The sequence below is a fragment of the Stenella coeruleoalba genome (genome assembly GCF_951394435.1).
Source record: "Stenella coeruleoalba genome assembly, chromosome: 17".
Lineage (NCBI taxonomy): Eukaryota > Metazoa > Chordata > Mammalia > Artiodactyla > Delphinidae > Stenella > Stenella coeruleoalba.
Genome location: NC_137163.1, coordinates 8,054,227 through 8,198,405, shown reverse-complemented (window position 1 = coordinate 8,198,405; position 144,179 = coordinate 8,054,227). Strand labels below are relative to the sequence as shown.

The window sequence follows — 144,179 nt, the reverse complement described above, 5'->3', positions numbered from 1 at the left end:
AAAAAGGAGATTTAGTAAAAGGCATATCAGATGAGGGAACATCATTGACCTTTCATTCATTCATTACTCTGCTTCATTCATTCATTGAACAAATGCTATTGAACACCTAATAAGTACAAGAGTCTGTGCTGGGCCCTTAGCGTAAATAAAAGATTCTGCTTTCATAAAGCTGACAGTTTAGGAAAGGAGAGAAATGAAAACCTGCACACAAATACCCGCAATCTAATATTGAAAGCAATCCAGAGAGACAGAGAAAAGGCACGTGATAATTCAGAAAAAGGGAGCGATCACTTCCACGTTGAGTCACCCAATTGCCCTGCTCGTCTTTGGCAGACATTAACCCCCTCTGTGCCAGCACTGTGCTCGGTTCCAGTGGAACGAGGAGAAAAACAGAGGTTAACCAATAGGAAGGCCTCCAGCTGCCCCCACTGTCCTGTCTATTCTACCAGCTCTTGCCCAGATTATCACAAACCTCCTACTGGCCACATCCCAGAGCCATTTCTTATCTCATCTATGTGGTCACTTAGCTGTGATTGGCCATCTTCTCCAGGAAGCTGGTCTTGCCTCAGTTTCTCTTGGTTCAATCCCCGCCCCTCTCTCTGTCCTATGGGTTCTTTACTGGATTACCTCCTGTGATCATGCCTACAGGCAGGGGTCCCTTGGACCTTCTTTGCCTCTCGGGAAAGAGAAATCTCCAAGATTATACAAAACCCTGTCCCATCCATAGGGTCATGTATTTTATTAGCAGCAATAATAGTTTTGTAACACAATAAATGTAACAAAATAAGACTAGGGACTCTGAAGGAGGTATAAATGGTTCCCTTATAATCTGAAGACATGATGGAGATGTAGCCATCATTTCCCTCCTGAAGCCCGGGAGTACGCATGGTAGCGGATTCTAAGGGTGTTGAATCTAAGGGTGCTTCAAGGGGGACAAAATGTAAAATTGGGTAGAGTTTACTGACTCAGGTTCACTCTCCTGAGCTACAGAAGTTAATATCCTGCCAAGCACTCGGGGAGATGGTGTGAATTTGTGATCCTGGAGGCATAGAAGAAGTAGTGCCTTAAGCTGAGCAAAGCTGAAATGCGAGACTTGCCATGGCAGGTGGTGAAGGCAGGGATGGAAAAGCTCAGGGAGGTGGGCAGGCTGGAACTGATTTACCATTTCTACGTTGGGGAGGACCCATCAGATGATTCACAGGAAGGCTCAGAGGACAAACCATTTACTGCAGACATAAGGGATTCTCTGTTGAGTGGGCACCAGCATCATGAAAGGTGGTGGATCTCCTCTGTGGGCCAGGGCTGATGTAGAAGAGGCTGTGAAAGAACTTGTCTTGCAGATAGCAGTGGGGGTGGTAGGACCCTACACCAATAGAGGCCAGCGCTTATTGGCGGCCAGTATTAGAGGGGCAGCGCTTAAAGGCCAGAAACCAGGGGGCGCAACTACGACAACTGTCAGTGTGACACACAGAGGCCTACAGAGATGCTTAATACAACGTAGCATCCTTAGAGGCAAAACAGATGAGTAGGGGATGAAGGTAATATTCAGCTGGTACCAGCAGAAGAAATCAAGGATAAATGACCACCAAGGTGGTACCGGAAGATGAGTACTTTGTCCTACTAACCTCCCCTTTCTAGTTTCTCCTAAGGAAAAGAAGCCCACCAGGATCCTGGAGGACTGACTCCTCAAACACATATTGAGAAGTGGATCTGAACAGGGCAAGGAGAGGACTGGAGTAGACACGCAGATGCACAGCCCAGGTGCTTTTCCCAAGAAGAACTTGCTGTCAGTTACAGGGAGTGTGGTTAGCCTTCAACCCCAGTTCTTCGCTCCTATGGGATGTGACTGAGCTGTCTCACCCAAGACTATGCCTTTCCTGGGGCAGCTAGTGACCAAGTGTGATGGTAACAATACCACTATTACTAGTCCTTGTGATTCCTCTAAAGCTTCCCCACACCTTTATCAATAGTCCCCTTAAGAAACCCACCTTGTACCATCCTAATTTGAGATTTGACTCTGATTGTCCAATGACCATCAAGACTGGTACACCGGGGCTTCCCTGGTGGCGCAGTGGTTGAGAGTCCGCCTGCCGATGCAGGGGACACGGGTTCGTGCCCCGGTCGAGGAAGATCCCACATGCCGCGGAGCGGCTGGGCCCGTGAGCCATGGCCGCTGAGCCTGCGCATCCGGAGCCTGTGCTCTGCAGCGGGAGAGGCCACAACAGTGAGAGGCCCGCGTACTGCAAAAAAAAAAAAATGACTGGTACACCCAGGAGACACCCATAAATAAACGATTTGGGGGCACTAGGCACATTCGAAGGTTTCTGCCTTATTTAGCAGGTCAGTGTAAAATGAATAAAACTCAGATTAGAAATAGAAACACAGACCAGTAGTATGTATCTTGCTCTGAGTTTTCTGAGAGATTTTTGCACGTTTTCATCAGCCCATAGGTGTGGCATTTTGTTCTCACTCCAGGCTGCCGACTGCCTGTCTCAGATGTCACCCACGGAATGTGGCACCGACTGGCCACCATCAGTCAGCCTGAAGTCACTCCCTCTCCAACACTGCATCCTGCCAGCCTCCAGAAAGCATTTGTTCTCTGGGGGCTTCCAAAAATATTGACAGTTCTTGGAAGAGATTCAACACTAATTTGGGGACTTTCTCTTTTTCTTTTCCATGGTGACAGCTTTCCTGACAGCATGAGGCCAAGCATTTCAGTTGTTTAAATAGTGACTTTTTAAAAAAGATGATAATGATCTCATCTCTGTGGCTCTGTCTGGGTGGGTTGAGTGGCAGAGACATCGCCCATGCCAGGCTGTGTAATGAGCTCTTGGGAGGATGATGAGCTCATCAGACGGCTAGCATGACTGTGGTGTTGGGCTTGGGCTGTCTCCTGTGTATCTGTGGCATCTGGGTTCTTGCATATGGACGCCTTTGCTTCTGAAAATGGCACAGCTGGCCTTTTATTTTCCACCTGGCCATTGGAAGCTCCTCCCTGTAGAGATGCTATTTGAACAGATGCCTTCTTAAGCTCCACTAGATATGTCATTCCTCAAATGTGCCCTTTACAGTACTGTCTCCAGACCTTTGCTGTTCCCTCCACCTGCAATGCCCGCTTTACCATTTCTACATATGCAAATTCTAATTATCTCACAAATGTCATTATCCCCATGAAGTCTTCCACCCACCTCACATGTTGGATTTAATAGTTCCTTTATCTGACATCCATAACATTATGCCTCTATAATAACTTAGACATAATATTTGTGCAGCATTTCACAGTTTCTAAACTTTACACATATTTTATTTAATCCATACAACTTATGACATTATTTTATTACTTGTTGCAAGCTTATTCACTGTGGCAGTCATTGGTACTATTCACCCAAAATTCGCACTTCTCCTCTTGGCCATAATAATATTACACTACCCTGCCCCTATGAAGTTAAGTGTAGCCACGTGACTTGCTTTGGCCAAGATAGCAAAACTGGTACGTGATTTATGGGCTAACGCTTGAAAAACCAGGATTCAACTTGCCACACTCTTTTTCTCTATGACACGACAAGTGGTGGTATTTGAAGTTGGCATCACTCTAACGGCCTGGATTCTCTGCTAGGTGCTAAAGGTACAAGATTGGTAAGAGGTGGTCCAGCCCTGCAAAGACTGATGGGCTAGTGCAAAATTACTAACGCTGGTGCCACTGCATTAGCAGGGCTAGGACATAGATTACTGTGATAAAATGAAATAATTGTCATAATGGGAATATTTTTTAAAATAATGTAAGTATATGAGAAGAAGACCCTAAATTTGCCTGGAAAGTTCATGGGAAAAGTTATATTTAAACTGATACTGGAAGGATGACTAAATATTATCCAGGCTAAAAAGTAGGAGTAGACTGGAACAGCATGTGAAAAGTACAGAGGCAGGAGAAAAGCTTGTAATGTTGAGAAGAAGTAAATGAATGGCCTCCCAAAGAGATTATGGTGAAAGATAACACTATGATGTCTTTGTAAGTACCTATCTTTATTACTGATGGCACAAAGCAAGTACTGAGTAAATGACTGTTCCCATGCCCCTCTTTCCATGTCCAGCTCTATATAGTTTCTAACGTCAAGGATGAGGACTATTTTCATATTCTCTAGATAAATGTTGCACAAGGGGACCTGGCTCTCTTTTCCCCAATGTCTGCCTCTTGCTTTGGAAAAGATGTGGCTTCTTCAGTCAACGCCCTGATTTTAAACTGTCAATAGTTCCCCGCTATCTTCAGGAGGAAGGTCAAACACCTGGGGAGGAATTCTAGGTCATTCCCAGTCTGTCCCCGAGCTACCTTTCCAGGATCAAATTGCACCGCCTTCATACAGAAGCATATGTCCTGAGCATTCAATTCTCTGAGTGTTTGTTGATCACTCCCAGTACCTTGAAGATCTTTTACCCCAAACCATACCCATCTTTCAAGGTCCAGCTTAAGTATCAGGTAAAGTGAAATTCTCCCCTGATTCCACGCCTTTCATCCCTCAGAGTAACTCCCCCTCCTGCCTGTTGTTTCCTCTAGTTGTTTTTAAGAGGATTTTTTTTTTCCTCTTTTTTTTTTTTTTTTCGGTACGCGGGCCTCTCACTGTTGTGGCCTCTCCTGTTGCGGAGCACAGGCTCCGGACGCGCAGGCTCAGCGGCCATGGCTCACGGGCCCAGCCGCTCCGCGGCATGTGGGATCTTCCCGGACCGGGGCACGAACCCGCCTCCCCTGCATCGACAGGCGGACTCTCAACCACTGCGCCACCAGGGAAGCCCTTTTCCTCTTTTTTTGGTAGTTTTACTTGCTGTGCTTAGGTGTAATTTTCTTTTTATTTATCCTGCTAGGGGTTTGTAAAGATTCTTAAATCTCTAGCTTAATGTCTTTTGTCAGATTTTTTTAAAAAAAGTTCCCAACCATTATCTCTTTAAATACTGCTTCTGTCCAATTCTTAACCTTTTATCCTTATAGGGATCCATTACTCTCTTTTCTGTATTTAGCTGTCTTTTCTCTCTTCTTGTATCATTCCAGTTGTCTTTCAGTTTACAAATTATCCTCCCAGTTTGGTTTAATCGTCTGTTAAGGAAGTCCATTGAGTTTTTAAATTTTAGTCACTCTACTTTTTAAGCTCTAAAGGTTTATTTTTTGATAGTTTCTGATTCACTGCCCAAATTCTAAATCTTGTCTTTTAACTTCTAGAATATTTTATGCATATTTATTTTGTAGTCTGAAGTTGATCACTCCATTATTTGTATATGGGTCTGTTTCAATAGCTTATTTTGTTTTCTGTTTTTATCAGTTTGCCTCCTTGTGTGTCTGGTTATTTTTTGTGGAGTGCCACACATTGTACATGAAAAACTAGGCAAAGTGGACAATAGACATTGCATGAATATGATCCCTTTGAGAGAAGAAACGTGAGATGAGCCCCATGATTGTTCCAGTTTTCTGCCTAGGGGAACTTTTTAGAATACAGCAGAGGGAGATAAAGCCCAAAAAGAATGCAGAGGTTTTGGTGATCTGGAGAGACAGAGATCCGAGTTAGGAGCTGCTAAGATGGCTGGAGTTTGTGGAACCAGGTACTAGAGAGAAGGCGGGGAGCTACACAGATAAGGAGCTACCAGAAATGTGCATAAGGTCCACTTAAGTCTTTGATCAAATACTAACCTGTGCATGCAAAGAGTAAGACTCTTTATAGCCCAGCAGAAAATAACTGCAGAGGAATTGTAAGCTGAATGGAGATTCTGGGGGCTGTGCAGTGCTGGGGATATAAAGAGTTCCAACCAGCCAGAGAAACCTTGGGGGAACCACCACTTCGCTCAGCTGACATCCCCCAAAGCCCTTTTTGAATTGGAGTGTCTATTGCAGTTATTTTGCCTACTGTAGTTATTTTGTGCTTATCTCATTGTATGCTGGGGGCGTGGGAAAGCTAACATACCTTGTTAGTTCACAGCTCTGCCATTGGAGAAAAGCCATACTCAGGGAAGCACACCCACTGAGCCTCATCTACATCCAGACGTAACTTAGTTGATGAGATCCAAGGCTATAATGGTATGGGATTTGGGGGATCATGGGAGAGGGCGAATATATTTTGCATATGGAAAAATAATTTATGACTGGAAGATGGGTATGGTAAAGAGGACGATAAATTCTTAGCCACTCCTTGCATTGAGGGATGGGATCCTACCTCTTCCCCTTGACCACTGAGATCAGCTCTTAGACCTGCATGCACGTGCCAGACCTATTTTATGTCTGTCTTGGGAATGTTGGATTCAAGGGGGGGCCCTCTCTGTTGGCGTTTCTCCTACACACTCTGTCACCCCATGCTCTTACTCCTTTCTTTGATAATCTAGGGATAGGCCAGTAAGACTGGCCTCCAAACAGAAGGAATCAGCTTCTCCTTCTTGCTGGCTCGCACCAGTTTTTATGAGTGATACTCTTGACACCTCTTTCCCTTCGCTTTGAGGATGGGAACCTTAAACATACACTGCGTTCCCAAGCCATGGGGAAAGGAGGAATATGACTTCTCTGTATTGTTCTTATCTTTCCTGAGCAGATGTACTCTCCAGTCTTCCAAGATTCCACTTATGTTGGCTGGAGGTTGCTGGTAGAGGTGGGGATAGAGGTGGTGGGATAAGAGCTGTCCTTATGTTGGCTGGAGGTTGCTGGTAGAGGTGGGGATAGAGGTGGTGGGATAAGAGCTGTCTCGTTGAAATGGCACCTTTCGGTAAGCCGTGAGGAGGTGGCCAGTTAGAACGTGAGTCTCCTAAAGTCTTCTGTTTTCAGCTGTGCCATTCTGAGTTTTCCATTCTAGGAAAAGAAAGCAAGGTCCCATGCAACCCCTAACAGCATCGTTTTACATATATAACATTTTCACTATATCTCATTAGTCACCAATTGCTTTTAAAAATCACCTCAATATAGATGAAGACTGGATCAAAATATAGTGTTGCATCCTGCCTTTAAACCCTAACATTTTCCATGACTTCAAATCCTTTCTAAAGCTAACTCTGACATCCATAATTTATTTAACCATTTCTCCATTGGATATGAGATGGCTTTAAAAATGCCAGCGTTATAAATAGGCCTGTGATGGACATCTCTGAGACTAAGACATCTTTATGTGGTATGGATTATTTCCTAAGATCAGAATTATAACGTTGAGGTCATAGGGCAGAACATATTTAATATTCTTGCTACATCTTGAAAGTGTCCCTTCCAAAAACGTTGTACCAGTTTACACTGCTGCCAGCAGCAGGGAAGCTGCGCTGTGATGGGCTTTGAAGGAGAAATCAAAGGCGTGCAGGGTTTTCCCTGTCCTCAGAGAATGACATCATCCCTTGGTGTCTTTGCCAAAAACAAGTCTCTGTTGGATGGACTGTGAATCGTGACTGCTTTCTAAGCCAACGAAAAGCTCTCTGGAAGTGGGATTTTACATTTTTTTCAAGTGAGTGGGAGGCCAGTTGGCTCTGGATCTGAGCTTAGATGGAGGAAAGTTTGAGCTGAGCTACAAAGGTTTTTTTTTGTTTCTTTGTTTAAAAAAAAAAAAGAGAGAGAGAGAGAGAGGAGAGAGACACACATGAGGATTTTCTCCTTACATCTACAATCTTCAATCAAGCAGGAACGCATTTAGCACGAAGGGTGGTTTCTGAACCGGGTTCACATCCTGACTCATTAGCTGGATGATCTTGAATGTTATTTAACATCTGTGATTGAGTTTCCTTCCTTGTACAATGAGGTAAATGACGCTTACCTCTAAGTGTTGCCGAAGCTTTAGAAATGATATCTCCCACCCAATTCTCTCCTCTGGATTCCAGACCCCATCTGCCTACCCAATACCCCTCCTTGGGTATCCAACAGGCGTTTGCAACTTAGCACTTTCAAGGCTGGCCTCCTTGACCTCATCATTTAATATCACAGCCCCCATGGTACTCTCAGTCCCTCTCTCTTGCTTACTTTTCTCCATACCTCTTACACCATATGGTGGGCTTGTTCACTTATTTGTTTGTCTATTAATTTTCCGGCTCCCTTCAGTAGAATGTAAACTCCCCCTCTTCCACTGCCCCCGATGAGGATGATTTTCCCCCCACTCTTCCAGATCTCTGTACAAGTCGCATCACCCTTGCAATTTCTCAAACACTTCAGGACCACCCCTGACTCCTCTCTCTCTCAAAAAAACACACACTCCATCTGCAAACCCTGAGGTGTCTCTCCTCAAAACATATGCAGAATCCAGTTACTTCTCCCAACTTTCACCACCATCCGCTAATCCAAGCCAGCATCGTCTCTCTCTGGATTGTCACCACCACTTCTAACAGGTCCCTGGCTTTTCCTGTTGCCTCTACAAGCAACCGGAGTGGGGCTCTGGAAGCAGTCTAACACATGGCACACACTGTTCCGTGTCCTTGCCCACCCACTTCTGTCTCAGTGGGGATGAAAGCAGAGTGGAAGGAGCCCTGGGAGCTGTTGTGTCTTCTGGCCCTATTGATCCCCTGACTGAATCTCGCTCGCCCTCTCCAGACACGTGGCCTCCAGGTCACCCTTCCCAGGAGCTCAGCTCATTCCCACCACAGGGCCTTCACATTTTTTGCTAAATCGACTTGAAACCGTCTTCCCCAAGAAGTCCATTCTGAGTCTGACAACTCAGTGAGTTCTTTGCCTAAATGCCCCCCTCCTTGACCTCATCATTTAATATCACAGCCCCCGTGGTACTCTCAATCCCTCTCTCTTGCTTAATTTTCTCCGTACCTTTTACACCATATGGTGGGCTTGTTCACTTATTCGTTTGTCTATTTATTTTCCGGCTCCCTTCAGTAGAATGTAAACTCCGTAAGGATGGAGATTTCTGTTAACTTTGTTTATTGCTGGATCCTCAGCCTGGAACATAGCAAGTGCTCAACCAATATTTGCTGCAATAAAATGAAAGGTACACAGTAGATGCTTAATAAATGTTATTTATTATTATTTTCATCTTTACAGTATTAGATGAGCCTCACTTAGCCAAATATGTCATGAAAAGGATATGCTGGTAAGCTTAAGGTTCTGGTTTGTTGTGAATTAAGTCATTGTTGATGAAACAACACATTTTAAGTTGTATTTTTAAAAATAATTCTTCCCTAAAAATAAGGATTGATTAAATGGCTGTTAATTGCTTACTTAACACCCAAAGCTTTAATCAGCCATAAAAGAGAATGAAATAATGCCATTTGCAGCAACGTGGATGGACCTAGAGATTATCATACTAAATGAAGTAAGTTAGACAGAGAAACAAATACCATGTGATATCACTTATATGTGGAATCTAAAAAACTGATACAAATGAACTTATCTACAAAACAAATACAGACTCACAGACACAGAGAACAAACTTATGGTTATCAAAGGGGAAAGTGGAGGGGAGGGATAAATTAGGAAATTGGGATTAACATATACACACTACTATATATAAAGTAGACAAAAAACAAGGACCTACTGTATAGCACAGGGTACTCTAGTCAGTATTCTGTAATAACCTATATGGGGAAAAAATCTGAAAAAGAATAGATATATGGATATGTACAACTGCATCACTTTGCTGTACATCTGAAACCAACACAACATTGTGAATCAACTATACTCCAATATAAAATAAAATAATTTTTAAAAAAACACCCAAAGCTCTGGGAGGGCCTTCATCAGTTCTGATGAAGAAACACTGGCGACCCTTTAGGCCCTTGTCTGCAAGCATCACCTCTGTCTCTCTCCCCTCATGAGTTTCAGCAAAATCGTATGGAGAGACAGAATAATGGGGAAGATAGGTCAAGGGAGCGACTAATGCTCACTCACCTCCTGAGAAGTCTGATTCTTCCCTTTAGATACAGCAGAAGCTGGCTGTGTTCATATTTGTGCTGTGATGGCTGACCTCCTCTCTACCTGCCCTCATGTTGCAGTCTGTGTACTGAGGTAGTGTCTCGGCCCGGGTCTAAATCCTGGCTCTTCTGCCCATTAGCTGTGTGATCCTGGATATGTAACTTAACCTCTCTGCCCAGTCTGTTTATCTATAAAATAAGGATCTCATGGAATTGCTCCACGGACTAGAGATGAAGTTTGAATGCTCCTAGCCCCATGCCTAGTGCATAGCTGGCCCTCAGGACATTCATTGTTAGCCATCTTCCACAGGCGTCTGGACAACCTGAATCCCTCATGCTGCCAGGGCTCTGATCAATGGAACCACCCAGGAAATAAGAACCAACTCCATCTACCTCTGCAAATTTCTTATCCCTCAAAGCAGGACCACCTGGAAAAGGACTGTGCCCTGAATCTAAACTCTGAGCCTGGGATGTTGATGGTGCCGAGAGGGACATGGATGGTTCTGAAGGACATACTATGAAACGCTTCACCCACGTGATGGCAAGGACCCAGGTAACAGCCCTGCCACAAAGACCCAGCCACAGTTGGGACAGAGAGAGAAGGGTTTTCCTGCCCAGACTCATCTTAAACCTTGATCAGGCAGGCTCCCCACATGGGACTAGAAGCGCAGATTTCACTGCGTGGGTTGAGGGAAATAAAAGAGGTAGCAGCTGCCCTTATTCATGCTTCTAAGACATAGTTATCTGGTTCACTGTTAAAATGTGTCTCAGTGAATGGCCTACTCAGGCTGATTGGATTAACCAGTCAGGAAGATCCAAGCAAGGTGACACTGTTCTAGAAGAATTTTTGTATTACTTTTCACAGTTAGATTTTAAAATAACCTTAAGTGTTGAGTTTTGTGTGAAGTGGGAGTGAGTTTTACGTTTTTCCGTACAGATATGCACTTGATCCAGCACCATTTATTGAAGAAGCCATTCTTTCTCTATTACTCTCTTAGTCTCTCTTTTGTTGTAGATCAAGTGTCCATATGCTGTGGTCCTGTTCCCGGACTCTATTCAGTTCCAACAGCATACTGTTTTAATGGCTAAATACTTCACATATATTATTCTTCTCTATCATCAAAATAATCACCATCGCCATCATCACCATCATCATTAACATCATCAGCACCATTACCATCAACATCATCCTCATTTTCATCATCTTGATCACTAACAGTTACTGGAGTGCTTACTATGTGCCATAGCTTCACATCTCGTTTAGTCCTCACACCAGCTCTATGTGATCAGCATTATTATAAACCTTATTTTACAGATGAAGAAATGGAAGCTCAAAGTGGGTGGGTAGCATTCCCAACATCACACATCTAGTAAGTGGCTGAGCAAGGATCGGTCCCATCTTCACGGGAACCCATGTGTGCCAGGGCTTTTTCTATTTCCCCAGAGTGCTTCCCTCAGCTACAATCTTCCCATCAATTATATGCCCCCTCTCTAGCCTAGAGGTGGCTGTTACAGGTCGTGGGACAGATGGAACCGACCCGAGTTTGCTCTATTTATGAACAACTGAATGAGTAAATTTCATCTCGGATGGGATTTTTAACCCTTGTAGAACTTTTAAAGACTGAAATTGGCCTGGGGAAGGAATTTGCAATCCAAGCGGGGCTAACCAATGATAGAGATGCCTGAAGACCTACTTAGGAGAAGCTCCCCTTCATTCTGCCACACCCCCAGCTCCTCTCCCATCCAGCATGGGGGTTTCTGACAGGTTAGAGCCAGCACTGAATGCAGGGCATGGTTCCCATGGTGCCAGGGAGTTGCCCTGACCCTGTCCCATTAGCGCAACTCACAGTTGACCTATCCATTTGCCTGGAGATGCCATGTGCTCTATTTAAGGGGTGACCTAGGAACAGAACAATTCCAGTCAGGAAAAAAAACTGGCTCTGGAAGCCTTGAGCCCTGAGAGCTGGGAGGCAGTAGGGCCCAGGGCATAGTACAGCCAAGGGGAGTAGAGTGATTGGAAGGACACTGGTGGGCCAGGAGGACTTCGCCTTCTCTGACCCCAGGATTCTGCTTATGGCTAACACAGACCTGCTGATATTTCTGCTGAGTTCCCATTCCTGTCTGAAGTCAGCAGCTGAGGGGGTGCTAACTGCATTCAGGTAACACTTCCGAAGGTAACTTCATGCCCTGCGTCAGTACTGATGAGGCACTATTAATTTGGGGACACTTTAACACCACTTCCTTGTGCCAGCTTAGCAACCTGGCTAATTAACAGAAAAGAGAAAAAGAGTAAGGGGATGATTTAAAGAGACATGGTAAAGAAAAAATAGTCCCTGCAAATGTTTTGATACAAGGCGAGAGTATGGGATTCTTTTTATGTCAGTGGAGGTAAAGCTATGAACTTGTCGATACACTTACATACAATTTTGTATATTATTATAAATCAGCGTGGTGTAGTATAAAAGAAACATGTACAGTGGCAAGTGCATGGTTTTGAAATAAGTTAGATCTGAGTTTCAAACCAGACTCTGTTCTTACTAAACCAACGTGAAGTCATTCAATCTCAAAGAAGCCCACGTTCCTCATGTATAAAATAGGGCTAATATGCCCAACACTGCAGGGTTATTCTGATTGGAGAATGCTGTATAGGATGCACTTAGAGTGGTGTTGGCCCAACAGTAAGTACCTTATAAATGGTTTATAAATGATAGTCAAGTATGAGAACTTTCCAGACTACAAAAGCATCCTGGAAGCATATGAATCCAGAGTTCTTTGGGCATACAAGTCTCCTCATTACCTCCCTGTATAAAGAACTGGCTGAACTGGAGCCTGCTGGGTCTAGGTAAAGGGTTGCTCTCCAGTGCAGGCTCACCTGGGCATCCAAACCCAGTTCCAGTTCAGCAAAGCTGATCCCAAGGAAACCAGGCTTTTAAGTCCATAATATACAGCCTGTGGAGGTTTCTGAGCAGGGCAGTGACATGAAAGGTAGAAGCTTGGAGGTCAAGGTGGGAGAGTCATTCAAACTGCTTACCACGGGCCAGGCTCTGTGCAAGCTTTGGGGGAACTACTCATGGTTAATATATAGCCCTGTTCCCAGGAGAGAAGGGAAGAACATGCAGTAATTCAGGGGTTATTATAGCAAAGGAGGCTTCCAGAGGTAAAAACCTAAATCAGCAGGTCTTGATGAAGAAGGACTAAGGAATCTTATGAGAATGTATGGTGTTAAGATGTGTGGTGATATAATAAGTAGCACCCCTGTTTTTATAGCCTCTGTTCAGATTTAAAGAGAAAGAAACAAGGAGTCTGACATAAATGGATATTCATCCGCATGGAAGGAGACAACAGGAGTGGGCAATCCATGTTCCCTCCGATAAGGAGTTTGATAGTAATTTGAAAATAAAACATTGTGACCTAATTGATCTTCAACAAGATGCATTGTCCTTATGGTGTGCAGTTAGCTTCAAGGATCACAATGTTGTCTCATGAAATAAGTAAAAATACCTTATTTTTCAAAGGTCAAAATGGAATTTTATTTCATAAAATTATCAGCTTGATTAATTGTAAGAGGCGCTATTCAATTTATTTTTGTTTTATTTATCTTCGGCTGTTGTCTACCCAATAAGCATTCACCCCTTCTTCCTGTCTAACAGAACCCTGATTTTCTCTGGTGTAAAACAGTGCACAGTTAAAACATAATGGATCTCTAGCCATTGCAGCAAGCAGTGGCCATGTGTCCCAATCTTGGCCAATGAGATACAAGTGGGAACCATGGTGCAAGGTCTGGTGTGTGGTGAGCACGTTCTTCACACTTTTGACCTCTTCTCATTTTTCTTTCTCCTTCCATCTGGAATAAAGATGTGATACTCGAAGATGCAGCAGTCATTTCATCACCGTGAAGATGAAAAGTGCATGCTAAGGATGGTGGGATAGGAAGACAGAAAAATGAAGCGTTTTATCAGACCAGCCCCAATTTGCCTAACTCCAGACTCCAAGGACCTCCTGTTTCTTAAGCCATTGTGTGTTGGGTTTTCTGTTACTTGTAGCCAAATGCATTTCCAATTGGCATAATTTTGGAATTTTAGATGACATTAAAGGCATGTGCTTTTACAGTTTAACTTACACAGCATAGGTTAAGAAAAGGTGATAAGCCACTGATGGACACAGAGCCAATGAGGCAGAGATAAAAAGATGAGTGGACAGTACTTGGTGACCAAGTATACAGAGGCAGTGACCATTTTCAAAACACAAGTTGGTACACAAATTCTGACAAACGATCTGACTGGGAAAGAGAGTATTTGAAACCTCATGGAATATGAGAGAATGCAAACCTGTGAGCATATTCAAGCCTTTGAGGAAAGCAGAGGAGGAAGAAGGCAATGATTCAAATCCGAGCTCTGCCACTTACTGTAGTGTACTTGAGTGTGTTGCTTAACCAACCTGGACTCGGTTTCCTTCTCTGTAAAATGGGGCCATGAAGTAAGTAGAAGGTGTGTAGGAACTCCTACAAAACCTAAAGGTTTCTTAAAGACAGCTAACCTGGCGGGGGAAAAATCCACATCCTGGTCCATGTGAAGTAACCTCAAGACCCGGCAGACCATGTCTGCGCAACCAGCTGTGGCTGCCTACCCAAGAATGTGGCTGAACAAAGATGGCCTTTGCTATGGCTACTAACTTACTTTACTCTCAGAACATCTGAATGAAATAGATGCAGTCATCCTCATTTTATAAAGAAGGAAACGGGGCTTCAGAGTACCTACTAACTGGCCTGAGTTCATGGTGCTGGACCAAGGCCGAGGAGAATGCTATCTAATCCTCGTTCAGCTTTGTTCCCTAGGCATTCATGCCATCTGCCAGATTTGGTAGAGATTTCTAGTCTTTATTTTATAGCAGGACTCTGATTTTAGCTGGTAGATTTTCATGCAGAACTAACACTCCATTTCCAGCCTGCCTTGGATCTCAGAGTCATCGTTATCTAAGCCTTGGCCAATGAGAAGTAGACGTATGTAGGAACTACAAGAAAGTTTCTTAAAGACAGCTAATTTTGAAAACGTACTTTTTCCCTTTGTCCAGCTAGACCATGGATGTGATGGTTGGAGCTCCAGCAACCTTCTCAGGCCCTGAGGTAATATCAACTAGTGATACCGTGTGCTCAAATGGAGGAGCAGAAAGAAGACTGTTGCTTAATGACACCATGAAATCTCCATACTAGCCCTGGATTCCCTACCTCTGGACTCTTATTCAACAGGCAGAAATAAACATTGCCCTTACTTTATCCACTTTTTTCCTTTTATTTTCTGTTATATGCAGCTAGATGAATCCTAACATAGCAAAAATCTTAACTACTATAAGTCATCTATCATGTAGTGCTGTTGAATTATAAGCCTAGTTTGAGGCAGTGGTCCCCACACTGACAGCTTTGGTCAAGTCCAAGGAATAGCTGGAGAGTGGGCTAAGGTGCAAGGCCTATGTTGAGATCCAGTGGGGTCTTTACAACCTCACGGTGATTTTTTCTGTTCTCCTACTGGGACAGGAAATTGTAGCATACGGGAAAGAGCTTGGGCTTGGAGTCAAGTCTAAATCCTAAATCCAACTGCCAACCAACCTCTTATTAGCTGTGTGGCTTTGTGCAGGTGTCCTAGCCTCTCTGAGCCTCAGTTCATTCATCTGTGCAACAGAGCTTGTACATTATTTCTACCTCATTAGTGCTGTATGAGGAATAAACAGATGCTGAGTGTGAAAGGACCTAGTCTAGTTTTACAACATAATAGGGGCTCAGTTATCTGTTGAATTCAACATTGCTGAATTTGAGAGAATTTTACATATATAAAATTGTACATACATAATATTTATTATATATATTTATATAAAATTAAATATCTGTATGCATTATATATGTGAGATTAATATATTTTATACATATATATAGAGAGAGAGAGAAAGAGAGAGAGAGAACTCTTGGTGAATATGTTTGCTATTTGCTTCCATGTATTCTTTTATTTTTTTTTGATAAAGACAATTTATTAACTGTATAACTAAGTAAAGTAGTGATTTAGTTTAGATTTAGATTGAATTTTAATTTAGATTTTGTTTGCCTTTCACTTTAAGTGGGTTCAAAAAGCAGGGACAACCCCAGCAGGCTGCATACCCCACGTGCTATCTGCCACGTCTGGCATCTTCTCAGACATCTTGAAATCGCATCGCTTGCCTGCTTCTTTCTCTCCCTTCTCTCTCAACTTCCTTCCTTCAACAACCATCTCAAATGTTCATATCATGAACCAGGCACTGAAGGATGGAGAAGAAAAAATGGCTCTTGAATGAATCTTGAGACCTTTGTTCTTTGATGAGGGACACCGAGTTCCTGCCTCTGACTGCTGTCCCCAGGTCCTAATGCCGGGCCTGGAGAGCTGCTATGGATGCAGACAGTTCTTTTTAGAGCTTCCACAACTTCCTGTCCACTGGAATGTAAGTCTTCAAGGAAAGAGATTTTTTATTGGTCACCGGTGTAGCCCCAAGGGCCAAGAACAGTGCTTACTCACAGTAAATATTCCTCATATTTTTGGGGAAAAAAAATTGTGACCACCAGTCTGAATCCATCTGTTTCTAGTTGGGTGAATTATTTCTCAAACTCCCTCAAAGCCATATGAAAGTAAGAAACTAATACTGACTTATCACCTTCCCTTCTCCCCCAACTTAGAGAATAACCCTTACTGAAGAGAGTTAATCATGTTCTTCTACTCATTACACATCGTTCATGCAAAGCCTCTGCATGGCTTGTTTTATTTACATACATAAGAATTTATAGGTATGTATTTGTGTTATTTTCTCCATCACTCCACATCCCCACACCCATTCCACTCTTCCATGACATTCAAGTTAGTCTATTTAGTTTATGACCTTCGAACCATCTTCCATACAATTACTTTGGTATACGTGTGTCCTTTAAAAAATTGTGTTTCATTGAGTGTGTGTTGTTTTAAGTTTACAAAGATTTTATTGTGCTTTACCTTTCATGCTATTTCTTATTTTTTCCACTGGATACTATTTTTCAAGATCCAATCATGTTTCTGCCTGTACATCTGGTTCATGTCATCTGACCCCTGAAAACAATGGCATTTAAAACACAGTCATCATTTTATTCATCCATTTCCCTGAACATTGGATACAGAGTTCCCTCCAACTCTTTGCTATGAGAAACATTCTTCTGTTGACCCAGGCTTGAGTTTTGCTGAGATACGTGTTTCAGGAATGACCTCCTATGTGATGGGTCAGGCACCCAAGGGATACCAACTGTTGCGTGATTTGAACATCACCTTTCCCACACTTACGTAAAGCCACCAAGAACTGCACACAGGTTTCCAGAGGGGAAAAGTGCTCCTGTTTCTCCACATCTTACCAGAACTTAATGACAAGTTTTAGAGTCTCCTTGTTTAATTGGTTTTTTCTGATTGCTGGTGAAATTTACTTATTAGCACTTAGAGTTCGCCTTCTGTCAGTCCTTTTTCTCTGATCTGCGTTGAGTTCCTCATGCGTATTAGATACTAACTTTTTGTGGTTTTAGACTTTTGCAAATAATTTTTGATATGAGGGGTCTTGTTCAAAACATCCTTCCCCATCCTGAGATCCTAAACATATTAACTTAAAGTTTTTCTATCAGCTTCAGAGAATTCTTTCATATTTACCTTTGTAATCCATTTAGAGTTTATTTTTGCTTATGATGGAAAGTAGAGATTCTTATTTTTCTCCTTCCTGACAGTATTAGGGCTGTGGAAGTTGTAGGAAGCTGATAATAATGCAAATTGTGTCAGGTGGGCTACAATTTATCACTGCCATATGGATAGACTGATTTCGTAAATTCATTTCAGCATTCCTTACGCCTGTGTGCTAATGATTCTGTATTCTCCTTTGAACTAGTTGTAACATCATATTGGTCCACTCGATGAGTTAAAAATCTTTGACATTTACTTATTTCTATTTATGGGAGAGTTATAATTTTATCTTTTTCTCGAAAAAATTGTCTTTCAACAAAAGCTAAAACTTTCTTTTAAACATCACTTTTCTTTTAAACATTGCTTTCAGATTTTGACATATGATGCTTTCATTGTCATCTAAACTCAATAATTTTATTTATTTCATTTTTTTTAACCCAACAATCATTTAGTAGTCTTTTTTATAGACGAAGAAAGCATAGTGTTAGCTATACTTTTCTAACTTTATTGCATGTGATCAAATAGGCTTCATTTATATATTTATGCCATCTCATTTTACAGAATTTTTAGGTATATTATAATGGCATATGACATGTAATACAATAGAAAAATGTAAATGGAAACTTAGATCATGGGAAAATATATTATGAAGCAGATCTCGGTGTGTATTTACCTTGAAGCAGCTGCATGCATCACTGTGGTCCAGGCATATCTGGGCACGTCTAGGAAAATGGTAAGTGGCTGAAAAGAAGTCTCATCATGGGGCAGGGAAGAAAACAGGATGGAGGAGTATGTTGGCTGTGCTCCTAAGCCACTGAGAGGTTTGATGACTTGCCTGGAAGCCTTGCAAGACTTGGCATATAGTCACAGCCACAGCTATGATTTATTACAGCAAAAGGATACAAAGCAAAATCAGCAAAGGGAAAAGGCACATGGGGCAGAGTCTGGAGGAAACCAGACACAGCTTCCAGAACCCCCTCCCAGTGGAGCCACACAGGATACACTTAATTCCCCCAGCAACGACTTGTGGTGGTTGTGAAATGTTGTCCACCAGGGGTGCTGACCGGAGACTCAGGAGTCAAGGTTTTATTGTCTACCTCTGCCTGGCAGGTACCAAGATCCCAGACTCCGCAGAGGAAAGCAGTGTTCAGCACACACCACATTGTTTGCATGAACTGCTTAAGCACTGGGAGCCTCCCTTATCACTTAGGGGACGGTGGGAACACTCCTGAAATCCAAGGTCCCAGGTGCCAACCAACAGCCAATCTTGTAAGCAGGCCTTTCTAAGGACAGCAGTCTCAGGCCTGCTGTGTTAACTCTTTCCACACAAGGAGCCTCTTGGGAGAGAAAGTGACCTGATGGGAGGAGGGATTGGCTTGAGGGCCTGTCGCAGAACCAGACTAACTTTCTGAGGAGGGAGGGTGGGTTCAGAGTGCAGCGTGGTGACTATTGCCAGCTCGGTCTTTAGCAGAGCCTGGGGAAACTGGCTGAGTCCTAGGGAGAGACAGGGCTTTGCCTAGTGCAGCCTACTTAAATAAAAATCCTAGGAATTCAAGAGAAGAAATTTGAGCTGAACGTTGCCAGGTGAGGGAGGGCAGCTCTGTTGGTTACCAGAGACCAGGTTATGAAAACAATCTTGTGAGTGAAAAATGTTGCCGCCATATCTGTAAACAAAGGACGTTGCCGCCACCAAGCCACTGCAGCCACCCGCCCTCCACCCCGAAGGTGAGCCCTGAGAGAACTCAGGATGAGAAAAAGAACAGGATACTGGCCCTAGCTAGCTAAGGTGCACATCAAAGGAATGATTTCAATGAGCCCAGACTCTTACATCTTCCCATTAACTTGAAATTTCTGTTTCTTTAACAGTACTACCAGGCCTTTGTTGCAAAACCCCTATGTATCCTGGTTCCACGCCTACCTCTTTGGAGCAGTCCCTCAGAGCCATCGGAGAGGCTGTCTTCCAGGCTTGAAGTCCTCAGAAAGACTGCCAAATAAAACACACTTCTCAACTTTTAGTCTGTGCGTTTCTTTTTTCAGTTGACAATCTCTAAACAAAATAAGACCAGGGTTGTTTACAAGAAATGAGGCCAGAGTTATGTTCCCAGAAAGAGTATGACCATCACAGGGAATCCAAATGAGGGTTTGGGGGAAAGACTTTTCATGGTGGGTTTTCTTTTTCACCTCTGAGCGGAAGAGCCCCCTACCCCCTGCCTTGGTCTAAGGGGTGGCACTTACACTGAGGGATCATTCACCAAGTCTCGCAGAATCAACCTACAGTGACACAGAGTCTACCCTTTCCTCCAAGGTTCCCTGGACGGTGGAAGTGACACAATTTTTAAGACAGAAGAGATTTGGAATTTGATCATTTCAATAGAGAGGTCTGGTATTTCCAAGGAAATGGGCAGTTGGGGCCATGCGGGGTAAAATGGTTCTGGCCACCAGTTACAATGTGTGGAAGGGCTTTTCCCCATACCACCAAGCAGTTCTCCGGCACCAGCTGGGTGTCTTACACATCAACCCAATTCTGACACTGTCTACCTGGAGAGAGCATCATATTCCACAAGTTAAGGGCTCAGTCCTGCAAGAATGCTCACTCTCCACACCCCCACCCCACTTCAGATGCCATCGCTAGACCAGGTTGTCACCTGGGCTTCTGACCAACTGGCTGTAAACTGGAGTTTCCAATGGCCCCCTCCTTAGGTTCGATTAATTTGCTAGAGCGGCTTACAGAGCTCGAGAAACATTTGACTTACCAGATAGCCGGTTTATTATGAAAGGATATAACTCAGGAACAGCCAGATGGAGGAGATGCACCGGGCAAGGTATGGGGGAAGGGCACCGAGTTTCCACGCTCTCTGAGCCCACCACTCTCCTCAAGTCTCGATGGCTTCATCAACCCAGAAGCTCTCTGAACCCTGTCCTTTGGGTTTTTATGAAGGCTTCATTACATAGGCACGATTGATGAAATCATTGGCCATTGATGATGGATTCAACCTCCAGCCCCTCTCCCCATCCTGGAGGTGGGTGGGGAGATGGGACTGAAGATGCCAACCTCGAATCACGTGGATGGATCTCCTGGCAACCAACCCCCATCCTTTCCTAACCTAGGGGCTTTCCAAAAGCCGTCTCTTTAACATAACAAAAGACACTTTCATTGCTTTCTGCACTGAGGAAATTCCAAGGGTTTTAGGGGCTCTGTGCCAGTAAAGGGGACAAAGAATACATAGAATTCTTATCAATCATAATATCACATTGGGGCAGACGGTTAATAAGACAGAACATGAGAAGGGAGAGGAATGGAAAAGGGGATTATGGGAAGAGCATATACATAGAGCACATCTCTCCAGTCATAGAACTTGATGCCTTGCCCCTAGAATGACAGGGAAGGGTTGGGATGAGGCCCAGTTCTTCACTAACTGGTGCAGTGCTGGGTCCATCACCTGAATGCCTGCATGAGAATTCCTTCAACGTTCTTTGAGACCCAGCTTGTGTTCTAAGTCTGAGGAGGGACAGGCCCAGGGGCAGAGGTGGCTGCATCATTGGTACCCTCCTTGGGCACTACTTGCTGGGTGTCTACCTACAGATGAAGACACACTAGAGAGGAAAAAGGTATTGTCAATCCACCCTCACAACACAGGGTGGGAAGAAGGGCTTCAACTAATGCAGAAGTACAGACGTACCTTGGAGAGACTGAGGGTTCAGTTCCAAACCATCACAATAAAGCCAGTATTGCAATGAAGCGAGTCATATGAATTTTTTGGCCTCCCAGTGCACGTAAAATTTATGTTTACACTATACTGTAGTCTATTAAGTGTGCAATAGCATTACGTCTGAAAAATGTACATACCTTAATTAAAAAATACTTTATTGCTAAAAAGCGCTAAGCATCATCTGAGCCTTCAGCGAGTTATAATTTTGCTGGTGGAGGGTCTTGCTTCGATGTTGATGGCTGCTGAAAACTGGGGGGACTGTGGCAATTTCTTAAAATAAGATGACAAGGGCTTCCCTGGTGGCACAGTGGTTGAGAGTCCGCCTGCCAATGCAGGGGACACGGGTTCGTGCCCTGGTCCAGGAAGATCCCACATGCCGCAGAGCGGCTGGGCCCGTGAGCCATGGCCGCTGAGCCTGCACATCCGGAGTCTGTGCTCCGTAACAGGTGAGGCCACAACAGTGAGAGGCCCGCGTACCGCAAAAAAAAAAAAGATGACAAGAAGTCTGTCCCATCTATTGACTCTACCTTTTACAAACCTTTTCTCTGTATCATGCAATGCTGTTTCATAACATTTTACCCACAGTAGAACTTCTTTCACATTTGGAGTCAATTCTCTCAAATCCTGCTGCTTCTTTATCCACTTAAGTTTATGTAATATTCTAAATCCTTTGTTGTCATTTCAAAACTCTTCACAGCACCTTCACCAGGAGTAGATTCCATCTAAAGAAACCACTTTATTTATCCATAAGAAGTAACTCTTCATCTGTTAAAGTTTTATCGTGAGATTGCAGCAATTCAGTCACATCTTCAGGTTCCACTCCTAATTCAAGTTCTGTTCCTATTTCCACTGCATCTGCAGTTAACTCCTCTGCTGAAGGCTTAAGCCCCTCCAAGTCATCCATGAGGGTTGGAAGCAACTTCTTTTAAACTCCTGCTAATGTTGATATTTGACCTCTTCTGGTGAATTACGAATGTTCTTAACAGCATCTAGAATAGTGATTCCTGTCCAGAAGGTTTTCAATATACTTTACCCAGATCCATCAGAGAAATCACTGTCTATGACAGCCATAGCCTTACAAAATGTATTTCTTAAATAATAAGACTTGAAATTCAAAATTACTCCTTAATTCGTGGGCTGCAGAATAGATGTTGTGTTAGCAGGCGTGAAAACAGCATGAATCTCCTTGTACATCTCCATCAGAGCTCTTGGGTGACCAGGTGCATTTCAATAAGCAGTAATATTTTGAGAGGAATATTTTTTGTCTGAGCAGTAGGTCTCAACAGTGGGCTTAAAATATTCAGTAAACCATGTTGTAAACAGATGTGCTGTCATTTGGCTTTGTTGTTCTATTTATACAACACAGGCAGAGTAGATTTAGCATAATTCTTAAGGGCCTGAGGATTTTCAGAATGGTAAATGAGCATTGGCTTCAACTTAAAGCCACCAGCTGCATTAACCCCTAACAAGAGAGTCAGCCTGTCCTTTGAATCTTTGAAGCCAGGCATTGACTTCTCCTCTCCAGCTATAAAATTCGTAAATGACGGCTTCTCCCAGTATAAGGCTGTTTCATCTGCACTGAACAACCTGTTGCTTAGAGTAGCCACCTTTCATCAATTACCTTCACTAGATCTTCTGGATAACTTGCTGCAGCTTCTACATTAGCACTTGCTGCTTCACCTTGTACTTTTACGTTATGAAGATGGCTTCTTTCCTCCTGCCTTATGAACCAGCCTCTGCTCACTTCAAACTTTTCTTAGGCAGCTTCCTCACCTCTCTCAGCCTTCATAGAACTGAAGAGAGTTAGGGCCTTGCTCTGGATTAGGCTTTGGCTTAAGGGAATGTTGTGGCTGCTTTGATCTAAGCAGACTGCTAGAATCTTCCTATCAGCAATAAGGCGATTTTGCTTTCTTATCATTCCGGTGTTCACTGGAGGAGTGCTTTGAATTACCTTCAAGAACTTTCCTTTTGCGTTCACAACTTGGCTGTCTGGCTCAAGACGCCTGGCTTTCAACCTACCTCAGCTTTCGACATGCCTTCTTCGCTAAGCTTAATTATTTTTAGTTTTTGATTTAAAGTAAGAGATGTGAGACTCTTCCTTTCAAACTTGAACACTTAGAGGCCATTGTAAGTTATCAACTGGCCTAATTTCAATCTCTCTGTGTCTCAGGGAACAGGGAGGCCTGAAGAGAGAGAGGGAGCAGTCAGAACACACAGCATTTATCTTATCGGTTAAGTTTGCTTATATAGGCATAGTTCATGGCACCGCAAAACGATTACAGTGGTAACATCAAAGATCACTGATCACAGATCACCATAACAAATATAACAATAATGAAAAATAACCTTGAAATATTTCAAGAATCACCAAAATGTGACAGAGGGACACAAGGTGAGCAAATGCTGTTGAAAAAATGCTGCTGATAGACTTTCTTGATGCAGAGTTGCCACCAACCTCAATTTGTTAAAGAAATAAAATAAAATAAAATAAAAAAGGCAATATCTGCAAAGCACAATAAAATGAAGTGCAATAAAACGTGGTGTGCCTGGAATTTATTCTCTAAAGGCTTGGGGTCCAGTAGGAACTGCTCTGGGTCCCCTTCTAGTAAAGGGTCACAGGCAGCCCTTGGAGGTGCTCTTGTAGTCAGGGCCCTGAGGCATGGGTGGAGATCACAGGGAAGCAGCAGAGACCGGAGCTCAGAGGAGAGGAGGTCCCCAGAAGGTGGAATCTCACTGGGAAAAGGAGCCCTGGAACCGTGAGTGATTCCCCAGAAATGCCTGGAACACAAGCTGTAGCTCCTTCCTTGGTAGGTGGGGCGAGAGCCAGTGATCTCACCCTGAGAACCCACCTACAGAGCCCCTGGAAAGTCTGGGTTGTATGAGCTAGAATGCAAAGATAATACCAGAAAAAAAATTAACTTGTGGAGAGGCAAATGCAGTATCAGTGCTTCTCTCGAAGAAATACGGCCAAAGGGAATTTTTAAAAAATTCTCTTCTATTTTTATGTGCACAACTTAAGGAACATTAAATGGGATTCAGTTCATAACTATGAACAGGCCTCTCAGATTGCCTCCAAGGATCTTTATTTGCTTTTGCATTGATTTGTAAATATTTTTATTTATAGAACCCTCCAAAAAAAGGAGAGGTGGGCAGTGGTATACGTTATAAAAATGATCCTGAGGTAGAATTAAACACGCCTCTCCCCCCTGCATTGCCCACATCTTTTATTCATACAACAACAGAAGAAACACCTCCTCTTTCCTTGGGGGCAGGAAATGTTGCCTGAAAGAACTTGAGTTCCAAGGAGGAGAAAGGGTGGGTGGTAGACTGCATTTTCCTAAGGTCCCCTAACAATATCTCTTTCTTCATAGGCTCTTGTAGAACCCAGCCACTCCTCCAGCAAGATGGAGAGACTGAATCTTCTCCTTGAACCTGGACAGGCCTTTGGGGTGGCCCTGATCAATAGGGTGTGGCAGAAGAGAGCTGAGTCACTTCCAAAACTAAATCACAGAAATGTCAGGCATTTCATCATCGTTCTCCTAGAGGCTCAGTCTTGGAACCTCGCTGCTGTGCTCTGAGGAAGCCTAGACCTCATAGACACATGCAGGTGTTCTGGCTGTCAGCCCAGCTGAGGTCCTGGTCAAAAGCCAGCCTCAACTGCCAAAAGTGTGAGTGAAGACACCTCCAGGTTCATCGAGCCTCCAGATGTCAAGTTATCCATGGCCTTTGGGTCTTCCAAGTTGAGGTTCCAGACGTGAGAGAGAAAAGACAAACTGTCCCCGATGTGTTGGTCTGTATTTCTGACTTACAGAAGCTGTGAGCATAATAAAATGGTTGTTTTGTCGCCCCAGGCATGGAATGGTTATGTTGTGTACGGTAACCAGAATGGACACTCTATTTTTTTTCCTTTGGTGGTGGAAGTCAGCAGACTCAACACAGTGTTCCATGACCCTGAGTGCCGAGGGGTGAGCTTGTGCTCACCGAGGTCAGTGATTTCTTCCCCTGCAGGACCGTGGGTTTCTTTCCCAGCACAGATGATGCAGTATGATGGCCCTTCATGTTGGATTCAATTTCCCTCTGAAGACTCTCCATTTGTTTATAATTATCCCAACAACTGATGCTCTTAGCGGGAGATAGGGGCCTTGTGCACTTGGTCCTGCTTTCCCCTCCCTGAGTAGGCCTCCACTCTGCCCCTGGGTTTTGGTAACACCACCCTGTTCCCATCCAATCCCGAGAGGGCTCACCGGAGCCCTTGGACCCAGCACATCACCAACCCCAGTTCAGTGATGACAGAGTCAGTGTGTATATAACCCCCGTGTGGCTCTCAGGAATGGTGACCACTGCAGAGTAGCGGGCAGGTTGGGTGCCCGAGGGGACATGGTGGGAGATGTGAGCTCACAGCAGTGGGGACCTGGATCTGATAGGCTCAGGCTTTTCCCCCAGGCAGCAGTCGCGGGGTGTGCGGGACGTGCCGACACAGCAGATGACAGGAGATCGCATGCAGACGGCAACCATGGGTTTGAAGAAGACTAGAAAAGCTCTTTTTGAGGGAGAATTGACAGGACTGAGTTACCAACTGAATGTTGAACATTGGAAGCAGTCATGGTGTTTTCTCAACTGGGTAATTGGAAAATGAATCCGTGAAACAAAAGTCAGAAGATAAGAAGCAGAATAAGGTGAAGTGGCAGGAAAAGGCAAGAGAAGACAATGAACTGAAGGATGGTCCAAGAGAAGAGTCAGGTGAGCTTGAGAAATGCACCTGAGCTCTGAGATGGAGATTTCAGGGGCATCAGCCTAGAGCCGGCAGCACAAGCCACGGGATGGGCCCAAGTGTCCCGGGAGAGGGAGAGTGTGAACGTGGAGGAGAGGATGTGACAAAGGGGTCACCTGGCTACCGGCCTGATGTGATGGCCGGAGGAGCCATAGGTCGCTCAGCAGAAAGAGGACAAGAACCGGGAGAACGGGTTCTCGGGGGAGAGACTTCTCTGGCACCCGATGTGCTCCTTACACTTAGTAGGTGCTCAGGAAATGTGTACGGATTGAAGAGACCCATAAGCATGGCTAACCGAGGCTCAAGGAAAACACCAGACCCAAGGGAAGGAGCAAAGTCAGGGAGCAGACGTGTAAAAGAGCATCTAGTTTGAGCTGAGGTTTGAGAGCAGCAGATGCCTTGGCCTGACATGCGTCAACTGGAGACGCGGCAGCACTTTCCCTCCAATGTGTCAGGCAAGCTGTGACAGGCTGCGAACCTTGGCTGCTGTACATGGTGCGTGGAACCCCAGCTGTCAGGCAGAGGGCAGCCTTCCCGGGAGTGGGTGGGGAGCAGGGCACTGTCCCCGCGGCCTGGGCCTGGTGCAGCTCTCACACCTCCCATCAAGGTCACGGTTGGCAGCTTCCTCTTGACATTCGCAGGCCACTCACACGCAGGGGGTTCCTGCTGCAAAGCTCGTCCTGATGGCTGGGGGCAGGATGCAGAGACGCGAATGGCTGGGCTGGGGACGGTGGGACATCACGGCCAGTGATAGAGAAGGGCCAGTTCATGCTGCTCAAGAAAAACCCCAGCAACGAAAGCAGGAGAAAAAAAACGCAGGGGCTGGCGTGCTTGGGTACTGGGGACAGAGGATGACATCACACCCTGTGCGATGTCCTTTCTGCTGGGGACTGAGAGCCGGGAGGGAAGGCCACTCCTGTCCCTGCTGGAGCTGATGTGGGGACTTAGGCAGTGAGCCTTCTCAGAGTAAGAGACGAGCAGAGGCACAGGGAGAGGAGAGTGACACAGGGAGAATTTGGACAAAGCAGCCCGGGCTCCGGATTCTGGGATCACGCGTTATTAGTATAAACTTAATGTTGAATGCTCACCTGCAGCTCTGATCAAAACATGGTATAGTTTCCCCTTTCTTCAGTGTGGGTGATCCTTCCCTGGCCCTGGATGAAGATTTAAGCAGACCCAATGGTATTTTCTTGTATTCTTGGGTAACAGATGACCCTTCAGCCATTTGAATCATATTCTCAGTCTCCGTTCAGTAATGTCCCCTATCACAGTCCAAACCCCGGCATTACATCTTCTCCTCCCCCTCCCCTGCCCCACCTCAGGCTGCTTAGGTTGGAAACCAGTAGCTGACAATATGGCTGTTCTCTTATCCTGCCCCGCTGCCCCCCACCCCCCCCAACCACCGCTGGATCCGAGACCTAGCTCCATCCGGGAGGAGTCAGGGTTAGAGAAGCGTGAGGGAAGACGGGCAAAGGGGAGTGTGCCTCCCTCCATCCTGCTGTGTGCCCTGGAGCCTGACCCCTGGGACCTGACCAATAGGCTCCCTCGGCCCCAGCCTCCAGTTGGGTTTGGCCAGTGGGAAGCTCTAGCCAGGGATGGGGGGAAGCAGGAGAGTAAGGTCAAGATGTTTATTCCCCTGCTCCCTCCCTGCTGGCTGCATCCCTGCAACAAGGTCCGGGCTCCTGTCAGTGGCCTACGACCCTCTCTGGGTCCTGGTGACGACCTCCTCCCTTCTACCACTCAAGCGCCAAGCTAGGAACTGCCCAGACCTTGACAGAGGCAGGTAAGACAGTCCTTACCCGACTTGGTCAGGCTTCCTGCTCTGTCAGCCTGGAGGAGGGTGGAGGCTGACTCTTCTCCCTCTGGAGGCCTTTTCATGGACTCCTCAGAGGTCTCCCGTTCGTCCATCTCCTACATCCCGCAGCCCTGGCCTCTGAGACTCCCTCCCTCCTCAGCCCCCAGCATGAAGCAGCACGCCCCCAGCCTCTGCCGTGGAGCTTCTCACCCCTCCAGGAAGCCCAGGAAAGTCTTTCCCCTTTGCAGGCGGGGAGCCTTGCTGAGAATGAATAAGGAGGGAGAGGGAGGGAGGGAGAGAGAGAGAGAGAGAGAGAGAGAGAGAGAGAGAGAAAGAGAGCGAGAGAGAGCGAGAGCAAGAGAGAGAGACAGAGAGAGAGACAGAGAGAGAGAGAGAGAGAGAGAGCGCGAGAGAGAGAGCGCCAGCCACGTGGGGTGCAAACAGCTGGGAGCCTCCAGCTGTAAGTGCCTTTGGGATTCGCTCCAGCTCTCCAGCTGTGGTCACCTCACTCTCCCCGGCAGCTTCCGGCCAATAACTAAATGTGGCAGGAGCAGCCGGGCGTGGCCATTTCTGTCCAACATGCCCGTCTTCCGTGGACCGTTTTGTGTGCCTCTCTGGGCTGGCCTAGGCATTCTCACAGCTGCACTGCAGTCTGAGGCTCCTTTTAACCAATCCTCCTTCCTCGTTTTTCAGATGTCAAGACTGTATCTAAAGTCTAAAGCCTTTCCTACTCCTGCCCCCTCTCTTCATCCTTCCAAGCCACTACCCCCAATAAACCTCCCACACTCTAACTCTCTCTTGGTGTCTGCCTCCTAGAGTAGCCAACTGTCACAAACTTCCTCAAGGACCTTCTAGCTTCTGACCGCTCCCTGGTCCCAGGCAACGGCCGTGCATCTTTGGTTTCAGCTATGGGAACACTCCACTTCCACATACCAATCCTGCTCTGGTTGCCATTGCTGCAGAACAAATTCTCCCTACGTTTAGTGGATTACAACCATTTTATTTTGCTCACAATGTTGTGTGTCAGAGTTTGGGAAGGCTCAGCAGGGTGGTTCTCACCTTGACGTTTCTCATGCAATTGCAGCCAGGACTGGACATCAAAGATGGTGCACTCCTATGTCTGGCAGGTAATGCCGTCAGCTGAGAGTGCTTCTGGGGCAATGGACAGGAACACCTCCTGCGGCATCTCCAGCATGGCAGCCCCAGGGGAGCTGGACTTTTTACATGGCAGCTGGATTCCCCCAGAGAGAGTGTCCCAAGAGAATCAGATGGTTGTAATATGGCCTTTTCTGATTTAGCCTTGACAGCACATAGTATCATTTTATCATTATGCTGTAGGTTGCAAGCAAGTCACTAAGGTTGGTCCATATTCAAGATAGGAGGGCAGAGACCCCACCTCTTGATGGGAGGAGTGTCAAATAATTTGCAGACATCCACAATGACCAATTTGACAACGGCAGAAACCAACAGGGAGCTCCTTACATGGCACTATACCCCAGGGGACCATCCATCACCTGCTGGAAAGTCGATTACACTGGAACACTTCCACCCCTCATGGAAAGAGCGGTGCCTTGTTCTCACTGGAATATACGCTTCTTCTGAACATGAATCTGCCTTCCTTCCTACAGTGCTTCTGCCAAAGCCACCATCTGTGGGTTTACGCAGTGGGTGCACTATTCACTGCCACAGTACTTCATGGAGCACCGCCTCTGGCCGAGGAACTCATTTTCACAGCAAATGAAGCATGCCCGTGGAGTTATATCTAGGGAATTCGCTGGATTTACCATGTTCATCATCATCCTGGAGCAGCTGACCTGGTAGAACAATGAAGTGGCCTTTTGAAGACGCAGCTACAGGGCCAGCTGGGTGATAATACCTCGCACGGGTGAGATCATGTTCCCAAGGATAAAGTATGGGCTCTGAATCCCTAGCCAGTATGTGGTGCTATTTCTCCCAGAGTCAAGAAGCGTGGATCTGGGATCAAGGGATCGAAATGGGAGAGGGTCCTCTCACTAACACCCATAATGATGAACTGGCCAGTTTCATTCCTGTTCCTGCAACTTTGGGCCCTGCTGCTTTAGAGGTATTGGTTCCAGAGGCGAGAGCATTTCCACTGGAGAACAAACAGAACTGCCTTCTGACTGCAGGCTTTTACCACTGCCTGACGGGGTCCGTGTTTGTACATTTCACTGCCTTGTCACCACCGACCCCTTGATGAACAGAGCAGGTCCCAGGGCTCAGGAGCTGCTGAGTAAAATATTTGCTGATCAGAACCTGATTTAAATGCTAGTAAATCATGGTCAGAGTGAAGATAGTTTTCGTGTATTGTATGTGGAATATTGAGCTCATAATGTTCTAGATAAAGAGGAGGTGCAAGTATTTAAAACGTGAAGAAGGAAGTAGGGGAGGGAGAGTAGGATGAGAAGGAAGGCGAAGAAAGGGGAGGAGGGAGAGGAGTAGCGGAGCAAACAGGGAAAGGAGGCTGGGGGAGGGAGGGAGCGGAAATGCACAACGTACAGTGTCAGGCACTTCAGACGGTTCATCTGGAGACAAACCTACATACACGGCAAGTATTCTTCCTCCCCAGTCACAGATGGAGCCACTAAGGCGCGGGGAAGTTCATGCACTTGCTGAAGTTTCATCCAAAGCGACTGAAAGGGAATCTGACTTCAAGGTGTCTCATTTCCAACCTCATCTTCTTGCCATTATACCTCGCCATCAGAGAAAGCAGACATGTCATGAGAAGAAAACAGAAACACTGCTTAAAATCACCTGAAAGCATTCCAATTTGATCTGAAATTACAATTTTAACTTCCGAGCTTGACCCGTCTGCCAAAGCACAGGTTTAATAATCTGTGCTTTAATCCACGACTTCATCTATCTGCACAAGCAGGCAATTCTGGGATTTATAATCAGCGTGTTTCTATAATAGTTCTGTGATTTACTGAACATTTTCCCTAGCCAACACTTTACTATAGACAAATGATGTTATAGCATTTTGAAGGTACACATTTTAATTGTAAACTGGTTTGAGAATATTAATGTACAAAGTAGGACCTAAAACATCGGAGGAGCCATGTTGAAAATAACTGTGTTTACCCCAGAAATAACATACATGCACTCTCTGCACTGAGTGCACAGTCGGTGCAGCCTGAAGTTTTCAAATCAACGGAGGCACTTCGGGATTATCTTCAAAGTCTGGATCTTCCTCGCTTGGTATGACTTTGGGTTCAGCTTGAACTCTTCTGGGCGTGTGTTTTTTCGCTTGAACTATGTTAGCCACATCAGGGAAGGCATGCTTGCTGGGATCTACTTCTAGTCTCTCCATTTGCTGGCTTCTACAACAAAAAGGGCAAAGGAAATTGAGATATCAGTTTTAAGTAAATTTCAGGTAGATTCAACTCATTCATTCATTTGTTCAGCAAATATCGGCAAGTACTATCCCTGGAGCATGGAGGCAAAGATAGGACCCCATCCCTGGTTTCAAGTAGCTTAGAGCCTAGTAGAAGCAAGAGTCGACCCTTGGAGAAATAAAGTGCTAGAGAGCGCCGCAGGGCCGTGCTGACGTGCAGGCAGGTGGAGGAGAGGGCAGCGGGGAGACTCTGCTTACCTAAGATTTTTTTGATAATTGAAATGATACAGCAGGCCATGCCCCAGAGCCAAGATCAATAATAGAATCACACCAGGCAGTTCTCACTCCTGAATGGAGCTAATCAAGCTCCTGGACCCTGCTGCTTCAGACCACTCAGCCTGCACTACAAGTTCAGGTGCACGCCAAGCTTAGCCCACAGTTTCCCCTCCCACAAGGAACCACTCCTCCGCCAGCACTCCGTCCTTCCAGTGATAGCTGGAGTGAAACAGACCCAGGAAGCAGCTCTGCTGGCCACTGAGTCCCCTTATCACCGTCATAGAGAAAACTCTAGATGATACAGTCACAGGGCTGCTTTTCTGGCAATTTCCATTCCATAGGCCTGGAGTTGGACCCAGTAATCTGTATTTATATAAAGTTCCTCCAGGGATATCGATGATTTAGAAATTATTTTGGAATCACCGCACCATTAATTCATTCAGTTATTCAACAGATATACCTTAAACGCCGACTGTATTCTAGTTGCTGTGCTAGACACCAGAAATAGCATGGTCTGTGCAAACAGACAAGCTTCCTGCTAACATCTAGGAGTGCAGTGTTGTGCTCAATAGAAAAGTTATCATATCGTCATGTAATTGTCTCATTACCGACCTGTTCTCCCTATAAGACTGACATCTTTGAAGCAAAGGTATTGTCTTTTTCATCTTGTATCTTTGGCGCATAGCTTTACCGAATAAATAGTTGTCGAATAAATGAAAAAAAAAGTTATTATTGTGGATTAACGAAATTAAATAAGAAATTATCTCTGCCCTAAGGAATATCACAGTCAGTCTAATCCAGGAGCTCCAAACCCATGTCCTCAGACCAAACTCGTGCAGCAGACACAATGTGGTGGGGGAAGGAGGTCCGATTTTCTTTGGAAAGTGTAAACTCTGCTGTTCTTACAGCCCTCCCGCTCATTCCTGTAACCTGCACAGCCCTTGAAAGATCTGACTTTTTGATTCCTTAGTATCTTGACTAATACTTCTGGACCTGCTGAAGAAAAATACAAAGTATACAAAGACTATAAAAGGGCATTTTCTGAAGTCCCAGATTGTACACTATAAACAGTGTTAAGAAGTTACAGTTTTCAAAGACTTGCATTACAGTCACTATTAACTATAGCGTACTTTTTAATTCATCTGTTCTTATTAAAAGACTATGATATCTATGGCTTAATTAAGTAAATATCTAAATTCATCTATTATAATTATGTTGTCCTTGACTTTGAGGAAAGCAGCCCATCTCAATTGTAGGCATATCTCTTGGGCCATAATTTCTGGATCTCAGTAATAAACTATGAGCTTAGCTAGTATGTATATAGTTATCTGCAGAGCCCCTGCTTCAGATGTTGTGAGGAATAGTTTGCATGCAGGGCTTTAATGACTCATGAATCTCTGGGCCTGAGGCACCTGAGGACCACACTGGTCCCCAAAATAAAGAGGAGAGGGGCTTTTCTCCCTGGCTGCTTCCTGTCCCTATGTCACAGGCCTAAAGTGACAGATGCCCATTGCTGGTTTTACCCACTACCTGGCTGTCAGACCAGAACCTCTGGCACCTACTAAGAATAGCTGGAAGACGGAATGAATAAATTTATTACCACGGAAGAAAGAAAGAAAATGTCTAAAATCAGTAGGCAGTAGGCGTAAAATACATCAACGATTGACTCCTTCTATTAAAGAACATAAAGAAATGATAATCTGTTGGGCTAGCTTATTTGGACCGAAGACTCCCACTACCCACGAAAAACTTTACTGAGATCGTGAAAGATGTGGTGAGATAATTAGGATCCACAAGGTCAGAATTCAGTGAAAGGAGGAACCCAGAAAGGGGAATGGAGTCCTGAGACCACCTTTGCCCTGAGGGCATTCGGTGAGCCCCTAAAGTCAGGCTTTGGTCTTGCTGGATGTACAGAGTCTGGGGACAGAGGGCCAGGCCCTGAGCGTACCAGGTGGGCAGTCTAACAGGATGCCCTCTCCCCAGTAAGGGTGCAGTCCCAAGGGGCTTTCGCCTCCCGTGCGAGTGAATGAGAGGTAAACCCGCTCTGCCCACCTCCCCAGGTGCCCCAGTGGGACAGAAGAGGGATGAGTTGTCACCACAGGCTGGCAGTTCCATGGGTTTATAGCAGCTAAAAACCAAACAAACCAACCCTCAATCTTGAACTTAGACTGAAGTGGTTCTAAACTAGCAGTGTCTTTAGGATCTGCCCCAAAGCACACATCAATGCTCCCTGGCAGCGCACCTCCTGGACCTCTGAGAAGCCCCCAGCAAGGCAGCAGATCACAGGAAAGAGTAAACAAGCACTCAAGTAAACGGGCACTCTGCATAAGAATCAGCAGAAGCAACAAGAACAGAAATAGAGACGCAACAACTTCAGATAGTGACTAGGAAAGCATGAGTTATAAAAGCACTACACTTACGTTTAAAAAAAATATTCCAGACTTGAGAGTAAAATGCTGAAAACTTTCGGTCCGGAATTGGCAATAAGACAAAGATGCCTGCTATCACCCTCTTTTCAACATCGTACTGGATTTTTTCCCTATGCAGTCATGCGCGAAAAAGAAAAGATACAGGTTTGGGAAGAAAGAAAGCCATCATTCTTTGCCATATATCATCAGGGAAACGGGAGTTAAAACAACAATGACATACCACCACACACCTATTTAGAATGGTCCAGATTCGAACACCGACAGCACCAAACGCTGGCGCGGATGTGGAGCAACAGGAACGCTCACACATGACTGGTGGGGAAGCAGAAGGGTGCAGCCCCTTCAGAGGACAGCTCGGCAGCTTCTCACATAACTAAACATATTCTTACCACACGACCCAGCAGTTGTGCTTCTCGGCACTTACCCAAAGGAGCTGAAACTTTATGGCCACATAAAAACCTGCGCAGGATGTGTATAGCAGCGTTATTCATAATTGCCAAACAACTGGAGCAGCTAAGATGCCCTTCAGTGGGTGAATGGATAAATTAAACTGTGGTCCATCCAGACAATGGCATATTACTCAGCATTAAAAAGAAATGAGCTAGCAAGCCATGAAAAGACATGGAGGAACCTTAAATGCATATTACTAAGGAAGAGAAGCCAATCTGAAAAGGCTACGTACTGTATAATTCCAATTACATAACACTTTGGAAAAGACAAGATTATGGTGACAGTGAAAAGACTAATAGTTGCCAGGGGCTGTGAGTGGGGAGAGCGGGATGCATAGGTGGAGCACAGAGGATTTGCAGGGCAGTGAAACTACTCTGTATGACACTATAGGAGTGGATACATGTCATTATACATTCGTCCAAACCCATAGAACGCACAACACCAAGACTGAGCCCTAACGCAGATTACGGATCTGGGTGCTAACGACGCATGGATGCAGGCTCACCAGCTGTAACAAATGTTGCACTCTGATGGGGGATGTGGATAATGAGGGAGGCTGCGCCTGAGCTGGGGCAGGGAGTATATGGGAAATCTCTGTGCCTTCCACTTGATTTTGCTGTGAACCTAATAAGACTGCTCTAAAGAAGAAAGTCTAATTTTTCAAAACGACACCATGAGGAGAGTAAGAAGGCAAGCCCAGGAATGGGCTACGTTTTATGGTCCTGCTTCCACCACTCACTTAACAACTTTGTGATCTTGGACAAATTGCTCTATCTCTTTGAACCTCAGTATATTAGGATACGAGGATTTATACTGCAGTTATTTTGAAGAGTAAAGATAGCGCATAGCATCATATAGCACAGGGTAGGGACTCAGTACTCAGTAAGTCCACTTTTGAGGAAGTTGTGTGTTTTCCGTCATCGTACAGTGTCACAGGACCACAAGAGTTCACTGGGTCAGTGACCTTCCCCCCAAACATGACCCCATCTGGTCCCAGTGAACATAACTCTCCTTCCCTTCATCTTCTCCCTCTATTCACTCTGTCTCCACAGCATGAGGAAAGGACCACTCAGGCTATGAGAGGGTTGAGGGGCCTATTCCGACCTCCCTGCCCCCAGTTACCGCTGCCTCTGTAGTCCCTTCCCCCAAACCAACAACCTGCCTGACCCCGTGCCCATGTGCAGCATTTACAGGTGGCTGTTAGGCTAATGGGTTGCCCAGCCAGAAGCTGAGATAATGTGTGTAAGGAAGTTTGTCAGTGATTAAGGAGCACCACAAACAACCTTCCCATCGATAGATTATGAACGGTCGTCAGGTGATCCTTTCTCAGTAACGAAAAAGAAAAAGAAAGGCTTTGTGAAAATACTGCAGGAGGTCCTCTTATGACGAATTGTGCTAGGATATCTCTAATCATCAAGTGTAATCACAGTAATGACGGTTTTCCTGGAGTCTTGAAAACCAGCTCCAAACTTTGGCAATGACTTGGTTTCCAATCCCTGTGATTCCTCATAAATTAGATTCGAACTCTTTACATGTGTTTGATGCCACTGGGGGTTAATTATGACCGTGAAGATTCATAGTAGTCCTAACACCCTTGATTCTCTGTAAATTACACATGTATCTGAAATGGAAATCACTGAGCTGGGAAACATGAGAGTGGCTTTCCAAGGTTAAAAACAGCAACCCGCTTTTCAGAAGGAATTCAACTCCATACCTGTTGTTTAAACAAACCCCGTGTTTGAAAATCTCTACAAAATTTGACAGTTGTCTTTGAATATATACGAATGCCTGACTGCTTGTATTATGCGAGATATAAATATAGTTCCTGTTCAGGTATTTTTATAGTGGCAATTCTAGCATATACATTTGTATCTCAAAGATAGTTTGCCTTGGTCCAAAATAGAGTCTGCCGTCTGGACGGTACGAGTCTGGAAATCACGGCAAGGAGAGGGAAGGTTGAAAGAGCTGGGATGCTCATTCTAAGGAAGAACTGAGAAATAATGAGAGCTTTGTCTGAACTACTCTAAGGATTGTCACTGCTTGTGGGAAGTGGGCTTTGTTCTGGGGTGTCTCTGGGGGCAGAGCTAGAACCTTCAGTTAGGAATCAAAGAGAAGCTTTCAGACACTGGGGGAATATTGAGAATGCCACGAATATTCTCTTGAGAGGGTGAGGATCCTGTTGAGAAGGAAGCTTAAGCCAAGGCTGGAAGGTGACCTATGACTCACAAGAGGGCACACACGGGGCCTTTTGGTCCTTGCAGCCCTGAGGGTTTTGGAATCTATGACGTGACACAGGTCATAAAAGGGAGGCGGTGAGCAGCGTTAGGAGCAGGGCTCAGCAGAGTTGTCCCAACAGGTCACAGCTACATGACCTCCTGACATTCCAAACTCCTCCCTCCCTCATTTTCCTCGTCTGTAAACTGAGGGTAAAAATTGTGAGGATTAAATGCGTTACTATGAGTAAAGCACACGGAATGGTGCCCGATACAAAGCAAGTGCCCGGTCAATGCAGCTGTCGGTGTGGCTACTGCCACTTTTATTACTGTCACCGGAAGCTGGAACCTAAATATACACAGATCTGTTTCCGAGCCCTGCAAATCAAGAGTCCAAACATTAATGTTCATGGTATGAATCCTTTTTGAACTTTCAGTCACTGTACCTATGTGGAAGGTGCATTCTAGGCACCAAATGACAATGAAGAGAACTCTAAGCGAAGTTAAGACGGGCTGAGGGGAGGGCACCTTTTGTTCGTCTTCTCCCTGCTGCTGTCCGGCGTGCTTTTCACTGGCTTTGATGTTCCTTGACAACCTGTGATTATCTCGCCCACCTAAAACAAAAACACAGGACATAGTTAGTGATACATTCTCTCTGATACATCTTCAAAAATATACACTATATATTTTTTAAATGCTAAAACATTTTAATTTCCACTACATATTCCATGAAAGAGTCTGACTTTAAGCCCCTACATGGGGCATGAGAAAGCTCCAATAGTCGCCCTGTATCCATGGGGATGCGTGCTAAGACCCCCAGTGCATGCCTGAAACCACAGATAGTACCAAACCCTGTATATAGTATGTTTTTTCCTTTACACACATACCTGTGATGAAGTTTAATTTATAAATTAGGCACAGTAAAGTACTAAAAACAATAACTAGTGATAAAGCAGAACAATTACTGCAATATACTGTAATACATGTTACAAAATTGTTCAGATTTAATACCTTTTCCATCTTAACTAAGCACCTATCACTCACTGTGGCCATAAGTTTTGCAATTTGAGGTACGGCGGCAAAACCAGCATGAATTTCTTTTTCCTTCCTCACAATTTCACGGGTAGAAGATTCGTTCATACTGCAGATCTTAGTAACCTCAGCATATGCTTTACTTTCTTTCCTTATTAAGTCAGGAACTTTCACCTTTTCAATTAAAGGAAGCACTTTAAGGCTTCTCTTTCCTCGGTTTCAGTTACCCATGGTCAACAGTCTGAAAATATTAAATGGAAATTCCAGAAATAAACAATTCATATGTTTAAAACTGTGGGCCGTTCTGAGCAGCATGATGGAATCTTGCACCATCCTGCTCCGCCCTGCCCAGAATGTGATGTGAATCATCCCTTTGTCCAGTGTATCCCACCAGTTCCTTAGTCACTTAGTAGCTGCCTTGGTTATCAGATCAACCGTGCTCGGGTTCAGGTAACCCTTAGTTTACATAATGGCCTCAAAGCGCAAGAGTAGTGATGCCGTTGGTCAGAACCCCAGAAAGCCTAGCCCATTGTTTATCACGTGTATGCTTCAATACATGGACGGTGACTGAGCAAATGAAGCAAGGCATCCTTGTCTGGGGGGACTATAGCATCAAATCTGGGGAGGTGAGTGTTCTTATTGCCCTTGATGGCAATCCGTCTCCTATGCGGTGGTACAAGCAACCGTTGTTTTAGATACTGCGGTTGTATATTTTTCCATCATATTTTATAAAAATTCAATCTGTGTGTGTATGTGTGATTTAGTTCAATCCCTTCCCACAGACCTCATGGGAGGGCCTACGTGCAATGCAGCAAGGAAAGGTCTGCTTAAACACCACCCTTTCAATCATGTATTGAACACCCGACGAGGGAAAATACCTTTAAGCATGACCAATGGTTTGTGTGATGGCCAGACTTTTGCTGAGACTCCAGAAGAGAAAAAAACAACAACAAATGCCGCATGTACCAAACACAGGAAGTTTCAAGGCTGGAAGAGTTTGTTCAGAAACATCTTTTAAAAGGTATATTCTGCATAACAAAAACATGTAGAAGGAAACCATGGAAGAGCGAGCAATGGAAGCCACCAATGCAGTGTTCACTGGATAATTAGAGGAGGTGACTCATGGAAAGGATCGCTCAGTGAAGCATGTTTTTATCATCAAACGAGGTTTGCTTTGGAGGCAGCTAATTCCGAAATGATGTATTTGCTATGTTTTAAAGTCTATTTCATGCCAATTTTACTGCTTTCCATTCATTTCTTGCTGGCCCATGATGTTACATTTTTGGATGTTCATGTGCCAGGGTAGGAAGGTTTATGCTATTTTAAAGTGAAAACTTAAACGTTGTTTTTTTTTTCTTTTCTCTGATTGAACTAGTGTGATGGGTACAAATATTTCCCCCATGTTCCTGGCCTATCCATAAAGAAATGGAAATGCTTTTCAGTTTCTATCGATGCCAGTTCTGGTTTATTAAGCCACATTAATGTCAAATATGAGGGCAAGGAATGACATAGTTGAGGAGACTAAACAGAGATGCCTTGCAGTTGAGGGAGCAGAGGGCGGTAGTAGGCGTTGGGGTAATGAAAGCTGGCACCTTCCTCCTGGGGTGTCTCGGGGGTGAGTGGGGTCAGCAGGACCTCCCTCCAAGAGGCATGGCGGCAGGCTCTCGGGGAGCAGTGCTGTCCAGGAGAATTTTCTGCAATGATGGAAACGTTTCGGGCTGTCCAACACGGGGCCCCAGAGCACTCGCAATGCTGTTAGTGTAACCGAGACACTAAAGTTTTCATTTTATTTCATTTTTAAGTAATTTTAATTTCTACTGACCAAGCCAGAGAGATGGGAACATGACCAGAGTGAGCCCCAAACCTATGCGTGGGCTGCCCAACTCTTCTTCGGGAGTGAAGGTCATCCATCCATACCAGTTACCCCTAATTTATCCGAGGTCCTTGACCACATGGCCTTTTCAGTTCTGGAACTCTCTGCTCCTTCCTTGACATGCCTGGGACCTGGAACTGAGCGTGAGAATCCGGAGCCTGTGTTTCAATCTCTCTGATCAATGTGGGGTGTAGGCTGCTCCCTTAGCCCAACTCGGGACGACTTATCTAAAGGACCACGTGAGCCACAGAGCTTGGGCAGGCAGTGGCTGGGGCCTCTGTCAGGCCGGCAACGCAGCTCAGCTTCTCCCCTTTCCCAGTCCTGCTTCCTCCCCTCCCACAGGTGTGGATCCCCAGGCTGCTCCCCAGCAAATGTTCTGCAAGCGCACCTCCATCTCAGGGTCTGCTTCTTGGGGAGCAGTGGCATCTGAGAGCCTTTTTATTTTTTAATATTTTAATTACATTAAATGAGACCAATGTTACTTAAAATTCATGAAAATGTCAACTTCAAGAAAAAAGGCTTTTGAGCCCAAAGCACAGGTTTTGTATTGCTTCGTGCTGTAAATGCGCTAATCAGAATGGGAGCACATGCATAATTAGAGTCTTACAACACCCCAGCTCTAACACTGCTATTTGTCCCATAATAAGCTCAGACAAAGATTCTCTGTGTTTATGGAAATGCAAATAGAATCGCAAATTTGGAACTTTTCTTCACCAGGAATTTGCTATGTACCAGAATCTCAATGTGTTGCTTATTTTTAAAAGATATTTTCAGCTCATTTAGTTTCAAATGTTCTTTTAAGTTTAAAAGTTAGGGGGAATTAAGAAATCAGCAGTAAGAAAAGTATTAACACCAGCATTCATATTGACACCAAAATTCATCTTAACAACAATATTTATATGAATAGCAGGAAACACTCTTCTGATAAGAGATCTAATTTTCCCAAGTAGGGACCAAAGTTCAGAATTCCAAGGTACTGAAATAGTAACATGTGGTTTCCCTCTATACCTGCAGCCTAGTGCTACTCTTCCTCTAGAAAACGATGCTCATTAACATCAAACTTCCTATTCACTTGTACAAAGTGTGTTTAGGGGTGACTAATGGGAAAGGTGTAAGGGCCAAAATATGTTTAATAAATTAGACAAAGTGGAGCAAATGGTTTCCTGAATCCATAGAGGGAAATGTAAGCAACTGCTTGGAAATTCAATTGTGGGATAGGCACAAAGGTACAAATTAACATTTTAATAATATTAGGTTATTTTAACGCATAGATTCATGCAATTGAAAGTTGGGAGTGAACGTGGAGGTAGGAATTGAGTCCCCTTTAGTTCAGAAGGCAAATGACCCTTCAAAAGGCTTTCGTGAGAGCTGGTTCTCCAGCCTTGGTTTAAATAGCACCGTGGGATGGAGTCCCTTTACCTCCCTGGGGTAGCAGCCTACACTGAGACCATCTACATTTACCTTAATGTACGTGGCTGCTTTACCAACCATAAAAGTTACTAATGCCAAGAAATCCAGACTACCTACATGAGCTGTGTACGAATACAGTAAACAGACGTGAGGGAGAGAGACCTGCCTCCTAATCCTTATTTTTAGGTTGAATCATAGAAATTACCAACATCTGACTATTTTTTATAGGTTTAAAATTTTTTTTTATTTTATTTTGCGGTACGCGGGCCTCTCACTGCTGTGGCCTCTCCCGTTGCGGAGCACAGGCTCCGGACGCGCAGGTTCAGAGGCCATGTGGCTCACAGGCGCAGCCGCTCCGCTGCATGTGGGATCTTCCCGGACCGGGGCATGAACCCATGTCCCCTGCATCGGCAGGTGGACTCTCAACCACTGCGCCACCAGGGAAGCCCTAAAAATTTTTATTTTATAATTAATTTATTTTTATTATTTTTTATTTTTGGCTGCGTTGGGTCTTTGTTGCTGTGCGCGGGCTTTCTCTAGTTGTGGCAAGCAGGGGCTACTCTTCATCGCAGTGGGCTTCTCATTGTGGTGGCTTCTATTGTTTCAGAGCACAGGCTCTAGGTGCACGGGCTCAGTAGTTGTGGCACACGGGCTCAGTAGCTGTGGCTCGCGGGCTCTAGAGCACAGGCTCAGTAGCTGTGGCGCACGGGCTTAGTTGCTCGGCGGCATGTGGGATCTTCCCAGACCAGGGCTTGAACCTGTGTCCCCTGCATTGGCAGGAGAATTCTTAACCACTGGATCAGCAGGGAAGCCCCCTATTTTTGACCTAGAAAACCGTGATTTTCCACGGTTTAGCTTAATAGTTATTTACATGAAGCTAAATAAGAATATGTAAACAATCCCTCCATTTCAGATGAAGACTTGCTAGTGGGAAGTTAAAAGAGTGAATGGACAAAGAAAATGGAGTACAATGGAAGATATTTGCTACAAAAGAAAATGTAAACAATTGACCTTTTAACTTTTTCTTGTGAATTTCCCCTTGCTTCTTAAATAATAGTATTCAGGACAATGTGAGGTAAATTTCTCTTTCTCTTGGATTTTCATTTTGTATCACAGTTTCAACAATTACCTTCATTAAATCTTCTCAAAGAAATATTTACTGAGTATCTATTATGCACCAAGCATAGGACTGAGCAATAGATAGGGAATGATAGATTTAAAAATTATCCCTGATCATCTCATGAGGAATAAAGACACAAAAGCAATTAAAATACACTAAGAGGGCTTCCCTGGTGGCGCAGTGGTTGAGAGTCCGCCTGCTGATGCAGGGGACACGAGTTTGTGCCTTGATCCGGGAAGATCCCACATGCCATGGAGCGGCTGGGCCCGTGAGCCATGGCCGCTGAGCCCGCGCGTCCAGAGCCTGTGCTCCACAACGGGAGAGGCCACAGCAGTGAGAGGCCCGTGTACCGCAAAAAAAAAAACAACAAAAAAACCAAAACACTAAGAAAGTTCAATTGATAGAAATATGCACAGACTCTACAGAAGCCCAAAGGAGGGAGTCAGACTGGGCGGCATGGGGAGCAGTGATCAAAGAAGACTTACTAAGGATGTGATATTTGATGTGAATTTTAAAGAATAAGTGGGAATTTGCCAGAAGATGGAGATTATGAGATGAAGATTATATAAGGAATTAAGAACATTCCAGAGAGAGAAAAAAGCATAAACAAAGACTGGAAGGTAAATGATCACATAAACGAGCACCGAATATTAGGCGGATAATGGCTAGAAATAAGGCTGAAGAACTAGGCAGAGGTCAGATCTTGGGAGACTTTAAGGTGTTTGGACTTTGCACAAGAGGTGATGGAGACTCTTGCAGTATTTTTTTTCAGTGACATAGGTATTCATCTCAGCTGAAAGAGCAACATTCTAAACGCACTTCCTATTTTCATTAGCCGAAGTGCGTGATGTTAACAAAAATACTAAGTCCAGTGGAGTGACGGCTTTTGAAAATGTCTCTTTCCTCACTAGATAAAAATATAATTTTATTTCTTTTTCAACTATTATAGTCAAGTTCTCCCCCACCCCAACTCTACTCTGAAAATACTAATGACATACAATCCTGTTAGGAAACTGTCTAAATGTGTGTAATGGCCAGCAAACTGATCGTAAGAACACTCGTAAACTGTTGGCTAATTTAGCTGTTCTTTGGGGCTTTCATTCACCTACAGACTCCAGATATATGCATATTTCTCTAGCTGCCCGCTGAGTCTCATGAGGTAGGTTTTGAACTCTGCATTCAAGATCACCGAGTACCTATACATCCTTGTCAAAGGGGACATTTGCATGAAGTAAAATCCATTATCCACAGCTGCCCAGCATGGAGGAACATGAATGTTAACATGAAAATTAAAGGGAGATTCTGCTTAAATAGATTCAAGATTTATGAATTGGCTTTTACCCTCTTCAGTCCAGTAGTTTAATGAGGGTGTGCCACGGTGCCAAACTCACAGTACAGGTTTTGAGCCTGTTTGTCGTCCTATCCATTTCTGGCCCTGTTCTGTTTGTTACAGGGAGATGGAACCCTGCAGGCTTCGTTCGTTATCAAGCTTCCCATGTCATCTGGCTTCCAGCTGGGCTTGGCCAATGGGAAGCATTGGCGGGAGGCAGGGGGACCAAGAAAGAGAGACTTCGGGTGCTTCTCCCATGATCTCTATTCACGTGAGCAACTTCTCCAGCAGTGGCAGAGTCTACCCTGTGGCTGCCCAAGGCACCTGCTGCAGGTCTGGCTTCTTCCAGGGGACCCTAGGGCGTGGTTTCTGCCAACATCACCTCCTCCCTCTGTCCTGGGAGTGGTGGTGGCCTGTAATGTTACAAATTTCAAGGTGGTCTTACTCTCCCTTCTTTGGCATCTCAGATCTTCTGCTACCTATGCAGTACATTTCCTGAATTCCTCCTATAAATTCCTGCGCAAATTTCCTGTATACATAATTTTCAATACTAAAGTGTTTCCTGATTTTCCATTAGATACTTATTGATTTACTCCATGCTCTCAAACTGCGGGGTGCTTGTTAAAATACACGCTTCCACATCACCTAATTAGACTATGCAGATAGTGGCCTGGGAATCTAGTGTTTTGAACAAACTCTCTCCAGGTGATTCTTAGGATCAGGCAAGTTTTTTTTTTTTTTTGCTGTACGCGGGCGTCTCACTGTTGTGGCCTCTCCCGTTGCGGAGCACAGGCTCCGGACGCGCAGGCTCAGCGGCCATGGCTCACGGGCCCAGCCGCTCCGCAGCATGTGGGATCCTCTCGGACCGGGGCACGAACCCGTGTCGTGCATCGGCAGGCGGACTCTCAACCACTGCGCCACCAGGGAAGCCCCAGGCAAGTTTTGAAAACAGTTTTAGCTGATCCCACGGCTTCTAGCCGTTCTGGATGCAATTCATGTATACAACCCACATTTATGGGATGCCTATAACATCCCAGGAACAGGACCAGGAGCTATGATGCTACGGTGAACCAGAAAAGCATGGTCACTGCACTGATGAAACATCCCTCATCATCACTAAAATGATATACTTTGATCTATAGATGAGAGATAATAATTGTATAATTACACACAGTCATTTAATGGACTGATTTTAGATATTTAGATGGTTTACAATGTCTCATAATTATACTATGGTGTCTACCTGTATACATTAATTGCTATCATATATCCATTTTATTAGGAAAGTAAAAAATTAGAATTATTAAGTCATAAAGTACTTTTTAAGCTTGATATATGTTGACAATTTTATTTTCGAAAAGATTACATCATCCTCTATTTCCTCTAGCACTTTATTAGAGTACTGTTGAACCTTCACAGGCATGGAATTTTATTGATTGTTTTGCTAGAAAACTGGTAGCGGTTCTGGAAAGGGGAACCAAATAGCTGGGGAAGAGGGATGGAAAGGATGTTTGCTTTACTTGTAAACTTAATACTTTGGAATTTTGTCCTGTAAACACATTATCTACGTATTGTTAAATTATTTAAACAAGGAGGCCATGAGACTGAGGGAACTCTAATACCATAGACGTTTTTGTGCTTCTTTTGTAACTGTGATTTACCTCTTTTCTATTGGGGTTTGGTATTTTTCTGAAACACTTCCATGAATTTATATGTAATACTGATATTATATCTTCTTTGGTCTTTTGTGGTGTTTTTCCTCGGCAATGGGACATGTCAGCATTTGAAAAACTGTATATTGTCTTGTTTATTAGTTTACTGTCTGTTTTCCTGCCACTAAAATGTAAACCCCAGGAGGATTTTCTGTGCTGGGTACATGACAGGCCCTCAAAAATTATTTGTTCAATGAATGAATAAATGGATGAAATATAAATGAACAATAAATGTTTATGAATGGTGGTTTTTGACATACAGCTTTGGTTAAAGTAACCAAAACTATTGCTTTTCCTTGGTGATTTCTGCCATTGTTAGCCAATCTCTGCAGAGAATAGAAGTAAATATTTACCTTATCTCCACTTATATATTTATTTTTATTGAAGTATAGTTGATTTATAATATCATATTAGTTTCAGGTATACAGCATACTTTTATTTCTTTCTAAAAATATTTAAAAATAATATTTAATTCTTTAATCCATATGAAATTTATTTTGGTATAAGATGTGAAATAAGATGACAACCTGATATTTTCCTAATTAACCAATATCTCCCAATCTTATATAAAAATTAATTTGAAATGGATCATAGACCTAAAGGTAAAAAAGCTAAAATGATAAAGCCCCTAGAATAAAACAAAAGAGAATATCTATGAATCTAAAGATTTCATGGACATGAGATAGGAAGCAACAATCCAAATAGAAATAAAATAATTCATATTAGCAATAAATCTAAAAACTTCATTTTCTTACTGAATTAAAAATAATAAGCAAGTGATTGGCTGGGAAAAATGTCCAAAAAACACAAGCCGTGATAAGTAGTTTTGGGGTTTCATTCTTCAACTAATATTTATTTGGTACCTAGAAGACAGGTACTATTCCAGACACTGGATGAATCAAGGTCTCTATGATCATGAACCTTACACTTAGATGGCGAAGACAAACCATACAAAACTGAACAAATCAGATTGTTTCTTACAGTGATAAATACTGTCATAACAATAAGCCAGGTAATATAACCGAGAAAGATGACTGACGGAATGTAGCTGGCCACGTTAGCACTGATGATCAGGAAAAGTGCCTGTTTAAAGGAGGCACTTTGTATCACCTGTGTGATACAAAGGAGACAGGCGTGAAAAGAAAAAGGGCGCAGAGTGCACTGAGCAAGAAAAAAACCAACAAGTACAAAAGTCCTGTGGTGGGAAGTGAGGCTACTGTGCTCCAGGAAAGAAAAAAAGCCAAGCCTGGGCCCTAATGAGAAGAGGAAAGTGGAAGAAGAAGATGCTAGAAATGCAGGCAGATGCTAGCTCGTACGGAGCCTTCAGGGCCACAACAAGGAAATGTGAATATCACTCCAAGTGCAACGGGAAGCCATTGGTGGGCTTTAAGCAGAATAAAATGAACTGATTTATGTGTTTAAAATGTCACTTTGGCTTCTGCATGGAGAAAGAAAGGGTGGAAAGAACAGAATCAGGGAAAACAGGGAGAGGGCATCAGAGGTGGTCTGGTTGGGTGATGACACTGGCTTGGACAGGAGTGAAGAGGGAGATGGTGACAAGTGACTGGATTCAGGGTACATTTGGGCAGTAGTGCCAACAAGATGTAGGTTGTGAGGGTCAGAGATATGTCAGGGATGCCTCCTAGTCTTTGACTTGGCCAGCTGGGGAGATGATGGTGCCATTTTCTGAGACAGGAAAGACTGTGAGGCAAAAAGATCTGCAGAAGGAAATCATGGGTTCACTTAACCACTTTAAATTAGTCACGCCGATTACAAATTGGTTTGTCAGTCGGCAGCTGCATGTAAAGGGTCTTTGATTCTAAAGCCTGTATAGTTTGCTAATGTTTACATTTTTAACTTTCCAAGTAATATATATTTTTTATTCCTTTTGTGGTTTAATCGCATTTTAGGACAGTATTTTGAATTTTCCAATTTTATTTGTTGGTTTACCCTATTTCATACACAATTTTATTTCTATTGACTTGTAATTAAATGTAATTTCTATAATTTTTCATTTGGAAATTAAAGTGAACTTTTCATAGGGTTTTGTTAATTATGAAGTTTTTAAATGATCTTAATTATATTATTCAAATAATAAATGGTCCTACATTTTGTTGATCATATCAAAGACAGAAATTGGTCATAAATCTTCCAGTAGAGCTGATTCTGTTGATTTTCCCTATGTTTACAGGAACTTACATTTTAAACACTTAAATAATGTACATCTAATAAATATAAGGCAGTGGATCTTTATTTTATATTATTTTTTGTTACTATAGAATAATCCTGTTCCATTAAATGCTTTTGTGCTTTAAATTTTGTCATCTCTGATATTAATTTTGTCATAACTACTTTAATTTTGCTTGCATTCAGCTAATAGGGCTTTATGCATTCTTTTCTTTATACATTTCCTGTGTCTTTTAGATTCTTGTAAACTGTATAGCATAACTGATTTTACATCAATTACCTTCCTACAGATTTTCTTTTTATGTTTCCTTCCTCATGCTTTCCAATTCCATGTAACTACTGACTTTTGTTTGCATTTATTTTCTGTAATACTTTGTAATTTACCTATTTTTATTTAATTCTACTCAGTTTCCCTAAAAACATTTATATTAAATGTTAACATGAATAAAGTGTAATATATATATTTGGGGGTTGTGAAATAGAAAATATTTATATGTTTGTTCTCCCCACTCACACTTTTCCAATTTTCACGTTTTAATCTAAGTTGTATAAATCACATTGTTTTCTTCTTGTACCACCTTCACTACTTCTTTCAAGGAAAATAATAACTTTTGGAATCTTTTCGAAATCTTATTCAAAATAATTAAAGCTATTTCTATAAGATTATAGACTTTTAGACTAATACTTTAGGAAGATGACAGTGTCTCAGTAGCCAAGGACTCATGGGTGAGGGATGTAACGGGGACTGGGGAATGAGAAGCCCTCATTAGGTCTTCAGTTCAACGTGACATAGCAGGAAGATATCACAGCCTCAGTCCTAACCTGCAAAAGGATATCTTTAGGTGTCACATCTTCCTTCCACATTCAGTACACATCTTCCTTTTTTTTTGCATTTCCAAGACCCTACCATAGGTGCCTAGCACATAGTAGGTACTCATTAAAATACATGGAATATTTGAATGAGTGAATGAATGAATGAATGGCAACAGATTAGAACTAAGAGCAAAGACCCCTGGAGATGCTTATTCCTGCCTATTCTGTCTACAAATGGGGAAGAGACAGGAGTTCCGTGGGCTGCAGCTTCATGCATGCTGGGCTCTGTTGGTGCTGGGTCCAACTAGTGGAGGAGAGATTTAGGGAACCATAGAAAATCCAAGCAGCTATGACTGTGACAGTAGTCTCTGAGTTAGTAACATAATTTCAAGTTTAAGCAGAAGAATGAGAAACTACTCAACAAGTGTCTGAGTCTGTTTGAAACTGGGACTTAGAAACTGGGGCATGGGCAGGTCTGGGTTTGCGGCGGTGACAGTGGCTTCAACAAGGAGACAGGACCTATCATTTATTTTTCGTTTCCACAGTAATTTTCACAGTGCTTTATTCATACTAGGTACTTAATAAATCTTTCATAAATTGAATATTTTAATTGATTAATAACTCATTAATTGTCTAAAGTTTTTCAGAATTTTGCAGGAAGTTTTCCATTTCTGAGTTCTACCACCTTATTTCCATGGTGTGGCAAGCCAAGCATGCTAAATCGTTCCCTCATCTGGTTAATAACTTCCACATGGTTTATTTATGGATGCGGCATGTTTTTCCTCCACCATCATTTTGCTTAAGTATACACATTTAATGTCTTCACTCATGCTTCATCAGTAATTTCTAAAAACGTCTCCACTTTTTTTTCCTTCATAAAACTTCCAAACTCTCTAAGCCCATTAGATAGCAACCTGTCTTGACATAAGCCCGTTGTGTGATCTGGAAGGGAGGGGAGGTGTGTCAGTTACTGGCTGAACAGTGCCCTTCAGTGAGGCCCTGCCCCACAAATGACATAGACGACTGCCTAGCAATACTTAAGTCACCTTTAGAAGAACTGGGGCACTTGAAAATTAACCACCTTCTTACATATTTCTGGTGTTCATATTTATTAGTTAATTATCCATAATACTGGTGTCGAACAGTTAAACGTGCAAAGCTCAGATTCCTGCAAAGGAATACTATTAATATAAAACTTTGGAATCAATAAGACTTCTTTATTTTCCTCTGGCATTAGAGGAAGTTAGTATTTATACCCAAATTTACTGCTGACATTTTAACAACTTCATGATTTGTTAACTGTTCTGATTGACTTCACTAAGAAAGGCACATAATTCACTGAGCCTGTTAAACAAAAATATTCCTTTAAAGAAAACAAGCTCTTTTTTCTCTTTAAAAAAGGCCATTAATCCACAATTAGAAAATATATAAATTATTTAAAAATCTTTGAACAGATAAAAATACCTGGATAAGTCAAACATTTTTGAAGTATAGTCTATGTCAAATAAAGACATAATTGGTAGCAAAGAAAATTTAAATTTTTGAAAAATTGATCAGAAAAATAAGAAGGATAAGAATACTGGCTTTGATTCCAAAGATACCCAAGCTGTCTGAGGAAGAATTTTAAAGGTGCAATTACTGACATTCATATGTAAAATCAATATTGACAGTTGCACAAGACAGCTTCATGGCTCTGAAATAAAAGGAGAAAAAAATCTAACTATCAAACGGTTCCTTCAAAATTCTTTTATACTTGTAAAGTGCAATCTTATTTGACAGTTCCCCATGGAGGATCATACACACACACAGCCTAAGATTGCAAATGATATTTTATTAGGTTAGGACAAACATCAAGAATGATGATGATGTTTTCAAAGAAAAGAAAATATCCTTTTAGAATCTTACTAGAGATAGTCTGAGTGGGAAATATCCCCCATGTACATGAAAATGTTCACGATCATTCTTGTTTGTTCTAGGCCAGCGACAGTTCAGAAGTGCTGGCGAGTTCACATTACCCCATTCCCCACACCCTGCAGCAGGGAACAGCTATCGAGCAAATATTCTCAGCGTTGGTTACTACTATCCCAGTTCCATCACCGCTGAGTTATTCTGAAGCACGTGTTTTGCACTGTCTCCTAGAGCTTTCCCGCTGGGGCTGCTGACACTTTGTCTTGACTGCCTTTCCTTCCCTACTCCATGACCAGCACCCCCATACTCCCCAAATAAACCACTGTACTCATCTCCCTATGGAGGCTTCTTCTTCTGGGAGGCTGCAAATTTAGGAAGTGTTTTACAGTTCAAATGTGAGTCTGCATCTCACAATTTAGTCTCTGCAACAACCGTGGGACTCTCAAGTTTCCCTCGAGGCGGAAGAGTAGGAACATGGTATAACCAGATTCCAAAATACCGACTAGGTTTCTACTGGAATCCCACTCAAGTCTCTCTGAGCACCTCGTTTAATTTTCACGGTGGGCTGGGTACTTATTTGAAAAAAGATTCTCTATCTCCCTCTCTCTCTCTCTCTCTCTCTCTACCTACCTACCTATCTACCTACAAGCCTGTGCTCTGCAACGGGAGAGACCACAGCAGCGAGAGGCCTGCGTACCGCAAAAATAAAAAAATTAAAAAAAAAAAAGAGATGCTTCCATGATGGGGAGCCTGGAAAAGAGGTGAACACCTAATTGGAGTTGCTTTTAGAGATTATGAGAAAAGAATTGGAACAGAAGATATAGATGTCTGCTTTAAGAGTTTCGCTGTGAAGCAGGTCAGAGCAGTAAGTAGAGGGGAATGTTTTTATTTTGAAGAAGGGAGATGTTACAGCATGTTTTCAAATGTAAGATGTATAGCAGAAAATTCAGTGAAGAAGTAGAGAGAAGAGAGAATTGTCAGAGGGGGAAAAATGGTCCTTCAAAGGCAAGGGGAAATAGGAGGCAACACACATCTGGAGAGTTTGGTTAGATCACAGACAGTTCATCATAGAATCAGGACGGCCACAGAGGCTGAGCAAGGAAAGATGTGATGGTGACAGTATGTGGAGATGATCTTTTCATGCTTTTATTTTTTTTTTTCTATTTTCTTTTGACATTTTTTATTGGAGAGAATTTTGAGGCCAGGAGGATGTTTTTTGTTGCTGGTGGTGGTGGTGGTGATTTTTAATTTTAAATATTTCCTTTGTGGGTAACACCTCTTTGCACCTTCTGAAAAGTTATAGGATATTTATCCTTGTAATGAAGGAATTCTGACATTGGTCTGTTTTCGGTAATTTTACTTAGAACTCGTTAATTGCTTTTGATCTGAATATTCTAATTCTTATGTTTTTAAGCTCAAAAAAGCTATGACTTCTAAACTTGTTCTCATTTTGTTGGTGTGACCATAACTAATTCCTCGATTACACTTTCATCTAAGTGCTCTATATTTATAATATCTTGCATAGTTTTTAGCTCTTGTCCTTTAGCTACATTTTAGGAAGGCTCTTCAAGCTATTTTCCACATTTGCTTTGTTTCCCATGTCATTCCTTCTATTTAATCGCCATTGCAGACTTTAATTCTGCTACTTCAGTGCTAGTTTCCATTTTGTTCTTCCTTATCTCATTCAGCACCTGTTTATCTCTAACTATTGCCTTTGCCCCCATCTTGTTGCATTCTTACTTGTCTCCATTCTCTATTTTTACACTTGCTATGTCCTCTTGGACCCTATTTAGAATTGCCAAGTTTTCTAAAATTTCCCTTTGATTCCTGCCAAATATCATTTTCTTTTTCCTTTTTCTTTATTTTTTTTTATTAACATCTTTATTGGAGTATTATTCTTTACAATGTTGTGTTAGTTTCTGCTGTATCACAAAGTGAAACAGCTATACATATACATACATCCCCATATCTCCTCCCTCTTGCATCTCCCTCCCACTCTCCCTATACTACCCCTCTAGGTGGTCACAAAACACCAAGTTGATCTCCCTGTGCTATGCATCTGCTTCCCACTAGCTATCTATTTTACATTTGGTAGTGTATATATGTCCATGCTACTCTCTCACTTCATCCCGGCTTACCGGTCCCCCTCGCCATGTCCTCAAGTCCATTCCCTACATCTGTGTCTTTATTCCTGTCCTGCCCCTAGGTTCTTCAGAACCTTTTTTTTTTTTTTAGATTCCATACATACGTGTTAGCATACGGTATTTGTTTTTCTTGTTCTGACTTACTTCACTCTGTATGACAGACTCTATGTCCATCCACCTCACTACAAATAACTCAATTTTGTTTCTTTTTATGGCTGAGTAAGATTCCATTGTATATATGAGCCACATCTTCTTTATCCATTCATCTGTCAATGGACACTTAGGTTGCTTCCATGTCCTGGCTATTGTAAACAGTGCTGCAATGAACATTGTGGTACATGACTCTTTTTGAGTTATGGTTTTCTCAGGGTATATGCCCAGTAGTGGGATTGTTGGGTCGCATGGTAGTTCTATTTTTAGTTTTTTAAGGAACCTCCATACTGTTCTCCATAGTGGCTGTATCAACTTACATTCCCACCAACAGTGCCATCGGGTTCCCTTTTCTCCACACACTCTCCAGCATTTATTGTGTAGATTTTTTGATGATGGCCATTCTGACTGGTGTGAGGTGATACCTCATTGTAGTTTTGATTTGCATTTCTATGATGAGTAGTGATATTGAGCATCCTTTCACGTGTTTGTTGGCAATCTGTATATCTTCTTTGGAGAAATGTCTATTTAGGTCTTCTGCCCATTTTTGGATTCGGTTGTTTGGTTTTTTGTTATTGAGCTGCATGAGCTGCTTGTATATTTTGGAGATCAATCCTTTGTCAGTTGCTTCGTTTGCAAATATTTTCTCCCATTCTAAGAGTTGTCTTTTCTACTTGTTTATGGTTTCCTTTGCTGTGCAAAAGCTTTTAAGTTTCATTAGGACACATTTGTTTATTTTTGGTTTTATTTCCCTTTCTCTAGGAGATGGGTCAAAGGGATCTTGCTGTGATTTATGTCATAGAGTGTTCTGCCTATGTTTTCCTCTAAGAGTTTGATAGTGTTTGGCCTTACCTTTAGGTTTTTAATCCGTTTTGAGTTTATTTTTGTGTATGGTGTTAGGGAGTGTTCTAATTTCATTCTTTTACATATAGCTGTCCAGTTTTCCCAGCACCACTTATTGAAGAGGCTGTCTTTTTTCCATTGTATATTCTCGCCTCCTTTATCAAAGGTAAGGTGACCATCTGTGCATGGGTTTATCTCTGGGCTTTCTAGCTTGTTCCATTGATCTATATTTCTGTTTTTGTGCCAGTACCATACTATCTTGATTACTGCATCTTTGTAGTATAGTCTGAAGTCTGGGAGCCTGATTCCTCCAGCTCCGTTTTTCTTTCTCAAGATTGCTTTGGCTGTTCAGGGTTTTTTGTGTTTCCATACAAATTGTGAAATTTTTGGTTCTAGCTCTCTGAAAAATGCCATTGGCAGTTTGATAGGGATTGCATTGAATCTGTAGATTGCTTTGGGTAGTAGAGTCATTTTCACAATGTTGATTCTTCCAATCCAAGAACATGGTATATCTCTTCATCTGTTTGTATCATCTTTAATTTCTTTCAACACTGTCTTTTAGTTTTCTGCATACAGGTCTTTTGTCTCCTTAGGTAGGTTTATTCCTAGGTATTTTATTCTTTTTGTTGCAATGGTAAATGGGAGTGTATCCTCTATTTCTCTTTCAGATTTTTCATCATTAGGACACTACATCATTGGACACTACAATACATTATTGTAGTGCAGATTCGATTATGTAGATATATCAATTCATTCCCACAACAATCTATAAATTCAATGCAACTCAGTAATAAAAATATTTACTAATAGGAATTAATATTGATTAACTTGACAATACTGATTACTAGTAATGGATAATATTAATTAATAGTAACATGAATGCAGTGTGTATTGTGTCCCAAGTGCTCAACTAGGTGCTTTACACATTAATTTATATAGTCCTCAAAACAACCTTTTGAGGTATGAATGATCATTAATATCACTTTATGGACAAGGAGTCTGAGGCACAGCACAGAGGGATTAATAATTTGCTCAAGGTCACACAGCTGCTGAGCAGAAGTATCAGGATTTAACCCAGGTTCTCTGGCTCCAGAGCCCATTACTTTAATCATCTCTTTTCACTCTCTCTAAATGGTAATAGCAATAAAAATTCAAATGGCATTTCTGGAGGCAGAATTTGATAAAATTATTTGAAAGTTAACCTGGAATAATACACATGGAAAAACAATGAGGAAATGGTTGAGGAGGGAGGAGAGGAATTAGGGGAGATTCGTGTTCTAAATATTAAAATGTATTTTAAAGATGCATTTAATGCATTCACTTGTTCAACAAAAATTTATTGAATACCTACTCTTTGCCAGTTTCTGTTCTAGGTGCCAGTGACACAGTAGTAACAAGAACAGACAAAAGTCCCTACTTTCATGAAGCTTAAATTTTTGTTGAGGGAGGGAGATAGACAAATAAACAATTAAATACATGGACTGTCCAGTGGTGATACATTCTATGAAGAAAAATACAGCAGGAACAGGGGATAAAGAGTACTGGGATGGGGAAGGGGAAACTTTTAAAATATCGGGATCAGGAAAGACCCCATGGTAAAATAACACTTAAGGAAAAAAAAAAAAAAAACTGAAAGAAGGGAGAGAACAAATCATGAGGATATCTGGGAGAAGGGCATTCCAGCAGAGTGAACAGTACGTGCAAAGGCCCTGGGGTAGGAGGATGCTTGTCACATTTGTGAAATAGTAAGGAAGCCAAGGTGGCTGGAATGATCAGAGGGTAAAGTCGTAGAAGATAACGTCAGAGAGATAATGGCAGGTGGAGGTTATCAGGGGATTTTGCTTTTAACTCTGAATGACTAGAAAACAAGACTTGGTCTGATTTACATATACTATAAAATGATCATTTGGCTGCTGTGCTGAACAAAGAAGAATAGTGAATTTCTGGTAGACAGGTGACACCCATAGGTCCATGTTTCCTGACTGGATACATCTAATGTAATAAAAGGCACTGGAGACTGAGACTCTACATCAATCCCAAAAGCTAAGACTAATGAATACAACAGTGCCGGAAGCTAGAGAGAAATGCCACTGACAAGTGGAGCAGGATTGAGAAAAGCCTCATGAAACACAGAATGTTTCCTACTTTGCTACATTATTTTTTAGATTCTACATATAAGTGATATCTTATAGTATTGTCTTTCTCTGTCTGACTTACCAATTAGGGAACTTCTATTCCCTAATGCCACTTTCTGAGAAAGCCAGAGTATCTTTGCAACCACTACCCCACCTGCCACTTCCAGCCAAGACATCAACCCTTGAAATCACGGTGGAGGAGATGGCCTGGGAGATGTGGTACTCGCGAGTTACGTTACAAAGATGGCAGATGGAGACAGGAATTCTGCAGGGAATGGCAAGGATTGTGATATCTGTGTATTCTATCAACCCACAGATTACAGACTTGGTGGCAGATGTTGGAAAGCATCTGGTATTGTAGAGCTAGCATGAGATGAACGTCCCTGGGATGTGGAGCTGAGCTGGGAGAACCCACCAGCAGCTCAGCAACAGAACATCTAGCCATGACCTGTGACAGGGAACAGACTTAACGAAACTTGCCTATTTATCGGCACCCAGTCTGTATAGATCCGGCTTCATTTAGGGGTAGGGAAGGGAAAAGGATCCATTTGACATCCATGACAAAATACTGAATGAAATGTAGAATAAGAAATATTTGAGCACTTTGTGGATTCCATTACAAATTGTGTCCTTGAAAAAATGTATACAAAGTTAATCACTGAATTTCCACAGATAAACACAATATAATCATCACAGCACAGACATCAAATAGATTAGCTTTTCACAAGTATTCTTTACAAATGCTATCACAAAGAAGGAAAAACTAAACAGCAAATTTGATCTTCTTTTCATTAATTTAGAGTATCCAAGTATTATAAACTACTAAGGACTATATTAGATATTTCCTGAAGTACTAAGTTATCACTTAACATATTGACCACACTGTTCTGTGAAAGAAACAAAAGTATACCTAAGTGTCTACCTGATCTTTACAAAATGCTTTAAAATTCCAAGAAGATGCCTCAGTCGTTATAACGCAAGTCAGACACGGACAATGCCACAGTAAGGTAGAAGCCTAGACACACAAAACGACTCAGTGGATGAAACTTCGGTACTTCAATTGTTTCAATCAATAGGAATTATGAAGATGTTAACTTTTAGTAACACATATTTTTAATAGTAAGCATAAGTGAAGTTAGAATTTTATTTTTTAACTTTTGATGACTTTTTAAATTTAATTTTTAAGAAAAAGCTTTTGTTCTTTGAGCTTTACAGTCCTTACAAATACCTAACTCATGAGTCAAAAACAACTAATTCAGGGCAAGAAATAGCTACCTTTTAGGAGGAATAATGACAGAGGTATATAAAAGAAACGATAAAAGTAAATAAATTAATAATTAATAATTTAATAATTAAAAGGAATAATGATAGAGATAGCTTCACATCCATGTTACTTTTAGACAGTAGTCTAAAATCTTAAAAAAGTATATACCTCAAAGGAAAAAATGTTATACATAGTTTCTTATTAAGAAAAAAAAAGAACCATTCTGATTCTTTCTATGTAAATTATCTCATCTTCAACCAAACACTTCTAAAATGCCTTTTCTTTAATAAGCCATTTTTTATACTTTTTATGTGTATTTAACATGAAGATTTAAACAGATATAAAGACAAAAAGGATAACGGAAATAGAATGTTGTATTCATTTAAAAGATTCATAAGCAGAGATAGCAGAGGTCTTCTGATCAACTGCCTGGCACCCTGTAAAAGGTACGCAAATCATACGTCTTGATTTCCTTTTAGGAACATAGCAGTTACCATTTAATCTTTGGCTTTTCAGTTAGAATGGAAATTTCAAAAAAAAAAGAAAGGAGAATGCTGATCGCAGTGTCATTCAAATGTCTCTGTCGAAACACTGAGGTAATTGAGTTATCGCTTAGATTTCCCTATAGGATATTCTAACTGGCATAGAAGCATTTCCTTAATTTGTTGTAGTCAACAAGGACAATGCGATTCTTCCCGTTGTGTTTGTTGTTTTATTGCTTGACAACAAATTGTATTTGCTGTCTTATTACCTCAGAGTAAAAATACATAACTGATTACTCATAATCTGTTACAAAACTGGCTTTGGGAAAATGAAGGATTATTAAACCATTATAGAAACCTTATTCGTTAATCAAGTTTATAATCTTTGTGTCCCCCAGGTCCCTTTTCTTTCTCACAAGGAGAACCCCACGTTTCTTTCTCACAAGGAGAACCCCACGTTGGTTTATCTACTCTTCCCCTTTGAAACCTGAGTGACTGGGGCAAAGCTGACCCTACCCCTAGCTCATGAGATGAGATAACAGTAACCAAACATAAAATAATAGGAACGAAGAAAGGACTACCATCTGTTTGGCCAGAGATTGGTTTCATTGTCCAGGGTTAAGCTCCTCAGGATTTGTTAGCCTCTTCAGCTAAATTAGCCAGATCAGTCCAGAGGAGCTTTTGTTCCATGGCGATGGGAGAGGTCCTCTCTCTGGTCTTTCTCTGATTCTTTGTCTTTCCATTTTTGTGCAAGGTAAGAACACAAAAGCAAGTCACCCCAGTTACTCATGTAACTCATGTCAAGAAGGAAGTGCTCATGTCAAGAAGGAAGCAGGTCTGAGTACAGAGCTAACATATCAGAAAGGGCCTGACCCTCCCCTGACTGGGCCCTCCCAACCTTCCGTATCTTGTTACAAGAGTTGAAACACTTCTTTCCGGTTAAAGCCAATTCTGTTTGGAGTTTCTGCAGCTTGCAGCACAAAACATCCTAACTCATTCACAGAGCCTGTATTGAGGAATCGGAATAGTCCATATAGACAGATGATTTTTTTTTAAGTTTTATTTCCTTAAGTTTTTTCAGGATTGTCATCTATCCATGTTAAGTCTGTTCAGGCTTCTAAACAGCTTCTGTCTCAGACATTCAGCTCTGAGATCAAAGTTAGAGTCTGAAAGTCAGCGGAGGGAACACTACCAGTCATTAGAAGTCAGCCATATCAAAAGTGCACATATAGTTTTGTTCTCTATGTCTGTGAGTCTGTTCCTGTGCTGTATACAGATTCATTTGCATTATTTTTTAGATTCTACATATAAGTGATATCTTATAGTATTGTCTTTCTCTGTCTGACTTACCAAGCATAAGAGGGAGGGGGAGGGACAAATTAGGAGGATGTGATTAACAGATAAAAATTACTCTCCATAAAATAGATAAGCAGCAGGGATTTACTACAAAACACAGAGAATTATATTCGTTATCTTATAATAACCTACACTGGAATGTAATCTGCAAAAAAAACCCCAAAACAAAAAACAGAACACTTTGCTGTATTCCTGAAACTAGCGCAATATTGTAAATCAATTATACTTCAATTAAAAAAAACTGAAAAAAATACATATACAACACTTCTCCTCCCAAATAAAAGACAAAAAAGAGTTTTAGTTTAAAATACTATCTTGGGCTTCCCTGGTGGCGCAGTGGTTGAGAATCTGCCTGCTAATGCAGGGGACACGGGTTCGAGCCCTGGTCTAGAAGGATCCCACATGCCGCGGAGCAACTAGGCCCGTGAGCCACAACTACTGAGCCTGCGCATCTGGAGCCTGTGCTCCGCAACAAGAGAGGCCACGATAGTGAGAGGCCCGCGCACCGCGACGAAGAGTGGCCCCCACTCGCCGCAACTAGAGAAAGCCCTCGCACAGAAACGAAGACCCAACACAGCAAAGATAAATAAATAAATACACTCCTACCCCCAACATCTTCTTTAAAAAAAAAAAAAAAACTATCTAGTCCATATCATAAAAATAATATAAAGAGCAACAATGATGGCATCAATAAGTGCTCACTATGCTATGAATTTTATGTGTATTATCTTTCTTAAAAGCGATATTAGGAAAAAGAGGCCCAGAACCAGGTTAATAACTTGCCCAAAGTCACAAATCTAGTAAGCTCAATATCGGGAATTCAACCACACTTTTTTTAAGAGACCCAAGGCCTACTACATCTCCTTTCAAAGTTATTGGTAAGGAAAGTACTGATTACCATGTGCCGGGCATGCTCATGGCGCCTGTGATCTACGCACCCCTCCTCCACACTCTGTTCTGCCAGGTAGGAAGGCTGGGAGGCAGGAACTGCAGGTAGGAGGAGTTACAACAGTCACAGCGCCCCGGTCCCAGCTCTCCCTTCTCACAGGCCTTTGTTCTCCTACCTGAGCTGGTCCAAGTACATTTTCTGGCTCTCTCAGCCCAAAAGACCTCGATCACAAGTCATCAGGAGCCCTGGCAGGCCACGTTCCTCTAGGAACTTGAGGTTTGAACAAATGAGGCTACCTACCTTGGGCATGTAGACCACCAGATGCCCTGTTGTCTGAGCTCTTTTAGCAGAGCTGCTGTCAGGTTTGACTTCTGCAGGAAGGACAAGCTGAAATGGCTGAAAGCAAACAGGAAGTGTGGAGAGTGAGTGCGTATTACACGAGGGGGTTACTTTAAGAGGTGTTTTCATTACAAATTTAAGATTCACCATTTATTTAAAAAATCTGCTTAGGCTTATTAGGGAAAAAATAAAATATGGGCAATGCTTGATATGCATGAACGATTTTACGAATTTTAATTAATTGTCTGAGGAACAGTTAGTCACAGATCGTGACTGGTCCATTTATGAGAACATGGCTGATAAAGGATTTATAGATAAAACTTCTTGTCATAAAACATCAACACATTTCCATTTTAATGTCTTCAAGCTAACTGATATGAAAGCTCAGAATCAGCAAAAACTACTATTTCAAAAGTGATAAAGTTACAGTTGCTGTGAATGAAATCACTGACAATTTTAAATGGGTGCATTATTTTAAATGGGTACATTATTTAAATATAACTTCAAGCATAGGCTACCCATACATGACCATCTTATCAGCTCTGAAAAAAGTACTAACAAAACAAACACAGGTTAAAAATACAAATTTTATCATACCACTCCCGTCATTTAAAATCATGTGTCTAAAAAAACAGCACTCTGACTGGGTTTCTCTTTTTCTATTTTAAAATTACTTAAATCTGTTTTGAGGCAAGCTAGTTTGATTCAAGGCTGAGCTTCTGAAACGGGGACAGCCCAAAGGTTACACTTACCTTTCCCTTGACCATCACTCGCACGTAAGTTGGTTGTACATCAACATCGATTAAAGAGGTGTCCATATACCTTCAAAATTCAACAACCGAGTGTTATAATTTTCAAAACCATTTAAAGAAGTGTAAATACAAAGTCCCACTTGAGGGACCATTTTAAGTGAAGAAAGTTTACAATTTCCATGCTAAACAGGTCTTAGAATATTCATCTTAAATTCATGCCCAGACCGCCGGAAATTCAACATATCAGCAATTTCATTTTTAGACCCACAAGTACACTTGGCATTGATTGCCCCTTACCCCAAAATATCTGCGGCCTGAAACACCAGAGGTTTGCAGAGAACGGCTTGCCATGCTCCTTCATGAATATTTTATTTTAAGCCCCTAAGGCTGACTTGAATAGCCAGGAATGCTGAATCCACTAAGCTCCTGCGTCCTTAGGGCTGTCGATTCCCTGCAGCTGTTCTGCAGCTGCCCCATCCTACCTCTCCCGGAAGACTGGCTCCGGAAGCCCATCCTGCCCAGCAAGCCCAGCTCTCTCCCTCTATGGCAGTGACCTCAGGACTGGGGGCAATTGTTCTACACTTCGCGAGCAGAGGAAAGGTTTAGATTCCACATCACTCGTTAAAATAAGAAGTTTGGCCAAATGATTATTTTTATACATGTTAAAATATTTGAAAATGCAGCGATGATTCAAAAATCACAAACATCATGGCAGGTAGGACGATACAGGGGTGACAGGCTCAGGTTTTAGCCACCAGGCTTGTGAGGACTGACTCCACCTTCCCCTTCCTGCTTTATTACCCTGGATCACATTCCTTAACCTTTCTAAGCCTCTGTTTCCTCACCTGTAAAATGAGGATACAAATAGTGCCTATCCCCTAAGATTGCTAAGAAGACACGTGCACCATGCCTAGTACATAGTTAGTGGTAATAAAGCATTGTTACAATTAATGAAAAATTAAAATAATTAAAAGTAGAGTCAGGTTTTCCTACAACTTCATGTTTATTATCTACCACTTTAACTATGGATTACAGATTCTTTTTCGTGCTTAGGGCCGCCTAAAGTTCCTCTGCCCCGACCTACAAGGGTTTTGCATGTGCTGTTCTCCTCTGCCTAAAATAATCTTCTACCAGTCCTTTGTAGAGCTCGCTACATCTTATCCTTCAATTTTCAGTGCTCACGTCCCTGGCTTTCCCTTTTTCTCCAGCCATCCCCTACACCGCCAACTACCAGACTACACACACCATTGTTCTCCATCCCTGAACTCTGTCCTTTTCCCGTACGGCACTCTTCTCCCTTTGTAATTACCTATTAGATGCCTGCCTATGTATTGTCTGCCATCCCCACTGGGCCGTAAACCCAGGAGAGCAGGGACTGTATTCAGAACAGGCTGGTTACAGTCTCCCAGTGCGTGGCATGTAGCAGGCATTCTACAGCTATTGGAAGAAATAGAAGCAGGAAGCATACACGAATGCATGAACTTTCATGCATACATCCATGTGCCAATGAAGATAACAAGGAATTTTAGTGTAATAGTTTGGACAGAATCATGCGAATGGAAGGATTTTTCTACTTAGACAGGAGAAATATCACCGGTCCTTGAAAAGGTACATGCACGGGGAAATGAGGAAAGTTTTCATCTGAGGATTAATGTTAAGTAGCTAATCGAGCTAAAAGGAGAAAGAGGCACACATTCACTGAACTCCAGGAATAAGGCCTAAAAATGGAAAGGACTTAAAAGGATGAAAAAGGGAATGTTTAACTGAAAAACAGCAGAAAGGGAAGCTCAGGGAGTTGGAGCAACAGAGAACATGCAGTCAGCTGGAGGAGGGCTGGAATGGAAGGCAGCGCTTCTTAAAGGCAGGTGACCTGGCAGCAAGTGGGCAGAAGGGCTGTTGGAGGCGTGGGAGACGCAGCTGAGTGTGATGAGGGAGGGCTGCACTGAGAGCCGGCCCCCATTCACGCCGGCCAAAGATGGACACACCCCAAGTGCCCGTCAGTGGGTGAACGGATAAACAAAAAGGTGGTCTCTGCATTCAATGGAATATTATTCAGCCATGAATATGCTACAACATGGATGAACCCTGAAGACATTATACTGAGTGAAAGAAACCAGACACAAAGGCCAGATCTGATTCATTTATATGAAATACCCAGAATGGGCAAACTATGGAGACAGAAAGCAGATGAGTGGTTGCCAGGGGAAGGGGGGAAATGAAGAGTGACTGCTTATGGGGTACGGGGTTTCCTTATGTGTGAGAAAATTTCCTGGAAGTAGATAGTGGTAATGGTGTCACAACATTGTGAATTTACTGAATGCCACTGAGTTGTACAATTGAAAGGGTTGAAATGGTGAATTTTAAGTTATGTGTATTTTATCACAATTAAAGAAACAAAGTTGGACCTAAGACTGAGGGTTCACATTCTGGCTTCTCCAATTACCATGTTTACTTTCACAAGACTCACCCTCCTTGGGTAATCCCAGGATAACAATCTCTCCCATGCCACTGGGTTACTGAGAAGTTAAATGAGATAGAGCATGTAATAAAATCCCTCAAAAATAGAAATGCCTTTATTACAACTCATGAATGTAAATGTTCATTGATTCCATCGTCAAAATCATTCATTCATTCATCCATTTACTCCTGTACTTACTGAGCTCCTAACGGGTGTCAGGCACTGTTTTAGGTGTTAGAGACATAAAGAGGTAGGAACAAAAAAATAAAAGTTTCTGCCTCAACTACACATGTTTCAAAATACAGGTAAATTGAGAGTTTGTCAGGTAGAAATAAAAAAGCAGGGAGAGGTGGAAGGATGTGCTGAGGCAGGGGTGGTACTGGTCTATACTGGATGGTGAGGCAGAGAGGCCTCTATAATAAAGTGACATCTGAACAGAGGCCTGAAGGGCATGAGGACACCTAGCGTGAGAGTGATACAGGCAGAGGGAGGCACAAGGACAAAAGTACTGGGGCCTCGGTGGGTCTGAAAGGGCTGGAGAAGCAGAAAGGTCCTGAACGTGGATCCTGAAATCATCAGCAGGACAGAGGAAGTGAGCCAGGACCTGGAATCTTCAAGGAGGGAGGCAGATGGCCCGGGTGTCTTTAAATGGCTTCAACAAGGAAGCGTGGAAGGTGACGCAGGCTGATGGTGTGAATGTCACAGCTGTAGACAGTTGTGGGTTGGGGGAGAGCAGCTGTCAGGATGCGGGAATGAGGGGTAAGCAAGCAGGGAGTGCGGGGGTGAAACCAGTTAGGATGTAGGACGTGGCCTGGGAAGAGGGGGCAGCCAGTGATAAAGAGGCCGCTGTTCATGTTTAAGAACTCAAGGGGCTGTGACTGAGAATGAAAATAGCAAGAAATGCCATGAAATAAATGCATAATAAAAGGTCTTTACCTATATACAGCCAGGTCCAGGACGATCTGGTTACGCTTTTCATCATCTCTCAAAGAGAAGTCAAGTCTAAGGAATAATCCATGTGGGGGGGGGGGGAAGAGGATGTTTTTAGCGATACTTTATAGATAACCCCATCCCAGTATCAAAAGAAAATTTGATAAAAACTATGTCATAATCTTCAACGACAAACTTATTTTGGTAGCTGGTCAATAAAATCTGTTAGTTTAAAAATTTCAAAAGAAACCTACAACATATTCATAAATTATTCCTGTTTACATTGTTTCAATATGAGAATCCTGAACTACATAAAAAAAAAAAAATTAGCATCAGTGCAGAGACAGAGACACCTGGTGGTTAAAGTTTTCTTTTCCATTTCATTCGGGTTTGCAAGAAGCAAACTAAAACACAGAATTATTGATGGGGAATTACATGTTGCATTTGCTTGCCCTTATCCAGCATTCCATTAAGTTTTAAGCAGTCTTGTCTTTTTTCATCTCCTTTCATTGGTGACCTTTCCCTAGCCCCCGGAAATGCTGAGATGCTGCCCATGACCTATCACTTCCATTTTATAGAAGAAGAAACAGGCTCAGAGAGGCTGACGTAGCTGGGGAAGAGGTCATGTGAGCCTTGGAGGCAGGATTTCAAATCTCAGCTGTACCCTGAGATTGAGTCCTAGGTATAACTTCCATACTGTCGATGTACTGTTCAGAATTACTTGGTTAATTTTATTTTGAATGTTTCACTTATCATATTACTCTGCAAAGTATAATACCCCAACAATATTAAAGAATGTAGGCTAGATTGTTTGGAGAAATGTAAGGTTGTCCCCCAGGTGTGGCTGCCAGCAGGATGTCTGCTTGTGGCGGTCACTCTCACTTGCTTTCAACACTCCTGCCCGGCGGGACCTCTTCAGGTGCTCCAATGACCCACGCATTCTCGATCTCATCTCTGGCGCTTTCCTATATGCTTTCTCCTCTGCCTTGCTTGCTTATTCCCCCATGCTCCAGCCACCAGCTTCAACTCTCCCGTCATCCATCTCTTGAAAGGTAATTTCAGGGAGGTTTTCTATGGCAGAGACTGATATTCCCCACTGTCTGCTCCCCCTTTATCCATAGTAACAGGGTCCCTGATTTTAATGAGGAATATGGCTCTGCAGGGTAAAGACCACATTCCCCAGCCTCCCTGGCAGCTAGATGAGATCATGTGATTTAATTCCGTAAAGAAAATGTGGTTTGGTGCTTTCCAGGAATTTTCCTTAAGAGAGGGGGTGTGTGCCACTTAACAGGCTATTGCAACCATCCAGGCAAGAGGAGGTTGACTTCCTCTAAGGTGGTGGCAATGGAGTGAATGAGAAGGGGTGGGATTCTGGTAATTCTGAAGGAAGAGCTCACTGATAACAGGAGGGAGAGAAGAATTGAGGATGAATCCGAGGTTTTGGTCTTGATACCCAGTGGATGCTCACTCCTGAGCTGGAGGACCTCTGAGGACCTGATGGTACGTGGTTGTGGGGATAGAAGTGAGGATGTCTGCTTTAGCCACGATAAGCCTACGACACATAGTTTCTATCCACACAGGAGAGCAGATAGCTAGGTGCATATACAAGTCTTGAGCTCAGGGAAGAGGTTGGGTCTGGTTGTAAGTAAAGGAAGGATAGTGTTGAAATCATGGGATTTGGTGAGATCTCGAAAGAGTGAATGTGGAAAGAGAAGACAGCTGAGGAGTTTGCCCCAGAGCACTTAGGAGACAAGACAGAAAGGATCCAGCAAGGCAGAAGATGAGAAGGTAGTAGAGTCAAAGAATCAGAAGCAAAGGGAAGAACCTGTTTGGAGAAGGAAAGTATGATCAATCTGGGCAAATCTGTTAGGTTAAGTAGATGGCTGAGATTTGAAAAGATGTGACTGAATATAGAAATGATGTGAACACGGAATATAAAAACGATGGGACTGCAGAAGCTTCTGTGGTCTCACTAGGGGCACGCAGAGCCCAGAGGGTCTCCCTCAAGCCCTGCTGTAGCCTGAAGAGACAGTCTCCCCACTAGATTTTTAAGTTCCTTGAAGGCAGAAATCTGTCATATTCACTTCTGTATCCCCAGGGATTAGCATCATGTGTTGTGCTGCATTCATGACTTCTGGATAAAGAAGGGGTGTGTGTGTGTGTGTGTGTGTGTGTGTGTGTGTGTGTGTGTGTGTGTGTGTGTGTGTGTGTGTGTGTGTGTGTGTGTGTGTGTGGTGGGGTGAGGTGGGGGTGAGATTATGAACTTGATCATGGAAACCACTAGAAATGGGCTAGCACGGGCAAGTCAGACACACCACCTATTACCTACGTGGCCTTGGGCAAGTCATTCACCTCTCAGTTCAAGTTTTTGACCTGTGAAGAAGAAATACTGCCTACCACACAAGACTGCTGTGAAGGGGACGTGAATGACGCCTAGGAGTGATTTAGGACAGCACCTCTTCTACTGTGGTAACAGCACAGCAAACGAAATGATCAAAGTAAACAGGTTCTGAGCAATGAAGCCAACAAGATCGAGTTCGTAGGCTTTTTGATCTGTACTTTGACTAGAAAAGGCCTTTTCCGCCTGCTTTCTAGTTTAAAATTTAAAAACAGCTAGATACCACTATACATGAGGACTTCCAGTTGGACTATTTTTCCTCTCTCATCAACTCCATCGAGGTATTTATATCAATTTCTTTCCTTAGCTCTCGAATGCTTTGCAGGTGTGTTCCAGAGTATAAAGTAGGCGTATAGGAGATCTATCAGTATCCTCAGCCAGCTTGTTCATGGCAGAGTTTTAAAAATTAAGAAACACAACAATAATGCACTTGGAATTTTCAGGCCTAAAACTGTACATGGTTCAAGGTTTCAGGAGACACAGAATAACTAAGATTTCCATACGTCAAGGTCATGTTTTGGATGCCAAGAAAACGAAATATAACATTACACACTTGAAAGCATAATGATGTTCTGCTTTCAAATACACACAAAATGACATTCTTATTAGGCTCATCAAGTTTGTTAAGAGTGGTCAGATATATTCTCTGCAGAACAAACGTGTCATTGAAACCATCGTATGACCAACACCACACATTCTGCTTCTTCAAGTCTCCACTCGGCCTCACTTACTTGGGCTCATTTACATTCAGGGCTCTCCCATCCTCACAGATCAGCACCCTGGGTGGTTTCACTTTCTTCTTTTTTTCACTTAATATTAGGGGTAGGTGGGAACAAGGGGCGGGAGAGAGAAAAAAATAAACAAAGATAATATAAAAGCAATTAATGTGTGAAACAGTTTAAGAAAAAATAATCAGGTATTTGTGAATACATCAGCAATTCACTGTGATGAAGTCCACTGCTGGGAACTGACAATCGAGCCACATTTTTGTGTGATTATATCTATATCTGTAAAGCGAAAATGTGACCAAGACAATTTGCCAGATAATTCGAATGGGGGAGAAAACTCCTTTTCATGAGATAGCCACGAATATTTAAATGAGTCTATTTTATGCATGATTTACTCAGCTAACTGTTAATTCCCCATTTGTGTATACATCTTCTACTTTAGCTAAAATTACAGTTTTTAAAATGCCAAATAGAAGCTATTTTATAGAAATAAAAATACCAGTACATAGGATCTACATAAAAGGATGTCTATCACAGCATTATCTACAGTGGCAAAACCTTGGAACCATCAAGAATGTCCATCAATGGAGGAATGATTGGATTGACTGTGGTACATTCATGCTATGAAATATTTTGCGGCTATTGAAAAATGTGTTCACTCTTTACCTACTCGTCTAGAAAGTTATAGAAAAGTGTTGATGATGATTTAGTGAGAATACATAAAATGTAAGTCCACTTTTGTTTTTAAGAAAAGACCCTCAATCCTATGCTTGCAGAAATCATTTATATGATTGTAGCAGGTGGTGGAAGTTCTGGTAGGATGGACCCAAGCCTGCTAACTCTTATTACCATGAAGGGGCAGAGATAGGAGGAAAATAAATGGAGCAAAGAGGAAAGATTCATGGAATAACATGAAAGAACATGTAGAACATAAATTCTGTTTATTTAAACACTTATTGAAAATACATAAAAACTTTAAAAAGGCATATATGGACAAGCTCTAGAAGAGCAGATGGACAAATCTGTTTAGATGACAGAACTGCAGGCAATTCTTCATCTTGGATTTCTGTTGTTCTTTTAATACAGATTTTATGTCATTTAACTTTATTTTATAATGTAAATTTATTCACATTTTTCTGGATCTTTAACTGGGTTCTCAGGTCCAATTAAGTTCATGTTTCCATGAACTACATTATTCTCCATGACACAGGACAATTAGAGGGCATTCAGAAGAGGAAAACATCTCAGGAACCCATTAGATCGTGTAGACTACAGCACACTGAACAGAATGACTTGGATAACTAGTATCTGTAAACCAGGCCAGGCTCTTATTTGACACATTTAAAGTTGTTAAAAAGCTAAGGTCATAGAAACAAAACCCTACCTAAAATACCACGATTCATGACATCCTAAAGAACGGTTAGTAGATAACACTTCAAAAAAAGCTGAAATTAGAAAAAGCAAAGTCTGTGTTTGATAGCTAACACAGATAATGGGTAAAACAAGGTACAATCATGAAAATATACTCCATCACTCTCAATGACAGGATAAAATGGAATACCTTAATTTTTCTTGGTCTTTCCGTTGTTTTTCCATATGTCTCAGAGTTTCCAATCTAGATTCAGGGGTATACAAAGAGGGCTTATTCCAGAATTCCAGGTCGTCTTCACCGCTGTCTAATTTCTTTTTCTTACATTCCCCTTCTTGTATTTCTGGTGCCTGGACATCGTCTTTGCTCTCTTCAGAAGATGGGCTAGAAAAGAACACAGGGCACGTTAAAACCAATAATAATGGATGTTTGAGTTTCATCCTGAATGCTGTCCCTTAAATATCTATATTTTGTGTGTGTGTTATCTTCTTACCTCTGAATGACAAAATGTGTCTGAAAGAGAGCCTATCTGAGCCAAGTTGGAGGAAATTAGTGCCACAGCATTGGGGCAGGCCCACCTCATCTATCACCAGGAATACTGCAGTAATCACGTTCAAGGGTTCATAGACCTGGTCGATGTGAGTCACCTGGGGAGCTTTATACACAGTACAGATTCCTGGGCTCCCACCAGAGTCTCTCCAGTTGATTTGAAGTGGGGTCCAGGACCCTTGCTTTACAATATTTTGCAGTAGGTTCTGATGATCAGACAAACTCAGGGACCACTGGGCCTTAGCAATCACTCCACCTCCAGTCTTGCACCCTTCAATTCCATCCTCCACCCTGCTCCCAGAGGAATCTTTCTTAAAATTTTAATCATATTATTTCCAGGCTCTTTAATGATTCTCTGCCTCTAAAATTCTCCAGTGGGATACATGAGATCGCCCATGGTATGGCCTCTAACTACTCCATTTTTCATGGATAACTTTGGATTTTGTAGCTTTATATGGCAATGGTGCTCTGCTCTCTTTTTTATTCATGTTTTGTGGACTGTCAGAGAATTACATGATGTCTCTATATGGCATCAAATAAGTATTATATGATATTCAACATTCATTCAGCATGGATTCAAGTAATATTTATTGTCTTTCTGTGTACCAGGCACCAGAGAGACAGCTCTAGTCAAGATAGACTGCAACACTACTTACAGGAGACTCTATTCTAGCAGACAGAAAAGGACATCATTCAAACAGCACACAATTAGGAGAGGCTTTCTCCCCTCACCTCTCCCTAGAATATGCTCTGTTACAAAATGACATTAAATGAAAAAATCTACAGGAAGCCTTTAGAACCAAGTATGGCAAACAGTAAGTACTCATTAAATGTTAGATTTTGTTATTGTTGTTACTGAAATGAGATGACACAAAATGCTCATTTAGTTGACCTTCAAATAAGATGCTTTTTGAAAGGAGGGACAAAAACTACCAGAATATGAAATTTAAATAGTGTAAACGGAACACAGTAAAATCTGCTTAGATACCTTACGTATTATAAAATGCAACTAGACAGTTTTATAAGCAAAATAGAGCAAATTACTGAAAATAAATGCTTTGCCACATAGCTATGGTTCTTTACAGTACTGGAAAAAAAAAACAATCTATTAAGGGAATCTGTAATATTCTACAATATTTTAGCTAATGGCCACTGAAATAATTGGTTTCATTCTCATTAAAAAAATTTTGTTTGGCAAACAGAAACAAACTCACAGACATAGAAAACAAACTTATGGTTACCAAAGGGGAAAGGTGGGGGGAAGGATAAATTAAGAGTTTGTGAGACAGATACACACTACTATATATAAAATAGATAAGCAACAAGGATCTACTATGTAGCACAGGGAACTATATTCAGCATCTTGTAATAAGCTATAATGGAAAAGAATCTGAAAAAGAATATATATATATATAACTGAATCACTTTGCTGTACACCTAAAACTAACACAACATTGTAAATCAGCTATACCTCAATAAAAAATTGAAAAAAAAATATGTGGACAAAGTGAGTTTGTTCTAGAAATTCAAGGATGGTTTAATATTGAAAAATCTATTAATGTTAATTCAACACAACAACAGGAAAACATGATTATCTCAACAGATGCAGAAAAAGCATTCAATAAAAATCCAGTATCCATGATGATAAAAGCTGTTCATCAACTTGGAAGAAAAGAAAACTAACTTAATTCTACCAAAGCCTCACAGGAATCATTATACTTAATGATGAGGAATTGGAAACATTCTTTTAAAAGTCAGGAGCAAGATAACAGACACCCATTCTTACTGCTATTATTCTACCTCGTACTGGAGGCTCAGCAGGCACCATAAAAAATAAAAAGCAGAGGTAGAAGGATTGGAAAACAATTTTAAGTTGCTGTTTATTAAAAAAATGGGTTTTTCTACATAGAAAACACAGGCTAACACAGACTAACTGCTGCATCTTTTTAAAAAGTTCAGCAAGATTGCATAATACAGTATCAGTACACAGAAACCATTTGTCTCTATATACATCAGAAAGACCCAAGTAAAAGCCTATTTTTGGGCTTCCCTGGTGGCGCAGTGGTTGAGAATCTGCCTGCTAATGAAGGGGACGCGGGTTCAAGCCCTGGTCTGGGAGGATCCCACATACCGCGGAGCAACTAGGCCCGTGAGCCACAACTACTGAGCCTGCACGTCTGGATCCTGTGCTCCGCAAAAAGAGAGGCCGCGACAGTGAGAGGCCCGCGCACCACAATGAAGAGTGGCCCCCGCTCGCTGGAACTAGAGAAAGCCCTCACACAGAAACGAAGACCCAACACAGCAAAAATAAATAAATAAATTAATAAACTCCTACCCCCAACATAAAAAAAATAATAAAAATAAAAAAAAATAAAGGAATACTCCACAAGATGGAATCATTTCAATCAATTAAAAAAAAAGCCTATTTTTAAAATCCCATTCTACAAGATACTTAGAAATAAATCTAATAAGAAATGGTGTAAAACCTTTATAGAGAAAAATTATAAAAACTTATTGAAGGACTCAGAAGAAGGTCTAAATAAATAGAGCTATTACAAAGTTCAGAAAGGAAAGAATCAATGCCCTGAAGATGTCAACTTTCCCCTTATTAACGTGTAAACTAAATTCAATTTCAACCAAAATTACACTAGGGATCTGGGGGGAATTTGAATGGCAGATTCTAAAATTCTCACAGAAGAGTAAAAAAGAGTCAAGAAGAGCCAAGATAATTTTGAAACACGAAAATATTTCCTACCAAAGATCAAGATTTATAGAAATTGAAACCATGTGGAGGTACTCCCATGGAGGAGTCCAGAGAGCCCAGAAATGGGCCCATGAATCACGAGAAGAGGGTATATAATACGGGAGAAGAATAGAATGACAATTATTAATCAATGGGGCACAAACAAACAAACCTGTGTGGGAAGTGATTAGCACCCTACCCCACACTGCTGTGAAGTTATTCCAGATAGACAGATATGACACTGGGGTATTGAAAATTTTCATAAACAAGATCAGAAAAGACTTCTAAATTCTATAAAACAAGCACTTATCAAAATTAAACCCAAGTCACAGACAGAAGATACTTGCAAAGCTCATAAGGACTAAAGAATTTGCATCTAGAATATAAAAGAACTATCAATTAGTAAGAAAAAAAAGTACAACTTATTTAAAATATGCGGAGGTCTTGAATAGAAGAAATCTGAATAGCCAATAAACATATAAGAAGACATTTAAGGGCTTCTCTGGTGGCGCAGTGGTTGAGAGTCTGCCTGCCAATGCGGGGGACACGGGTTCGTGCCCTTGTCTGGGAAGATCCTACATGCTGCGGCTCCACAACGGGAGAGGCCACAACAGTGAGAGGCCCGCGTACCGCAAAAAAAAAAAAAAAAAGAAGACATTTAAGATACTGAAACTGACTCGTCATTCTAGAAATTCAAATTAAAACATTAGATGCTATTTAACAACCAACTTGATTAGCCAATGTTTTAAGAGATCACATTATCTACTACTGGCAAAGATTAGGAACTCTCCCATACTGCTGATATATGAGTTAAAATTAGTACACTTTAAAAAACAATTGGGCAATGCATATAAAGTCGAAAAGATGTTTATAATTAATATGTAGCAATTGCTGAATACACTACAGAAACTTCCATACTAGCACAAGGAGATGTGTGCCCCATTGTCTGAAAAAAACAAGAAAGGGAAAACCACAGATAGTTGGAGCTGGTGCATATTCTGATTGGTCAGGAATAAAGAATTGCTGCTAAATATTCTGAATATTACCTCTGGGATAAACTGTGATTTATTCATTCGATGGAATTTTATTGCACAGTTAGAATGAATGAACTAGTTCTACGTGTCTTCATATGCATAAATCTCAAAAACATAATACTGAATGAAAAGCAAAGCTGTAGAAAGATATTCATGCTAAAAAACAACAACATGACACTACTCTTGTTTAAGGAGGCATAATTACGTAGTAAATACATTACAATATGGATGGGATCAACATTATACCAAACACATACTAACTTTAGGATGGTGGACACCATGGAGGATGAAAGGAGGAGTGGGATGGGGGAGAAATACTTAAGGAGCTTCTCCTCTATTGATATTTTATTTCTCATTTAAAAATAAAAGATCCAGGGACATCCCTGGCAGTCCAGTGGTTAAGATTCTGCGCTTCTGCTACAGGGGGTGTAGCTCTGAAACCTGGTCAGGGGACTAAGATTTTGCGTGCTGTGTGGCACGCCCGAAAAAAAATAATAATGAAGTGAAGTGAAATGAAATGAAATAAAATAAAATAAGATCCAAAGCAAACATGCGAACTATTGACATTTATTATTAAGCTGCCTATTTATTTTTCTAACATTTATGTACATCTGAAATATTTTATAATTATTATTTTCTCAAGCTTAAGAGATTCTGTTACAAAATATTTAAAGCTTTTGTTGTGTGGAATCAAATCACCTGACTATAGGTGCAATTCTCTTAAAATAAGCAAGAATGAAAAATTCATGCTTGTAAAAATGACCAATTAGGGGCTTATTAATCGCATTAAAGATGTATTCATTACATAATTCACAAAACAGAACATCTTATGATGTAATCAAAATTATTCAATTTATAAATGTGGTTTGTATTTAACTTTTCTAAAATATTCCTATTTTATAAATCAAAGTACACCTGTTAATTTCTTTCCTGTGCATCTTTTAAAGAGATTTGTCTGAAGATAATTTTAGATGCAAATTAAAGTTGCTAGTTTGAAAAGGCTTTAAGGGAGGCAAGCCTCACAGAATTGTCACAAACAATGGGATGAACATACATCGTCTTCACCCAAAATTCACATCATAATTTATTCTTCAAATCAGTTGTCTGGAATATAAGTGAAACTGTGAACACCTTGGGAAGAGAACTTTTTAACACAAGTTAACTAGAAAGTACACTCTATTAAGTTACATACAGAGTAGTATTTAGTGGTTATTCAATGTTCTTTCCTGCATTGTGGTAACATACAGCCCTTCACAATAGGAAATGAAAGGTTTTTATTTCTGCTTTTTGGTTTTACCTTGTAAAACAGGAGGATATTGACAATTTTTAAAAAGAAAAAAAAAAGTTACATACAGAGTAGCACTGATGTCTGTGTACCAACGTCCGTCAAAGCCTGTGTGCCTTCCCTCCCTCTCGCCTTTGTTTTCCTTCTCCTGCAGTTTCCTCTGAGCCTCTTCCTTGTCCTTGGCTCGTTTGAGGCAGTAAGCTTTCTCCTGCTCTCTGATTTGTTGTTCAACTACTGGAAAGTCCTGTAATGCCTGAATCCTTTCTGAACGCTCAATTTCTTTACCATCCAACCACTGGAATAAAAAACAGCCAACACAGTGCATTTATTCAAAAGTCACCATTTGAATCAGCCCCAAGCAGACTTTGCTTGCAAGATGAGAAATAATAAATTATGCACCTTAGTGATATGGAATTAAAAGCAAAGTAATGGGAACCGTCAGAAACTTTGATCTAAATCAATGTTTACTTCATACACTTAACACAGTTTACAAAGTATCTTTACTGGTAATAATAATAAGTAGGTCTCCTGTTGAAACTGATTATTAATGACAAGCTCCCAAAATATAGTAATTTTATAACTGCTCACTATGTAAAGAATTTCAGTGCCTCAAGTCAAGTCCCCAATGCTCTCTACAAAAAAGGGCCTCGTACATCACACAAAATTGAGCTCTATTGCAAATGAGCCCATGTTCTACCCTTGACAAGACATATAGAATGTATTATTAATTCTTATGGTCACTGTTTTCATCTGGTACCTCTATAGGGATTGTTCCAAATTGAAATATTAAAAACACCAACCCAAAATCTGAAGGTTCAAAGCTACCAATTTAGAGATGCCTACTTATTTACTGAGCCTTTTTCTACAAAGAGAGGTGAGGTATTTAGAAAAGTGTGGTAGGCAGAATAATGGTCCCCCAAGAATGTCCACTTTCTAATCCCTGTGAATGTTACCTTCCATGGTAAAAATGACTTTGCAGATGCGATTAAGTTAAGGATGTTAAAATGAGGAGATTATCCTGGATTATCTGGGTGGGCCGGATGTAATCACATGGGTCTTTATAAAGGAAAGAAGGCAGCAGAAGTGTCAGGGTCAGAGTTAGGGAGAGGTCTGAAGATGCTACACGGCTGGCCTTAAAGATGGAGGAAGGGGCAGGGACTCAAAAATGCAGGCACCCTCTAGAAGCTGAGAAATGCAGGGAAACAAAATTTCCTCTGAAGCCTGCAAAAGGAGCAGAGTCTTGCCAACACCACAATCTTAGATTCTGACCTCCAAAACAAAGAGTATATATTTGTGTTGTTTTAAACCACTGAGTTTGTGGTCATTCATTACCACAGCAAAAGGAAACTAACACAAACAAATACAAAACACACAAAGATGGAGTTAAATATGAATTTTAAAAATTCCCTGGTGGTGCAGTGGTTAAGAATCCACCTGCCAACGCAGGGGACACGGGTTCAAGCCCTGGTCCTGGAAGATCCCACATGCCGCGGAGCAACTAAGCCCGTGCGCCACAACTACTGAGTCTGTGCTCTAGAGCCCACGAGCCACAACTACTGAAGCCCATGTGCCTACAGCCCGTGCTCCACAACAAGAGAAGCCACCGCAATGAGAAGCACGCACACCACAGCGAAGAGTAGCCTCCACTCGCCGCAGCTAGAGAAAAGCCTGCGTGCAGCAACAAAGACCCAACGCAGCCAAAAATAAATAAATAAAATAAAATAATAAAATAAATAAATTAAAAAATAATAAAAAATAAAAATTGTCAGGAGCAGTTAATTAAAAATCAAAATTATAATGTCGCTATTTGGAAAAAAAATAATTTAAAGTAGGTTTTGGTCACAAGAACTCATATGGCTGCTGTAGATGGGCGGCAGAATTGGCTCTGAGCTTGCTGGCGGCCAAAGTAAAACAGAAAAACATCATCGGTGAAGCGATTTTTGCTTTCTTTACTGAGAAAATATACTCGTTTCTAGCTTCTCTCTAATACTTAGTTCTAAAACATATTTCTAAAGTAGAGTTTCTTAGTGGAGATCTTGAGAGACGTCACGCATTGTTTCTGTAGTAACATGTCCATACATAACAGTCTTCACAAAACTGTCTCTTCTAAGATCCTTCAGTGAAAGGTGAGGCCATAATGATAAAATCGAATTCAATAAAACCTATTATTTAAGGAGGTAAGTAATTGTGGTCTAAGTACTTAGCCTTTTTTTTTTTTGGTAATTAACTTCGTTTAAGCTAGGGTTAAGATCTAAGCAATTCTGGGACTGTGGTTAAGACTCTGAACTTCCACTGCAGGGGGCGCAGGTTTGATCCCTGGTCAAGGAACTAAGATCCCACATGCTGCACAGAGCGGCCAAAAAAAAAAAAAAAAAAAAACAATTTGGAAAATTCTGGATAAATATAATTTCTTTCACTGGAATTTTGATGAACGTTGCGAAGAAGGTGATATATTCTCTTACCTGTATCTAGGATGTAAGGATTTAAGTATTAACTTTATATATATACATATATAGTATTATATATAACATATATATATATTTCCTTATACTTGGGTTAAATAAACATTGATATAATTTAGACCTACTGTTTCTAAAAGATTATGACCAATAAACCCCTTGTCACCAATACAGGCAGGAAGCAGAAGACCTCATACTGGGAACTGATGACAAATTTGAGATGCTGTCACATGTATGCCAGCACCTGTTCTTGGGGCCTTCTTATTGGATCTCAGGTTTTTGAAGACTTTTGTTAGGTAGTTTTCAAAATTGGCCTAAGTTTTCTTCAGTCCAAAATCACAGCTGAATTCAGAAGGGCTGATGAACTGAGAGATTAAGTTTTAGGCTGTGCATTGCAGTATTCCTTGATCTTTATTCACTTAGAGTTCTTGCAACACAGAGGCAGAGTGTCTACGTTTCTTGATAATAATTGCACGTGTGCTTCAGCAAAGAAGAGAAAGAGAAACTAAGATTTATTGAGGGCTCAGAGAACTTCTTTAAAGTAGGAATTATTAATCCATTATAGATGAGAAAAATGAGGCATGCAACTCACGGGTAGCAGAGACATGAGTCTTATCCTGGTTTGTCTGCTACAAAACTTTTCCCACTAGGCTACAGTGCCTACTTACCACCTGGAGTGGCTCAGACACTAGGAAGAGGATAGTTGAAAAGGGCTGAATCTCCTCACATGTCTTGTGCATGTCTGTCTAAATAACTACTCTGTTGTTATGAGTTAAATTGTGTTTCCCCCCAAAAAAGTTATGTTGAAGTCCTGACCCCCAGTACCTCAGAATGTAACCTTATTTTGGAAATAGGGTCCCTGCCGATGTAATCAGTTAAGATGAGATTATTCTGCAGTAGCGTGGGCCCCTAATCCAACATGACTGGTGTCCTTAAAAAAAGATGGGAGTGACGCTTCCACAAGCCAAAGAAAGTCACAGCTTGCCAGGACCCACCAGAAGCTGGGAGGAAGGCATGGAACAGATGCTGCCCCACAGACTCAGAAGCAACCAACCCACACCTTGATCTAGAACTTCTAGTGTCCAGAACAATGAGATAAATTCCTGATGTTCAAGCCAGCCCCTTTGCAGAACTTTGTTATGGCAGCCCTAGGAAAATAATACATCTGTTAATGCAACTCCTGTCAAGTAGATCACAAACTTTCAATGGAATGGTAACTAAGACCCTAAAATTTATCAAGCTGTTTTTAAATACTAGTAAACACATTTATGAATACTATATTTCAAAGGGAGGCTGTTGCCTGTTGTAACAGCTTATTCAGAACAGTCTTTCTGAAAGGAAAGACTGGACCTGAAGCCTGTACATTAACCCAGACAGAAGCAGTGAGTGTGGTTATGGTGTGAAAGGTGGGCTATTAGGTTCAAATCCCACAAGGGTCACTTGCCAGGTGTGTCACCTTAAACAAGCAGCATCAGCTTTCCAAGGCCTCGCTCCCTCATCTCAGAATGCACCTAATCATCTCCCTGCAAGAGGCCGGGAGTATCAGAGATGCTGTGTCCAAAGCACCTGGAACAACCCTGGCCCATGCTTCAGGCACCTGTCTGATGGCTCTCACATACCCCTAGCCCAGGCACTGCAGAGTTGACAGGGGGCCCAGCTGTGATGACAGTCCCTGCACCCTTCCAGGGAGATGGTTCACAGCATCCATTTTCTCTGAAATTCTGGTTCTCATCAGTTCATTTTTTTAGGAAGTCATTGTACAATGATGATCAGCCTGGGTTACGTTTGATCTACCTCATCATTCATTCTACATATATATTCTAGATTCAATTACCTGAATCACTCCTTCTCTTAATCAAAGAAACTTTACATTAGAAGAAATGTGTTCTATCAATCCAGCAATTTTGACTACACAGAACACAGCAGTCTAAAAACAAATGTCCTCTGAGGATAGAGGAAAAGGACTGTTAGAAAGCCAGGGCCTCCATGCATTCTCTCTGCAGAAGCAAAATGCTGTCCCTGCTGCTGGAGGGACACCAAGAGGACGTGACCGCTGGATGGCCTGCGACTGGACCTGGCCAATCACAGGCTCCTCACCCCCTCCCCTGTCCTTGGAATGTACCTTCTGCCCGCTGCTCCCACACTAGGAGCGGTTCCAAGGGTGCAGCCTTGAGACAGTGAGGCTCTGTTGAGACCCTCTGGACGGTGTACGTGACTGAACCCAGTTAAGGCCTCTCTATAAACCTGTAAGATTATGGCAGGCAGGCGCAGAGATCTACTCATCCTGTTGCCCAAAACAAGCTTGGTAAGTAGGTTTTCTTGCTTATTAAACCTGCCACCTACGCATCTGGAGTCCTGCCTCTTTCTTTGGTCTCTCCTTGCCCTCCGTGCATGGGGGCCAGTTTCAGATTTCACCTGGGAAGCTCCCGAGGTTTCAAACCAACACATGCAGGTCAGGAACTCTTGGAATTACATGGACTTTAATATTACTACTTAAATATTCTCAGGTGTATGATTTCTCTAGAAACCATGTGTTGTTTCCCAGTACCAAAAGTATCGAATATGGGGAGATTTGGCATAAGAAATTAACACACCGAGCAGTGGTTCTCAAATGAGGTCCCTGGACCGGTAGCATCAGCATCACCTGAAAACCTGTTAGAAATACAAATTCTTGGGTGCCCATCAGACCTACTGAATCAGAAACTCTGGGGGAGGGGCCCAGCGAACCCCATCTAAGTACTCCAAAGCATACCAGAGTTTGAGAATTACTAACATAGCGAATGAGTTAATAGAAAGCAATAGTAAGAAATAATACTTTAAAAAGCACAGTAGTTTAAGACTGTGAAATACAAAGGTATATAGCTGTAGCCACCTCAAAAGCCCTAAACTTTCGGTTTGCTACTAGTAATAAGGAACGCTCTTTGTAACAATGACTTGAACTCACCAAGAAAGTTCAATTAAACTGTGTGTGTTCTGAATGAGAAAGGAGAAAAGCATGCAATTTATTTTTCAAAGGTTTATTAAAGCTATAATATTAAAATAACTTCAAAGGTTCAGTGAGCCAAAGACTCGGTTTTGATTTTCTGGAATATTCCATCCTCTAAAACAACACATTCTCTGAAAATGCTATGAATAAATCAGGAATCACTGCAGTTGCTTGTTTTCATTTTTCTGAGAACTTTGTATCACTGAAAAAAAAGCATACCTTTAGTTGTTGCAGAGCTGCCACCACGAACTGTCTGTAGCCATCAAAGTCAGCGCAGGGGTTTCCCATGAGGAAGAGCTCCTTCAGGTGGATGTTGTGTTGAAGGGTTTTCACACTGCTCAGCTCACCAATGAAATTTACCGTCAAGTCAAGCTTTGTCAGCCCTTCGCATCCTGCCGAGAGAAATGAAAAGAAAAAAAAGCCAGAAAAATCACACAGGCAGTAAAATGTGTACAATAACACATCATAGAAATAAGTTGCAATATTTTAAGTCTGTTGATTAACTGCACTGCTTACCAAGAAGTGGTTTTTCAGAAACCTCAAAGAGGCTTAGTCTTGACTCACTTTTCTATCTGTGTCTCCCCTTACTTTCTTTCTTTTTTATTTATTTATTTATTTATTTTTGCGGTACACGGGTCTCTCACTGTTTTGGCCTCTCCCATTGCGGATCACAAGCTCCGGACGTGCAGGCTCAGTGGCCATGGCTCACGGGCCCAGCCGCTCCGCAGCATGTGGGATCCTCCCGGACCGGGGCACGAACCCGCGTCCCCTGCATCGGCAGGCGGACTCTCAACCACTGCGCCACCAGGGAAGTCCTCCCCTTACTTTCAACCCCTTAGTCCCTCCAGCCAAAGGAAATCATTTTCCTGCCCGTATCCACAAGCTCTGGGCTGTTCACATTTAGATTTGGTCACTGTCTGGCGTGACTGCATCATGTTGACAAATCTAATGGAGCCTCTTCAATGCACCATGTCACTAGAAGAGTCTGCTGCATGTGGCACAATCGACCATGGACTGTCTCTTAAATCTCTCAACTGTCTTGAAACTCTGATGCTACTCTTTCCTTGTCCTCCTTTGCAATGAAGTCTATTCCTCTTGACCTCTTTTGCAGGCTTTTCCACCCCATCAATGTGATGGAGATTTCCATCCTTGACCCAATATTTCCTTTCCTTATGGTCTTGATAACAGTAGTCATGCCCACTGGTTTCACTAACCCCAGATTCTGATGACTCCCAAACAATAACCCCATGTCTGACCATCCAACTGAACATCACACTCCTGTTTCTACATGCCCGCAAGACATATCACATTCAACATGTCCAAACTGAAGTCTCCATATTTTCTCTCACTCTGTACTCCTCAAGACAGCTTTTCTGCCTTCTTTACATCTAAACTCTATCGACGTCATCACCATTTTGGTATCAGATGTGATTCAACACCAAGAGTCAAGTCAGGGTTAACTAGGAAGTTAACCTAAACTATCCTCTTAGTCCCTTCATGTCATCAGTCATCAAGCCATGCAGATCTTAAGTCCTAACTTCTTTTTACATACTTCTTGTCCACTATAATCCTATTACCAGTATTCCAGTTCAGGTTCCTGTCACCTTTTGCATGCAATATGGTGTATCTCCTAACTCGTCTCCCTATTTTGAGAACATAGGAAAGAAGGAAGGAAGGAAAGAAAGACGGACAAAAGGAAGAGAGAGAGAAAGAAAAGGTTTGTCAAGGTGGCTGCTCCTCTTCCCCGCTCTTTCCTTTCCCTTCCCTTTCCTTCTCTTCCCTTCCTTTCAGAACAACTAATTCCTAAAGCCATCAGGGAACGCAAAGTAAAGAAGGAGTAGAGAGGCAAGCGATAGCTACGTTGGTCCAGAGCAGAGTGGTGGAGCCCACACAGGATGAGGACAGTGTGCAGAGGGCTGCCCTGTGCTGGAAGCCGGGGCCCCAGCAGTGAGGGGCATCCCGGGTGAAGGTGGTCTGGCACGAGGGCAGGAGCCCAAGCCCAGTGAGGAAGGCATCCCTGCAGAGAGGGATGGTGGGTAGGAACCTGGGCAGGATGAAAAGAGCATCCACACCAAAGACAGCCAGCCATGGGGTGTCAGTGCAGACAGGATGGTACCAACAAGGAAGGGCAGCCTGACTTGAGGAATCAGAGCCCAAGGAAGGTAGGGAGGGTGTCCTCACATGACACCCAGCAAGAGGCATCGGAGACCAAGTAGAGTGAAGAGGGGTCCGCAGGGGAGCAGCACCATGAGCAAGGTGTCAGAGCTCGAGGAGGGCAAGGTGGATACCCTAACGAGGGCTAGTGTGGGGATTGGGAGCGTAAGCCAGGGGAAGAAGGCGCCCGCGGAGGGGCCCACCTAGGGTTGGGCACGGAGATCAAGCAGGGCAAGGAGCGTGAGCCATGGACGGGTTGCGCGGAGGGGGTGTCAGAGCTCAAGCTGGCTGAAAAGACAGTAAAGAAGCCTAATGCCCTGGGTCAGAGAGGAACGTCCCAGCCAAACTCTTGCTGAGTTCCTCACCCACAAAACTGGGTGGCGAAAGAAAGCTGTTTCAAGGCACTGAGTCCTGGGGTGTTGTTTTTTTTTCACTGCAATAGATAACTGGAACTGTGAGGCAAATAAGCTAAGAAATGAACAAAGTTCAACAAAGCTACCAAGTGGGGACGGGAACCGAATCCCAGGTCCGCCCAGCTGAAAAGCCTCTCTGAACCTGTCCACTAGAAGTTCTCTTTGCCGACGTCAGCTGTTTATTACTAACGTATCATCATGACCATGACCATGACCATCACCGCAAAACTCTCACGCTAAAGCTCTGTGGGACACAGTGTTGCGTCTCTAAGCACAAGCGGTTGTAGTCATACCCTTGTGAGGGGTGAGCTGAGGCCTGCAATTCCTACATGGATGGAGAGAGCCAGACCAGCCATCCTCTGGTGGGAGGAGAAAGGGGGAGCAAGAAAGGCCAGAGGTTAGACGTGGGTCAGCAGGCACGTGAGCGTGACCACTCCCCCCAACAAAGCGTTCATTCAAAACACCAGTCACCATAGATGGGCCCATATCCCGTGTCTCATTATGATATCCCGTTATGTGACTCGAAAACATAAGCAAGGCGGATAGACAGGGATAAAGAACCTCGGGGCAGCGAGTGAGAACAAAATCTGCACCTGCCACGTAGGAGGTCAATAGACGATGCCTAAAATGAGAGAGTAGAGGACGCCTGGTGTAAGCAGGTTACTTGGAAACATGCAGCAGAAGAAGGAAGGGGAGTGGATGGCGGTCGCCTCTAGGGGGCAGGACTGGGGGGTCTGGCGGCATTGACAAGAGGTCTGTTCTTCAACATGAGTATAGATATCACTTTGACTTTTGAGACTGTCTATTGCGTTACTATGGTAAAATATGAATTATTGAAAAGCCGAATAACCAAAATGCACAAGAACAAATAAATACTTTTATAATATTCCAGACTCAGCTACACAGGTGAAGGAAATTCAGAAACTTCATATCTTCAAAAATAAATTTTAAATATGTTGGAAAGGTTATGAGATTAAAAAAATATATATATATATTTTCAGCATTCAATTTGTCAATACACAAAATAGGCTCTTAAGTGGTTTTTTTTTTTCTCTTGATCCAGAATTTCATTGGGGAGGAAAAGGTCCCAATCAAATACCTCAACTGGAAACAGGTAATTTGTACAAAGCTGTTCAGAACAGTTCTATTCACAAGAGCAAACATAATTAAAAACACTTCAAGCACCAAACAATAAGGAGTTATTTAAAGCACATCAACATATTTGATAATTCAGTCATTAAAGCATAGTGATGTGAATGAACTAAGCCACTATATGAAGAATGAATATGAAACTAGACATATAAATATAATTAAGTTTATATCTCTGTGCCTGTATGTCTGTTTTACATTGGCCAAAAAAAAATGTTAGATGGATTTTATGAAGTGTAAAGATATATTTGGGGTAGTCTGACTTAAGATACAGGTTACCTGGTATTTCTTAAGTTGACTTTGGGAGACTCTGAGAGATATTTTAATTATGTTTTTCTTCCATATGAGAAAAGACTGACATTTGAAAGACTCCAACAAGCTCAAAAATTCATATAATTTTTGGATTTTGCTGTAATTTTGTAGATGCAGAACCCTCCAAATGTTCATTACATTTTTCAAAGTGATGAATCTTAATTTTTCTTCTACTAGGCCTACACATAAGAAATTAAACCACATCTGCCATTTGAAAGAACTATTCTTGCTGAACTAGACAGGCTTGAGAAAACCTCCCTCCTTCAACTGAGTCCCACCCTTCAGCCCCTGTTCTGTGACGCTCGAGCTCAGTGGCCCACGGGGGTCTAAAGGCCACTGAAACCAACATGCTGATTTCCCAAGAGGGAGAGTTGACACTAATAGAAACCCCATCTCTCCTTCCAGGTTTTAAGGATGGGAGAGGAGGGGTGGGATGGAAAAAAATCTTGGTGAACTCACAACAAGGAAAAAAGAAAAAGAAGGATACAGTTATGTTTTGCCATGCAGCAAAACAAACAAAGAAAAATCCAACTTACGTTTTAAATTATACTGAGATTTACTCAAGTATGTGAGCTGAGTATATATATATCCAACTTCCTCCTCTCTTCCTCAAACATTTAAAATTAAACAACAAGTGCATATTTGCCAAAAGATAAGACACCCATCCCTCCCTACTTCCCATCTCCCCAAACATATCCTCAGACGACCCTGAGCCCGGTGCATCCGTATTAGAGCTGGAAGGCAGAGGACCAAAAGGAAGAAGTGTCCACTGTGGACCAAGTTCTCAAAGCTCAAAAAGATGATAGTGACAATACTGCCCTCTAGTGGTTGGTGGCCGACACATACCGCAAAAACAGAACTCTCCACCTCCTTTCAGATACTACTTTCTTAATGAAAATAACAAGCCAACTGAGAATGAGAGTTTTAATTATTTCTCTGACATTATAGATAGATATTTCACTACTAAAAAACATAGATATAGAGCAATTTTTTTTAAGTTTTCTTTTTTAATTTATTTATTTTTGGCTGCGTTGGGTCTTCCCTGCGATGCGCAGGCTTCTCTTTGCAGTGGCTTCTCTTGTTGCCGAGCATGGGCTCTAGGCGCGTGGGCTTCAGTAGTTGTGGCATGTGGGCTCAGTAGTTGTGGCTCGCGGGCTCCAGAGCACAGGCTCAGTAGTTGTGGTGCACGGGCTTAGTTGCTCCGCAGCATCTGGGATCTTCCCAGACCAGGGCTCGAACCCGTGTCCCCGGCATTGGCGGGCGGATTCTTAACCACTGTGCCACCAGGGAAGCGGTAGTGCAAATTTTGTTATTTCATTTGTTCACATGTGGATATGGTAACAGGGCTGGAGAGTGGTAGCTGGGAAAGAGCAAAGGCTCCATTTCTAATGCAGAAAAATGCCAATAATGGAAAGAACCGTCTCAGTTCCAGCACTGATGACGGTTTGGGGGCTTTGACAGTGGTGACATTTCAGGTTTTGAGGATGAACATTAAAAATGTATGATGAATATTTATGCCTTTATTGATACATGACCTTGATGGCCCCTGAAATACCGATGTCTACACTAGGAGACAAATAGGCTAAAATCCAACAGGACTTAAATAATGTCCTCCTAATTTTAGCTCTTGGAAGATGGGAGTGGGGTGGGGAGAGGAGCTTGCCTGCCTCTGCCCCAAGCCCCTGCCCACCCACACAGAGCCCACAGTGGCCCTGCCAGCCAGGCCAGAGGCTGGATGTGGAAACACCACCTCACAACTGCAGAATAAGCCCACACAGCCACCTAATCAACCAAATTCTTTGTGGTTATCAACAGACACCAAGTGTTATTAGACATTTCGAAAAAAAATAACAGCACAGAATAGAAGCCTGCAAAGTAAAATAGGAAACCTCCCAGAATAACAAGACAAAGAGGTTTTAATCGCGGTGATGGTTTCACATGTGTGTGCATATGTCCAAACTCAACAAATTATATATATTCAATATGTGCAGGCTTTTGTACATCAATTATACCTCAATAAAGTTGTTTAAGAAAAAATTGTGCTATAAAGGACACCAACAAGGAAGCTGACAAGAAAACCCACAAAATGGGAGAATATATCTACAAATCATTTATCTGATCGGATTCTAGCGTTCAAAATAAAGAAATAAGTCTTACAGTTCAGCAGTCAAACAACAAATAACCTAGTTAGAAAATGGGCAAAGATTTTGAATAAAGAAGATTTCTCCAAAGAAGATATACAAATGGCCAATAAGCACATAAAAAAATGCCCAAACTTATTAGTCATTAGGCGAATGCAAATCAGGACCACAATGATATACCACTTCACACTCACTATAGGATGGCTACTATAGATAAATAAATACATGAAAACTGAAAATGACAAGTGCTGGCAAGGATGTGGAGAAATGGGAGCCCTCGTAAACGGCTGGTGGGAATGCAAGCTGGTGCCGCTGCCAAAGCAGTTCCTGAAAACAGTGAGACGTACAGTTATCACAGGACCCGTCAATTCCAGTTATCACAGGACCCATCAACTCCATACCTAGGTGCACTAAGTTAACTGAAAACAGATGTTTATGCAAAAACTTGTACATTAATGTTCATAGCAGCTTTGTTCATAGTAACCAAAAAGTGGACTCAACTCAAATACCCATCAACTAATAAATGAATAAACAAAATGAGGTGTATCCATATGACGGAATATTATTCAGCCCTAAAAAGGATTAAGTACTGATGCATCCTACAGCATGGATGAACCCTGAACACATTAGACTAAGAAGTCAGAACAGGGGCTTCCCTGGTGGCGCAGTGGTTGAGAGTCCACCTGCCGATGCCGGGGACGCGGGTTCGTGCCCGGGTCCGGGAAGATCCCACATGTCGCGGAGCGGCTGGGCCCGTGAGCCATGGCCACTGAGCATGAGCGTCCGGAGCCTGCGCTCCGCAAGGGGAGAGGCTACAACAGTGAGAAGCCCGTGTACCGTAAAAAAAAAAAAAAAAAAAAAAAAAAGAAGTCAGAACAGACGACCATGTATTGTTTGACTCCATCTATATTACATGTTCAGAATGGGAAAATCTATGGAGACAGAAAGTAGATTAGGGGTTGTTAGGGGCTAGGGTAGGAGGTGAATGGGGAATGAATGCTAATGGATACGGGGGTTTCTTTTAAGGTGATGAAAATGTTCTGGAATTAAATAGTGATGATGGATGCACAACCTTGCAAATACACTAAAAACCTGTGAATCGTGTATTTTAAAATGGTGTATGTAAGTTTATAATACGTAAATTATATTTCAGTTTTCAAAATACTAAATTGTCCAAATATTTCCATTCAGGAACATTTACATGTTAAATTTGAAGCACATTAGAGAGATTAAATGTAAAGAATAAAATTATTAAAATTAGAATTTATATGGACTATATTTGTATCCAGAAACCATAAAGAATCCATAAAGAAAAAGATTGATAAATTGGAGTATATTCATTTCAGAAGTAAGACTTCTGAACAATACCAGCATCATGACTGAAATAAAAGTAGTACACTCAAGAGAAAAGATTTATAACATGTATAACAAGGTATTAATATCTGGAATGCACAAGAGCACATGAAGAAAAATGGCCAAAAGATATGAAGTAGTTATTCACGTCAGAAAGAAATATTCAATAAACATCTGAAAGGTTATATGGAAGATCAGTAATAGTAAGTGAGGAGCAAATTTTAAAAATTACTAGAGAACAATGTCTTCTAATCTTTAGAAATAGATTGCTTATAAAAAGCGCTAGTGAAGTTGGGGGAAAATGGGTATTCACGTGGACCATAGGTACAAGTATATATCAATACAACCTTTTCGGAGAACAAATTGGCAATATTTTCCAAAATATGCGTATTTAAACCCAGGAATTCCATTGCTAAGTATCTATCCTAGAAAAATATTTACACCTGTACACAGACTGAAACGTATTAGGATGCTCATTGCAGCCATGCTTATTATAGCAAAATGTAGAAACCACCCAATTGTCCATCTGCAGAACAATAGTTGGATAACTCAGTCTACAATCATTCCATTAGACAGCCTTCCCCATCCTTCCTGGATCAGAAGAACAAGGTAATTTTATGGAAGAAATTCATTTTGAAAACAATATTCATAGTATGATCCCATTGATACAAAGCAAAATGTAACAAAACTACCTTCTATACACCAAAGCATTAATACCACTGCCTCTGGGAAGGAAACTGGGTTAGGAAGGGGTGAAGTAGACTTACATTTTTGAATTTGTGTATCTTGTTATCGTTTGACTTTTTACAACAAGAATTGACAAACATAAGACTTATGTAAAATGTTAATTTGAAAAGTCTACCTATTGTTTAAGCAATACTGTTGAAGTCTAAGTTTAATTAACAATAAATTATAAGAAGAAAACCCTTACCTTCCAAATTTTCAATTTTTTCAATGTTGTTTAAAGCTAAATTCAAATATTCAAGTTTCTTGAGTTTGCTAACATTTTCTGAAATATACAAAGAATGGAATTAATTAACCTTCAAGATAAAAGACATTTTTATGTAATCTTATGAAAATGGTAACGAGAAGCTAAGGATCATTATGGTTGTCAAAACCATGTTGCTTTTTCAAATCTGCACCTCAGAAAGTAGGTAGATTAGGGGTTGTACTTCAGACATTGTTGGTTGCCCACGCAGCATCCATTCTCCCTCTGTCCTTCCTAATGGAACCAACCCATTTCTGCTCATGTCTCTACCCAGCTCCAACTCCAGGGGGGTTAGGCTTAACTAAGCTGGCCCAGCACGTGGCAATCCCATGTCCTTGGCTAGTGACAGCTCAGGAGCCCAGGCTTAAGTCAACCAGCCTGTGGCAGTCTCCTGGCGATTGTGTGATGCAGCAGAAGGCGTGCACACCAAGTACTCCCAATCAGATGAGGAGGAATGATCTGTATTTCATGCTTGCGGATTTCCTGTCTCTTTCTCCTACTGGATGTTAAAAAGGAAGGAAATACTATCTTTACTGGTACTCATAGTCATCTTGCAAACCTGAGGGAACCAGCTGTAGGATGAAGCCCACTGTGACTGGTGGAGCATAGAGCAGGAATCAACCAACCCTGGAGACTGGCCTATCTCTAGACTTATAGTTGGGTTAGATGCTAGATTTCCTCACTGCTAAGCCATCCTGAGTTGTGTTTTCCTTTACGTGAAGCCAAAATCATCCTGATACAGGATTATTGTTTCTAATAAATATGTAAAGGCCATATAGGCAAGGCAAAAGCATAAATAACTCAAGGAATCGCTGAAGGGTGGGGCCCTTTAAAAACAGTAAATAATACCATAGCTTACATTACTGAGTGCTTATTACATGCCATACAATTTTCTAAGCATTTTGTGTATTATCTCATTTAATCTTCATAACAATCCTATGAAGTTAAAACTATTGTCGTCTCCCTTATGCAAATGAGAATACCAAGGTGCAGAGAATAAATCCACTTGTTCAAGGTTAAGTGGTAGAGCCAGGAAATCTTACTCCAGAGCTTGGCACTCAATCACTACACTACACTTTAAAAGAAGAGTCCTTTCTAAGATGACATGAATGTAGAAAACCCTGCTAAGAAATGTGCATTTGGGGCAGGCTGACTTAAATAATGCTTCCTCTGGACCATTTTTCAGGGATATTATGACGGTCAAACATGATGATTTATAACCGTCACCCTTATCACTACTAATATTTCACCTAAAATTTATAAAATATCATGTATTTCTTTCCATAGAACTCCTGAGAATAACAGTTTAACCTCTCTGAGCCTCAGTTTACTCATTTTTTAAATGAGGATTGTGGAATAAATTACTAAAGTTTCTCTCAGCAATTATATTATTCTAAGTAATACTGATGTTTACAAGAGTTCCTCTAGGCCATATCTGAGCATTTGACAGTCATAGACTTGTAGAGCTCCATGTGCCCAAGATTATAATACAGTGTCTATACATACCCTGAACAAAAATACATAAAGCTATTATTGTTAAAATTGCCAGCCCACGATAAAATACCTTTCCTTCTCCACTTCCGTTTTATGTATAACGCTGTAAGTGCGACAAGAGTCATCTGGTAGAAAAAAAGTTAATATTTGTTTTGTAAGGGTTTCCTAAATTAAATTAAATTAAATCGAGAACAATGGGTCAAACTGGTCAGGAAAAAACAAAGCTCTATAAGTAAAAATATGCAGAGCTTCTTGGGCAGCAGGAAGGGAGTCTGCGTTCTCGGCCAAACCAGCCTGGGAGGAGTTCTCACCAACTTCTATAACCAGACCTACAAACTTGTACTGGACCAAACCCATCCCCCAGTTCAAGCCGCTCTGAGGCGTTCAGCTTGGGGCTCATCGGGAAGCTGTTACCAATGCAGATTCCGGAAGCCCACCCCCTGAGGCTCTGAGCCAGTAAGTCTGGGGTGAGGCCCGAGCCCCATTTTCACAGACCCTGGACAGTCCTCAGCTGACACCTGGAGCCCCACTAAACAAAGCCTGGCTCCACAGCCCACCTGGATCTCCCAGTGAGGAACACAGCTTCAGGAAAGGCAGGTGTTTTGCAAACTTCTACCTCCGTGGCCCAAGAGCGAGTCTGAATCCTAGAGAAACAGTTTTACTTGCTAAAAAAGTGCCTAAATGCCTATGGGTGGAGTAGCACTGAAAAATCCCATTATTAGGATTTAAAAGCGTGTTTAATTTAAGAATACTTTGGAAGCAAAAATTTAAGCTTTCTCACAGCTCTGAAAAGGACTGAAATACTATGCTACTAATTAGTAATTGTGATGGACCCAGCTGTGGAGATGAAAATTTCGGGCACTCTTTTAGAGCTGCACAATTAGGACAACTCTTTAATGCTCTCATGCATAAAAGCTAGTGGTTTTCTATAACAGCCTTTTTAATTGAACAATGCGCCAGAGTTTCTAATTTCTGGTAAAGTACAAGATGCCAAAAATAATTATCTGAAGGAAAAGAAAGAATTTTAATAAACCTTGAAAAATGATGCAAATTCCAGACTTTTTGTATCCCTAGAGCCAATTTTCAATTACCCACTAAGCTGGAGGCAACTACATCAGCAGAGTTTCTCAGCCTCAGCAATACTATCATTCGGGGCCAGGTAATTCTTTTTTGGAGGGGGCGGGGGAGAGGTCCTGGGACTGTTAGCATGTCCCTGACCCCTTACACACACACACACACACACACACACACACACACACACACACACACACACACACACACACACACACACACACACAGCAACAACCAGGTATGTCTCTAGACATTGCCAAGCGGCCCTGTTGAGAACCGCCGCCACGGTGGAGAGTTAAAGTATAATCTTACGAGCCGGCCTCTGGGCTGTAGTGTCAGAACCCACAGGGGCTGGCACTCACTCTGCCTCATCAACCCTGACTCCATCCCTTTTCCGCCAACTCTGTGTGGTTCTCCCCTCTGCTTCTACCTCCACGGGGCTAGCCTGGGGCCCCTGGGAAAGTGATGATATTAATAGCAGAGCAGCTATTTTCTCATGAGCGGGCATAAAGCTAAGCACGTCGTTCCATGTAGCTCTAATATGTCTGTGTGTTAGATGTTGTTGTTCCCATTTTACAGATGGCAAGACTAAGGCACAGAGGGACTAAGTTGACTGACTTAGTTTTTTGCAGAGGCAGGGTTCAAACCTGGGTCTACCTGACATTAGGGCCTGCACCTGCTCTTACCACTAAACTACACTGTAGCTTTTCTGAGGTTTGGGGGTCACTCCTCCTGCTTCCATGTGGCAGGATCCCCTGTTAAGAGTGTCTCCACAGGTCTCTCTTCTCTCTGTCCCCTTAACTCATTCTTCCCGGGGGAGGAGGTGGCAATTGGATGGGGAGGACGCACTTACCTCATGGGTGAACTGGGAGAAGGAACTGGGCATGCCCAATCCCACCCTCTCTCCTGGGTCTGGGATCTCCCCGCTGGCAGAGGGCACACAGTCTCGACCCGCTCCCGCCATAAAGCAGGGGGCCTGCGTGGGTAGGGGAAGCCTGCATTGTCCAGTTCTGCATGTAAGTGGGTGGTGGGTAGGCTTAATTCTGGGGGCATATTAGGAATCTCACTTGGCTGCAAGTCTAAGCCACATTCTCCAAAGAGTTTTTATCAGTTATAATGCTGATTTTTGGATCTCCATCCTCCTGACTCCTGTTTTTACCTCTCATTTCATTCCAAACTGGAGCAGTAAGCAGGGGTGTAATTGTGGAGCCCCCTCGATATCCAATACTGAGCACAATGCCTTGCACATGTACATTCTCAATACGTATGGCAGACCTAGTTATCACAGGCTGGGATCTGACAAGGATTTACTCAGCTCTCACAGAACCCTTTCAGGTTCACAGAGTGATGCTGTAAAGCCATGACAAACTCCTGGATTATATCCGCCTCCCTTTTAAACTTTTTAAAAATCAGGTTTTAAATGACTACGTCAACTAATGTGCTCCCAGCCATCAACTGGTCCTCCCAATTCCTTGATGGAGACGCCCAGGGCCAGGAGATGGAACAGGCATGAAAAGGTTCAGGGAAGGGTTCCATACACAGCTACTGAGAGATGGCTGCGTCTATTCCTCCATGTCATTCTTTTTCTTCCTCTAAGAATAACACTGCATTTGCCAACATTCTCCCATTCAAAATGTTAAAGAAACCATAAGAACAAAGTCCTGAAGACTTACCAATTTTTCCAATGAGATTATTTTGAAGATAGAGGATTTTTAAATCCCGGCACCACCTGTCAATATGTTCTAGTCTTTCTATTTCTTGCTGATGCAAGGAGAGCTCCTCCAGGGAAAAAATTATACAGTCATTGTGCTCGGCATTCCGTCTAATAAGATCTTCCGTGACTGAAAGAAAATTTGTTACATATTATATCTCCATCCCCATTAATATTAAGTTAGTAATGCATTGGTTTTTCCTTGCAGTTAGATGTGAATTCTCCAGGCCCAAGTCATTTTCAAAGGAACAGAGATCAGAGGAGTGCTTCCTCCTGCTGGGAGTTTTTGTGATTCCAGGGTGACTCAGAAGAAAGATGTGACGATACATTTTGTCTTTCTTACACTGGGATCTACACACATTTCGCTGTATGGATGGTAACCAAGTTGACCCTGAGAACGTGGAATCTTCAGGTGGTATCATGTCGAACTGGATGAGACCCACTAAGTAATCCAAGACAGAGAAACCTGCTCCGGAGAGGCTCGGTCGGGCTGACAGAGGGCAGAAATATGAAAGCATCTCCATTCAACAGCCACAGCCATTCAATAAGGAAAGGTTCACTCACTCATTCATTCATTCAACAGCCACAGCCATTCAATAAGGAAAGGTTCACTCGCTCATTCATTCATTCAACTGGTATTTATTTAACTCGAGTGGAAGAGACAGGAGAGGAACACCACAGATTTTGCACTGCAATCTTATAAAGCACTTGCTCCGTTTCCAGGAGGCATGAAAGAAGCTGCTCGCAGGAGGAGGGGTTGCGAGAGTCCCCACCCCCCTGACAAGAGGGATGAGTAGCAGTGGGCTGGTCTGATGTCACAGGCCAGGACCATGAGATGATGGTAGCACCAAGGTACTGGAGACAACATCTGGTCCACAGTGAGGGCCAAGAACAGGACACGCACCCTCTTTGTAATATGTACTAAAATCAAGGAGGGAATGACAATGGAGAAAACTTGTATTTTCCAGTGCTATTAAAAATTATTAATCCGTCTGAACCCTCACATTTTAGGTGGAATGTGGAAATGTCACACGTCCATCCTACAAGATAATAAAGATTCATTTACTGCCATTTACAAGGTGCCAAGCACTGTCCTAAATGCTATGCATGTATTAACACGTGAGTATGTACAACGACTATTTATCTTTTCCAAATGAGGAATTGAGGCACAGATAGTTTAAATAACTTGCCCAAGGTCGCACTAGTAAGTGCTAGAGCGAGGTTTTAAGTGTAGGAATCCGGCACCTGACCACGTGCTCTGAACCACTATGCTCCACTGCCCCAAAAGTGAGGAAATAAGAGCCTCTCAAAATTTCTCAAGCTTCCTAAATGCACAAGCTTCTCTAGCGGAGACAAAGTTCTTCACAGCACCTTCAGCTGCCCCACTTCTGTGCCACATCCTTAAAAGTGAAGTTTGCCTTTTTTGAACAATGTGAAAACATGTACGAACTCCATCATCTGTGTGCAGTTAGCTAAACCCTCTGCTACTTCCGGTGGTAGGAGACGGGGCTGCTTGCAGTGACAGTTCTTTGGAAGAAAGACAAGGGAAACGCAGAGGCATGTAGACATTAGGAAGGAATTACGTTGGTCCATATCTCCTAATCATGAGAATTAAGATGATAAAAATCACTATTAGTGGAAAGGGGTGGGGAAAGGTGGGGGAGTTGGCATAAATAACAAATTTACACACACACACACATACACACACACACGTGGGAGAGGAGGGGCTCAGATTCACTCAGCACAACAGGGAAGTCTGCCCAACAGCAACAGTTACGCACGAGGAGGATAGATTAAATGAAAATCAAGAGAATCACAGAGGAAGGTAGAACTGTGAAGGTCTAGAATTTCCCAGCAGCCCTTTTCTGAACTCTTCTATATTAAGCAAACTGCTGTGTGGCACATTGTTTTCATAGTTACATATTGTGTAACTCAGGAAACTGCTGTTACACAATACTGCCTCACCTGTGATGGCAAACATCTGTGCAAAAACCAGGGTCCCCAAGAAGAAATGTGTCAGAATACCTACATGGTGTATGGAGATTATAGTGTTTCAGACTTTGAAATGGGAAAACATTTTGTTGTTTTATGTACTATGCAACTTAGACCAAACATTCTTTAACTCCAAGGAGCACTGTTCGTCTTTAGAAAGTCCTACTCTAAATAATACAGCACTGCATTTACAAGACAGCACTCTAGGGACTTAAAAAGGCTTTGGAAGCATTAATATGTCATCATAAGACTATTTCAAGACAGATGGTATTACAGTGCCTATCACATGGTATAGAAGAACATGCCAAGGTACTTACTATATGAAATATACTTTCACTTCCTTATTTTGGAAAAATTCAAACAGCAAAATACAGGATTCAGATGGACTCTGAGAAGTGTCTCACCTATACAAGGTCATAACCAATATGTGAATGAGGTGGTTGATGAACGGTACTAACAATTAGAACCACAGATTCATACTTATCTCCCTAAAAGAATTCTGCTGTGGATTCCAAAGTTTTAACCAAAACTGATGAGCTACCCTAGGCTTCTTTTCAATTCCTTAATATGGCTGGGTTCTCAATAACGTGAGGGAGTTACAATAAAATGACTTTGCAGGGTAGGGGGGGAAAAGGGCAAGAGGAGAATTTTCTGGAATACTAGAGGTTGTCATGTTGTGTTTACTATGAAAGAGATTTCAGTGTATTGAACGAGGTTCTAGAAACTCCCAAAGCCAACAATTTAGTGTTCATCCTTCAGGTTTTATATCATGTTTTGTAAACAACCCTCTCCTTCTTGCTGGATTAGAATAAAATCAGTAATGTATGTTTCGGGCAGATTCTGCAGAATTTGTAAACATCTTGAAAGATCTAGTGGATACATATACGAAACAGATTTAACATAAATGAAGGGGTTACAAATAGGTGAAGATCTCTTCCTGTAGCATCTGAACTTTTATTGTTTTCCATGGGCATTTTAAGCAACAGGATCACTCATCTGCCCTGCCTTTTCTTACTGACTCATGGTTATCATGAGCGCTGGTGGCCACACTCTACACCCTGATCCCATGACACTGTTAGAGGCACTCACGCAGAGTGTGCTGTTACAAACACAGACGGGGTGTACGGGGCAAGTACAGAAGAACACAGAAAGTACAGTGAGTACAAAGGAGGGAGTGATCCATGCTACTGAGTGACAAGAAGAAGGTCAAGCGAAGCATCATGGAGAAGAAGTCCGGGCTGGATCTTGAAATGTGAGTAGATATTTGCCAGATAAACAAAAGAGGAAAGGGCACCACAGGCTATGGTAGGTGCTACCGTGCCCAGTTCCCCCCTTCAGGCTTGAAGGATTACTTCCTGCTGCTGGGAGTTCTGCCAGAAGGCAGTCCTCAGCTGCCCACCGTGAAGTCACCCCAGCTGAAGAAACATCTCAACCAAGGTCACGCCCCTTCCCAGGAAAGTCCATATCCAGTGATCGACTGATGTGGGGCTAAAAGGGCCCAACCCTCTCACCGCAACTTGGGAAAACGCAGAGGTCCGTTCCAAGTTCAGAGCTCCTTCCGATTTCCAGGTTGGTTGGCTAAGGCCTTTGTTAAGATGCATCCCAGCCCTACTTCCCTCTCTTGCTTTTTTCCCTACCCACTCCAATGACACTCCCTAATAAACCTCCTGCACACTAGCCTCCGTCTAAAAGTCTGCCTCCTGGGGAACCCAACCTGGAAGGGTGGATACCGGAAGTGGTACACAAAAGCAGACGTTAGCTAACATGGAACGTTGAATATTTGTTCCCTGTTGATAGTAACCTCCCATGGTGAAGGGTATGAGCGAGATCTCTGGGGCCTCTTTCATAAGGGCAATAATCCCAATATGAGGGTTCTGTGCTCATGACCTAATTATCTCCCAAAGGCCCCGCCTCCTAATACCATCACCTCGAGTGTTAAGATCTCACCATATGAATTTTGGTGGGAAACAAACATTCAATCTATAGCAAATGGGATATTAATGGAAGGGAACACACTGGTAAATGTGACACATCAGGCATTAGGGAAATATGGGGGAAACTGTAACTTTAAGGACAGCTGTATTGGGTGGCTGCCACTACACAGTTGACAAGGTAAGGCTGAGAGTGACAACTGAACATTGAAAGCTAGGTGTGAAAACCACAGTGCTACACTGATAGCATAGAAAGAGGTTTTCTCCCTGAAAGCAGAGGGCAGAGAACCAGGACAAGGAAAATCATTATATCGTTAATGATTTAATCTAATCATTAAGTCATTAGAGTAGCAGAGCCTTCAGGTTCCAGACACGATGGAGTCCCAGGCACAGGATTCACCCTCCAGCCTAAGATAACTAAACATCAAGACAAAATATAAGAAAGTGATGCTTTTTAAAAAAATTTGTCATTGGGAACTCAAAAGGAGGAAGTATTTTGAACAGAATGTAACATGAAAAAAACGAGCATATCAAAATCTGTGGGGTGCAGCTAAAACATAACTTGGAAGAAATTTATAGCACTAAATGCCGATAGCAAGAAAGAAGAAAGGTCCCAAATATCAGCTTCTTCTTTGAGAAACTAACAAAACAAAACAAACCAAATTAAACCCAAAGTAAGCATAAGGAAGTAAATAATAGAGGCTATAGCAGAAATCAATGAAATGGAAAACAGAAAAACAGAGAAAAATCAATAAAAATACTTTAAAAAAATGAAATTGGTGAATTTCTTGACAGACTGATCAGTAAAAACCTGATTATAAGCAAACAAACAAACAGAAACACTTGCAGCAAGCTAGGAAGAGAAGGGAACTGACCCAACTTGATAAAGGGCATCTACAAGAGACCTGCAGCTACCATCCTACTTAATGGACAAAGACTGAATGCTTTTCCCGAGATCAGGGAAAAGGCAAGGATAGCTGTTCTCACCACCTCAACATTGTACTAAAGGTTCTAGCCAGATTCTAGCAATAAGGCAAGAAAAAGAAATAAAAGGCATCCAGATAGGAAAGGAAGAAGTAGAATTATCTCTCTTTGCAGACGGCATGATTGTCTATGGAGAATATCCAACAAAATCTACATCAAAAGCTGGTAGAACTCATAGCAGAGTTTAGCAAGTTTGCAGGATATAAGATCTATAATGCAAAAGTCAATTATATTTCTACATACCAACATCATTTACAATGGTGTCTTATTAAAAAACTGAGTTAAATGGATGGCAGAATAACGTAAAACTTAAAATTAGGGAAACAAAAACGTAAGAGGAAAGTCTATGTGAACTGGGGTTAGGTAAAGATTTCTTGGATGGCACGAAAAGCAAAATCTATAAAAGAACAAGTTGATAAGCTGGACTTCAAAATTTTAAACTTCTGCTCTTTGAAAAACACTGTTAAGAGAATGAAAATATAAGCCATAGATGGAGAGAAAATATTTGCAAATCATATATTCTATAAAGGACTTATATGTAGAATATATAAAGAACTCTTAAAACAATCATAAGAAAACAAATCATACATAAGTTTGAGTGGACAAAGGTTTTCATTTTTCTTTGGTAATATCTAGGAGTAAAATAGCTGGGTCATAGGATAAGAATAAAATTTCCATTAATTTTGTTTACTACCGTTTGTCTATTTTGTTTCCTATTGTCTTACCTTATGTTTTCTACTACATTGATTTTAGCTCTTGTACTATTCCAGGTTTCTATTTATTTCTGGTTTAATTTGTAATCTTTTTCTAGTATCTTAAGGTGGAACCTCAGGTTATTTATTGCCTACGCGCTAATTTCCAGAACCTGGGAATATGTTACCTTGCCTGGCAAAAGGGCAAAGGGACTTTGCAAATGTCATTAAGGGTAAGGACCTAAAGATGGGGAGAGTACCCTAGATTCTCCAGGTAGACCCAATCTAATCACACACAGCCTTAAAATCAGAGAGACTTTCCTGGCCACGTCACAGATTGAGATGGAAGAAGAAGAAAAAGAGATGCATAGAATGAGAAGGATTCAACCCACCATTGCTGGCTCTAAAGATGAAGTAAGGGAGCCACAAGCCAAGGAACATGGGTGGCCTCTAAAATCTAGAAATGGCCTTAAGCTGAGAACCAACAATGAAATGAGGATCTCAGTCCTATTACTGTAAGGAACCAAATTCTGCCAACAACTCAAACAAGAAAATGCTCCTCCCCTAGAGCCTCCAGAAAGGAACACAGTCTCACTGACACCCTGATTTCAGGTAGGGTGAAAATCTACAAGAGCATCTACAAGAGTCTGATATAGGGACTCTATATCAGACTTGTGACCTGCAGAACTGTAAGCTTCTAAATTTGTAGTAATTTGTTATGGCAGCTGTAGGAAACTAACACACTGCTTTAAAGTCTTTGTGTGCTAATTTCAGCACCTCTATCATCCTGGGATCTGTTTTTATTAACTGCTTCTGTTCTTGATCATGGCCACATGTTTCTGCTCCTTGTGTCTAGCAATTTTTAATTGTAGGCTGGTCATTATATTCTTCTATTGAAGCACTGTAGAAAGTCTAGATTATATCACTGTCCTTTAAAAGGAGTAGAACTTTATTCTGGCAGGCAGTGAAAGTACTGACAGAACCTTTTTTCCCTGTTAGGCTTGACTGTATTTTTTGTTAGAGTGGATCTATTTTAGTTTTGAACTTAGCCCTAGAGCATGGCCATTACTCCAGGGCCCAGTACTTACTGCTAAGGTATGGTTTTCTTGGGGGTCTCAAATGAATACTTAAAGGGCTCAGCAAGGTCTTTTAACTCCGGATGGGCCAGGACTCCTGTGTCTTCCAGGACTGCCTGACCTCTGGCATCTCCATTCCATACTCTGCCCCACAGTAGGTGATCTCTTTCAGGTCTCTCCAAGTCTTTGCTACACATGCTCAGCCAGCCCTTGCCTAAATCCTACAGTAAACGTCCCCATGAAGTCTTCTTCCCTCCCCCATTCCATACTGTACCTCCTTCTCTGTATCCTACCCCATAAATTACAGCAACTTCTGCAGCTCAGAAGGCTAATTTCTGCCTTAGCTCTGCAAGACCACTACTTTGCTTGAATTCTATCTTCTTTACTGCAAGTAGGAAAGTGCTTCTACAAAGAAAGCTGGGGTGACAGTGGGGTATGACTTTCGCATTTCCCTTCTCTCAAGGAGCATGGTTATGTCCTACTTGTTGTTCCTGCCCAATTTCATAGTTGCCTACAGTGGAAGGTTAAGTCCAATACCAGTTACTCTATTATAGCTGTAGAAAGAAGCCCTAAAATGTATCATTTTTATGACTTAGCACTTTAACCAAGTGTTTCCAATGACCTGTCTCAAGAGAGTTTCTATGGTACTTATTTCAGACAGTTATTGGGAGGATTAAGTGCCCTATGCATGTAAAGCATTCAGCAGGGGGGTGGTATGCTCTCAAAGGACTGGTTAAGAAGAATTATGCACATGTTTAAATTGTTAAATTTTCAAGTGCACTGTCTGAGCAATTTCACTATGACCACTCATATAAACTTAAATGAATATAACAGTCAAAGTATTTTAATTTTCTTAAGGTACAGAATATTTGTCTAAGCATTCCTCTTTCAGTTACATCAATGAATAATTACAGAAAGGAAATAGCTGTTCTAGTCTTAAAGCTATTGTCAAATAAAGTCATTAAGTTAAGAACAAAGTTAAACAAATTACTACACTCTTTAGTAACCAGTTCAGTTTGAAAATTAAATTAGGCCCTCCATTAAAAAATAAAACAAATTTAAAACACTCTATTTATCCATAATTAAGTGTTTTGCTTATTTCTTAAACTTTGTCTATGTGCTTGGTATGTAAATATATGCAATTTCTTTAAAGGATGTTTTTCTTGGAAGCCCATCTTTCATCAAAAAGCTTTTCCTTATATAGCTAAAATGTCTGTGAAAAGCACTTAGCGATTGTTCATAGGCATGTGATGAACAATCCACATGGTATCTAGCAACGTATCTCATCTCAATTTCAAAGAGCTTGAAATTAGTGGTGAACAACACTGTCCACCAAATGAATTAAGACTTAGAAGTATGAAACAAGAGACGTAAAGTATTTGTTATAAGCAGTTGATGAAGTCTACAATATAATGGCAATGAATAAGGAGGATGATTCTAATGGGAGTTTCCTAGTCAAGGTGAACTGAGAGGAATTAATATAAAACTGATTTTTTCCACTATGTGCCTTTAAGAAAATGAAGACATTATGAAAGGCCACTGAGCTGGAGCCCCAAATTTAATTCTAACCTATCACATAACAAGTGCAAGGTTCGGGACCAGATGCTTAAACTTTCTGCATAACAGGTTCCATCTGTATGGTTTTACACATGGCATGGATTAGAGACCACTGAGCACTCTTCCAGGGATAACATCCTATGGCTCTGTGGGTACTTAACTTCCCCCAGCAAATGCATACACAGATCATATCTCCATGAGACTAATCACCCTAATTTGAAAGTCACAGTAATACAAAATGAATTCTATATTAAATTTTTGTTTTAGAAAAGAAGCTCATTCTTCTCTAAATCATAATCTACACCAGACTAAATGTGCAGAGAAGAACTAATTCTTTCATTTTCCCCTAGCCACTGCCCCTGGGCTTGACACTGCTCTCCCTGCGCAGATTCTGACAGAAAAGTAGTCTCTTTGACTTTCAACATGAGAACTTGCACTACGACCTCTCTTCTCCTCACCAGACCTTCCCTTACATTCAAGAGACAGCGTAGTGACATATTAAAGAAAGCCAGCCCTTTCAGGTTCACATCCCAGATACATCACTTACTGTGTGACAATCGGCAAGTTGCCTAACCTCTCTGTGCTTCAGATTCCTCATCTGCAAAATGGAGGTGACAGTAGTGTCTATTTCATAAGATTTTTGTGAGGACTCCAGGAGTTAACACAGAGAAACCACTTAGAACATTGCCTAGAAGGCAGCAAGTACACGACGTACTTGCTGCCATTATTAAGCCATTATTACCATCTTCTCTCAGAAGCCCAAGTTTTTTCTCCTGATGTAGACAGTTCAGAACTGTGGAAAGAGCAGTAAAAAGAATCTTGTATCTTAGTCTTGACTCTATAGTGACTGATATTTTTAAGCAAGTGTTTGCCTTCTTCCTCAAAGGGAGAAGCTCCAGGAGGGCCGGCCCACCTGTTTGTTCACCACTGTGTCCTCAACGCCTGGCACGGGGTAGGAACTCCAATACAATTCTGATAAGTTAATGATTTAACAAATGAAGGTGGACAAGATTCAGAGACAGAGGGCAAAGGATAATCCACAGAAAAGTAAAAAATGTTGATGAGCAAAAAGAAAAAGAAAAATCTGGGACCACAGTATGGGGATGAGGGGAGGAAAAGTGTGAAAGGAAATAACTGGTTTCCGAACGAAGTGTTAACATTTAAAATCACCAGCCCCCTTCCACCACCAGGCTGTCAGCTCTTCCAGGGCAGAAACCCCATCATCCACCACGGTCTCTTGATTTAAAAGTATTCACTATAACACTTTTACAGTAAGTGATAAATTCGGTGGAACTGTATAAAATTGCCACGTGTAAAGGTCAAAGACGGTGTCAATACTGGAAAGGTTCAACCTGGTATAATTGGTTCAATCTAACATAAATAACTGTTAATCCTGCCAACTCAGTCTCTTGGTACATTTATAATCACATTTACAACACCGGCTGTCTGTAAACGTCCTATTATTGCCTACGTTTTGGAGGTGAGGAAGTCTCACAGCTGATAGGTGCCGGAGTCGGTGCCCTCAACCACCAGGCTACACTGCCTTCCCAAAGAGTCCGAGGGCTGTGGTTCAGAGACAGCGACTAGCCCACGCTGCAGGCAAGGAGCGGGCTCGAACCCGGCGTGTCTGACGCCCAAACCCTAGACCTTCCACTAGCCAGCCTTTCCGTCAAATCCGATGCTTTCCTCCCCCGCCCCGACGCCCACCCCATTTTACAGAACGGGAACCTGGGCCTGGCCGGGGCCAAGCTGCCCCGCCAGTCAGTGGGCGACATGTCACTGCCCGGTCTTTAGAGAGCGAAGGGCTAGGCCGGGCTGTGGTCCCGCTGTTGGGAAGGGGCGCCGAGGGTCCCAAGAGGCCCGGGACGATGCCCAGAATGGGGACAATCGAGGGCGGAAGGTGGGAGAGGGCGCTTACTCCGTCCCATGGCGCCTCTCGGGTTCGCGGGCCCAGGAAGCTCGACCAGGACCCCCAAGGACTCCCTGGACGCCTCCTAGTCTCTCCTCCGCGCGCCCGCACCTGGGAGCCATGGCAACGGGGATTCTACGGCGGCCGCGCGGGGCCAGGCGGGGCCGCGTTTGCCGACTCAGGAGGAGCAAGGAGGCGAGAATGGGCAGAGGAGGGGTTCCCCGCGAGGACACAGGGGCACCCCGCAACCCAGACCTAGTCCTCCTCCACGTCCCCACCTTCCACCTTCGCAGACTGCCTCCCTTTCCCCAGATCAACTGGCCGGACTAAACAAAGAACCAAGGGACCCTCTGTTTCCTGAGGGGAGCTGCTTCCTAGGCGTGCCTCTTAGACCGCCCTTTACTTTTTTTTTCTCTTTGTATTTTATTTAACGCCTTCCGGAGCCAGAAAATCTGGAATCGGCCCACACTCCATTTCCCAGAGGTGTGACCTTAAACTTCCTTAACCTTAGTTTCCACCTGTTAGATGAGTGCTAATAATAACTTCCAAGGATCATTGTGAAGCTTTTTTTTTTGGCGGTACGCGGGCCTCTCACTGCTGGGGCCTCTCCTGCTGCGGAGCACAGGCTCCGGACGCGCAGGCTCCGGACGCGCAGGCTCAGCGGCCATGGCTCACGGGCCCAGCCGCTCCGCGGCATGTAGGAATCTTCCCGGACCGGGGCACGAACCCGTGTCCCCTGCATCGGCAGGCGGACTCCCAACCACTGCGCCACCAGGGAAGCCCCATTGTGAAGCTTTAATGAGATAATCTGAGTGAATGAAAGACACTTTTTTAAAACAGCAGACTCAGTATTTAGGGGATGGAGCAGGCTACCCAGGAAAGGTGCCCCATTCTTTTGGACATTGGACACTTCTTCATTTTGGGATCTTTTCACTAAAATCTAGGATAAGAGCTCCTTCTGGGAGCAGGGTCTTGACAGATTGTTTGACACTCTGGTGGAATAGAGAAGAGATGTGGGTGCTAAAACAGGGAAACCAGGAATATTTACTTCGTAATTTGTCATGAGCTAGGCTGGGCTGGTTATGCTGTGTCCTTCCTCAACTCAACCTCACAGACACCGTTTCTTAGAATCAGAGGACCCATGGGCCACAGAGGACAGGTGTACAGTGTCCTATGATTGTTACAGTCCACTGACAGGAAGGGAAACTGGGAAATAAATCACAATATGACAGCTCCTGGTAAAGTCAAGTTCATTTCATTCAAACTGAATGTGGTAGTTTAAAGAGCCATGGTGTGTGTCTGCTTATGCAAATCATTATTCAAAATAGACTTATTTCTTTGGCTCTTGGAAATGTAACAAGATGAGTGGGGCTTCCTGAGAAAACTGCTGCAACATATTCTATATATAAGTAGAAATAAATTTTAAAGACGGTTTTTAAAAATTCCAGGAACAGCAAAATAGGTCTCCTTCTTCTTTTGTGCTGGATAAATTCCAGGGACATTGACCTAGAAAGCTATTGGGTTCTTATTATTTTTACTATTATTATATAATTCAGTATTTTTATGATGTGTAACTAATACTGTGGTTACAATTTCGTTGTACTTTGCATTAATTTTCCTTCAGAAGAATTTCCTCATTGCAACTCTATAACAAGTAAACCAAGCTCCCAAGCTTACCAGCACTTCTACAGTTTCAAGTTCTTCCTTCCCTCCTTCTTTCATCCAGAATATCCAGTGGTGGATGGAAAGATTTTAAACCTGCCTGGATACAAATTATTTTACATTCCTTCCATTGAAAGGCAGTGTCAATGCCCTTTACCTTGAATCTGGGCATGCTTCTGACCACTTGGACCAATAGGGTACAAAGAAAGAGATGCTCTGTAATTTGCAGAGTTAGTTCATAAAAATCTGCTTTGCTAAACACTGACTTGTGGAGTCCTGAGCTGCCTTATTAGAAGTCTGTCTACCTTAAAGCCACCATGCTGGAGAAGCCAAGTGTAGGTGGCCCCTCCAGCCAAGCCCCAGCCTTTCAGCTCTCCCTGTCCACATGGCAGATATTGAGTGATGCTGTCTTGGACCCCGTAAACTAGACCATCCATCTCTGAATGTCAGTGTGTCAATGCCACATAGTACAGGAGAATCACCCAGCTGATCCCTGCCGGAATTCCTGACCCACAAAATCATGAGGTAAGTTTGGGAGTAGTTTAATACAGCAGGAGAGAACTGAAACGGTGGACTTGACTGCTACGAGAAATGGTCAAGTCTTTTCCTTTGTAGTCTATTGGTTGAAGTGGCTGGAAGTACACCAGGATTCAAAGGGTGGACAAGTCCCTTCCACTGCATGTTTATGGGATGGTTTAATGCTGTTTAATTAAATAGAGTTTGTTAGTTGCATTTACTTAATTAAAATGTGTTTGATCTGTGCAGGATTTTGTAGGAGGAGATGCCTCATTGAGGTAGGAATCTGGACTCAGTTGTTTCTAAGCATTGTGTGAGCAGTCTCAGTCCTCTGTTCAAATCCTAATACATAAGACACATAAAAGAGGCTCTTCTCTGGTTTGAAGCAGATGGCAGTGTCCCTGAGCACTGATCTGATATGAACTGAGACAATTCAATCGGCTATTTGTCTGTGTAGACCTAGGAAAAGAACAGTGTTTGATTTTGTTTGCTTTCAGAGGCCTTTAGAGGCTCATGGGAAATTCCTAGAAGTAGGGTTTGAAAAACGCAGAGCTAAAGTCTCCCCCTGAATCCTCCAAGGCTACTGAGACCCAACTTCCACGTGCCTAGATCAACCCACCAGTCCCACTTGGTGTTCTCCAGAGTCCTTCCTTGGTCTAAACTTTCATACCTATGGTTGCTCTTCTTGCTTAACTAGACCAATAATTCTCATCTGAAAAGGGAAACAGTATAAAATACTGGTGTGTGTATTAAAACCCATTAATTAAACTTAAGCCCTTTACTTCCAGAGCAAATGAATATACATCTGTTTGGGTAACCCTCCTCTTACATCCCTACGACATCCATGGGAAAACGTTCAGACCCAGTTAGTCATTGCCGTGAAGAACACAGTCTTACCAGTGACAGGTCACAATTTCTCTCAGAGTCTAAAATATAGAATAAAGTATTTCCTTCATTTCCCATGAGGTCAGCCCCTCTCAGATGGGCACCGGCATGCCCTCTCCCTTTCTGGTTTCCTGAACTGTTTCCTTATTTGCCTCTCAGCCCACCCTTCCCCACTGCCTCCCAGCTCCATCCTGTCATGTCCCTTGGACATCTGTTGTTTCTGGACCTTCCCCAGCTTCAGTGGGAAGAGACTAAGTCTTCCAGATTCTTCTGAGTAAAGCAACTCTAACACAGAGTAGAATCTTGCTCGCACTGACTGTCTCTCATAACCTTAAGTTTGAAGTGGACATTTGTTTTGTCCCAGTATTTACTCCTCTGGGTCTTGTTGGAGGGCGATTCCAGGTACGAGTTTCCTGCTGTAGAAGACAAAGTTACCCCTACTACCCTTTTGGTTCTATTGCCAGGGTCCGTTTTCATTACTAGCAACAAAGAACCCTAAGTGATATGACTTTGATGCCTTATGGTGCTAAAAGATACCGTTCCCATTTGTTAGGACAATAAGCAGAAATCGAAAGGTAAAAGAGGTAGAGAGTTCAGTCCTGCCTCGGTTACCATCCAAAAAGTCCAGCCCATCAGCACACATGTCCAGAGAAGGAAGATGCATTGATCTTAGAAGGCTGGTGACCAAGGTTTCCCCTTGATTAGTTTATTTATTTGCTTCAGGCTCCGGAGTTCTGTCATTTTCTAGTACTTCCTGGAAGACACGTGCTAGCAGGTGGTGAAGGCCTAAAAAAATTGCATAAAAGAGGAAACTAAAAAATCGTATCCACTCATTTAGTTTTCTCTGAGAATTGGGTAAACAACAGCTTTGTTCAGTTTTGGAGTTACAACACCTGGGTCCAGCTCAGAGAAAACCTGAGATCCACAAGACTATTATTTGAGAACCACTGAGCTCTACAGGGATATGAAAAAATGAAATCCACAGAAATTAAAGCTGTATCTCCAGAAACATTAATCCTGCCTTAATATAATCTACAAGGATAAACTTGATATGAGGCCCCTGGGGAAATTGCAAGTAACTGCCAATTTTGCTAATGATAATAAGTTTATTTTAATTGCTAATATATTCCTAATTACTCTAGTTCTAAAATGTTTACTTCACTGTCAGTCATCTTCTTTGATTTATGTTCTTTGTGAAAAGACTTTGTCATATCGATCAACCCTTTCCAAGTTGGGTGGCAGCTGCCGAACATGATCTCACCTTCCTTGTCACACAGCCCTGCTGTGCACCATTTGTCCAAAGGCAGAGAGTGGCCTTTTACCCACAAAATCTTCTAGAACTCATAGCTTCCCATTTCAGCTTAGAGAAAAGTAATGTTTTCAAGGTTTTGCTTACATGAACAGAGGACTGACGCTGTCTTTTCCAAACTCTGATTTTAATATAATCTTTTACTTGACCTGTCTCCTCTTACGAACCTGAATGTGTGTACATGTTTGTGTGTGTGCACACACGTGCAAGTGCGTGTGTACCCAAATAATTGTTTCAAGAGCATGATGTAGTTGGTATAAAGATTCCTCATCTGGGTAGGCATTAGAGGGTCCCATTAACTCATTATATTTTTGTTGCTGTTAACAAACATGTATTGAGCCCCTAGGGCTGGGCATAGAGTGATGATCGAGACTGAAAGGTTTTGACCATCCAGGAACTTATATACACATAGGGGGTGATAGACAACAAACAAGTAAACAAATAAAGGCTACATACGACAGTTGCAGGTGATGATACAGGTTATGAAAGAAAAATGGGAGATGGAGTAAATTCAGAGGAAGGCTACCTGGGTAGTCAAACAGGTCACATTTGGGATGAGCCCTGACCATGAGGAGGAGCCAGTTATGTGAAGAACTAAAGGGAAGATTTTCCCCGGGAGAGAGAAGAGTAAAAGCTCTCAGATGGAGGAAAACCTGCCCTGCTAAAGGCACGGAGAAAGGTGCCTGATATGATGGGGCAGACGATCAAAGAACAAATGTTACGGGGTAGGTGGGAGGCTAATAATCAGTAAGACCTTGTAAGGAGACAGTGTTATTCCAAACATGATGGACACAGATGCATCACATGGAAGACCATGTGAAGACACAGGGAAGAGACAGCCGTTTACAAGCCTGGACCAGATCCTTCCCTCATGGCCCTCGGAAGGAACCAAACCTACTGACACCTTGATTTTGGACTTGTAGCTTCCAGAACAATGAGAAGATACATTTCTGTCATTTAAGTCACCCAGTTTGTGGCACTGTGTTATAGCAGTCCCAGCAAACTAATATAGGAATCAAGGAGGACCCCTGAATATTTTATTAGGAGAACTGAAAAAATGGCATTTCCGTGAACTGACATGGTGAAGAAGTGGAGGGGCAGATTTGGAGGAGGTGGGAATTAAGAGGTCTGTTTTGCACATGTTAAACTTGAGATGTGTTTTAGACATCCAGGTGGAAATTGTGAGAGGGCGATTGGGTATGTGCACGTGGAGCAGAGGTCCAGGCTGGGGATAGCATTGGAGGGGTCGTGGTTTGCAGAGGGGTTTACACTCACGTGTACGGATGAGACCACTCTTGGAGTGAATTTTGACAGAGAAGAGGTCCAAAGACAAAGCCAAGAATAACTAATATTTGAAAGTTGGCCTATGTGGAAGAATTCGCAAATGAGACACAAAGCCAGTGAGGTAGGAGGTAAAGGCAAGTAAGAAAAGTGCTTCAAGAAGGCAGGAGTGACTATGTGAAATGCTGCTATAGGTCAAGTCAAATGAGACCCAAGAATGGACCATTGGATTTAGCAACATTGAAGGTCATTGTAGCTTTGACAGGGGCTGCTGTGATGAATGGGCAGAGTGAAATCCTGATTGGGGTGAGTTCAAGAAAGACTTGGAGGAGATGAACTGGAGATAAGTAAGTATGGAAGACAAATCCACCAAGGAATTTTCTACTACTAGGAGCAGAGAAATGGAGGAAGAGAGTAGTTGTAAAGGGTGTGGAATCAAAAGAATGCTTAATTAAGACAGGAGTTATGACAGCATAACAGAGGCTGCTGCTGCAGAAGAGAGAACGATTCCTGGAGCAATTTCTATGAATACATAAGAGGGGGTGGGTTTCAGTGCATGAGCAGTGAGATGGCCTTAAATAGCAACAAGGACTTTCCATCCATAGAACAGGAAGGAAGAGAGTAGGAACAGATGCTGGTAGGTGGATAGATATGGTTAGCTGTGTCTTCATACTTGTTTCTATTTTCTCCACAAAATAGGAAGCAACGACGTCAGCTAAGAATGAGACTCAGAGAGGATTTCTTGAAGGTTTGAGAAAAAAAGGACAAGGTATGAAATAGTCACCTGGGGAATAGGATAGTCAGTACACAGGGTGGGATAGGATGATTGCCAGACATGACCAAACACGCTTCGAGGGTTGTGATCATGAATTTAAAGAAGGGCCTGGTTGAATGGTTTTTCTTGAGCCATGTTCAGTTTGTGAGCACACATGCATAACAGATGACTCACTAGATGCAACCAGCGCTGTAGTTTTACCAGGAGAACACAATAAACAGAGGGAGGTGCAAAGGAATGACTTTAATGATAGCTCATGGAATCTCAAGTGGAGAAGAACAAAAATGAAGACATGGCAGAGGATGAGAGACAGTGAAACACTGTCAGGATCAATATAATTTGATCCTGTTAGCACTGCAAAAATTGTTGGAGGCGGAAAGATAGTGAGCTGGAAAGATGTTGATAGTTAAGAGTGGAATGTTCAAATTTGAGACTATGAGGGAGGTAATGACAAGGTCCAGGGTTTGACTGTGGAGGGTGTGACTGATTTAAGGTGAAAGATGAGACTGTGAGCACAGAGGCAGTAAAGAAAATGAGTGGTAAGACAAGAAGCACATGAAAGATGCTCAACATCATTGGCTACCACGGAATGCAAATCCACTTCATGGATTTCACTAGGGCATGCCTTTCACCTTCATGCCTTCACTAGGGATCGGCTATAATCAGAAAGACAGATATCACCAAGTGTCAGCGAGGCTGTGGAGAAACCCTCACCCTCACATGTGGCTAGTGGGGATAGAAAATGACGAAGCTACTTTGGAAACGATTTGTAGTTTCTTAAAATGTTAAACATAAATTTACCATATCACCTAGCAATTTCGTTCCTGGGTATCTACCGAGGAGAAATCAAAACACGTCTCCCCACAAAGGCTTGTATGTGAATTTCACGCAACCTTATTCATAATAGTTAGAGTGGAAATCACCCAAATGTCCATCAGTTGGTGAATAATAAACAAAATGCAGTATATCCATATAATAGAATATTACTCTCAAAGATGCCATTTTTGCTGATGAGAAACCTGAACTTCAGAGAGGTTAGGTGATTTGTCAGAAGCCACACAGCACTGAAAGAGAACATAAGTGTGCTCTGCCTTCTCCCATTGTTCATTCTGCCTCCCCTTTGCAAAGTCACTTCTCAGGATCAACTCTCTTCTAGGGTTTTTATGCTGACTCTGAAACAGAAGTAATAGATAAGAATTCCATCCCGTCAGTAGTATGAAATAATCAAATCAGAGAAGTTCTAAAGCTAAAGCAGAATAAGGCTGGCATAAAGAGGCATCTTGGGAAATCTAGACACAGTCAATGTTTTTGCCACAATCCACGGACCTCTGGCTTGCTTTCTTTGCACCAGCCCCACCATATTCCTTGCCAGTTCTCCAATGGGTCACGCCCAGCCAACTGCTCATTAAACAATTATTTATTGAGCACTTTCTATATGCCAGGCACTCTTCTATACACCGGGGATTCAATGAATCCCTGGCCCTCTTGGAGATTCTGTTTTGATGAAGGAAAAGAGCACAGAACAGGGGGAGACCAAAGACAAAAACCAAAACCAAACCAAAAAACCAAAAACCACACACCACAAATGAACAAAAAAGTCGTTTGTCATTCTTCAGAAAATGAGAGAGTCGAGTGACCTGGGGTGGTGGGTGTGGATGAGGAGAACATTCCGGGGTGGCTGGGAAGTTCTCGCTGCAGAGGTGGTATCTGCACGATGAGGAGAAGCTGGCCTTAAGAAGTTCGGGGAGAAGGGCGTTTCTGCCGGTGTCCTGCAGGTGCAAAGGCCCTGAGGTGGAGCTGAGCTTGTGTGTTGTAGGAACAGACATGAGAGCAGTGTTGTGGCCACGGCAGAGCGAGCGGGAGGAAATGTAATATGGAATGGAGTGTTTTCAACAGGAAAGTGAGGCCATCTGATGTACATTTTGGAAAGATCCCTGTAGCTGCTGTGTGGAGACTCAACTGTAGCCTGAAAAAGCACAAAGGGGAGAGACCGTGTAGGAACATTTCTCTGCTCTGGAATTTGTTGTCCCCTTTCCTTTAAATTTCCTCTCCCGTTTTCTTCACCTGCCAAACTCATAGTCATTCTTCAAGAATATTTCAGAATTATTCACAATAACCAAAAGGTGGAAACAAGCCAAATGTTCATTAGTGAATGAAGGGATAAACAAATGTGGTCCATCCAATAAGGTTCAATGGAATATTATTCAGCCATGAAAAGGAATGAAGTGCTGATACATGCTACAATGTGGGTGAACCTCAAAAACACTATGCTAAGTGAAAGCGGCCAGACCCAGAAGGTCACATATTGTGTGATTCCACTTATACAAAACCTCCAGGATAGGTAAAGCCATAGAGAGCGAAAGCAGATTAGTGGTTGCCAGGGGCTCAGGGAGGGGTCGTGGGGCATGACTGCCTAATGGGTGCAGAGTTTTGTTTTGGGGGTAATGAAAATGCTGTTGAACTTGATAGAGGTGATGGTTGCACAACACTGTGACTGCGCTGAATGCCCTTGAATTGTACACTTTAACGTGGTTGATTTTCTGTTTGTGAATTTCATCTCAATTAAAACTTTTAAAGAAAGAAAAGAGCATGTTAGTTTCTTTTTTCTATCAAGCAAGATAAATGTATTCGGACCAACTTCAATTCAAAGGAAAGCTCTATTGGAAAGACACCAAGGTTCCTCTGAGATTCTAGGAAAGAACTGGGCAGCCAAGTTGGGGAGAGCCAGCAGCAGAATGAATTCAGTCCTCTTTCCGGGCTCAATCACATCCTTCCTCTAATCACGTCTGTCCCTGGGAGAAAGAGAATCTGATCGGCCAAGCTGTGTCCTGTGCCCCTGTGTCCTCCAGGGTTTGGGACCAGCAGCCCCACTAAACCTATGGATCGGGGAAGGGGTGATTGAGAAAGATGCTATGGGAACCAGACAAAGGGAAGAAGGGATACTGGACAGAACAAGACAGTTGGTATCCACCACAAACACCTCTCAACTCACACTTTCTTTCAACAGCATCTATCTGGTCAGTACTCACTGAGCATCTCCCCAGCTGGCACTGGCTAGGCACTGGGGATAGAAATGCCCTCCTCGAGCTTATACTCATGAGGAAAGATAGACACTGGATTTATGCCAGTGGGCTGAGAGCTGTGCAGGGGAGTACAGGGGACGCCTGGGAGGCTTTACAATCCAGACAGAGGTGGGGGCATCCCACCCTCGTTAGGGCTCCATGGCTACCTGGAGTCCCCTCTGTCTTACTGCCCATCATGTTGATGTCACTGCCTCTTTGTCTACCTTGATCATTGAACTGTGAGCCCTGAGCTGTGTGGAGCTCAGAACTGACACCGGGGCTAAGACTTGAAAAAAAGGAGGGAAGGAGAGAGTGAGGACACAATGATGTACTGGATACACTAGATTTTAATTTATGTCCTGCTTCCCGTTTGATAAAGGGTCTTTAAAACTAACTTTTTTTGTGGCCACCTTGGCCCCCACGTTGGCGTACGGAGTAAGATAACTTTCTTGCAGGGTGACAGCTGATGACACTGCCCTTATACTAAATCATAGCAGGGGGCTGGGCCTGTCATCTGCCGGAGCCCTCTGCTTCCAACAGGGCAACGGCCGCACGATTGACCCCAGATGGTGGCTGCTTCCATGTCCAAAGACCTTCTCTCTGGGAGGTCTGTTTTCATATCTTATCACCCTGGCCACCAAGACATTTTTCTTGGCTCAAAACCAAGATGTTGGCAGTGGCTGTCTTTGGGTTGAGGGATCCTGGGTAGCTTTTTCTCTTTTGCTTATTTGAATTTTCTCTTTTTTTATTTAAATGAAATGAGGGTGAAGCACTTACAGAATGAAGAAAAGTTAACTGGTTATTTTCAAAGTGAATCCTTTCTCATTCCTGTATATAAGCTCATCTTCTCTTCTTTGATCTCCTCTATGTCAGAAAAGTCATACCACCCCCACCTACCCCCAGACTGTGGAACCACAAGGCATGAACGTATCTGTTTTACAGATGGAGTTCAGAGAAGCTGAGTGACAGGCCCAACATCACAAGGTCATAAATGACAGAGCAGCCAAGTCCAACCTATGTCTGTCTGACTTCAAAACCCACATTGTCTTTATATCACTGCACTTTGTGTTAAACACGGGAAGAGGTATTTATTCAGCTAGATTGACGTGCCCTTGGCCAAGCCTCAGCCCACTTCTCGCTACCGTCTCACCTACCAACTGAAAAATTCACATGGTCCCATAAGTCAGGAAAACTCCTACCCCTACTACTAATGTTACTACTTCTGTTGGTAACAGCAGCTCCCACTTTGGAAGAGCTTAGTATGTATCTAACACTGTGTTAAGCCTTAAGTACTTTGCCTGCATGGACTCATTTAATTCTCGTAAAAATGCTATGAATTAGGTGATATTTTATCCCATTTTATAGATGAGGAAATTAAGGCTTAGAAAGATGAAATACCGGGCTCCCTTGGTGGCTCAGTGGTTAAGAATCCACCTTCCAATGCAGGGAACACAGTCTCGAGCCCTGGTCCGGGAAGATCCCACGTGCCGCGGAGCAACTAAGCCCGTGCGCCACAACTACTGAGCCTGCGCTCTAGAGCCCGCGAGCCACAACTACTGAGCCCGCGTGCCACAACTACTGAAGCCCACACGCCTAGAGCCCGTGCTGTGCAGCAAGAGAAGTCACCGCAATGAGAAGCCCGTGCACCGCAACGAAGAGTAGATCCAGGTCACTGCGACCAGAGAAAGCCCGCGTGCAGCAGCAAAGACCCAACGCAGCCAAAAATAAAATAAACAAATAAATTTTTAAAAAAAGGCTCAAGGCCAGGGAAATTCCCTGGCTGTCCAGTGGTTAGAACTCTGAGGTTTCACTGCCAAGGGCACGAGTTCAATCCCTGTTCAGGGAACTAACAACAACAACAAGAAAAAAAAAAAAAAGAAAGGAAGAAAGATGAAATACCTTGTCCAAATGTCCAAAGTGACAGAGCAGGTAAGTAGCCAGGTCAGAACTTAGCCCCGGGTCCAGTCTCACTCCAGGGCAGGAACATCGAGTTGTTAACTACAGTGCTAGTGTTCAAAGGATGTGATTCAGCAGAGGAAGAACCAAGTAAATGGGGAAGGTGGAAAGGTCTGGAATGTGGTCCTCGATTCTTCCTTTCACTGAAAAAAACAAGAAGAAAAATGGAGCTCCTGGCACTGAGCTTCTGCTACCTCCCCAACAGCAGATCAGTTGCAGCCTGAACTCAAGTTTCACCCACACAAGAGTATGCTGCTGCAATCTGGGTTAGGATGGAGGGTGGGTCGCCCTCCCTCTCCACCAGGCAAATATGAAATGATATATTTGCATTGAAAATAAAAGTCCTGATATACAGTACCAGCCTTTGTCCCCCACCTTGCCTTTCATTTTCTTTGTTTTTATTTCCTTTAAGGCTACAAAAGGATAAGAAAATTGTGGCCAAGTGGTTGCCAGCTTTTAGCATCCACCTGCTAAGTTGCCCCACACCCCCGAGGTACCTCGTCTGGTTCTCTAGCAGGTGTCACTTGCAGCTGTAGCAGATTTCGCCCAGCAAGGGACAGATGGAGGGGATACAGCCACCACAGCGGGATAGATAATTTTTTTAATACATGATCAGACCTTCGTCAAGGCTGGGTAAGGAAATGTGGCATTGGTGCAAAGTATGCCAACTTAGCAGGTGTCTGCTCTGCTGCATTGTATGAGCAATAGTGGGATTCCTTTTGGTGGGGAGGGGGAATGGTTGGCATCCATCCAAGGGTAGCACAGGCAGATCATTTTGAGTCATTTTGAAGTAACTACAGTAGAGTTTACTTGTGGGAAATGACATAGGAGCCTTAAGACCTGGGGTGCACAAGTCACACGTTCTCTCTGAGATTCACCTTCCTCGTCGTTAAAATGAGGGTCTGGTAGGGTCCACTAGAGCTCACCAAAGATTCACAGGCTTCCCTACATTTCCCAGCCACCCCCCCCACCCCATTGGTGGGGTCGTGTGACTACCTCTCACTCCTGGCACAAAAGGGAAGGCATGTGTCACTCTCTTGCCTGAGACAGGTAAGCAGACAAGCTTGGAGGCCATAGATGGCCAATGGCATCATTACAAGATCTGCCTGGACCACATCAGGTGTTACATGGGTTTGTCTGTTGTTACAGCAAAAACCAAACTATGGACTACCGTAAGGATTACAGGTAAGGTAGATAAACATCTAGCACACAGTAAATGCTCCATCATGAGCTGGCTGCAGCCATAGGAGCCTCTACAAGCAGAGGTCCTAAAGCAAGCCAGACAGCATCAGATGATTTTTCTCTCCTACAGCATCTTATTCCCAATAAGATGGAATAAGCTTTTGGCATCTTAAAGCCAAATCTTTCAGGAACTCGATTTGAGAATCTTGAGATACAAGATCCAAGGTAAAGGCCACAGCTGTCCCTGAAAAATGACTCTTTTCATTTAATCTTCTGCTTCATGGAAAGCTTTTTCCTGGGTTAGTATTTCCGGAGAGAGTGACTCAGGCAATATTTGATCTTCAAGGTGCCACGCTCCTCCCCTCTACCCCTTCTCAGCAGTGGGAAGAGTAAGGGCTGTTGGGTCACACAGACTTGGGTTTGAAACCTAGATCCCCTACGTGCCCCTTGTGTCCTTGGGAAAGTTTTCAAACTTTTCCAAGGTTATCTATCAAAAGGTGATTATAACACCTGCTGTATTAGGCAAGATTTTCCAGGGAAACAGAACCAATGGTATATTCCAAGAACGTAAGATATATATGATATATTTATGATAACTATAGATATATTTATAGGTATCTATATCTATCTACCTATGTAGAGAGATGTTAAGGAATTGTCTTATGAAATTGTGGGGACTGACATGTCCAAAATTTATGCGGCAAGCCAGCAAACTGGAGATTCAGGTAAGAGTTGATATCGTGGTCCTGAGTCCGCAGCCTGGAAACTCACGCAGCATTTGGGTGTTGCGATCTGTAGACAGAATTCCTTTTTCCTCAGGAAACCGCAGTCTTTTCTCTTAAAGCCTTCAACTGATTGGATGAGGACCACCCACATCATGGAGGGTCATCTGCTTTACCTAAAGTCCATTCATTGTAGATGTTAATTACATCCAAAAAAATACCTTCACAGCAACATGTCGACTAGTATTTGACCAAACCAAGTCATTGATGACTCCATTTATTACCATAAAACTTTTTCAACCAAAAAGGCACTAAGTACAATTGATATAAAAAGTGATATTTTGACATTACCATTTTAAGCAAAGACAATTTTCTCCACACAATTCTCCAGCCAGAGAATGTCATGCAAAACAAATTTGAACCGCAGGCCACATTTGGGAACATATACCAAGCAAGGGGGATGGAGAGGAGCATCTCCTGTAATCCCTCAGTGCAACTGTGCAATTTTTGTGTATTTCAAAGCACTGCGGTGTTTTGCCTTTATTTTGCCCCTGAGGTATTTTTTGTGTGTTATATCTTTATTTGAATTGAAGTTTGAGTGAAAGGTAATCATGAGTGCCAAGATGATTGAAAACTTGGTAAAGAAACTGGTTAGAAAGAAGAACTTTCTGAAAAATGGCTCTCTCCTGCCTGTTTTCCATCAACCATTATCTACTGTCACCACCTTCTATTAGGCCATTCCTTGGGAAGAACTGAAAACTTTTTCTACATTATAGTTTATGTACAAACCGCATTTATTTACTTTCAAGTTGGTGCTGATTATGTGAATTCCCTTTCTTTGTTCAACTGCAGCGGTTCAGCAAGGGATAGGTACAGGCAGGCAGGCCCAGGAATCTGCATTGTTATAAGCTCCTCATAGAATTCTCTAAAGAAAATTAATGTTTGAGAACCACTGCCTTAAGGTATACTAAGAGAACACTCATCCAGGTGGTTTGTTCTCTGTCACGTTTCCCAGTCCTTTCCTTGCAACTGCTTGTGTTTGCAGAGGAAAGACAAATTAATATTATTTTCATGAGCACATTATCATTGTGAGGCCAAAACTGAGATTTTTTTTTTAAACCACATAACCAAATTAAAATGTTCTTTTTTCTCAGTTATCCACTTGTTCACTCTTTCCAATAAAACAGTTGATTCCAAGCAGACTACAAATGGGACAATTTCTGGATATTCAGATTGAAGACATTCATCAGAGGCTCTCCTGAATGGTTGTCAAATTTTGGCAAAACCTAGGTCAGAGAAAGGAGGAAAGAAATGCATAATCCATCCACATACATGAGAAAATGCAGTATCTGCTTGAATTACTGCATGACCACATGCACACACACACACAAGCACGACTACCTTGAATAATCAAAACTAGGACAGTGGTGCCCCAGCTCTTTTTCCTCCTACTAGTTCTCAGTTATCTCCCCTTCCTGGGACAGCCTACAGAGGTTTTTGTCCCTAATCCCAGCTTTGTACTTAGTTAACTACTATTTTATATTGTCTTTCTTCTCTCCCCAAAAAACAAGTGCGTTTTCCCCATATTTCTACTCTCTAAAGTTGATTCGTTCATTCACCAACTGTATAAATATATATTTCTTCATGGAGAAGTAGAGAAAAGAGATGTTGCCCATTTTGCTACTATGATGTCATGAATGCAAAATGGACACTTCTGATGCTAACACGTTATTGGCGACATGGGGTACCTCTGATGACCTTCATTTGAAAGGAACCTTCAAACCAATGGTGAGCAGTATAGACAGTCCCCAAACTTGAAGACTTTATATTTAACCAAGAAGGTGGTTGAATAAGAATTGCATGATGGTATGAAAAGGGATGTGATTTGAGAACTATAAAGTGCTAAAGAGCAGGTATCTTATCTAATCTAACTATGTGCAGCGCCGGACCGGTGTGGGAGGGCTGCTCCGTAATGTTTGTTGAACTGAATTCAGTGCTTGTCTGCAATTCCCGTGGTTTCCGCTCCTTGATTATTGGAGGAGACCTATGAGTTGTTCTTGTTAGTAACCATGTCTTTGGCTTATTGGTTTCTGGATATGTTTATATATGAGGAAGAGGGTTGCAAAATCTTTAATGTACAGGAGCAGAGCTCTTGGCTCTAAAGGAAGTACTTTAAGAAAAGAGACAGCAAATACATTCAATTCAATGAATATTTATGGAGTACCTACTATTTTCAAGGCATTGGATACAGAAATGAAGTCAATAGTCCTTGTTTTCACAGATCCTGAATGCAAGAGTGTGTGTATATGAGGTCGGTGGGCAGGAAATGGGAAAAAATGGAGAGGAAACGAGAGGAAAACAAGTTGAAGTATGTACACAAGTAATCAAAGAAGTAATCTTTTTCCATAAATGAGGCTGTAGCTGAGAGCGTTTAAGATGGAAATATCATCCTGGTCTTGATCTAATTTCTTTTAAGAGGAGTACAGAACAGTGGGAGATGCCCTTAAAGCAACAGGTGTCACAACACCTGCAGGTCAGATACTGGCTTATCCAGACTGCCTTCCCTGCCCACCCTCCTTACCTCTCCTGGTCTAGCCAAACATCATTCCTGGTGATCCCATAGCCTCTGTGCTAACTCTGTACTTGCACTTGTCGCATTCAAAATGTAACTTCACCTTGCCCTTTACATGTCCCTCTAATTAGACTCTGAAATCTCGAGGCCTTGGCATTGTAACCCTGGCACTTAATGACAGTGTCTGACCTTTAGCAGAGACTCCATAAATGTCTGCTGAGCATTACTGGACACCCAGTGCAGCACAGAACACATCGTAAACTCTCAATAAAGATTTAGTAGGCTAAGTGATGCCACTTTAGAGATCAAGGGGTAAAGGCTCTACAAACCATCGTTCCAAGACTTTCATAGTTAATGTGCAAAGAATTTCCTGGGGAGGTTATTAATAATAAAGACCTCCTCAGAAATTTGGATTCAGAAGGTCTGGAATCAGGATCCATTCCTCTGCTTTTCAAACAAGCTCCCCAGTTGATTCTAGAGCAAATGTCCCCATGCCGTGCTTTGAGAAACTCCACCCTCATTAAGCTTCCTAAAAAGATGATACTTGTCGCTCTGATTAATTGTACATATTCATCTTAAAACCCAAAGAAAACGGGTTTCTACTATTCTCACCATCTGACACTTCTGAAAGTTGGGTTACAAACTGACTCTTTGGATGAAAGTCTTTTGTTCAGACATTATAGGTTAGTCCAGTCCTGACCGGTGCAACATCTCAGCCCAAAAAGCTAAGCACACGTGCGAATCTGTGGTTAACCTCGTGTGAGATGCGCCTGTGCACAGCCCCGTAGCTAGAGGGAGAGAAGTGGGTATCTTAGAAAAGTTTTAGACAAATATCATTAATTTATAAGAACTAAAGAATAAGGATTTCTCGGGTGACCTCAGGACCCAATTTTCTAACTATCAGGTTAAATAAAACTTAGCTATACCAGATGCTCGCCCCTAGAAACCTGGAAGGCCAGAAAAGGAAGGGAAACATCGCTCAGCGTGACAGTAAATCAATGTTGGCTGGAGTCCAAAACAGAATAAGTCTTCACTAAGCCGCACTATGATTTCAGAATTAACAGAAAAATTTCATAAATGGGGCAACAGGGTGTCAAGAGAGAAGGCCAGTAAACTAATTTGAATTACAGACCTCAGCCTCCAAACTCTGGGAGTCGACCTCTGGCAGCCATATTAAAGTGAGGGTAATTAACACCATCCATCTTGCAAGGGGATGGAGATTTGCAGGCTGTTTGAGATTCTGTGAGCACCTCACCCAGACCCCAGTCACCCTTCGAAATATGCTGAACTATGGCAGTCAGCATATAGGGGGATCGTTAAGTGGGTGGGTGAGAGATGGTGGAGAAATCACAGTTTGTAACTGAGATCATTTCACGGGCAGTTTGCCAGCTCTTTGGGAAATTCTAAGATAAAAGCCTTTTAATATGGGCTATTTATGAAGTACAGTGCTATGAATCTATAAGAGCCCTTTAAAAACTACTTAAAAATTGAAAATTCATATTATTTCCTATGTCTTGCTGCCTTAAAAACTAATTCTATCTATTTTGGTGTAGGAATTTAGGAGACAGGTTAATACTACTAACAGATCTTAGCAGGAATAGAAAGTATTCTTCAGGACAAATAATCAGGACCTTTCTTGTACATAGTCACTGCCATCCATTACTCAGCAGAAAGCATTCTCAGATATCAGACTGTGGTCGTCTTTGTACAGATGATGCTAACACAGGCAACACTTACCAAGTGCAGGTGGTGGCTTTGAAAGAGTTGGCAAGGCTGAGAAGAAATGACTTGACGACATCTTGGAGGAAAAAGAGAAAGTATTTTTAAATGCCCAAAACTGGAATGAAATACAGGAATCAGAGCAGTAATTTGGGAAACGGTTACTTACAAGCAATGGTTATCACCAAGGAGCATGTGAAGACACTGGCTATGATTCCTCCCAGAAACCATCTGAAAGAGCAGGATTGCTCAGGCTTAGCAAACTAATTGTATATTTCCAACACATAAGATGTTCTTTTAGATTTACCATAGATGGATGATTTTAGGATTTACTATAAAACTACAGTAATAGAGATAGTGCAGTATTGGCAAAAGGATAGAGATATAGATCAACGGAAAAGAATAGAAGTTCCAGAAATAGACCCATACAGATACAAGTTAAGTGATTTTTTAACAGAGGTGCAAAAGCAATGCAATGGAAAAAGGAGAGTCTTTTCAACAAATGGTGTCAAAATAATCGTTTAGACACATGCAGAAAAACGAACCTATACAAAGACTTCACACCTTAACACAAAATTTAACTCAAAATGAGTCATAGACTGAAATGTAAACCACAAAAGTATAAAACTTCTAGGAAAAAAAAAAGGAGAAACTTTGTATGCCTACTGCTTCATAACCTTGACAAAAGAGGGTGTTAGACTTTCGGGTTTTTGTCAGTCTGATGGAAGATTGTATCACACAGTGGATTTTCTTCTTTTTGAAGAATAATATTTTTATAGCTTTTGTGCTCAAAATATGAATATGGAAAGAGATTGCAAATAAATACAAAGACGAGAGGAAAATGTCACCAAAAAACTCCCACCGCCCTGAAGCATTCACTATTAAATTCTGACAAATATCTTCTCAGACATCTCTTCATAGGCATTTTAAAAACTTTTAAAAGTTGAGCTTTAGCAAATGTACACTAAAGCATATAAAGTGCACATTTTGGGTTTTTTAAAAATATAAACCCTCGTAATCACCCAAAGCAGGAAATAAAATATTTCCAGCAACCCATAAGGTTTCCTTTGTTGATCTTTCCCACTTTATCCCCCCAAATTAACCACTATTCTTACATCTATAGTAACTGATTGGTCTTGCCTTTTCTTGACAATCATATAGACTCTGTTGTCATCTTTCACTTATATAATATCCGTGAGGTTCATCCATGCTGTTGCCCATAGGAATAGTTCTTTTTTAAAAAAACAGTTATTTACTTAACTACACTTTTTACTTTAGAATAACTTTAGATATACAGAGAAATTGCAAAAAAGAATACAAAGGGTTCTCACATACCCCACATCCATTTCCTCTGTTATTAGCATCTTACAGTACATGGTACCTTTGCTATAATTATAAGGAGCCAACATCGGCGCATCACTAATAACTCAACTCCACACTTCATTTGAACTTTACAGTTTTTCCCTAATTGATCCATTTTCCAGCATCCCACATAGGATATCACATGACATTTAGTCATTATGTCTCCTTAGGTTCCTTTGGGCTGTGACGATCTCTCAGACTCTCCTTGGTTTTGATGACCTTGATGGTTTTGAGGAGCACTGGTCAGATAATGTGGAGAGTGTCCCTCAAGTTGGGTTTTTCTCATGGTTAGACTGGGGTTCAGAAGACCCTAGAGGTGGAGTGCCATTCTCATCATATGAAGGGTACATGCCATCAACACTACTCATACCTTTTGATGTTGACCTTCATCATCTGAGGTACCATGTGTCAGTTTTCTCAACTGAAAAGTTTCCTTTTCCCCCTTTCCAAACACTACTGCTTGGAAGCAAGTTTCAAAAGGTAGCTCAAACTCAAGTGATGGGGAGTCAATTTCTCCTCTTAAGGGAGGAGTTTCTACAGAAATTAACCTAAGAGGAACACTTTATTAATAGTCCTATGAAATAAAGAAAAGTTTCCATGATCAGCAAAGTCTGGGAAAAGCTAAGTTAAATAAAGCTAAACAGGTTTCTTCACCACATTATTTCACTGAGACTTTATTATGCTAATACACATTGTGATCCTCCAACTTGGGATATATAATGCAGAATTTTGCAAATGTATTTTTAACTACAGGACTCCCCCCAACCCCTTTGTGTTCTTCTGGTTCCATTATGATCTAAAAATACTTCTCAAACCTCATAATTATCTGGGAAGCTGTTTTAAAGTATGGATTCTCACTCGATCTAAATTGGTATCTCAAGGGATGGGATCCAGGGCTTCGTATTTAAAAATACAACTCCCCCAAGTGGTCCATGGGATGTGAGATACTTGATCATCAACAGGAGGGACTTGAGAGGAAGCAGCACTTAGTGACTGGAGTTCAAGGACCACAAAGACCCCAGGAGGTACCATTCATCCCTGTTTCATTGTTTCAACAAATATCGATGAGGCCCTAGCACAGTGTCTCTGTCCTCAAGGAGCTTGCAATCTTATAGGGAAAGACGGATCATTAGCATTTAAACAAGTGAACACATAATAGGTCAGTGGTGATAAAGGCTCCGAAGAAAAGCCAAGTGAGATGTGTGTGATAGAGAATGGTATTCTATTTATACAGGGTTGTCAGGGAAGGGCTTTCTGACAATGTTTGTGACATTTGGACAGATTTCAGAAAGAATTAAGGGCACAAGTTATTGTTTCTCCAGAAGAAAAAGACTGTAGTAGGCAGAATAAATAGCAAGCACAAAGGCTCTGAGGCACAGGTGGGATTAGCTCAGATGGGACTTGATCACCGCCCTGGAGACTTGGGCAAGAAAAGAATAGGAAGGACACGCTGGACAGAGGGTAGAACAGAAACGTGCCTATAACCAGGCAAGAGCGTTATGTCCTCTGAGATGTTGAGGAGACATTTTATGTGAGGATATAAAAATATAATGGGAAAGATGGAGTCCCAATGGGACTCCATTGTGGGACTTCACATGCCCTTGAACTCCAAGTAGGGTTACTTAGACTGTATCTGTAATAGGGAGTCACTGAGGATTTAAACGAAGGATAATGCATGGTAAAAATCCAATTTCTAGCAAGATCCACTGCCTTTGATATGTCTTGTGAGATAATGGGAGGAGGGAGGTGATAGATAAAAGGGCAATGGACAGACAAATGAACAGATCTTAACCACAGAGCTACCTAAAACGCTTTGCGGAACAAGGTAAGGAAATCATCAATCAATTACAGCTTCATTAATTATGAAACACAACCACATAAACATAAAATCTGAATTACCTTGCACAGGCAGAGATAATTAAGCATGCAGCAAACAGAGTTGCTTGAAAGGAGACCTCTCCTAACAAACTGGTTTCTAATAGGAAAAATAAAAAGAAATGAATTAGAACTCAAACACATGGTTTTCAAACGTATGTCAGCTCAAGTAATTTGTCATAAGTAATAAGATAAAATTATCAAATGTTGTACAGGGCCATTTATTACAAATTTCCTGAAAATGATCACTTTTGTCCTATCACTAAAAAAATAAATGATTACATTACATAAACAGTTTGGGGCTTGCCTTTTACTTTAACGTTGGGGAAAGGCTTTTTAGAATGTATGCTAATGTCAGAAATCTAACTGGGATGATATTGATAATAATATTAATGCCTCAAATTTGTGGAGTGACTTATGATTCACAAAGAGCTTTCCTACATCAGTTCATTTCATCAACACGACAAAAGCCTGAGGCGGGAACCATTATCACAGTTCTGCAAATGAGAAGACCAAATTTCAAATGATGAAATTCGTCCAAGGTCACACAGCTATGAGGTGCTAGAGCCAAGATTGAAAAACCACATCTAGCCAGAACACCATGTTTTGCCTAAAATGGGGCGGGGAAAGAGAATGGCAACGTGGCATGCTGGGAGTCTCTAAAGGGCAAAAAAAGAGAATAAATATTCGGAACTATCTGTCCTTCTGAAACTCTTTGCTATCGTAAAATATTTCAGTGCTACTAAGCCACAGTGGAAATGACTGCAAATCCTCCAGAAGTTATAAATGGAAGAGTTAAACCAGTTGTGACCCTGAGTATTATTTTAATCACCTAAAAGAAATCAGAGCTAGTTTAAGGATTGCCACATAAAGATCTAAAGGAAAATAGAACAAACCTCAGCTTAATCTTTGCCAAATGTTTCAAAAGCTCAATTTTTGTTTAAATAGTTGTTTAAAACTTGGAATGACTTTGAGCTATGAACGCGTTTATTTTTGCCATTTGTGCTCTGAATGGAGGTCGAGTCAGCTAACAGAAACCTACTTAGTCCACAATGCGGGCAGAACACTGGAGACTGGCAATGCAAAATATAGCAGTTGTGAATGACATCACTGCAAGTGTACAGTATTTCATGTATACTGTGATTTAGATAAGTTATTGTGGGTTCAGTTGAACACTCAACCATCCTTCTAAAGTATGTTTCTATTCTTAGCTTCCTCTGATTTCAAGTAGAATTTGAAACCCATTTTCTCACAGAAATAAGTCTAGCTTGACTGCAAAGGTCACTAGACTTGAATATTGAAGGAAAATTGGGTTTAAATTCAAGTTCTATAAAGATATGCATTGTGTGATTGTGGACAAGGTGTTCATTGATTCATTCCATCAGTAGCCGCTCACGTAGCATTGATTTTGGCTTAGTTCACGTGTAACCTCCTTGAAGAAGCCTTCCTGGATGCCTTCAACTCCCCCTTGGCCCTTAGCTTCTCCCTCTTTATAATCCCATTATACCTTATGCCTGTCTCCATCAACAACCTTTTCACACTGAATTAAAATTGCTGTTTTCTTTCTCTACGATTCCCCACCAGACTATTGAGAATAGCCAGCATCTATTGGCTGCTCTTTGGTGGCAGTGCCCATATTTTCCTTGGGAAGCCCCTCTCCCCTTCTCCTAGTACATGGTGCCCATGGACAGACTGATTTCCCTCCCAGTCTTTGATCCACTCCAAGCCATTTGGAGCTTTACATATTTATTGACAAAGGGATTGGTTTTGCCATGTAAAGGGGACCCTTCCTGAACCAAGAAAGCCTGCCCTTTGGTCCTAACTTGAGAAGCCAATAATCTCCTTCTGCTGGCCTTGAACATGGAAAGTTGTAGGTACAGAGCCAGCAGGAACTACCATGGAGTAGTAAGTAGCATTTTAAAGAGTGAAGCTGACACAGAAGAAAAGAGACTTGTACAGACTGACAGAAACCTGAAATGTTTGCCTGGAGTTTTTAATAATATGAAGCAATACATTCAATGATTGATTAATCCATTTTGAGTTGGATTGCCATCCGCTGGAACTCAAAAAGCCCTGAGTGATAAAGATGATGCCATGCATGCCTATATCCCTAGCATATGAACCATCACCTGAAACAGCCTGCACGCTCAAAACCTACATGCGAAGGAGATAAAATAGAATCAAATGGAGACCTTGTCCACTCAGGGCTTCATAGACGGGTGAGGCAAAGGAAGATGGCGTCAACAGAGAGATAGATACCCGGTGCTGTGTGCTATGGCGTCTCAGGGAAGCCAAGTGTTACCTCAACGCCCCAGCAGGGGGCAGAGAAGGCCCCACAGAAGCGGTCTCCTCTGAACTGTACCTTGAAGAAAGAGCAGGGGTCTTCCAGGTATAGCCCGTGGGAGACATTCTAGATACAACACAGAACATGTACAGAGGCTTACTTGGCCTGTCTGAACTTGAGTATTCTTATCTGTAAAATGGAGGTAGCACACTTAACTGGTCCACCACAGTCATGGAGCCCTTGCTCTGTGCCAAGCACTACCTGGGTAAGTTTAAAATCTACAAATGCCTAAGATATGGTGCCCATCCTGAAGGAGCTCACAGCATGATGGGTGAGATACAAAAGTAAACATGCAAGAGCAGTGCAGGAAATGGGTATGGAGGAACACAAAAAGGGGCCACTTAACACCTCTTCCTCAGAAAACAGGGTGGACTCCCTGGAGGAGGTGGCTGTGAAGCCTTAGTGGGTGTTGATCACCGGGGAACTGTCTAAAAAATAAACACTGCTTTCTCTGTCATCCCAACACCTTGAAAGGGAACTAAAAAACCCTCAACACTTATCTAATAGCTGCACTGGGACAAAATAAAGCAGAGCATATTGGTCTTTGGGAGTAGAAGTGGTCAGTGAAATAAATATTCATGATCTGGGGAAGGCAAACAAAGAGAAGGTATTATTTTTCCACTTAACCTCAATCTTATGTAATCATAACGTCACATTTTTGAAGTGCTTAGTATACAGGATGCTAAGTGCTCGACACGATTATTTTAGTCATTTACAAGGTAAGCACTATGGTTATCTCCATTTACAGATGACAACGTGAAATTTTGCAGGGTTGGGTAAACAGCTTCTGAGTTCCAGCCAACAAATGGGCACTGGACTTTGAACCTTGGCAAGCTGAAGATAGAGCCTGGAGGCGACACTGTGTGCAAACATGATTAATCTGATATTAGCAAGCTAGAGATTAAGGGAGATGCCTGCTGAATTTATTTCAGATGTACTACTGACAGGAAATAACAATGCCTGGATATCTTTTGACTTTCCTTGCTGGGGGCATAGCATGAAAGGACGTTCTTTTCTTTCTTCCCTTCATTTTCTTCTTATAGTGTATGTCAAATGCACAGCTAAGTATAAAGATGATAACAGTGTACACCTGTGTACGCACGACTCCGCTTTAGCCAAACTTAACATCTTGCCAAACGTCTTCAGGGTTTTTAAAAAATAAATAACACTGCAAATCCAGTCCTTCTGGTGCCTCAAAGATGACACCTCCAAATCAATCACCTTCTCTGCGAATGCATCACATGGGCACAGGTTGATACCAGCGCCTAAGGGGATATAGTCATCTCTGGGCCCTGAAAGGAAGAATTATTTGGGTGTGGCAAAGATTTAAAAAAAAAAAAAACTCACTTGGATTATCCAAAATGTTTTCCTGCAAAGGTTCAGAAGCTGTGAACTGGGACCGAGGAGGCAGGTTGTGGGAGTTTTCTCCGGGACTCCGAGAGGTGACATGGCTGGAAAAGGAGGTTTTCACAGACTCTGCATTTAGCTTCTCCGACTCCCAGTTATCCATCAGTGAACAGTCCAAACCACCTCCTGGAAGAGCAGAAGGGATCAGTGCTTGTGTGTGTTTGTATGTGTGTGTGTTTTCGGTGACTAATGATCATAACAATAGTCTCAAGAAGGACAGAGAATTGGAACTGAACGAGCAGAGATATTTTTTTCCTAACCTCTATTTTCATGGCATGTCTGGATCATAAAGTGACTAAGGCAGCCCACAGGTGACAGCCCCAGAGAAGATGCCAAGCCAGAGTTTCGGAAGGGGAGCCAGGGTAGAGGGGAAGCCAGGGTAGAGGGGAAGGCAAAAGCTTCATGAGCCCCGGGCGGGCGGATCCGTTGATTCATTCAATGCAGAATTATTGTATAACTGCACACAGGACACAGCTCAAGAGGCTGGGAGTCGGAAGCCAAAGTAGATACTGCTGTGCCCCACTCACAGTTGGAGAGGGACAGGCACAGAAGCCCACAGCTAAGAGGCAACGAGGTCATTGCTATGTGGAAGCCTGGCAGAAGGTGTCCAGATGGAGCCTAGGAGGGAGTGTGTGAGTGCTGAAGTGGAAACTTGAAGGATGAGTAGGAGTGCTTCCAGAGAGACAGCAGGAGGAGGGCAGGCCAGGCAGAGAGGAGAAGGAGGGAGAGGGGGAGGGGAGAGGGGGAAGGGGGAGGGGGGAGGGGAGAGGGGGAGGGGGAGGGGGGAGGGTAGAGGGGGAGGGGAGAGGGGGAGGGGGAGAGCAGAGGAGGAGGGGAGGGGGAGGGAGGGGGGAGGGGGAGAAGGAAAGACATCAGCCTGGGAGAGAACGTGGCAGGTTCCCAGAAGAGGGAGGCCTCCTATGTGGTCAGACAGGAAGTCCTGGAAGATGGTTCTGGCTGGACTGCTAAGAGGGGGTCAAATCACAAAGGGCCTCATGGGTCACACTCACTCAGGAGCTAAGATTTATCCTGAGGGCAACTTGGAGCATGAGTGTAACAGGAGGTACCTGGTGTGTTGAAGTGCTCACTCAGCAGTGAGAGATGGGAGAGAGGCCCCTCCCCGTTTTGGAAGCTGGGAATGACTGTGGAACTCCAAGAGACACTTGGGGTCCTCATATAACAGTGCTTCTTAACCAGAAGTAATTTCTCTCCCCAGGGGACATTTGACAATGTCTGGAGTCATTTTGGGTTGTCACAACTTGAGCAGGGGAGAAGGGATGGGGTGTCACTGGTATCTAAGGAAATAAAACCCAGGGATGTTGTGAAACATCCTATAATGCACAAGACAGGCCTGGATACTGAGCTAATGAACCGATGCTTCTGGACACGGGAATTCCTGCCAACCCTGCAGGTTGCCTCCCACCCTCCCACCCACAACTTGCTGCCTCTTGACAAAGCAATCTGCAGAAGCATCCCTGCTGGTTGCCATAGAAAAAGGAAACAGTAGAAAGTGAAACATGCAGAGCGTCCAGTAATGATCAAGTTGCAGACGAGGTCCTGGACCTTGTTCATTGCAGCACTATTCACAACAGCCAAGTTATGGAAACAACCCGAGTATTCACCAATAGGCAAATGAGTAAAGAAAATCCTGTCATTTGTAACATTGTGGATGAACCAGGAGGACATTATGCTAAGTGAAATAAGCCAGTCATAGAGAGACAAATACCGCATGATTCCACTTACACATGTGGTGTCTAAAATAGTCAAAATCAGAAAAGCAGAGAATAAAATGGTGGTTGCCAGGAGCTGGGGGGAGGGGGCTATGGGGAGTTGTTCAACAGTTATAAGGTTTCAGTGATGCTAGATGAATAAGTTCTAGAGGTCTGCTGAACATAGTGGCTATAGGTGTCAATGAGGTATTTTATGCACTTCAAAATGAGTTGAGAAGGGTGATCTCGCTTTTTGTTTTTAGTACAAAAAACAGACTCCCCCCAAAACCCCCGCAGAAACAAAAGACTCCACAAAGGGACACAAGGAAACTCTGGGAGGTGTTGGATGTCTGTTGCCTTGACTCTGGTGATGGTATCAGGGGGTTTGCAACTGTCCAAACTCATCAAAGTGTACACATTAAATAAGTACATCTGCATATATCAATTATACCTCAATAAAGCTGTTTTAAAAAAAGAGAGGAAGCTATGTGGTCAAATTAACATGGAAGTGAGAAGGAACTGGTAACTTTCATGGCTGATTATATATTCATGAATGGCACTGAACTAAGATCTGGGGAGATATGGTTGAGGATGTGAGAAGAGTAAAAATATTCCTGTGCTGTCGTCCAAGGCTGCTCTGTTGAACTTATGCTTTGCCACTGAGAGTGAGATGAAAGAAAAATGTATCTCGTGTAGCATACTGGAAATATTACACAGAATTTTCTGCAAGAAGAGCTGACATTAAAAAGAGAAACCACAAAAGAATCTTAACAAAAAATGATCAAGGAATTTTCATCTCTGAAAGGACAAGGTTTGCCCCCAATTCACGCTTCCCCTCACTGACATTTTTTTCCCTCTAACCTTAATAATAAATGAAAGAATCATAATGCAGAAAACATTTCAGTAAATAGTTCTTTGGTATTATATTTGAAGATATTAATTTCATTCTGTTCCTCCTGATTTATTTAAATGCAGGGTAGTTGACTCCTGTTTGAAAAGGAGGAATCCATTTCTCCCGAGCACATTCCCTATCCTTGCAATGCAGAATGGGCATTTGTTTGCTATAGAGGGAAACACAAAGTGACATACAGATGTTGCCATTAAAGATATTTACGGAAGAGGCGCTAGATCAAGAGAAAATCGCAGACCTCAGGCAAGGGTGCCTTGTCTGAGGTCATCTTGTCTTTCTTTCTTGGGACTGGCAGAAATAGAGCGGGAAGTCCTGATTCGTCCTCCCTGCACGAATCCTAGATCCTCTATCAATATGACTCACGGGCTCTGGGGATGCATCCCAAATTGCAGTATTGGGTCTGGGGAGCCACAGAATGCCATGGCTAAAGAATGAATTGCAGCTAATGAGGAAAGGTATCTCGACACAGCTGTGGAAGGGGTGAGCTAAGGATAAACAAAATAGGCAACAACAACAAGAAAAACATTTTTAGCCTGAAAAATGAAGCAAAAGGAAATCAGAGGAAGTAAGTTTTGATTGCATCCATGGCCCAGAGAGAAAACAGCAAAACAATTTAATTTTGAATTCTTCTCTAGTCTTCTAACTCGGCGATGTTTCCAGAGAAAAATAAATTGCTGATAAAAGTCACGGGGCTTTGGGTAAATCCGGAAAATAAGAAGTCTGGGGAAGATTTGATTACAATTGACAGCAGAAATGAGAGCTTTCAAAATCCTGTGTGTGCGCACCCGGGGTTGACTAATTACTGATTTGGAGGGGGGTGGTTTGATTTGTTATATTTAGAAGATATTTGGAAACCATGAGAATTTTAACAAGATACCTCATGCACATGCGGTGCTGCTGTGGTCCAATTGCTTTAAGGTTGTTTGGACATATTTTGAAGAGGCAACTATGGGAAAACAAGATGTTGATTTACAAATATGTGAAACTCTGCCTTTAGAACAGTGATTCCCAAACTTTAGGCATCCAAGCATCATTTTCCTGATTTTTGCCACATCCCGGAGCCTTCTTAACTCCTAGCCATTTCATATTTTCTTAAATTGTTTCACTTTAGTCTTTTACTTTAAAGGAAACTTTATATCAATCATTTAAATGTCCTAAAGAAAAAGTAAATATAAAAACAAATACAGGGCTTCCCTGGTGGTGCAGCGGTTGAGAGTCCGCCTGCCGATGCAGGGGACATGGGTTCGTGACCCGGTCCGGGAAGATCCCACATGCCGCGGAGCAGCTGGGCCCGTGAGCCGTGGCCGCTGAGCCTGTGCGTCCGGAGCCTGTGCTCCGCAACGGGAGAGGCCACAACAGTGAGAGGCCCGCGTACCGCAAAAAACAAAAAACAAAACCAAATACAGTGAAAATGAGACCTTATTTAATTTGCACTAAATACTTTTGTAGGGGAGAGCTCTGAGTCTGTTCTTTGTTAAAAGAGAGAGTAGTGAGTGTTCAAGAGTCTTAAAGCAACTGGGGCTCCCATCTGAGCCCTTCTCCTTGGTTTTATGAGAAAGATGGTGAGATCTGGAAGAGTCAGAGCTTCTGTCTCACTGAGAGATTCAGCATTCACTACTGTCGTGTCCTAGAGGCGTCTGCTGCCTCACCCACACTTTGGGAAAACGTTGCTTTAGAACCAAGAAGAGGCTTGCCCCATGTGTTCCAGAAAGTCAGCCTAGGACCAAGAGATGGATGTTCCAAGTGCATAAGATAGGTCAGCAGAAGCCAGCCACTACTGCCGCAGTGCTACCAATGAGAGGAAGATGCAGCCCACCCTTAAAAGTCAAGGGGGTTTTGATTGTGTTGTATACTAGTATACAGGAAAGAACGGTGAGATTAGGAGAGTCATGAAGTACTGGATTTGGAAAAACCTGGTTTTTATAAAACAGAATGGAATGAAAGCCTAAGCCCCAATATTGCTGACTTTGCCCCCTGAAATAACAGAACTCAATTGAGACAAGCCCTTGGCAACACGAAGGTCACGGAAGAAAAAGTAAGCAACTCAGGGCTGAGCTGTGATTCCTTTAGGGCAGAAGAAGGGCAGGCCCCCAACCATTACCAAACACCACTTTTGTCAGGACTGTTGCAACATGCAGTGTTCCTGCCCCTGCTCTGGCACCTTATCGTTTTGCTTAGGACCTTGTTGTCTTTTTACCAACTTAATTACTTGAAATGCTAATATAGCCTGTCTCTTTGCTGTTTCAAGGCTGTGATATATTTTCCTAGTGTTTCTGGTTTTTAAAAATAAATAAGGTTTAATTTTTCCTCCAGAAAAAGAAAAAGTCATGAGTCCAAATTAGGCAAATCCATGCAGACAGGAAGTAGGCTAATGGTCTGCTAATGGGTAGGGGGACAGGAAATGGGGCATGCCTGATAACGAGTACGGTGTTTCTCTTTGGTGTGATGCAAATGTTCTGGAATTAGAAAGTGGTCATGGTTTCATAACCTACTTTGTGAATATACTAAAACAATCACTGAATTGTACATGTTAATATGGTAAACTTTATGGTATGAATTATATCTCAATTAAAAAGTAAGGAGGGCTCCTTCTCACTGTAGGTATCCGTGCCACAATCTGTCCGGGATGCCAAGAGTTGGCAGGATCACCTCTAGTTGCCTTGTTCTTTTTTTTTTAACATCTTCATTGGAATATGATTCTTTACATTGTTGTGTTATTTTCTGCTGCATTCTAGTTGCCTTCTGATGGAAGATGCCGTGCATAACTTTTTTACCAGAGACGTCTTTAAGGCTGCAGGACACTTGACCTCTTTCGCAAGCGGCACACCATTAGTCATTTCTTTATATGCTCTTCTTTCATGGCATCATGCTGTTCTGGTCCTCTGCCTGAGAAACTTTCCCCACCGTGCCTGTCCTGGGTGTAGCACGGTGAGCACATACTCAAGATTCCTCGGTTTGAGGCCAGCCTATGCTACTTACTAGTTGCACGGCCCCATGAAAAGGATCTAATCTGCCTTAGCGTTCCCCTCGGTAAAATGGGGATAATCATAATACTCTCTCCATGTTGTTGCAAATGGCAGGATTTCCTTCTTTTATAAGGCTGAATGACATTCCACTGTATGTATATGCCACATTTTCTTTGCCCATTTATCTGCTGATGGACATTTAGATTGTTTCCATATCTTTGCTATTGCGAGTAACGCTGCAATGAATATGGAATGCTGATAACTCTTTGAGATCCTGATTTCAATTCCTGTGAATATATATCCAGAAGTGGGATTGCTGGATCACATGGTAGTTCTATTTTTAATTTTTTTAGGAGCCTCCCTACTGTTTTCCATAGCGACTGTACTAATTTACATTCCCTCCAGCAGTGCACAAGGGTTCCCGTTTTTCCACATCCTCACCAACATGGAAGAACCTGAAGCACATTGTGCTATGTGAAACAAGCCAGACACAGCGGGAGAAATGCTGCATGATTTCCATAGTCCAAATTTCAGTTCTACAAGATGAATGAATCCTAGAGGTCTGTACAGCACCGTGGCTATAGGTAACGATTCTGTGTTGTATACTTAGAACTTTGCTAAGAGGGTAAATCTTACATTGTGTTCCTAACACACACACACGCACACAACTAATACTCGCACATAGACTTTGGAGAGAAGTGATGACATAACATAATGGATTTGTTGCAATGATGCTGGTCCATAGCGCTCATTACTATCAGGGATAATTATTACTGGAGCTGCTGTTTAACCTCCTAAATCCCTTTCTTAACTCTCCTTTCTGCTCATCCACTTGTTTTCCTCCTTTATTCCAAAGACCTCTACTACTTCTCACACTGGCTTCCAAATCGATATCCAGATCCTTCCTCACTCCTGACCTCTTTTCTTACACTTCTAAACCCCTACTGGCTATCTGTCCACTTCCCATAAGTACAACAAATTAAACTCACAAGAAACAGAATTCAGGGTCTCTTTTCCTGACCCCAATCTGTTCCTTTTTGCCTTTTTATAGCTAATTCATATTGAGCAGGACACCAGACCCTGTACTAATATGTCCTTTCCATGAATTATTGCATCTCATCCTCACAGCAATTCCATGTTACTATTTTTCTTATTTTATATACATAGAAATAGAAGACCAGGATTGTTAACTAACTTCCCCGAGAACACTCAGGTTGGAGAAGGTGATTCAAGGACTTGACTTTAGGTCCGTTCAGCTCAAAAGCTCATCTTCCTCATAACTCGGCCCAACTGTCTTCCAGGCCTTGGTGACAGGCAGAACTTTTCACACAGTTCCCTGAATTAAACACATCCGTTTTCTTTGATTCCTCCCACTTTCTCATCACTACATTCGATCTGTCACCAGTGTGTCAATTCTACCTTGAAAAAGATTCCTTCAATCTCTTCCCTCTATTTCCAGAGCCACGGTCCCTGGTGTGCCAGCTGATTTTAATTGCCTCTGAGTTCCCACTAGGTACCTCCATCCAATCTTCACTTCATGGCGCTGTAAAGGCAATCTTTAAACATCTAAATCTGATTGTGTCATTGCCCTGCTTAAGAGCCTTCTACCAGCAGATGTAAGCTATTAGATATGGAATGGATAAACAACAAGGTCCTACTGTGTAGCACAGAGAGCTATATTCAGTATCCTATGATAAACCACGATGGAAAAGAATATCAAAAGGAGTGTATGTGCAAAGCAGAAATAGAGACACAGGTGTAGAGAACAAACTTAGGGACGTCAAGGGGGGAAGGGGGTGGGATGAACTGGGAGATTAGGATTGACATATATACACTACTATGTATAAAATAGATAACTAAGGAGAACTTACAGTGAACTCTACTCAGTGATCTGTGGTGACCTAAATGGGAAGGAAATCTAAAAAAGAGGAGATATGTAAGTATACGTATATATGATATATACGTATAAATGATTCACTTCGCTGTACAGCAGAAACTAACACTATATTGTAAAGCAACTATACTTCAATAAAAAATAATAAAATAGGGCTTCCCTGGTGGCGCAGTGGTTGAGAGTCCGCCTGCCGATGCAGGGGACATGGGTTCGTGCCCCGGTCCGGGAGGATCCCACGTGCCGCGGAGCGGCTGGGCCCGTGAGCCATGGCTGCTGAGCCTGCGCGTCCGGAGCCTGTGCTCCGCAACGGGAGAGGCCATAACAGTGAGAGGCCCGTGTACCACAAAAAAAATAAATAAATAAAAAAATAAAATAAAATAGGCTTCTAAAATATCCTTGATTGATTAGACAAAATCCAAAGTCCTCAACACGGCGCAGAAGTTTCTTCAGATATCTTCAGTCTATCATTCCAGGCTCACCCGCCACATCCCTGCCTCTTTCTTTTATCTTTGTCCTGTTTATACATCCTTGTTATTGTGGGGAACTAGGATATACTCAGTTTAATTACTAGTTTGTTAACATAAGGAATTGTTTCTTCATTTAACAAGCACTCTATTTTTTTAACTGAATCTAGTGTAACACACACACACACACATTCACAGACAAAAACTGATGGAATCTTCATGGTCTGGCATCAATGTCAATTTCCTGGTTTTGATAATGCACTACTGAGAAAGTTTTACCAGCAGGGGAAGTTGGGTGAAGGGTACACAGGTGCTTTCTGTATTATTTATTTTTCAACTTCTTATGAATCTGTAATTACTACAAATCCAAAAGCTTTCACAAAAATAATATAGTATTTGAGCTGTCTGCCCAGGAAGCAGGTTGAGAAAAATATTGGACACGTAAGGACCATATCTTTAAATTCTTATGTGGTTGTGTTATGTGAGTCCTCTTGCTTTGCTCTTTGGGCCTGGGCTATGAGGTATATGCTGAAAGGAGAGGAAAACCCTTACTGGCAACAGAGCAAAGGCTGCGCTTTCAAACTAGACAGACCTAGGTTGAATTCCAACTCTGCTGTTTATAAACTAAATGAACATGGGCAAGTTACTTAACCCTGAACTTCAATTTTATCATAATGATAATAAATATGATAATATGACCTAATTCCTAGAGGACTTTGAGGTATTTAAACATGATACTGTATATAAACAAAGTAATATATAAATAATAATATAATACATAAATAACATAAACAAGACAGGATGTAAAGTGCTTAGCATATAATAAGCACCCTTGACTGCTCTCTTTCTTTCTCTCAGCCCACGACAGCAAAATCCTGTTGGCTCTACCGTCAAAGTGTATCCAGAATCCTTCCCATTCTCACCGTCATCCTGCTATCATCTTAGTTCAAGCTGCCATTCTCTCCCACCTGAGTCACTCTAACACCTCTTCACTGGTTTCCTTGCTTCTGCCCTCTATACCTACCTCACCTCTAACCTGAACACAGCAGCCAGAGCTATGTTGTCAAAATGTAAGGTGAATCACGTTATTCTTCTGCTCAAAATCCTCCAGCGGTTTCTCCTCTCACTCGGAGCAGAGAGCAAAGCCTTTGAAATGGTCTCACAGGTCTCATCGTCCTTCCGCAGCTGCTCCACCCATACACCTCTGAGGTCCTGACCTCTCTTCTCCCCTCACTCACTCAGCCCCTCGCAGGCTCCTAGGCCAGAACCTGTGACCTTGCATTTCCTTTGCCCGATTGTTTCTCCCCAGATGCTTCACTCCCACGTTTAAGTCAGGGCTCAAAAGTCACTTTCAGGAAGGCCATGCCAGTCACTCCACCGAAACTTGAAATGCCCATCACTTCCCCCTTCGCTGCCCCACACTTCTTACCACTTTCCAGCATGCTTCGTAATTTACGTCATTGCATTCCTTGTCAGGAATGCAAGTTGCGTGCGAACAAATAGTTTTGTCTGTTTTGTTCACCGATACGTCCCAGTGTGTAGAACGATGCCTGATACCTAGTTGGCCCTCAATAAAATCTTCCAAGTGAATAAATGAATGAATGAACGAATCCCAGCATATGAACAACAGGAGCGAAGCGGCAGAACTGAGGAAGAGCACGGTGTTCAGGAAACAGCGCAGATCAGTGTGATCAGGGTCCAATGCATGTATGTAAGGGACCTGGTCTCCCTCCTCCCCTTCCCGGAAGACATCCTGAAGAGCCCTCAATACCCCAGGCCTCCACTGTGTTGCCCCCATACTCTCCTCACCACTGGTCCAGGACCACATGGTTGCTACTTCTCTTTTGGAAATTTCACCATGGAAAAAGAGGTTCAGACTCACCATTTTCATTGCAATGGTTTGTTTCCAGCCTCCTGACCCCCTCCAACCAGACGTCCTCATTGGGGGAAGAGTCAGCATTACCAAAGGTGTTTCCATGCAGCCAAGATTCAGAGGCACTGAGGTTGAAGAGAGAAGAAAAAGAACGGCGGATTCTCTTTTTCTTTCTAAATATTCTGGAGAGAAATGAAAGTACCAAGTGAATAATGAGTAGGAGTCAACTCAGGGTCAAAGCGGAGAATTTAGTGCAAATGGACGCACAGGGCACATCTCTACCACCCAGGTCCGTGAAGCTCATTTCATTTGTTTCCTCCATTAATTCCAGAGAAGTTTCTTAAATTTCTGTGTGTGCCAGGTGCTTGGATCAATGTCAAGTATATTGAGATAAAAGACAAAACCTTGGGTCAAAAAAGTTCATAATCTAGTATGGGAGAAAGGCAAAAATAATGCAGATACGGCTAATGCTTTCACTGACCTCATCATGTGCCTGGTGTCTTTCTTAGTGATTTACATAGAGTAACTCACATTATCCTCAGAACAGCCCTGTGAGGTAGGTGCTACTGTTACCTCATTTCTCAGATCAGGAAACTGAGGCACAAAGAGTTAAAGAACTTGTCTGAGGTCATACAGCTAGTAAGTGACATAACAGGGGTGCAAACCCAGGCAGTCTGGCTCCATCCTCTCTGCCCTGGATTACTGTGCTCTGTGGATGTGTGTTCTAACCGCATTAACCGAGGCTGCTTTGAGAGTACCAGGAGGGGTATTGCTAATCTGGAGTCAAGGGAGCCTTTCTGGGGTATATGAACAAGAAGTCTCATATTGAGTCATGCTAGGAAATGAGTCAGGAAAGGTAAAAAGAAGGTGGATAATGAATAACCTTGACTGTTATGTGAAGGAGTTGGAATTTAACATAAGAGCACAGGGAGATCACTGAAGTATGTCAAGGGGAAGGGGGTGGGTGGTGATGTGATTTGGTAATTGCATTTCCAAAAGATTTTGATTCCCCACACATCCACACTCCCAACAATCCATCTTCTACCTTGTAATCAGTGTTATCTTGCTAAGGATGAGTCTGATAGTTTGTCAATAGCTCCTCTTTTATCTACAGAATAAAGCCCAACCTTCTTAGGCTGGAATGTAACCTCTTCAATCCAGCCCTGCTTCTGGGCTTAGTCTCCTCTCTTGGGAGAGCAGCCCTTTCCACCCTAAGTGGTAGCCCTCCCGAACTATGTGCCATTCCTCTCACTTTGTATCAGGGTATCTTAGAACTCCATGCCTGTTCCCTCCTCTGGAAGTCCTCTTTCCTACATCTATCTTAACTAGCAGCCTGTGCCTCTCAAGACTCAAATCAATCATCCTCATCTCTAAGAAGCTTGTATTAACCCGTCGCTCCAAATAAAATGGGCCTCCTTTCCTTCTCCCCTCTGCTAACCTCTATCAGGCTTCACTCCCAGCACCTGTATGGCTTCATTACTTTCTTTTTTTTTAATTTAATTTTATTTTTTAATTTTTATTTATTTCTAATTTTTTTTTGGCTGCACTGGGTCTTCGTTGTGGTGCGTGGGCTTCTCATTGCGGTGGCTTCTCTTGTTGCGGAGCACGGGCTCTAGGCGCGTGGGCTTCAGTAGTGTGGCTCGCGGGCTCTAGAGTTCAGGCTCAGTAGTTATGGCGCGTGTGCTTAGTTGCTCTGCGGCATGTGGGATCTTCCTGGACCAGGGATCGAACCCATGTCCCCTGCATTGGCAGGCAGATTCCTATCCACTGCGCCACCAGGGAAGCCCAGCTTCATTACTTTCCTTTGTTTTCACGTCGGCCACCCCTGCCCCTTATGAGCCTGTGTGTTTCCACCAACTGGAGCAGTAATGGGCTCCTTATAAACGATGTTGAATGAACAAATGAATGAATGAATAATTAACGTTTGGGTTGGACTTCAGATCCTTGTACCGAACCTCCTCTACTTACTTGACTAAGTTCTCCTTGTACAGGACACTGGTCTGGGAGGGGCTCAGAGTTGTGTTGCCATCTTTGTCGCAGAGAAAACTGTCTTCGGTCCAGATGTAGTAGCCATTGGTGAGGAGTCTGGGACTTCGGCGACAGGTAAGGTGGGAATCTGTCAGGGGATCTATGGGGCAGCAGTCAAAGGGACTGTTGCCATCCAGGAAATCACAGACAAAACCAAGGAGGGGATGAGAGAAGACCTTTCAATCTCTGTCCGGTTCATCCAGGCGCACAAAAACTACATTTCTAGTCGCTGTGAAGGAAAACCAGCTCTTTGCATTCCCGGCTACCAACTACTCCTGCACCTCTGAGACGGCCTCTCTTAAACTTCTCACTTTCATCTCTTTACCTGCGAGACAACTGAGCTACAGCACATTTAGTGTTTCTTTCTGTTTCAAACACTTTGATGAAAACTTAGGGCTAATCAGTTTCTTCACCATATGATACCCCTCACCCTTGGAAGGAAAAAAATTGCAAAACAGCCTACCTGGGATGTTGGAAGCTCAGAGCCTGCTCCAGCCCACCCTTACTTCAAATAACCCTCTGAATGCTATATCCTTACTCTTGTCACTCTAATAGATAAATCACAGCTACACAACCACCAGACGTATATGAATTATAGGAGAACATGCAGTCAAAGAGATCTTTTTGGCTTTTGCCAATTTCCCTCAGGTCAACCACACAAATGATTGCATAGTTACCCTCCCTGATTTGCTATCCAGGGAAGTCTTCTACTTAGTTGGGTGAGTCTGTATATGTCTTAGGTTTGAAAAACAATCACATGTCTGTCTGGTTGAAAGGCAACCTCATGCCCCATGCTTCACTGAAATTCTGAAAAATTTTTTTAAGTTTAAAGCTTATTCATGCTGTATATAAAATAGATAACCAACAAGGACCTACTGTATAACACAGGGAGCAATATCAATATTTTGTAATAACCTATAAGGGAAAAGAATCTGCAAAAATATATATATATTCTGAATACATACAACTGAATCACTTTGCTGTACACCTGAAACTAACACAACATTGTAAATCAACGATACTTCAATAAAATATTTAAAAAATAAACTGGTGCTATCAAAGAAAAAAGCCTATTCACAACTATTACATGCACTGAAGTTAGCAAAATACTATTTTAAATAGATATTATTTATGGAAAACTTACTACGAGCCTGGCCCATACTTCACACTTTATCTGCTTTTCACAAACCTCCCTAAAAGCTAAGTATTATTATCTTTATAGTACAGCAGGAAAAAAAAAATGAGATGCAGAAGGGCAAATAAATTGGGTATTTTATACAGCTAGTAAGTGGCAGAGTTAAGATTTGAACTCTGGTCTTTCTGACTCTAAAGCATGCGCTCTTTCCATGTGACCTGCCTGTTCATCTTTGACTGATGCATTTGCTAGTGGTAGGAGGCCTAGAATTTACAAAAGGGGACAGGTTCTAATATCAAAGCATGATCCCTTTATACCACTGGCATGTTTCACAAAATGCTAGAGGAAACATTGGCTGATGCCTGTGTGAGGAATAAAAGACAGACAGAGAAACAGAAAAAAAGAAAAGAAAAAAAAAAGTAAGGAATGAAAAGAAAAGAGACTTCACTGCAGAACGTGAACAAAATGGTAGATTCCACAGGTTTTAGTGGAGCATGACATTTGGCTGGCTTGTGCGCTGGTAGAGGCCCTTGTGGCTCTTGTAAAGCGAGACAGTAAAAGCATATTTAAGAGAAGATCAATTTGAGAAAAAGTAACCACGCATCGGTATTCGGTAGTTTCTCCACTCACCAAACAAACAAACCATTCACGTTTGCCCACACACTCACCTCCCTCCCTCCCAAACTCCATTTATTAGGTTAGGCAAGTTTGCAATTTGTATGTGCATGGGACTGGAGATATATCTCCATACCAAAGCTGGATGAAACCTAAAACTAATATATATACCCCGCACTACGTGGCTTGCGGGATCTTCGTTCCCTGACCAGGAATTGAATCTCAGGCCACAGCAGTGAAAGAGCCGAGTACTAACCACTGGACCGCCAGGGATTTTCCAATATTTTTAAGCCAAGAATACAACAAAATAACGCATACAGAAAGAATTTGATTGATTTTTCTTGCGAAAAGCCCCATGGAATACCTTGGGAAAATGCATGGGGGAGACAGCTCTACAGCGTATTCTTTCTCAGACCGGGAAGAATCTGCATAAGGAAATGAGAGAGAAGTACAAATTTATCACACTGCATCAACATGCATGATTGCAAACTGTGGACGGTGTGAATAGCTGATGTTCCAGCCTCAGCAGAGATTCCAAATGGTGCAGCCATCCAATGAATCAGGACGAGCACAACTTGTCACCAGGTCTCTACAGGCAGCAAGACATAATCTAGGGGCTTCTATCTCCTGTCTCTTCTCTCACTCAACTCTCCTTGAGAGGTTCCTTAGTTCGGATGAGGCAATGATATGCCATTAGCATCAAACTGACTCATGAAAAGGAAGAAGAAAACATCTTACGTGAAGCTGTCCCAAACCCGAATCAATTACCCAACGTTCTGGTTATTTTAGCTTACTCAGTCATTTGAGGAATTCAATCATCTGCCTAGATTCTCGCTCGTTAGTGCATTTGAAGGCACTTCTATTACAAAATAATGAGCAGAAGACGAGTGGTGGAAAAAAATAAAGTTTTGTTTTATATAAATGATTTTCCAATGTATGACGCCTGTGAGTATTCTTAATTAAAAAATAGATCATGCATTCATTCATGTTCCAATTTAACCAAAGGCATGGCAACAGATTTCAACTGGGGAGAGTCGTAGTTGATTAATATTCTAAACTTTAAAGCAGCATTTTATATTGCATAGTAATGGTGTGAATACTTCTAATAGACAGGTTCAGTGAAACTTGGTTCCATTACTGACAATAAATATCTAAGACAAAGAAAGGAGTTTAGACTTTCAGATTGGGTTGGTGGATTTGAAGGAGAAAATTGTAGGAGTGTGAGGGAGGGTAGAAGCAGGGTTTGGGGAGAAAATAACAAGAGGAAGGAAGAAATTTGAAACCACTACCGTTTGAACAACGCCCACATTTTCTCCAAGTAGCTATCAAAATCATTCGGTATTTTTTTACAGACCAACCGTTTTGCATCTTAATAGTAACTGATAAACAATCCCCTTTCACATTTATGCACAGGCATCAAAAAATGGTGATTTTTTTTTTTTCCTACTAAAAGGAAAAATACCACATTTCTCTCAAGGAAAGAAATGAAGTCAAAATCATTGCCAAAGTGAACACTGGCATTTAAGAAGCACGAGCTACTGACAGATGGTTAATGGTATGAGTATCAGCAAAATCAAAGCAAGGAAATTGCTAAAAGAAGTCTAATCGTTCAAAAGATAATTGCGTAGAGCAGTTCTACATTTACTTGCTACTGGTGTTGACATCAGCTGAGATATTCGGTTCATCTTGGGAAGGCTGCTTGTTCAAACTTCACAGATTTTCTGCAGAAGACATTAAAAAAAGGTGGATTACGTATTAAAAATAGAAAGATGAAGTCAAAACAGATGGCATCTACTAATTGCACTAGTCAGATTTGTTTACTGAAAGAGTACAGAGATCAATGGGATTGAAGGCAGGGTTGAAGGGCCACTGAGGTTGTGTCTGCCTCTACGATTTTAGATTACATTTTCCATTGTGTTGCTCAGTGCATCTAAATAATCTTTTTCTCTAAATAAGCACAACATTTTATTCAGGAAGGCTAGACTTACAAAGGTTGACTTGTAATCAAAATAAAATAATAAAAATTATTTATTTGATTAAGAAATCAGAAAAGAAAGATTGGTTCTAGAACCCTCTAAATAGATGTATTTGTATTTTCATCATCCAACACACATCAACTTCATTATCAAGTTCAAACAATGCTAGGGGGTTGGTGTCCAACACCCAACACTTCAAATCATTGACAGGTAGTTACACAGAGGGCTGGTGGTCTTTTCCAGTTGCTACTACCCTGGACATTTCTAAGTAGCATAAGCAGCATTGCACTAAAAATAGTATGTCACTGGGCAGATTTCAAAACTCAGTGCTCCTGAACATATAATTTACTTTCTCAGTTACAAATTAAACACATATCCAAGTGTGTAGATTAGGTAAACTTTGATCACTTACCACTCATGACATAGATCTACTTTCCAATGACTATTAAACTTTGTGTATATCACTATCCTAGTAGCATAGTAAGGTAAGACTAAATTCTTTTCTGATTCATCACCTCTATCCATGCCTTTCAAATGTGATAACTAGTAATAGGTTGTTTTCGTAGCTGTCACACATTAAAACAAACCCAAATAATTCTATAAGTTCAAATTGATTCTTTCAATAAACTATACACAAAACCTGTTAGACAATATAGATCCTACCTTACAGAGACCTTAAGAGAAATCAGGAGAACTTTCTGGCATTCCTTGGAAGATCTCTAAGTCAAAGCAGACATTCATAGATTTTAATGGCTTGGAATATAAAATAATATTTTTTGCTCTATAACATAATAGTATGTCACTTGTCCTTTCACTTTTTATCCAGCCCAAATTACCCTATGTTAGATACTCCCAATCATCAAGTTTAATTTTAAGCCAACAAATTGCATAGCAGAAAGCAAGGTCTTACTGCTACATCTTACAAATAGTTATAACAGGCTACAGTTAACTAATAGTTAATCAAGTATTAGTAACACTGAAAAAGACTTCAGTTGCAGCTCTAAGACTTTTCAAGAAACAGATCGCATCTACCAGTTCCATCAAAACAACTCATCTGTACTGAAAAATAATCTGCCCATACGTATTCCTTCCAAAGAAAGTTCCCAGTCCCTTCTTCCTATTGATAAATAACAAAAAAAATTACTGAAATATGAAGTTTCCTGTGGTTGAGAGAGGAGAAATCCAGGACTTAGCAGTTCTTCGGCTGAAAATAGCGTCAGCGTATCAACAGGTGCAGAAGTCTGTTAAGAAAGGAAAATCCCACCTTGTCCTCCTTCTAAAAGATGGCTGCACACATTGCCCTGTGCAGGCCGTTGCAGAGAAATTTTGCCTTCGGCAGCCTCTTGTTCTTTTGGCTGTTTCCTAGAATAGAAGAGCTCGTAGTTCTTGGGAAAGGCAGCCTACAACTGCTCTTGTTTTCTTTTAAAAAACAGCCTGAGTAACCGTTCTGCTGAGAGGCAGAATGAGGTCATACTTCCTGTGGGGCTCATGTCAGTGGCATTCATGCTGAGGAACATGGTGAAGATGAAAGCTGTCTTCTGGACCAGCAGTGGGGGGTGAATCAGACCCGCTGGATACATCACAGTCACTCGAGGGTTGCTCTTCTGAGCTAACTCGTCATCCCAGCTGTGAGAACATAAGGAAAACTTTCAGAGAAGCAGCACCTTGCTTATCATCTTCTGGCTATTTTCAGTATGAGTGTAGTACATAGTGCTTTGTCCAAATCATTACTGGTGATCACGCACTGATGCTATTAAACTGAGAATACTATCAAGTACCAGAGCGTGATCTTCTGAAAATGTCCACAGTGCCAGTAGG

General features: G+C 42.2%; 2 protein-coding genes across 10 annotated transcripts; both read right to left on the bottom strand.

Annotated features, from left to right (window-relative positions):
• Window positions 1-26,705: 26,705 nt before the first annotated feature.
• On the bottom strand, window positions 26,706-102,298 carry DNAAF11 (dynein axonemal assembly factor 11). Of its 2 annotated transcripts, XR_013824670.1 has the most exons (14): window positions 102,172-102,298; window positions 91,984-92,151; window positions 87,689-87,766; window positions 79,455-79,627; window positions 73,859-74,085; window positions 68,372-68,563; window positions 66,814-66,891; window positions 63,691-63,756; window positions 60,297-60,366; window positions 59,506-59,601; window positions 37,086-37,171; window positions 30,355-31,175; window positions 27,131-27,196; window positions 26,706-26,729 (listed from the first exon to the last, which is right to left on the bottom strand). XR_013824670.1 is itself a non-coding variant. In XM_079902183.1 (12 exons), the coding sequence occupies exons 1-12, from the start codon at window positions 102,179-102,181 to the stop codon at window positions 30,998-31,000; spliced, it is 1,422 nt and encodes a 473-aa protein (XP_079758309.1). In that variant the 5' UTR covers window positions 102,182-102,298; the 3' UTR covers window positions 29,756-30,997. The 2 variants fall into 2 exon arrangements, 1 of the variants encoding a protein (XP_079758309.1); XM_079902183.1 differs by lacking the exons at window positions 26,706-26,729; window positions 27,131-27,196 and having other exon boundaries at window positions 29,756-31,175.
• A 7,448-nt stretch (window positions 102,299-109,746) lies between these two features.
• Window positions 109,747-143,585, bottom strand: TMEM71 (transmembrane protein 71). 8 transcript variants are annotated; one of them, XR_013824494.1, is made up of 12 exons: window positions 143,506-143,585; window positions 142,031-142,106; window positions 140,750-140,810; window positions 138,576-138,758; window positions 136,617-136,789; window positions 126,732-126,917; window positions 123,065-123,140; window positions 119,973-120,034; window positions 119,822-119,882; window positions 115,562-115,688; window positions 113,552-113,751; window positions 109,747-109,762 (listed from the first exon to the last, which is right to left on the bottom strand). XR_013824494.1 is itself a non-coding variant. In XM_079901364.1 (10 exons), exons 2-10 carry the CDS (start codon window positions 142,068-142,070, stop codon window positions 115,685-115,687), a joined length of 846 nt encoding a protein of 281 aa, XP_079757490.1. In that variant the 5' UTR covers window positions 142,071-142,106; window positions 143,506-143,585; the 3' UTR covers window positions 115,453-115,684. The 8 variants fall into 8 exon arrangements, 5 of the variants coding, with proteins under 5 accessions (XP_079757490.1, XP_079757487.1, XP_079757488.1 ...); XR_013824495.1 differs by lacking the exon at window positions 109,747-109,762 and having other exon boundaries at window positions 113,267-113,751; XR_013824496.1 differs by lacking the exon at window positions 109,747-109,762 and having other exon boundaries at window positions 113,720-113,751; window positions 115,473-115,688.
• Between the last annotated feature and the right edge of the window lie 594 nt (window positions 143,586-144,179).

Bases quoted from the DNA above. Each gene is read 5' to 3' on its own strand.
- TMEM71 (XM_079901361.1), bottom strand. From the start codon at position 142,070: ATGAACCGAATATCTCAGCTGATGTCAACACCAGTAGCAA. The intron at 140,811-142,030 runs GTAAATGTAGAA...TTCCTTATGCAG, and splicing joins GATGTCAACACCAGTAGCAA to ATTCTTCCCGGTCTGAGAAA. The intron at 138,759-140,749 runs GTATTCCATGGG...GGATGGCAACAG, and splicing joins CCCCCATGCATTTTCCCAAG to TCCCTTTGACTGCTGCCCCA.
- DNAAF11 (XM_079902183.1), bottom strand. The intron at 79,628-87,688 runs GTAAGGGTTTTC...TTCTCTCGGCAG, and splicing joins AAAAATTGAAAATTTGGAAG to GATGCGAAGGGCTGACAAAG. The intron at 60,367-63,690 runs GTAAAGACCTTT...TGAATTTTGAAG, and splicing joins CTGGACCTGGCTGTATATAG to GTATATGGACACCTCTTTAA.